This window comes from Solanum verrucosum, unplaced genomic scaffold (assembly GCF_900185275.1).
Source record: "Solanum verrucosum unplaced genomic scaffold, falcon-dt-bn FXZP01000235.1, whole genome shotgun sequence".
NCBI lineage: Eukaryota > Viridiplantae > Streptophyta > Magnoliopsida > Solanales > Solanaceae > Solanum > Solanum verrucosum.
The window spans coordinates 3632744-3776922 of NW_026019948.1; the positions used below are offsets into that span (position 1 = coordinate 3632744).

Consider the following 144179-nt stretch of genomic DNA (forward strand, 5'->3'; position numbering starts at 1 on the left):
AACGGATACTTTGAGTTACCTTTGCTAAATCAGTGTGGCCAACGCATTCAGCTAAAATTTATCATTAGATTCGATCACTTCATTGCGATCTTCAGTTTCCAATGTCTTTCAACCATGACTTCTGTTATAATTTGGTACTCCTATTAAGTACCAGCAGAACCATGAAATGGTGTGGTTGAAGGTTGGGATTCCTCTTAACTGAATATCTCAGATAAGGGTATAGTTGAATGACTGAGATTCCTCTTAACCGAATATTCTCATAGCCCAATGGAGTTAGCTATTGATCTAGACCTTACCTTACCAATCTCGTAATACACATCATTTTCTTTGTGGCAAACGAAACATCAAGAACTGGGCAAATCAGTGTACATCTTACACTATAAACAACAATGAGTGAACTCCAAGATTTTTATGAAGCTCGAAAAATGACTACATTGCACTAATATTTACAAAAAGTTGTTGGTGTTCCTTGACACCCAACATAAAATAAATTCCTAAGTTACAATGTTACTCCCTCCGTCCACAATTGTTTGGCAGGGTAAGGTCATGCACATCCCTCAAGGAAAATTTAATACAAGGTATAATTTGACTAATATAACCCTACAATACCAAGAATATCAAAAGTCCACATAACTTTTCAATTGAACTACACTATCATTAAGGTAGAATTGGAAAAAAAATGACTAATTATTTCTTGATTGTTTAAATTGACAATTAATCTTGGACATCTATTTTTAGTATACCTGCCAAACAATTGTGGACGGAGGGAGTAGTATACTACTCATTCCAAAAGTGCACAAGTTTTGAGAAATTCTATTAAAGCAATTTCACACTTATTAATAAATAATTCTAGAGAGAGAATAAAGATTTTCATTAATAAAAATAATATTAACAAAGAATTTTGGAGCATATTACAAAATTTTGGAACTAGGATAAACAAGAAGAGGCTCACTATGGCATCCAATGGAGGAAGAACAAGGAAAAAGGGAGAAAAGTCTTTCTCAATAATTTTTTTACTTTTGTGTCCTTCCCTCATACAAGAGACACAAGTTTCCCCCTCCTGTTGCATATATGTCTTGTTTGCTCATTAACCATTTCTTTAAGGTTCTTGACTGTTCACACGACTATGAAGTTCCAACATTTCTTGATGTTTTGGGTCAACAGAGAGAGCAGCTCGACAATCTCGCAACGCACCCATAACATCGCCTATATGCTCATGAAAAGCAGCTCGCAGGTGTAAAAGATGAAGATCGGCTTTAAATGCAATGGCCCTCGACAGTTCTTCAATGGCTTCCTTGTCCTTGTGGTTGTCCATCAGAACTATGACCAATTACCAATCGTTAATCAAAAGAATTTTAAGTTCTATGCAGATAAAATAGAAACGGAAACTAACCTACTATAATCAGTTTAAGACTCCACTCATAGTGCTAAAGATCCTAATAAAAAAAGCTACTATAACATGTTGTCAAAGAAGCTATCGCAATTGCCGGAAATACTGTGCCTACTAACTGCAGAAAGATAGAGGGGAAGGCTAAATTTTCTCATAAAGGGCCATCTTGATTTACTATTTGTGTATGTTATTAACAGAATCAAAAACCATATAAGGAATCTGAGTTCCAATGAGTAATTTGATACTGTATTTATTATTGATAGAAGTTGTATATAGATCTTAGTATATAATACGCAAATCTAACTTTATAATAAGTGAAAGAATGTAGAACGTTCATGCATTCTTCGTCTCCAGATCAAGGCGAATAAAACTAAAAACTGAAAAATGGATGGAAAAAGAAAGAACTATTACCTGCAGCTCGATATCTGTAAGGGTAAACTCTAAGAGGATCTAGACGAGTGACCATCTCTAGGTCAGCCTTTGTGCGGTCGCGGTCACAGTACTCTGATCTCTTCTCGTAGGCAGATGCATTATTCTTGGCCTTCTCAATCAGTTTGGTCATTTCATCATAAGCAGCCACCTTATCATTTCTCAAGAAATGTACCCGAGCAAGACCTTGGTGAGCCCGGGTATGCCGGATTTTAAGGGCATTAATGTAGCAATCAGCTGCAGCATCCAATTTACCGCAGTCGACATACACACTGCCAAGATTGTTCAGGGCCTACCAAAGTTCAACCAAGGAAAACATGTCACAGATTCGCACATTTTTCGTATTAGCAACTTAACAATAAACTAGAAAAACACAAGACCCACTGTTAGAAGGGAGACATTTTTGTCCTCTTTCTATGATACTATCTGAATGATCCCGCACTGCAGTAGCAATTATGCTAGCTAAGCTAAGCACATGAAAAATATTTGAGTGCATGGTAAAGCGAACTTTGAACCATGACTTCTTGCTGCTCTATTACCAATAAACATATATATTTGCCATAATTTCAACCATCTAGGTACCTTTGTAATAAACTTTACCTTATCAAAAAATAAAATCAAAAAAGCACACTATTCCTTGTTAGCACCATATGAACACAGTTTAGTTGCTACATTCAATCTACAAATTTAGCATGGCTACTTAGAAATTCATTTTTGAATGGTGTGGAGATTCTGGATAGAGAGTGACATACCTGACCTTTGCGAAGCCTATCTGAAGGGCATAGCAAGGCATCCTCAAGAAGTGATATGACAGTTGATGAACAAGATGCATCAAGGCTAGAGTCGGCTAAAGCATACGCTTTCAGGAAGAATGCTTCAAAAGATCTCTTGATGCTAATAGACTCTTCTGCTTTCTGTAGACCTTCTTCACAGTGGCCAGTATCATATAAGATCCATCCCTCATAAACCAGACGTTCATGTTCACTAGATGAATGCTGGCGAGCCAACTGTAAACTCCTCATGGCTGCATCTGGACAATTCAATCTGAAAAAGCATGAAAGTGTGTGAAATGTCATTCAATTCTCTATTTCTGCTAATAGAGCGTTGAATATTGGCATATAGATAATCATCTAAGAAGAGAATAAAGTAGAGCCAATCCTCACTTAGAGCAAGACGGAGAGGAAGTCCAAAATATCGCAGAGGTGAAGAAAAACTTTATCGCAAGGTAATAACTATTAGGCAATACCTTCAAATCATCTGAACTTAGTCATCTTAAGAAGATTAGGCAACTCCCTTAAGTTCTATAATTTGACTGCATGATGGCATGAGCACGATCTTAGGAACACAAGGTTAAATCAAATGAATGAATGTCACAGTATTCGAAATATACTAGAGTTTGCAATCAACCTTATATAGGGCAAACAAAATTTGTAAGGAGTTGAAGCTACTGAATTCAGTAATCTAGAAGTTCTGATATTATCAAGAGTATCAACAGTAGTTGCTAGACATAATTGTCAGGTATGAGCATAGTATATTTACCCCTGGAAACATTCAGGATAAAGTGGATATATTACTCTGTTACTTACTTTGAAAGTAGCCAGTGAACACGGCAATTATCCACAGGACTAAATCATCTATCCCAATATTGTTGGGGGAGAGGGACCACAGTTTTTCCCATGGAATTAGAGGGTATTTTCACCCTCATCTCTCGCCATACCCTTTTTACTTCAAAATTACATAAGATTTATAAAAACTATCGAACTTAAATATAACCTTCTACTCCAGTTTGTTGATCGTTCTTCTTTAAAATACTCCATAATTTTGCTTTATCAAAAAAGGTACTCTATAGTTTCACATATGTTCCAACCTGCACCTAGTCAAACAAGACTTTAACTTCATTTCAGACATAGCTGCACAGCAGGGTCTCATTCAAATAAAGTTTTGTGATGCTTAAAGAGTGATGATCCCTGCCCTCTCTCCTCCACCTTCAGGCCAAAAGAAAAACAAATTCCAAATACTAAATAAAAGAACCTAGAAAGGAAACCAAAAAAGAAGTAGACCTTCTCCATCCCAGAATGATGGGGTTTGGAGTACAAAGGTCAACGCATCTATTTTTGGTGTGAATTCGAAACCAAGCTAAAACCTTAGACGAAGAGAGTGTCCAACAATCACAACAAGCAACCATGCACTAAGCAAGTCATAGTCCCAGCTTTCGGATTCTCTCTGTTATTAAATGTTCTGTAACTAAATTTAATACTCTAATTTATAGTTTTTTTAGTTAAAAGTGTATGAAAAATATTTGAAAAAAATCATTAGTTGACACCATAAATAGAAGTAGTACAATTCCTTATGGGACGTAGGGAATCATTTATATATTTAAAATTACACCATCAGCTGGGTTTGAAACCAGTATCATGCGAACTAAGCCTAGTATTTAAGTGGAGAAGCAGAGAAGAGCGGGCCCATTATTCCCAAGTTTCAAGGGAAGCACTAGGGGTGACCCAAATGGATTTATCGGTCATCAAGAAAAAAATTACAACAGCAGGATACATCATTTCTTGTACCCACCACTGTCCACTGCCCGGACCTTCTAGGAAGAAACAGACAACACACAAACAAAGCAGAGACCAGCTGCACTTTTTGGAGATGAAATGAGATATAGCATCAACAAAGCCTGGAGGTCCAATACCATACAGGAAAATATTTTGTTGTCTTAGCAGAGTACATATGGATCCAAGAAATTGTAGATTTGAACTAGTATATCAGAAAGCCATCTCACAGGTCGAAGATATGAGTTTCACAACAAGAAGTAAAGAACGTGTTTCACAATCTGAAAAGATACAGGTGAACAGCCATTACGACCAATCATCTTTCTGGCAAATGTGCAGCACTTTACAAGTCAAATAAACAAAAAGTGGAATTACCGGAGGAGAAGCAGGGACTGTCTGAAGTAAAGAACACCTTTTGCTGCATCAGACTCGAGCATCTGGTATATTACTGAAAGAGATCCAATATCATCAACTGACGACCATCTATCATACAACTGCAGCCAACAATCAGCTTCTGTCCAATTCTCTACATGCTCACGCAGAAGAGTACGGAGTTGCAATGCTGCAACTCGTCCTTCAAACACACGATAATCTGGGCAAAGTGTGAGGATTGCCTGTATATCACATATTGCTAATTGGTAATCCTCTAGAGCAAGGTAAAAACAAAAGCGGAGTTCCAAGCACTCCAATGCCAGTTTGAATCCAAGGATTCTGTTTATTTCTGAAAGAGCAGCTTGAGCATTTTGCTTCCTCATCAAGGATGCAGCTCGATACATATAGGGGTATGTCAGTGTAGGATCAAGCTCAGTTGCTTTTTCAAGGTCATCCCACCTCTTTTCTCCTTCACAATATAGCGAGCTCTCTTGGTACATCCATCCAAGAGGAATTGAGGAAGAAATAACAGAACAGAGCTTCTCATATGCCCAGCGTTTATGACCCCTTATTTGACCTAATCTAGCCAAACCAATAACTGAATAAGTGTGACCCAAATTAAAAGCAGCCTCAAAGAGTTGCTCAGCTTCATCAAGCTCTTTCCTAAGAAATTTAACGCATCCTAACCGATGATATGCGACCATTTTCTGTTGGCTGGTTTCAGCTGAGTCTACCAGTGTTCTCAAAAAACGAACAGATTCATCTGATCTAGGATCAAGGTTCATCGAAACTTCACTTAACAAGCAATAGAGTGAAAATGAGGCAGGACCTATCATAATTGACCTTTGTTGCCTGGTAGTATTGCTTAACAGTTCAACTACTTGACTGTCTTTCAGAGAATCTGGGAGTTCACGTAAAAATACTTGCAAACATGATGCAGCAAGGACAGGGGAGTTCTCTTCAAGGGCACATTCAAGGAGTTCTAGAGCATCTTGTCGACATGAAATTAAAGACGCAAGCTTTCGGTCACAAGCATCCTTGAGGCTTTCACAACAAAACTTATTGGCAAATACCAACATTTCCAACAGCAGATCAGGGGACACTTCATTCAATAAACCAGTTGAGCTGAATTCATTGATGACCCTCATTGCCAAGGGTGAAATATTGTTTTCAGACAAATCTATTTCCTCACAAAACGATTCTGTGAAACAACCGTTGAGCATGGTATGAAATGGAGCTGAAAGACTGGCAATTTTCTGCCTGTCACATGCTATTTTCTCATCAGCAATTCTAAAAGAAACAGTTCTTGGACAAGAATCCTCATTTGTGGTGATGACTCCATGAGGGATTAATTTCTTATAGGCAGGCATTTCAGATGCTATGTCTATTGCTCCAAACTCCTTTGCACACTTGCCACAACTAGAAAGCAAGTCAGAAATGAGCTCTTCATCTTGCTTCTCGTATTTTAACCACGCCCCAAATACAAGTTTTTCATAAACTGTACTTGCTTTCGACCAAGCTGAGCGAAGGCTTCTCCTCATTAATTTAACTTCCCCGAGGCCCTTAAAGACCTGAAACTGCAGCAAATAGAGATTTGACCTCTCTTGTGGAGAACATGATTCAAGCTCTTCATGGATTTTTGCTAAAACTTGAACATAATCAACAGGTTTAAAGAATGGAAGAATTGGTGGTTCTGGGACCTTGATCAAAGAATCTCTACAAGCACCAAGAAAAAATGTTCCAGGTATCAACAAAATGAATAGAATAATCGTATGTGGGGTTAGCAGAAAAGAAATAAAATTGCAAAATGTCAGCTTACTTACATAGAAGAAGCAGATTCAGATGAAAATTTGGCAAGCTTCCCTCTTTCAACTTGGAGCCATGACTGAGGATTAATGGATTTCAGATGTGTTTCTTTACAAGACTCTGAAGGGAAAAAAGTTCTCATGGGACATAACAGATTAAGCAAGTCCCAGATCTCCACAGTAGCCACAAGGGTTCTCCCCAACAATCCAAAACTTAAACAGCAAACCAAAATAATACAAACAGCTCTCTCACACTCAGAATCACAACTCTGAACTTGTTGAGATCAAAAAATAAGCACTAAAGCTCCCACTATGTATGAGGTCCGCGTAAGGGCCTGATTTTGCTAAGATCAAAATCACAGTTCAATACTGACAAACGCAAAATCCCCTATCTGGAAAGAACTAATTTACAGATTAACCTAGAAGAGCCACATCAAAACCCACAAAATCTTGATCTTTTCCCAACCAGAATCATAAAAAAAATTTCTTTTTTAAGATCAAGAATGATAAACAGATAAAACCTTAAAACTCCATTGACCTTTTCCCCCTAAAAAAAGTCAGATTCAGCAATATACAAAACCCAAAAAGGAACCAAAAAAGACTAAAGACCCACAAAAGATTACGTAAGATCAACAAACACAACACACCCAAAACCACATTAAATCAACCAAATCTCCCCAGATATCAAATACCCAGAAACACTGACCTTGTTCTTGAAATATAAAACAGATCAGCAAAAATAATAACTCCCAAATCAAAAAAAAAAAAATCAAGAAAACCCCACTTACTGTTTTGAGTTTCAATTACACAAAACTGAGAAAAAGACTGCTAAGGCGTGAGATTTTCTGAGGAAAAATTCAGTCTTTCACTTTTCTTTTGTGCCGTTTGGTAAAAGGGAAAGTGTTGTTTTCCTTTTTGGCAATCTACTTTCCCTTTTTTTCAATTTTAATTTCTAATCCGTTGGGTAACTGCAGCCTACAGTGCTTATTGGGAATGCAAATATGAATTATACTGTAAAAAAAAAAGCTGACTTAAATTGCAATTTTGGTCTTTAATATAGTACTTGTACGTTTTGCAATTTATTAAAGGTCATTTTTCAACTTTCATTTGAATGTGTTGGAAAATATTCAGGCTTTTGACCATGTAATGTGAAGTTCAATTTTTTTTTTAAAATGATATATTTATAGTATTTAAATAAATTTACTAATTTCATATCTATATTTTGTGAAATGAACCTTTAATTTTAAAGAATATGCTTAATACATACACATTTTTTTATATTTATCATTAAATTTTATTTATATGCTTCAACTACGACTTGTTTCAATTGAACTTCTAAACATATGATAAAGTGTTTCTCTTAAATAGTTTTGCTTTGAATATTGAAAAGAAAAATTATGTGTGTTTTTCAATATAAATAAGTTAACTACTTTAAAATATAGAACCTTTTTTAATTATAAGCAATAGCTTTAATTGGAACAAACCTGAGGTTTTTACATCTTAGTAAAGTTAATGCGTGTAATTAAATGACATCATACATTTTAAATGATTAACTTATTTATGTAATGTGTTTAAAAATACATGTAAAATTTAAATCAAAAGGGTCTAATAGGAGCATTTAATCACGTGTTCAGGTGCTCAACTGGAACAAATCATAATTTGAGTATTTAAATTAATATTAGTGGCAAATTAACTAGTTACTAGTATTATTAATTCATTGAATCAATAGAATCTTTATAAAATTTTGTGTATTTAAAATTTTAAAATAACATAGAAGTTACGGGCATTTATTTGGAAAACAAAACATGCATTTTGTTTTCACAAATAATGATTTTTTTATATTTATAAAAAAAATACAAATTTGAACTTCGAAATACCTGTTAAAACAAAATTTCTAACTTTTAATTTCAAATCATGGTCAAAAGAGGTCACAAGAATGAAAATGATTGTATACTTAAAATATAATCTTCTTAGATATGCCAACATAGGAAAATATTTAAGATTAATTTGGAAATATAAGGTCGCATTCCTTCCACCAAAAGGAGCCCACAAAGAAATCTAAAAAAGATTCTAATATTTCAAGGATAATACTTCACTATCAACTTGAATTTCAAAAATAATTATGCCTGTTTTATTAAGTGGCTGTCTTTCAATTTCAAAATGTATAATTTACATAAATAAATTTTATAGTGTTAAGAGTTAATTACATTATTTCCCTACTATTTTTTAAATGATAAGAATTCCTTAAATTTTATGAATTTCGGATGCATCGAACTTCCGAATACAGCAGACATCAGATACATAAAGGAGGAACGTATCCGAAAGGAGAGGGATAAGACATCCGAATACATAGGAGAAGAATGTATCAAAGAGGGGATGTATCCGAGAGGAAAGAGATGTATCAAAGAGGGGATGTATCCGAGAGGAAAGAGATGTATCAAAGAGGGGATGTATCCGAGAGGAAAGAGATGTATCAAAGAGGGGAGGGATGTATCCGATGATTCAAAAAAAAGTGTTTTTGAGCAATTTTGCTATTTCGGAAAATTAAATATTCTTGAAGAATAAGAAGAAGTAGAAAATTAATTTTTAAAGACAAAATTATCATTACAAAAAAGATATATTTATCAAATTATCTCTTATTAATTTAACTCATATATTTTTAAATATAAATACAACCATCTTCTCTTTTTTTCCTTCTTTTTTTTTCTGTTTAACAATATATATATATATATATATATATATATATCGTTTTCATAATTGATAGTAAAAACAATTTTGAAAGATTGATAAAATACAACTCGTGGTATGTGTAGTTGCTTACTGAGCCCGTTTGGTATTACTATTGAAATCTGTTTATTTTTAGTAGTGTTTTTTAAAATAGTTTTTTAAAAAAGTACTTTTAAAAAATAATTTTATTTGGCTAATTTTTTAGAAAGTGTTTTTGATAAGCAGATCGTGTTGCCTAATTTTTCAAAAAAGTATTTTTAAGAGTCAATTACGAGAAAAGACGAGTATCAATACACTTTTAATATTAAAATTATTTAATCGAGGAAAATTATTTTAAAATGTACATATTCAAAAAAAAATTATTGAAATAATAACAACATTATGATTTAAATATAATTAAAATTTTCAAACAAAATTAATTTTAAAATCATTCCACAAATTGAATCACATACAAAAAATTTACCACGAAACTAAATAAATATAAGGAATATATTGGTAAATATGTATATATGACCATGATATTTTGGTCTTGAAAAAAAATAAATTTCTGCTTTTATCTTTGTGTTTTTTTTTAAGAAGAAATTCTTTTTAGTTTTTTTCCAACAACATAAAAAAATTGTTTATGTTTCTCTTTAAAAGCAAACTTACTGATCACCCGAACATCTTAATTTGTCTAAAAAATATTTTTTCCTCAAAGTAAGTATTTTTGACCGGACAACAGCAATGTCAATATAATCATATTTTTAAAATTTAAATTCCCTAGCTATTTGCTTTTTATTTTTTCACAGTATGTCGGATATCCATACACTTATTACTCGGTCATAATTTTTAGGAAAAATTACTTGGTTGGTACCTTTTAATAAATAATTACTGATTTTAGCGATACTTTTTATTTATTATCATTTATAGCAACATATAGCAATGCTATATTAAATCTGCAATATGTATTAAAAGTGAATTATGTATACAATATATATGAATTATAACTGTTTTTTTTAAAATATATTATGCTTGTTTGGTTAGAAATTGACGCATTGAACTATAAATGTATTAAAATGTGTGATAAATGTATTATCCATCACTAAAACTTATATTATATGTGAATAATAAATTGTTCTTTATAATATGTATTAAAACTGTATTATAAATATATTAAAAGTGATCAAGTGAAAAAAAAATGTTTTTACCATAAATAATAAATATTTTCTTAATATACTATATTTATGTAAGTTTCCTAATTTTTATTGGTATATTCCTAATAAATTGATATCACCTGTATAGACCATTTTTCTTTTTCATCATTGTGTTATATATTTCACTACTAGATAAAAAGAGTTCTAGCAAACACAAGCCCAATATATATTATTTCATTTATTTCAATTTATGTGGCATAAATGAAATTAAGTGTGTCAGTCAAATTTTTATACTATTTAAAAATATTTTAAGTTGTTAATTATTATAATTTATATTACTTTTTACGTAATTTTCAACTAATATATTTTACTTCCTCAATCTCAGTATTTTAAAATATTTTTAGTTGTTAATTATTGTGATTTATAATATTTTATAATTTTTAAATATAACATGCTAAAAGGAACGTAAGATTAATAAATTAAAATGAAGAAAATACTAAATATAAAGCAAATTATATAAGTCTTTTGAAATAATTTCCTTACATTTGATATAATTAAGGTCTCTCACATCCGTTTTTATAGCCATTTGTCATAAAAGTTTACGCTATACATTTTTCGTACAATCATTTTTGTGTGGGATAATAATTGTACATATGTGGCTTACCATTTGCATAATAACTTATAAGGTGAAAATTGCTCTATTAGAAAAAAAATATAATTTTTTTAAAAAAAATGCAACATCTTTATTTGGTTCAGATTTGGCTCTACAAATAGAGATACCATTTGACTATCAGAAAATAATTTTTTTAAATAGCCAATAGTATCTCTATTTGTAATTGTTCACACAATCATAATTACTAGTTGAAGATTCAGTTATTAAAGCAAGAATTATCTAATTTGATGCCACAGTTTTGGTGACAACAAGGTAGGGACTGGGTAGATTCGCATAAGTGCTTTTGAAAGCAAATATGAAGGATGCTAATTAAATTGTCATTCATTTATTCTTCTTTTTTAAGATGCGCAATTAAAATAGTTTGGGTATTTATAGAGGAGGAACACAAATACCTCACTGGGAAGGTGCGAGGTTGATAGTGATAAAGATAGAGATAGAAAAAAAATTGGAGAGTGGTGCTTAAACATGACATGGCGTATTTGAGGAGATAACCCTAGATAAGAAAACATGGAAGTCGAAGATTAGAGTAGATGGTTAGCAAGAAGTTGGATGATTTCTCTGTTTTCTATGAGAGAACGTGGTTCTAGCTTATGTTTCCTCTTTTATTTGTTATGATCATTATTGTTGTTTTGTGATTATCTTATTCTTCAATTGTAATTGTTATTTTTTTTACTTGGATTATCTTTATTATTTTTGTTGTCAATACTTTTCTTTTCTATAGTATTTTCATCATAATTTTTATTCTTATATGTGTCAAACCCTGTCTTTGAAAACATTTTTCTTAAGTCAAAGGTCCATAGAAAGCAACACATCTCTACCTCTCAAAAGATAAAGTAAAGTTTGTGTACACCACATCATCTCCAAATTTCACCTTATGGACCACACTAGGTATGTTATTGTCATTGCGTATGATCATTTTGGTGAAAACATAGTTATAATCAAGAAATAAAATGAAAAAAAGAAAAAAATCTCTTAATTGAGGAACATATATTTCGTTCTCTTTAATAAGAAGATTAAAGGTTATTAAAGCAAACTCTTTATTAATTTAGTAGTAATTTTTTTGACTTAGCTTATCTTTTCCATAATATAAACCGTCTGATACGATCATATTATAACTCAAATAATTTTTTAACAAGTAATTAACTCCAAAGCTCCATAAAAAAGAATATATACCTTCTTTCACAAATAAACTTTTTCTTCACCCACTTTACAATATTTTCTGACATCATAAAAATTAAAACTACTATTTTTTTTTAGATAAAAAATATCTACCTTGGAATAAATTGAAAGATAATGGGAACAATAAGTTGTGAGAATATGGAAGAATATTGGTTGATAATTACAAAGAATAATAACTAATGACCACTTTATAAATCATGAAATAGTGAAGTAGTACGAATTATGGTCATTTTTTCCACTTAATATCCATAGTATAATTTAGTAATTATTTCAATAATAATCCGAACATCATCTTCACAAAGGAACTATTCTAATTTTTCTATATCATTCCAATTTTACCACAATCTTGAACCCATTGGGTTCCTGTTCTAGTGACTTTTGCGCTCCTTCAATTGTAATAGTCCCATTTTTCCTAGTGGACCTCATTCTCCTTTATTTTTTGTTTAGTCATTTCACGAAGATCGAAATTGTAATGACTTGTTAGGTTATTTTTTTTGTTTCAGTGTATTTGCTGTTAAGAGCTTTCCTACAGTGACCCCACGTAATTTATGACTTGATGGGACGGACAGTTCGGTCACCTGGTCGTTCATTTGGTTTTTATGCAAATTTTTGTGTATTAAGGCTTCTGAAGTTCAAACGATTGACTTCAGTTTAAACTTCAGGTAAACAACCTCATAATGCAATCACTACATCAAAAATGATCTTTAGCGGCAATTACTTAATGACAATTAACACTCTTTGTATATGTTCCTAAAGCATTTAGTGACATTAGATCTAATGACAATTAACTAATGCCGATAAAGACTTTAACACTATTTGTTAATGTGTATATTTATTGCCACTAAAAGGTGTTTTTATTGTAGTGAATTTTGATGGTTCTGTAGCTCCAGAACGCCGAGTTTGTTCTAGGTAGACCTTTGGTTCGGGTCCCGAGTCTTCCAGACTCATTTCAAGCAACATTATGGCCAACGAAATCTTGAATGTGAAACCCATTTTTTATCGAAACGACATTTCTTTTTAGCGAAATTTCTTCATATTTTTTAATTAATTGATTAAGAGGAAAAAAATCACCTTCAATGGAACATACCACAGCAAAATTCATCTATGCGTTAGATAAATAACATGAAGATGAGAGATGGGATATCTTCTTTGTGTTGTGATGATGCATTTTGTTACATAGAAGTGAGGTAATAAAAGTATAGGCCAAAAAAAAATAATCAATATCATGAGGATTTTGAACCATAATGATGGCTGGATTTGCATAATTAATTGTGGGGCTCATATAAGATTTATAGTCCACAAAAAACGCAGCAATAGTGTGAATTTGACAATGGATTTTAACTCATGATAGATTAATATCTGAAGTAAAACGAACTGAAACAGAGTTAACACAAAATCTCCATTAACAAGGAGCTAAGATAGAAGAAGAGAAACTCTCATTGTTTGAGTTCAAAGACTAACTTTTACAATGCTGAAAAGTACTATTTATAGAATCTAACTTCTAATCAAACTAACTAACTAACTTGAAGAATTAGTTGTAACAAACAATATAAAAGGTCTATACTACCCTTGAGCATCTTGGTGAAATAACTAACTCCTTAACTACCTTACACTCATATCTCATCACTCCCCTTCAAGTTAGGTGGGGCAAAAAATATTTAAGACACCTAACTTGGATAAGAGATATTCGTGTTGATACTTTGATAGCCCTTTTGTCAATACATCTGCAGGCTGCTCTTGTGTAGGAAGGTAGTTAACTTTGATCAAACCTTGTTGTAATCTTTCCCTTATAAAATGACAATCGATTTCAATATGTTTTGTCCTCTCATGATATACCGGATTTGCAGCAATCTGTATGGCAGCTTTACTATCACTATACACTTGAACTGGTAGCTGCACGTCAACTTCTATTTCTCTAAGTAATCCAAGTAACCAAATTAACTCTGACACAGTGGAGGCAAGACTCCTATATTCAGCTTCAGCTGAGCTCTTGGAAACTATAGTCTGCTTCTTTGCCTTCCATGACACCAAAGAGTTCCCTACCTTAACCACATATCCTGTTACTGATCTTCTGGTAAGTGGACAAGATGCCCAATCTGCATCACAAAATGCAGTGACTACTTCATCAGAAGAGCTAGGAAACAATAACCCCTGCCCAGGCTGTTTTTTCAAATATCTCACTACTCTTAAGGCTGCATCCATGTGAGATTTCTTTGGCTGTTGTAGGAACTGACTTAGGTTCTGTGTGCTGAAAGACAAGTCTGGTCTTGTCATGTTCAGATACAACAGTTTTCCAATTAATCTTTGATACATTGTCTGATCTACTAGAGGATCTTCAGGAGCTCCATGACTTTTCTCATGTTCATCATATAGTTTTGAGGTTAGTTTAACATTAACATCAATAGGAGTACCTGCAGGCTTAGCTGCTGACATCCCAACCTCAGCTATAAGTTCCAAAGCATACTTTCTTTGATGCATCAATATCCCTTCTGCTGACCTAGTGAACTCAATGCCCAGAAAATATTTCAATTCACCTAAGTCCTTCATTTTAAAAGCCTGCTGCAATTCCAGTTTTGTCTTCTCTATTAACTTCAAGCTGCTGCCAGTAATCATCATATCATCCACATATACTAACACCACAACAATGCCTGCTTCTGATTTATTGACAAATAAGGAATGATCATATTGACTTTGTTTGAAGTTAAGAGTAGTAAGAGCTTCAGTCAGCTTATGGTTCCACTGCCTTGGAGCCTGTTTGAGCCCATATAATGACTTTGTTAGTTTGCATACTTTCTCCCCTTGACTAACAAAGCCTTGAGGGAGCTTCATATAAATCTCATCATCAAGATCACCCTGCAAGAAGGCATTGAACACATCCATTTGATGAATGTGCCAATGTCTTGAAGCAGCTAAAGACACCACTGTCCTCACAGTCACCATCTTCACAACAGGGGAAAAAGTTTCTTGATAGTCGATACCTTCCAGTTGACTATATCCCTTAGCAACTAGCCTTGCTTTAAACCTTTCTATCTCTCCTGTGGACTTGTATTTAATCTTGTAAACCCACCGACAACCAATAGGTTTCTTTCCTGGTGGTAGCTCAGTTATCTCCCAAGTCTTATTATCTTCAAGGGCTTGAATCTCAGTTTGCATAGCATCTACCCACCTAGTGTCTGTCACAGCCTCTGAATAGGTGGTAGGTTCTCTAACTGAGGATGTAGCAGCAATGTATGATTGATAAGTAGGAGAAAGATGACCATAACTGATATAATTGCACACAGGATACTGCACTTTGGAATGCAATTTGGAGGAAACAAAATCTTTGAGCCATGTAGGAGTATTTTTAGTTCTGGTAGATCTTCTGGGATCAGCTGGTATAACAGCATCTGTGACTGCTGGAACTGGTTCCCCAACTGAATCAGAAACATCTGAAGAAACAATCTCAACATCTGGTAGCACAGATGAGCCTTCAAGACAAGATAGTTCATCATTGATAGAACTAGGTGTTTGGAAAAATTGAGTAGTGGAGGTATCAAATAGAGCAGCTGAATCTGACAGTGGATTTGGAAACAAGGAATGTTTTTCAGACATCTTGATCTGTGAGAAAGGGAATATATCTTCTCTAAATATAACATCTCTGCTAACAAAGAATGATTTAGCAGTAAGATCAAATAAAACATAACCTTTTTGTGTCTCTGAATACCCCATATGAACTGCAGACTTAGATCTGGGCATCATTTTGTCATGTTCAACTAGATTTTTGGAAAGACACAGACATCCAATAGTTCTCAAGTGTGTCAATCTAGGTTTACTTCCATATAATCTTTCATAGGGACTTTGATAATTCAGAACACTACTAGGAACTCTATTAATGAGATATGCTGCAGCTAGAACACAATGCCCCCAATACTTCAATGGAATTTTACCCTGAAACCTCAATGCCCTTGTCACTTCTAGTAAGTGTCTATGTTTCCTCTCAGCTACCCCATTTTGCTGAGGGGTATAAGAACAAGACCTTTGATGAATAATACCCAACTCTTGAAACATTGTAGTACAAACTGAGTTTACAAACTCAGTACCATTGTCAGATCTGATCACCTTGACTTGTGTAGCAAATTGATTCTTAACATACTGCAAAAAAATCTTTAATGCTACACATACATCAAACTTGTGTTTAAGTAAGAAGAGCCAAGTCATTCTGGAAAAATCATCAACAATGGTAAGAAAGTACTTATTGCCATCAAATGTAGCTGTATTGTATGGACCCCAAAGATCAACATGAATCAAATCAAAGCTAGTACAACTTTTGATACTACTAGATGGAAAAGGAAGTCGAGTCTGTTTTGCATAGGGACATACTAAACATTTGGAAACTTTACACATACTATTGATATTCAAATCAAACATCTTAGCTAGTACTACAGATGACACATGTCCAAGCCTTTGATGCCACAATTCCATATCAGATGGGACTTGTGCTACTGTCAATGCAGTATTCTTTTCATCACCTCCAGAACTTTGTGTATACAGACACCCTGCTTCTTTACCAACCACTCTCACCTTCCCATTGTAAAGCTCCTGAAGAACACAGAAGTTAGGGAAGAATGTAACTGAACAATCAAGTTCCTTTGTTAACTTACTCACAGACATCAAGTTATACTTGAATTCAGGTAAGTAAAATACATTTGAGATAACACTCCTGTCTGTTAAGGCACAAGAACCAACATGAGTAACCTGAGTAGTACCCCCATTAGGCAGATGTACAATTTTAGGAATCTGTAATTTTGACACAGAACCTTTTATAAACATGTCCATCTGAGAAACCATATGGTTTGTTGCACCAGAGTCTACAATCCATACTGCATTAGTCTCAGAAACAAACAAGGATTTACCTGCAGTGTGAGCAGCAAAAGTAGTATTGCTCTCAGATGTTGCAGGGCCTTGGTTTTGTGTGAGACCTCTAAGAATATGGTCATATTGTTCCTTTGTGAATGTACAACCCTTCAGTAATCGTTTCACATCTATTTCTGCTTGACTTGCTGCTTTAGAAATGCTATTACCATCCACTCTTCCATGCTCACTTTGTGCAGTAGCAGACTTCAGATCCCATCCTGCTTCATGCACATTAGTATTCAAGCCATAAGAAAAATGAGCCTGACCTGAACCAGGATTGTTGTAGCCTGAAGGAACACCACCTTGAACCTTCCTTTTGGACTTGAAATCAGGAGGATACCCCACAATTTTGTAGCAAAATTCTTTACTATGACCCTTACATTTACAGAAATCACAAATGAGAAGAGAGTTCCTTTTAAATCTTTGATTCACTCCTGAAGTAGAACCAGCAGCAGATGATTTAGAGTACATGGCCATAGGATCCATACTCTCAGAACTCAGCCCCATATTGCTAATGTGTGAAATCACTGCCTTTTGACTCTCATCCCCTACTACCATAGCATAAGCATGATTGACAGTTGGTAAGGGATTCATCATTAAAATTTGACTTCTAGCCTGATGATATGACTCATTAAGCCCCATTAAAAACTGATACAATTTCTGTCTGCTCAAGTGGTTTACAAACTCCTTCGACTTAGCACAATTACATCCAGGAGAAGGAACTACAGCCTCAAACTCATCCCACAAGGTCTTGAGTCTGGTGTAATACACAGAAACAGAAGCAGTCCCCTGTTGTAGTGATACAATGTCTTTATGAAGACTATAGGTTCTCGAACCATCTACCCTGTCAAATCTTTCTTTTAAATCACTCCAAACATGAGAAGCATTTGTAGCAAAAGCAATTCCACTCAGTAAACTCTTCGACACTGAGTTCATTAACCAGGACAGTACTACAGCATTCACTCTCTCCCATTGTCCCCACAATTCTTCACTAAACATCTCTTTACTACAGGTTCCATCAATTAACCCCAGTTTATTGCGTCCTAACAATGCTAGTGTAATCGATCTATTCCATAGAGAGTAGTTCTCAATTCCAAGTAATTGAAACGAAATAAGATTTACTCCACTTAAATCTGTAGGACTAAGAAAAAGAGGATGATTGTAGTCAATACCTTGGCCAATTACAGAATTAGGTATCGACATTGATACACCTGTGTTTTCTCCATTGTTGCCTGGAATTGAGTCTGCAGATGTTCTTCCATTCGTCATCCTGATTCACTGCTGATCAACAATTGTTTGCAGAAGCTAAGCACTCACCAATTATCTACAAATTTTACCCAAAACTTTGTGTAAAACCTATAGATCGACTGATGAACCGATGGATCTGTGAATCTGTAACTTGATTCTATAATCCTCGATCGAAATTGCCTATCACAGTAATCACTGTGTGTGGCTTTGATACCATGAAGTAAAACGAACTGAAACAGAGTTAACACAAAATCTCCATTAACAAGGAGCTAAGATAGAAGAAGAGAAACTCTCATTGTTTGAGTTCAAAGACTAACTTTTACAATGCTGAAAAGTACTATTTATAGAATCTAACTTCTAATCAAACTAACTAACTAACTTGAAGAATTAGTTGTAACAAACAATATAAAAGGTCTATACTACCCTTGAGCATCTTGGTGAAATAACTAACTCCTTAACTACCTTACACTCATATCTCATCAATATCATAGTGGGGATTTCAAATACAGTTGATATAGGTAAAACTCTTATAAAGGGACTATGCTGATTATTTTTGTATCGTTTCAATTTTATCGAATATTCCTAATTTAAATAGGCTCTCTAGTGATTTTGCGTTCCATTCTAATAAGTATCAATTTTCCCCTTTCACTTTCATAAAGTTATTATTAGTGAACACCGATATTTATTTATTGAAATATAAGGTAATATGTGATTTTCATCGAAAAAAATTCTTATGCTTGCAAAAACATGACATATGGATATATCAACTTGGTAATTTTACTAACGTTTTCTTCATGTATACCGATTAATTTCCAAAGAAGATGCGATTATTTGATTTAAGGGTGTGTTTGGTATGACACTTTCCTTAAAAAAAGAAGAAGTGAATTTCTTACCTATTTTGTACTATTTGATAATAAGAAAAAATTATCTCAAAAATATTTAAATGTAATCTAACAAAATATTCGTTTTCAAAATAGTGAGAATATGATGAGTATTATTGTGTTTGGTAAAAATCGTTACTCTTATATATTTGTATTTGTACGTGTCATTAGAATAATTAACATATTTACCAGCCACATGAAATATTGTACCTCTTTGTTTTTATTTTTTGAAATTAAACGAGAGTTCAAATATTTTTTTAATTATATATAAACAACAAAGATAATTTCTAATTAATCTCTCTTTCTTGTGTGGAGCTTAATTTGGATTTGGTTAAAATAAAAAAAGCAGGTTTGGTATAGCGAATCCATGTGATGATCATGCCAATTGGCTAAACTTGTAAAACTGTACTTGAGGTCATCGGAGGGGATTCATAATTTGAAATTTATGTGTTAATCCCCAATCTAAAGTTAATTTATAATATACTTAAGTGTATAATCAAATATGTAGTGAAGTTTTGGATATTGATTTCACGTGAACTCATATATTACATATCGTTAGATTTGTCTCTGCTTGAAGGTAACATAATATAGCCATAAATCATTTAGTATAAGTATGTAAGTATTTAAAATTCTGGTCATCAATTCTTTTGGGGAATCTTAGTAGCTATGTTAATTGATTATCTAAACTTTTATTTTATTGGTGACAGTTCAATCCTTCAACTTGTAATAATCCCCTCCATTTTTTCTTTCCCCTACCCCCAATTTTTCTTTAAAAAAAAACAATTATTTTAAAACTTATTTGAAGAATGTCTCAACAACAACACGTCCTCGGTAATATTAAGTTGTATCATGTTCTGTCTTATCACCTCTCTTCAATACTTTTTCGACCTACCTTTATTCCTCGGTGTATCTCATACCCCCAATATCCAGTCTCTCGCACCTCCTTACCAGGACACCTGTACACCTCTTTTCAGGTGAAATTCACATTAAATACAAAACTAATACAACTTTTTTTTCCTCGGCTTAAATTTGACATTATCTATTTTTTGAGGTTTACCAATATTGTCCAAAACAGCAAAAGATTATATAAAGATTGTCAAGCAAAATTAGGTTTAATGGGTAGCTAGGGATAAGTATTAAGACAAGAAATGATCTGTCATTGACTTACAGCATGGAAATGCAATTATTGTATGAAAAAGACAAGCAACGACAGGCACTTGATGCCACCTGCAATACTTAAATGTATGTATATATATGTAATTGTTGCATCATTTATTTGGTTTGATTGTGATTTGTTACCAAATCTCCTTCATCAAATTAAAAATATCAACATTAATTGTATTAGTAACAATTCTACTTTTTCTTTGTCAACCAGAACCACTTGCTCAATCTTTGTTTTGTTTTTACTTTACTTTTTAAGTTTATAATGAAGAGTAAATCTTTCATTAGACATTAAGATTCTTTTTATCGCGAATTAGTAAAAAAATTGTGTTATAAAATATAAAAAAATTTCCCGAACCGATTCATTATTAGAAAAACGTATTACGAGAAACTGATTCTCACTAAAATACTACTAGTAAACTTCCTAATTTATCTATGTAAAAACATTACTATTTTTTCTTTTCTCATTAATTTAATCAAGATATCCATAAAATAACGAACGAATATTTTTCAGTGAAAATTTTCAATAAGAAAATGATTTTTTAGCAGTGTGAATTAACTACACTATATGTTGCAATAAGAGGATGATTATTTGGATGGATCAAGTGTTAATTGTTGTTTATAAAATGTATGGAATTACTTTTTTTATTAGATCATTTGATATGAGAAACAAACTAATCCAATCAATTCCAATCTTCCCATAAAGGGGATTTTCTATTTTCAAACTTAGAATATAAAATTTTTAATTAAAAAATAAAAAAAATTCATTCATCTCAGGAAAATATATGCAATACAAATTTTATAACACTAGTCTTCAAGGAGGCCATCGCCTAAAATACTTATTGAAAAATTTAAAAACCTTAATTAATGGTTGATTTGCACGAAATGAATTATCTCTCTTATCCATTTTAGATTAAATAAGTGAAGGAAAAAAATGAAATTTTACACCATACAGCAGTCCTATATAGCTCATAATAAACAAATAGCCTTAGTTTAAATTTTTTTCTTCTTGCAAAATTTAGCCAATATGTAGTGCATAATAAACGCACCACTGTATAATTATTAATATATGCATTTATTATGTACTTATTATTATACATTCATATTAAATATATACACACTAATGAAGACTACAAAGTACAAACCATTACGACTAGGCGTGTGAGAATTTCTTCAGATATTCTTCCCTGTTTCATGGATAGTATTTTTTTCTTCTTCTTTTCTTCCTTACGATTCTTTGAATTCTATCTAAATTCAAACTCAACGACGTTGCACTTTCTCTCCCTTAATCCAATAAAGTGTCTTCGTCATTGGCTCGTGATGATTTACAAAACTTTATTGGTAGCCATGAGAAAAGACTTTGAAGCTTAAATTCAAATTGTGGGGTTATGACACTGTTACTATATTTAAATAGGTGGTGCTTTAAAAGTTTTGATGTATCACAAAGTTCGTATCAAATATTGAGGAATTTTGGTACAAATTTAAGGCATATTTGGTGAATTATTCAAGGAATCAAATTTACATGCATATACATTGTATCCATGATCAATGCACATGTATATGCATTGTATTAATGTATTTGAGTGTATATATTCATTGTTATATATTTGTATCAATGTATTTGAGTGTTCTATAGCGTATTCATCACCACAATATATTTGGAAAAGCAACTGAAGGGTATATGTCCTTGTTTTTCATGATGTGTAAATGTATTTGAATTTGTATCAATTTATTCAAGTGTATATGTTCCTTGTTATACTTTTGTATCAAATGCATTTGTATCAAGTATTAAGTGTATATGTTCCTTATTATTCATTTTGTATCTGTCTTTGTATCTGCAACTTGTTGTAAATTTGTACCTGTATATTCAATTATGTTAGTTCTTTGTTATACATTGGTATCATGTATTTGAGTGTATCTGTTCACTATTATACACGTGATTTAATGTATTTGAGTGTTTCTAAAGTATATTCTCCACCAGAATGTATTAGTTGCCAAGGAAGTCTAATTTCAACCTAATGTTAGCTATTTTAGAAATTTCCTTTTTGAATGATCATAAAGATTCATCCAACTATTAATCCAATTCAATCCAACCCAACCCATATAACGACCTTGCATTCCATTCTTGTCCTCAAATCACTTCATCAACAATGCCCTCGTTAGTCGTTATTATTTGTAATACACTATCACGCTCCTTACCTTAAGCAGCTAAAAACACACGCAATATTTCTCAGTCTATAATATACTAATTAGTTGATTTTCCAAGTAACCCATATAACGACCTTGCATTACACTTGTCCTCAATCATTTCATCAAACAACGCCCTCGTTATAGTTTGTGCGAGGCGATGTATGTTTAATGCTACAATTCCAGAATTAATATGGAGAGATGTATATAGAATGGATTCAACTTATACGCATCGAACTATAGAGAAATTCCAATGGCTGCAGTATGTCCTTTTGTATAAACACAAAGTATATGTTTCCGTTTTTTAGTTCTTTTTGTGATGGGAAACGAGATCCAAATTATCAAAGAAAAAGGATTCAACAGTTGGTGAAATCTCAACCAACTGAATCAGAGTAAAAAAAACAAACTAAACGTTCTTCCACATGCCTACAGGAATTGTGGTTTCCAACTATCCCAACATTTTCCTACTGGAGTTAAACACGTCCATGATGGACCCACGTATTCCTCATCAGCATTAATACATTTGTCCTAATATATTCGCCTTACTGCAACATGAATAGTTCAAAAATCATGCATTGTTAGTCTACTATCTTTTCACACATCTACTACTCCACTTTTTCCTTTTTAGTTGTCCCTAATTACTTGTCAATTATGACAAATCAAAAAAAGACAAAATATTTTTACCTATTATACCCTCAATTAATTACTCTGAAAAAGGTAAAACTTTTTGAAAATATAAATTTTTTAATTCATTCACTTCATAATTAATAGTGATAAAATGATAAACTCACTATGTCAATAATTGTTTTCTTAATACCCTTCAGGGTGGCCCAGTGTTTGGGCTTGGGACTTCCATGTTGGAGGTCTCAAGTTCGAAACCCCTCACCAGCGAAAGTAAGGGGTTTGCCTTTTGGGTTGAGCTCGTCGCACCGGGCTTGCCTAGTGCAGGTTACCTCTCCTATGTGGTTTGCGAGCTATTGTATAGGAGCATTGGTTTACCCTATGCGCACCCAAAGGGTAACGGCTGCAGGTTTCCCTTGTCATAAAAAAAAATTATTATTTTCCTAATAGGTGTGTCAATTCAAAAGTAAACAAGTAATTAGAGACAGAAGGAGCAGATGTCTATTTTTACTTGTCCCGTTTGAAAAGCAAGAGAGTATTTATTAGTACTTAATTTCTAATTTATCTTTATTATTAACTATAATAATTTCCCAAAGCATTGAATTTATTATATTCATAGAGTGATATAGTAAAATTGTCATTCTATTTACGGAAAAGGGTCAAAATTGTCCCTGAACTATGGGAAATAGACCACTTATACCCTCCATTACATTTTGGGATCAAAAATACCCCCGCATTTATCCCAGGAGACCACAAATACCCTCAAGAGTTAACACCCCAATTTTTTAGTGACGTGGCAAGCCACATGGGACTAATCCCTCCACCTAAGCATTGCCAACTAAGATTCACTACAAAAGAACTTGACTTTTAGTGGCGACAAAGTCGCCACAAAATTCCAAAATATTGCCACTAAAGGTTATGAGTGATTTTTAGTGCCGACTAAGGCTCCAACAACCATTCGCTAGTAAAACCTATTTTTTCAACAAAAAAATATGATAATTAATTTTCGATTGCAACCTAATTTTCTAAAATAAATAACTTGCAATATCCATATTAAAAACATCCAATATTATTACGAAAAATAATCAAAATTACTTCTCGATTCAAATCTCCTACTATATATATATAATGCATCATTGTACATTTTATACATTTACATATGACATAAAAATAAAACATATAGTGTCTTCAAACTCCTACTTAATCGATATCATATTTGGTTTTTTAAAAACAATGAAAAAAAAACACAAAATTAGAATTTAATGTTAAAAACTTTTAGTGACGATTTTCTGGGCTTTTGTGGCGACTGTTGTTGCCGCTAAAGATCTAGTTCTTTTGTAGTGAATCCTAGTTGGCAACGCTTAGGTGGAAAGATTAGTCCCACGTGGCTTGCCACGTCAACAAAAATTTGGGGTGTTAACTCTTGAGGGTATTTGTGGTCTCTTAGGATAACAGCAGGGGCATTTTTTATCCCAAAATGTAATGAAGGGTATAAATGGTCTATTTCATATAGTTCGGGGGCAATTTTGACCCTTTTCCGTTCTATTTATTGCTCCTTAAGGGTGTGCTAAGTCAATACTGTACAAGTAAAGATGGACAGAGGGAGTACTAACCAACCAACCTTAAACCTTTTTAGTAAGTCAAGCATTTAAATTATTCCTAAGAATCAGTCCAAATAAAACTAGAATATGCCTTGGTAACCCAAGTACTTCCACTGTTCAGCCAAAATAATCTGTCTTGTTAGAGTGGAAAGTGCCGAGACTAATTACAACAGGGGTTCCACGTTAGCTCCTTGAGAACCAGTTCCAGCAAAAGGGAAAAACTCAACTGCCTAAAGTTCTACACTAAAGTGGGACTCTTGAGGCCTGGTGGCTTTCAAAAAGATTCTGAAATCAGAAAACATTGCATGACAAGTGGACTATTCCTGACTACTATTCTCTTCATTTACCTGCGGAATGATGACAGACTAAATACAAAGTGCTTCTGAACACAGATCCACAAGGAACAACCAACACCTCGTCATTCAACTAGGCAGAGGCTAGGACAGGATGTTACCTTCCAGACTTTCTGGCGCATGAAAATAAATTAGAAAGCAAGAGTGTTCCTCATCATCCCAGTTTTCACTCTTTACCATCTGCACAGCAAAAAGAAAAGTAATAAACTTTAACCATTTTAAGAATCTCATCTAGTGAAAGATACCACTTTCCAGAGCTAGCAACAGATTTATTTTTTCCTTATATATCGGATTATGAGGTTGGATGGAGCTCAAAGTTCGTACAATTATAAGAAAGTTCGAAACAAGAGGAATGTGCAAGAATAAAGAGGGAAAACAAGCAAAAACTACAAATATAGTAATTAAAATACGAATACTTGTGATGCATGACCTCAGGCAAAGAACGAAAATTGACAAGAATGACAGGGTTCCTTCATAAACAAGGATAAAATATACTCATGAGATAGGTCTATATATAACTATCTGTTCAGTTACGTTATTTGAGTGATAGGTCTATATCTTCATTTATAACCAATCACCAATTAACAATCACTTGGCATCTTGCAAGGTCCCCAAAGCTTCCATGCGAGGTTGGTTCGCTCAAAAGGAAATACATTCATTCAGAAAAAACTCATGTCAAGATGGACGTATAAACTTAGAAAGAGCAGATTAAGAGGTTGACACAGAGTTTGTGTAATCAATCAGATTACACAATAAAAACAACAACTAGCTCAGGGTTTAGAACAAACATTAACTTATTGCCCAACCTTGGAAAGTTTGCAGTTCTGATAGATCCCTAAAGCTCGAATGAAATAATTGGAGAGGCAAAATCTCAAATGAACTAATTTAGGGAGGCAAAAACAAGAATGTTCCTTGAAAGTTGAAATTAGAAAATCACTAAATATGGTTTGGTGAAAACAAAAACTCACTTTTGTCGTCGAGAAAACCAGAAGCATTGGCATCCATTTGGAGAATGTTATCCATTGAACCACTTGGAGCAGGTGCAACAGATAATCTAATAGCAGGCGGGGAACAAGTGTTGCTCCTACTTGAGAGCTCACTTGGGGTATGATTTCCGGTTCGATGGTTCAAATAGAAGTCCAAGCTAGCAGATGAAGGCATTCCCATCTTTCTCTTGAACCTTTTCATCTAACAGAGACGTGAGATACTGAAAAAGACACAAAAAGAAGTACAACTGTTCTCGTTTCTTATTTCCATTTTGAAATTGAGCAGTTCACTTATTGCAGTACCTGTCTTTCCGCTTCTCACGATATCTTTCCAGTAATGCTTTTCTGCTTACGTGGTTCACTGCTTCTGCATAATTGATTTTGGAGGAATGGGGGGAAAGAGAGATAAGAAAGAAATTTATGGAGAAGTAGAAATTAGAATAAGATGCTCGTGATTGCTTTGCCTTCAACTAGTTCTGTTAATCATCATATAAGCATTACCTACTTCAAGACTTGCATTAATTAAAGGCCATTGATCTATTATAATGCATGACAAAGAAATTAAAGAGTAGCAGATTGACCTTCCTAGCTTAAATTCTTTGCTTAAGTAAACTATCACAATATTGCCATAGAAAATGGTCCGGTTAAGTTGTGGGCTCCATGATTGTGTTAATAGTAACTAGAGTTTTTTTACTATAACAGGTGGTTAGCAGGAGAAATCTATGTTACTCAGACTTTTCAATAATGTCGAAGGGTGCATGTCGAGCTCCAAAAGTAGTGCATTTTTGGAGAATTAGACACGAGTGTGGCATCATTTTTGGAGTGTTTGAGCAACATAGGGAGAAAGGACTATTAAACCTACCCGTCTGCAGACCCTGGAATGCCACTCAATTTAAATGGCAAAACCTGGTTTATGGAAGAACCTTCAACAGATCAGTGGTATAATATTCTAAGCAACACCTATACTTGTTACCTTTTCCTCTCATCTTTTATTTTTTCATAATGATGGTGTTGGGGCCAGCTAAGTCACACCTTTGGTGCTCCTCTGGTTTTCAAGCATTATCATTTCAATAGTTGGGTACTTGGATTGGTTGTGGAATTTTAAAATCTTTCATATAACTATAAAGTGTGGTCAGGATGGGAAGTCTAGACTCTTGAATAACAATGGCTAGTAAATTTTTTAATAAGTTAAGGAATTATCTTACAATGGCAAGAATTGTCTTATCTTGTCCTCCGTTTTTCAGGTCCCATACTGTAATAGATAAGTTTTAATGATAGCTAGAGGACAGCAAGGCCAGATAATATGGAGAAAGAAAGTCATAGCCTCATACCACCCTGGGTAAATAATAACACCAAGTACATTGCTCAATTAAACTAAACAGAGGAGCCTAATATTACCTAAGTTTCAGCAAGGTACAATGAGAACTCCATTTTTCAGGGTTTCTTGGTGTGTGTGTGTGTGTGTGTGTGTGGGGGGGGGGGATTGAAAAGAACAAAAGAACTTGCCAGAATTGTCCTCATAGAAAGTGTTGCTTTCCTCCAAATGAAGGCGAGTCACTTCAGTTATTCTCCCTGTAAAATATCCAAATTATTATGTTCTGTAACACAAGGATACACCTCATCGAGATTCATAAGAAGTTATTTTTCATAGGAATTCATAACCTAGATGGAATTAAACTCACATGTGTCATTTGGCAAGAGGAGGGAGAGGGTGGGGATAGTCAAAACTATCAGCATTTTGATCAAGAACATTATAGGTTAGGTCTGTTTCTCAATTCAACTCACGCACATGCCATCAAAATCCCCAAATCATGGACTAATGTATTAACATTCTACAATTTCCATGGTAAGAACAAACCTGTTTGCATGGTTGGCATGAGCACCATAGGAGAATCTGGACCCATTTTAACATTTGCAGGTTGCAAATGGCATTCAGAATGTTGAGCTGCTCTGGTAGCATCCAATGGAGTTTCTGAAGGCACAAAGAGTGGGCTTGCAGCAAGATGCATGATTGCTTGTGCCTAACAAATATGACAGTGGCCACAACAGGAACAAACTAGTCAATTGTCAATATTTAAATTGTTGTAGTTCCGTCATACATCAAACTTAAGTTACCTTTTCAGCAGGTACATCATCATACACATTCACCTTGCCACAATAGAAGATTATCAATTGACCTGCTGATGCATTTCCCGAATCTGTGGTTCTGGACTCACCAAGAAAAAACTATTAGCATTTGAACTAACTATAATGGAATTTCTAAAATCTGTTTGTAAAGGTGCACGCACTTGCAGAATCACAACTTGCCTTGGGATGCCATCTTCAATAGAATAGTTTTTAGCATAATATAGAATCACAAGAGTAGAGAAAAAATAACTTCAGAAATCATAAGAAGGGAAAGTAAGCAAAACTAGTTTTATTATTTGAAGGAAACAGAGGAAGAACTTTTCCAACACGCTAAAGGATATATATATATATATATATGGGATAGATTTGTAAATGAAAGTATATACTACATAGGAACGAGATGAATAGAAGACTTAAATTGAAAACTATGAATGTACATAGTATGAGAAATATGATATTCTGACCTGCATGATTATCTTCTAATTTCTCACATGATAGCTAGTGAAACCATTAAAGTCATATTTTTAAGCTAATTCAAGAAGCCTAAGGGTTTTGGGTAAGGTAGTTGATAAAGCATAAATGATGATGATAAACCCTTTTTTTCTTAAAATCCTTGTAACACTCAGTCCATGCTCTTCAACATTTTCCAATTGTATATAGTGTGCTCAATAAAACAAGCCTTATAGGAGCAACAATGCAGTGCCCCTCCAGGATCTAGCAAGTGGTAGTAGAATTTGGGATACGACCAACAAAATACCAACAACTTTGTACACAAAATATTGTACCCAAAATAAAATGCACATCATTGGCAAGTAAAACCCCCTTAATGCCATTCAAAGTACAATCAAAGACCGAAGCTCTCAAATGAGACTAAATTTATAAGGTATTCGCATTTACTTGCTTGTCAAATCATCAAGCACAATTCTTGCACATCTTTTACAAAACCAAAAGGGACAGACAAATAAGCGAAAAATTTCATATTAACCACTTAATTAGTATTGTAATCTTTCAATGTAATATGGTAGGGACGAGCCAGCCGCTACTTAATGGAGTAGCAGAGTGGAACTATTATTCAATAGGAACAAAGCTTCTCAAAGACAAGCACCTTATTTAGTGGTAAGGAAAAGTAAAGAGCCATCCATTCAGCATATAAAAAGGTGTAATAAACAGCACAAACCATTTGAGGAAACGAAAATTCACCTAGAAGGAGTTAAGTTATTGACAACGGCAACAGAACCTGCAGCCTTATTGCCGGAAAGATCAGGTTTATTGGGAGGTTTTCTACCGTACGGCACCATTTCTTCAGCCGATTCAGCAAATTCTGCATCGATGCCCGTTTCTTTCTGGACCTACATTAGTTTAATTATTCAATAATTAGGCGAGTTAGTATGAAGTTAAGCAGCAGATATAGCATCATATTCATCACAGAACCATGAAGATAATCAAAAGAGGAAATGCAAGTAGATAAATCAAAACGCACTCGCTGTAAACTGGTGTCTGGGCGAGGAATGTGACGCCTTTTCCGCTGACCGGTGTCGGAGTCCGGCGTCGTATCTAACAACGCCTTCAGTGAAATCACCTGCTGAATCGCCTGTGATTTATTCCATGACGGCTTTCTCATTCCTACACGGAAACATATTCAGAAGACACAAAGCATAATCATCCTTCAAATTACTTTATTCGATTCTCGATTATCGCAACTCCAGATTATTTTAATGTACTGGCACACATATAGAGAGAAATAGAGAAAAGCGAAAAATGAACCTTTAGCTTTAAGATAACGTCGGCAATCTTCGCGAGTGAGCTGAGAAATGTCGTCATCGGTAAGTAGGTAGAGCGGTTTATCCAGAGGAGACTTGTAAACAGTTTCTTCCAGCGACATGATGTGAAATTCCGGTGGAAATCGGTACAATTTGGTTCGTCGGAGAACTAGAAACAGGAGAAACGTGTTTGACAGTGAGTTAGTGAGTGGTGCCGGGAGCAGAGGATTGGGGAAAAAAATGGCCGCGGCGTCGCCGCTTTAGTGTGTTGCTTTTTACTTTTTTGGCCGTAACCCATTTTGGGGAGGCAAGGCTGCAACCCCAGGTTGCCACGTAATCAGCGATGTCATTATTGAAAAAGTTAGCCCCCCATCTCGGCCGAGGGCCCCCCCTCTTTATCACCTCTATAGCTCTACTTCACGGCCTAATTTTTTTCCCCATCACATATTTGCTACTCAAAAACCTACTAATGTCAAACTCATTTTAATGTGTGTTGACTAGGTTCAAAAAAATAAAAGTATCTTGCTCATATATCTCTCATAAGTAATATTAGCTATATTTGGAAAAAAAATGTCCTAGAAATGTATTTATATGGTATTGAAAAGCTTGATTAAAATTTATGATTGAGCTTGATATCAAGTCAACGATAGTTTATGAAAAACTTTCACCAAGTTGAAAGTGCAACGTATCTCAAGTGTACATCTTTAAGCTATTCACTCAATCAATCCTTGTTTGAGAAGATGGAGTCCTTGAAAGACATCAAAGACTCATATGTGGGGTACTCAAGTTATGGAAGAGTAAAAAAGACCCATGTGTGGAGATGCTCAAGCAATGGATGATAGCTTGGAAGGAAGACGGGGAAGAGAAGGCAACCATATGCGATCACGTATGCACTCCAAGGAACACTTGTGAACCCTATATGCGACTGCATACCCCATTTGTGACCATAGTGTCGCATTGTGATTTAGGAAGATCGTTTATTGGGTCACTATAGTTATTTTTGCTAAGTTCATGTTGGGGTTATGCTTGTAAAGGCAAAACTATAAATACTAACCTAAGTTATTTTCATTTGATAGCTTTTGAATGATTAAAAAACTCTTTTTGAGTGTAGCTCCTCCTTTGTGGAATTAGATTAATGTTAGGTACTAGTTGGAGGATTCCTTATCTCATTACTTTGAACACCTCTTGGATAATTTAGGATTATATTTTTAGGTATGAATTAAAAAATTTCTTCCCCCTTGAATTGATTCATCTTTGATTGTAGATTGATAGATATACGTACACATCTTATATATTGATCAATCGCAATATTTTTTTTATCTCATCTAGATCACGATGTGACATTATATGCGAAGGACTTGTGGCTGCAAGTGGATTATGCGGCTGCATAAAGGGGTTGCAAACTTGCAATTGAGCTTTTCTCAATAGAGTTTCTTGTTGGAGTTATAATCCATATGAGAGTTGTGGTTGCATTATCTTCCACATCTTCCTTCCAAGTTATCTTTCATAGCTTGATCATCACCACATGTGGATCTTCACTCTCTTCTATATATCCTAAATATTCTTCCATAACTTAAGTACCCCCCACATGTAGGTCAATGGCTTTTTAGGACTTTATTTTCTCAATCAAGGATTGGATAACTTGAAGATGTGCACTTGAGATACCTTAAATCACCTCTAATTTGATGAAAGTGTTCCACGGACCATTATTAACTTAATTAATGTAAGCTCCATCATGGATCCTAATCACCAATGAGCTTTCGAGTGTAGTACTTGAAAATCATGAATAGTATTGATGGTGGGGGGAAATATATTAATGATTTATGTATCATATTTATTATTGGTTAGTGTTAAAAAAAATATCTAATATCATGTCACATATATTATATTAACACTCTCCTTGTTTGAAGGTTGCATGGGGCAAAATTGGGCCTGACAAAAACGAATATGAAAAAACGTTTGTGAAGACCCTAGGAGAATGAAAGAGACCATCATCAATGTATCAAGAAGAGATTCGAGTGCCTACCTGTATGGAACCGACACGTGGTTGGACATCAAAAAGAAGCTTCAATAAAGGAAAATTGTCTTATAGCTATAATTGATCATAATGACTCACCCTTAATAGCTCAATTATCAACTTTCAAGTAGCATGCTCACACTTTTTATTACCAAGTGCGTCGTCATTTTACGTTGAGGGGATAGTTTAATTTTCATGGCCTATATAAAAAGATCCTATAGAGAATATAAGGTATCAGAAAATTTCAAGAAACATTATTTTACTCTCTTTCTTCTTCCTTTAACATTTTTTATGGAAACAAGTCTTGTAACCTCCCCCTTAATTCCCACTTGTATTATTTCCTTTTTGCTTAAAAGATCATATTCTTGTATAGGATCATCATATTAACACTTTAGCTTAAAGTGAATAAATTTGATTTGACCTGACCTGATTCACTTGCCTTTAAATCTCTTTTCACCAACTTTATAGTTTTTCGGTAAATAAAGGCTATAGAAATATAGTATATGGATGCACATATATGCTAAACTTAAATTTGCATTAGCTATATATTCAGATAGTGTTAAATGTGCAAATCTAAATATAGTTATATCATATTTTGAGTATAAATTATATTAGTAGTAGTTTATATCATATTCATTATATTTAGATAGTGTTAAATATACAAATCTAATATATAGTATACTATGTTCTGTATATATTATATTAACAGAAAATATAAGGATGACGTGGAGGATTTTCAAAAAAATAAGAAAAACTTCTTGTTTGATAATGTGCTTCCTTAGTAGTAATAGATACCATAAAACTTCACTAAATTAATATTTGGTAAATTAATAATCTCTTTAATTAAGATAATATTTTTCTCCGATTTCAACTTGAGACAATGAAAAAAATTACTCATTTCGATAAGATAATAAAATAATATATTTTTTAGAAGACCCACTTTATAAATATATAGTCCCATTAGTATTATAAAATAATAATTCTTTAAAAGTACAAATATATCTAAGACAACGTAGCGAAATATGACTTTATTGTGTTTTGTTTTTTATGGAAATTTAAATCTAGTAGAAGCTCACCTCTAACTTTTCTTATTGCATCCAAGAGTTTCGGTGTTGTCTTTTCAAAATGAGTCATAAAATTATGAGTTCTAGATGCGATAAATGTTCCTTACACGTAAGTGGTTCCACAGGTAAAAAAAAAATTACAATGAATCATACACATATATTGTACTTTATGTATGATAACTTTTTTTTTTTGTGAATTCAACAAATATGATACATAATTTAGTAACATACAAATTTTGATGTATTCATTGTACTTTATGTATAATAAATTTATTTATTTTATATGAATTCAATAAATATTATGCATAAATTAGTAAGATATCATGAATTTGATGTAATCAAAATAGACCTTTATTGAATCTCAAGACTCTTTAAATCAATAAATATTAATTTATCGATTATATAATACCTCTACAAAATAATAATATTTTATGGTTCCACCTATATTAATTTAGTGAGGTTTTATTGTAGTAATATTATTACCGGAATGGAAAATTTGTAAAGACTAATTAAATTTACTAAAAATTCCTCGTATACCGTTGTATGACCTATTATATTTATAGTCTATTTAGCATTGTTGTTGGGTGTTCAAAAACACTAATTTTGATGAAAAACACTTTTTTTCAAAAATTAGGTGTTTGGCAAATTAGTAGAACTACTTTTAAATGGAAGCAGAAGCCGTTTTTCTATTGTTGGAAAGAAACTAGAAATTTTTGCTTCTTAAAAAAAGCAGAAACAAAAATTTATTTTTTCAAGACGAAAATATCCATTCCATATAGTGGCGGATCCAGGATTTCCATTAAGGGGGTTCCAAAAAAAAAAAGAGTAGTTCTTAAGATTTGGGGTTTGAACCACTAAGCCAACCTCTAATATTATATTCAGGAGGTTCAAAATCAATATATAAACATAAAAATTCTTAAAATATCTTAAATATACAACGTAATTTTTTATCGAGGGGGTTCGGGTGAACCCCTTGGCAGACTCTAGGTCTGCCCCTGCTTCCATATATACATATTTACCAATATATCTCTTATTATTTTATTAAGTTTGTTTAAGTTTCATTTAAGAATTTTATATTTTATTTTACGTTTATGTATTATTATTTTATTTATTATATTCCACATTGTTTTGCAAATTTAGGAAAAAGATAACAACAATATTTTTGCAAGATTAAAAAATGATTTTTTTTAAAAAAAGATTTTAGCCCTAAAAAAGTATAATATTTATTGAAAATCTGAATATGTACATTTTAATTTAATAAAGATCAAACCAATAATTATCAATATTTTAAAATGTAAAATCAAATTGATGTTAATTTAATTAATTTTTAATTTGAATCGATTTTTATCAAAACGTAAAAAATAAAAAGTTCAAATAAAGTGCAGACTGAAAAAGTCTTGGTCCGGGTCATGGAAATGATCTTTCACAATCGGGCTTCGGCCCACAATGAAAGGATGTGGGACCAAATCAATATATGGCTCCCTAATCTGCCACGTCTCCCTATTTTATTATTTAATTCATTTTACACAAAATAATTATTAATCTTTAAATTATTATTATTTTCTCATTAGATATGTAAATCTTTTTAAGTTATATTAAATTGGATAGGCTTATTCTAGTTTATTTGCAAGTTGGGTTGCTATACTTTAAGGCCCACATATTTATTTTGATAGAAAAGAAAAGGGAAAATTAGCAATTAAGTTATAATACTTAACATAATTAGTCAAAATAATAACACTTTAAAATATTTATTTAAAATGGTAGAACGATAATATTTTTATAAAATAATATGTATTCATATTTTAATATTTTAAATTAATTTTATTTATGGAAAGAGTCCTATATTGGACCAAATTATTTACCAATAATCGTTTAAAGTGAAAAAAAATAAAAAATAAAGTCAATACCATTAATCTTTTTTCATCACCATTCACGTTTCTTCCCCAACTTTCACGTTTCAAGTTTATATTTCTTCAAGGTGCTAAATTGTTGTTCATCAAGAAATTTTCTTTATTGTTAAACGAAATCTCTTTATTAATTCAAGCAGATTTCTCGGTTGGCAAGGAAATTTTCATTATCCATTTTGATTTTTTTGATTTGATGTTTAAACCACCGATTCTATACATTACGGATTTCCAGTCGAATTTTCCAATTTTTATGTGATTTGTTTAAATATTCATCATATATTTATGATTGTCAATTTTTTTTTGTGATTTTCTTTTAAATTTTCAGATTTTGTAGATTCTAGAAATTCATATATCTGTTTATTTCGTTTGATATTTAATTTTAATATTTGATAATATTGAAATTTATTTTTAGGGTTTTAAATTTTGGGGAAAACATCTGATTGTCTACAATGACTGATTCAATCAGAATTACTAGAGGTATCCCAAATAATATTCAAAATTTTGGGGAATTTTCCTCATTTGATTTGTGTATTACCCAAAGGTTGCTCGAAAATGTAGGATCTGCGGCTAGAATGACACAAGAGAGCTCTTTCAAAAAAAGGAGAGTTTTGTGTTCTGAAACCCCCGATGATTAAGTTAAAGATCGAAGTGATGAAGTATTACTTTATGGCGATGACGAGGTATTAAATTATTTTGAAATTATTTTTGTATGTTATGTCCATTCTTGATTTTGTGATTGCATGTTTATTGTTGATTTTATAGGATGAATGTACTTTAAACAATATTTGTATTTTTACTGTTTTTGTTTCAAACTCACTATTGTATTCATAATGTGTATAGCTAACAATATATTTTTCCCTATATATTGTTGTTCTATTATTCAGATATGATTTGTGTAAATTTTGCAAATACGAAATTTGTAAATTATATAAATTATTTGTGATGACAAATTTTGTATTTTATTAGCCAATGTATTTGTCCCTAACTAGTTGTATACTTATATTAGATAGTTGTATAATATATTGTATTTTTTCAGCACCTTTATGTATTCCAATTTATTAGATTTATAGTATGAGTTCAGTATGTATTCTATTTTTGGTTTCATATTAATTTTTTATCTCATTAATATTCATAAATCAGAATGAACATTCAAGTTTTCAGAATGTTTTTCACTTTGTCGTATAGGTAGTTTATCTTATTATATTTTGTTATCTAGAAATAGAATTATATATTAGTATTATACAAGTATGTATTCATTTATTTGAACATGTGTAGACAAGTGAATTTTATGTCAAAAATCATCCTACAAAAGCTTCAGATATCCAATGTGTCTTTAACAATGACATAAAAACTGACTTGATTAGAAATTTACATGAGAATGTATATAATGTATTTTGCAAGAGCACTTGTTTTGGTAATTACATGCAAATGCATAGATGTTGTGCTGCGGACAAATACATAGGTGTTGCAGGGCTTTATAACTCAATTGCAGTTCTCATCGAGCATTTGTCATGCTTGTTAATGGATCTGTGCTTCGTTTCACTTTAAGAGAATTCACTTTGATTAGTGGATTAAACTGTGTCAACGAGGAAAAAGATTTCAATTTTGATACAAAAGAACCAAATAGGTTGATGAAACAGTATTTTGAGGGTGTTAAGTTGATTTGAAAAGTAGATATAATGGAGAGTTTTGAGGAAAAAGTGTGGGGTGATAACGATCAGGATGACTTGAAGTTTGCCATCTTATTCTTCATCCAAACAGTTATTTTTTTCTGGTGAAAGATTAACCAAAAAAGTTCCTAGATTACATTTTGATCTGGTTGAAAGCGGTATGTACAATCAGTTTCCATGGGGTAAAAAAGTGTTCTACTTGTTGATGAAGAGTTTGAGCAAGAAGTTAGATAGTGAAAAACAGTTTTACAAAATTGGTGGCATGTCAGTTGTCATTCAAGAATGGTTATATGAGTGCATTTCAAGGATCGACTTCCAGGTTGCTCAAAAGGTTGATGACCACATTTCGAGGTTACTCAACTGGCAGACGGCCAAAGTGAGTACGAGATACAAGAAACTAATGAAGAACATATTCAGTGATGTGAATAACAAGGTACTTAATTGATATATGTATAATAAAAGTCAATTTGTATAGTGTTATTATTGTTTTTAGTATAAATAGTAACACAATCTGTTTGGTTCAGTTTAAATTCAGGAACATTACTCCTAATCAAAGAGAACTTGCAATATTGCAATTGCCATCGGAGGGTATCGAGAATCAAGGTGAAGTTCAGTATGACTAACTAGATGAGACAATAAGTCATAGTAAAGATTCTGAGAACCTCCTCCACAAACAATAAAGATCAAAAGAAAAGGAAATGTTGGTTCTTCACCGTCGCCGGTTAAAAAAAGGACAAAGAAGCAGTTGACTGATTGATCCAAACAGGCAGCACAAAAGCTGGAACCTCGTGTTATTGTTAAATTGACGGTGAAAAAGGATATTGTATTTAAAAAGGTACCGAAGAAACCTAAGGTTGTTTTAAAGCAGACTGAATCTGTATCTACAAATCAAACTAATACAACATCGAAGGATTCTGACATTCCAAGAGCAAGTGGATCTGAAGAGCAAGTCTGGATGAAAGAGCTGTCTGATTTCAGAAAAGAGGTATCTACCATTTATACATCTTTCTTAGTTTAACACTTCTTAGCATATTGAATTTTTATTAAGCTACAATATTATGTCCTATTTTCAGGTTAAAAAAGAGTTTGTTGACATTCGCAAATTGATCAATAATAACTTCAAGACTGTTCTGACAGCCATTAATTCTAAACATACTGAGCAGGAGGTTCGTTATAAACAAACAATATGATGTAATGTATTTCAACTAATCATTTTTTAATGTATTATGTTGTAATATTACACAGGTTAGACATTCTGGTGATCCCATTGTCCCCCCAAATTTAAACGATGAATCCATCTACTTCAATTCCTGAATCTCCATCAAATCAAGTGCAGGTAGTTCAACTTGACAAATTGGAATCTGGGAATTTGGAGGTAATTGTAGTTTTTTAGTTAATTGCATCTTTTATTAATTTGGTTCAATATGAATCTATATATTTATCATTTTTTATCAAATTGTATACATGACTATTAATACGGTGTATTTTACACAATTTGAATTTATTAACCTTAAAAAATTTGTATCCATTAACATTTGGTTACATGTTTCTTCGTCTTTCTATTTTCCTGTTAAGACTATCAACATTCCAGATGGCAGTGATACCAAACTATTAAGCCCGAGGTAAGTCAAATTTTATATTGTATTTTCTACTCAATACATATATATTCATTATCCTTTATACCTATTAAGTTTATATTTGTATATATGTACATACTTTCAATGTAGCCGTTTCGATCAAACTGTATCCAGCAATCTTAACACGATTTTATGCTTACAATTCCACTCTAATAAGATATAAAATTGTAGCATCATTAACTAAACAATATGCGGTCCATTCCTACATGAACGCCTATTGTGCTCCTTAAACCCACAAGTACCACGAGAATTCTTGCTCTTTTTTCCAGATAACTCGCTATACGCCTTGTCACGATACTTCTTAGATGGCCTTCTAGGTAGCTTTTTGTGCTTTGGAGGCCGCACTCTGTCATCCTTAATATACTCAGGTACATTCCACTCGTTTTGATTAGGTAAGGGAGTAATTGGAATGTTGTATGTATCCAACAAGTTACTTGGCTTGTACATGTCAGAACAATATGGTCCAACATCAAAATGTTTCTTATTTATAACAGTCCAAGCATGCAAACATGGTATTTCATCCATTTGAAACCTCTTGCAAATACAAATTTTATTTTTCAAACAGACAATATATGTTCTACCTTCGTGATGAGCACTGTACACATAGTGATTTGATGGTACAATCTGCAACAAAAAATATAAATCAGCTATGTTTATATAATGTTGATAAACATATAAAATATAAAAACATACCTTCATACGTAATGATGCTTTTCATTAGAAACAAGCATCTCTTGAGGTTTACCACAAAATGTGGTGAAAGTATGTGAAGAAGACGTATGGTTTTTGAAATTCCATCTTGCAAACATCTGTCTAACTTCCTCAAGAAAATCGTATACTGATAACTACCTTGCTTCCACCAGACAAGCATTTATGCACTCAACTATGTTTGATGTCATAACAAATTCTTGATCAACTGTTGCATATACCCTAGCCCATTTTTCATAACCTGCCGATTCCAAGTAATTCTTTACACGAACATCAACTTGTTCAACCTTTTCCATCAGTTCATTGAATTCAGATTGTTTGTATGCCTTTGTCATTGCATAAAACACTTCCGAAAGACTATTGTGACTTTTTAAATAGTATTTTCATATTTTTCCACAGATGCCAAGTGTAGGCATAATGAGGGACTCCATCAAATACCCTCGAAACTACCTTTATAATACTCTCATTTCAATCAGATACAACACACATGTTGTCTTTAACTCCATGAGCGACTTTAAACTGTTCAAAAAACCAAGTCCAGGATGCATCATTTTCCGAATCAATAATTCCATATGCTAGCGGCAATATATTTCATGTATATAGAACATTAATAAATTTATTACTTCATAAAGAAAAATAATTTTAAGAATCGAATCAAATTGTATCTATTATAAATTGAATACCTACTCCATCTACAGTACTCACAGAAACATATGTACCATTATACGTCCCCCTGAGATGGCTGCCATCAACTACGACAATTGGTATACAATTTTCAAAACTTTTTATGAACGGGAATAGAGAAATAAAAAGATACAGAAATTGATTTTCATCGATTTCTTCATCCTTATATGTGATCCAGGGTAGGTAGTGTCCAATATGTATAAGTAGCTCGGCAATTTACTATAAGATCCAGATGGTGTCCTCCTTAAGGAAATTACAGCCTTTTTCTTAGCCTTCCATGCCACTGCATAAGATACATCTACTCCAAGAGCAAGACTAACATTTTGTTGTATATCTTTTGGCGTTAACTTCCTTTTATGATCAACTAATTTGGGTTGGATCATACCTCCAACAAGATTGCTTGTTGCATGTCGTTGATCATACACCTTATCTTTCAATGGACATGTGTGCTCATCTACGAATTTTCTAATTCTAAACATTCCAGATTTATTGATACTTGATGACTTCAACATCCATCCACATTTCTCAGACACACAAACAAGTGTATAACTGTTTGAATATTATACTATCAAAATTAGTATAATACATATTAAATGTTGATATTATGTAAAAAACAAATTGAGAATACAATAATAAAAGAAACCCACAAAATACACATACCATGTTTGACTTGATCTACCTTATGTTTGTTGTTTGTAATAATGTCGCAATTCATATAATCGCTATTGTTCAGCACACTAAGCACTAATGTTTGTGTATCAACTATATCTCTCATTCCAACTCCATCTTCCAAAATATTTCTATCAGTCAATTCACAATCATTCACAAATACATATACACATTGAGGATACTTTGCTAATTCCTTGTTATCTTTCTTCAAAGACACATACACCCTCACACCCATGTCGTTGTGTATTTCCAAAGGTGCATTACTACCCTCTATTTTATACTTAAGCTTCACACTGTTGAATCTCAAATCAACACAAACTTGTTTAGCAACTTCATCTCATAATTCTCTATATGTCGCATATTCTTTAATCACAATTGCTTCTTTAGTGTAATCAACGTAGCAATTATCTTCGTTCCACCTCCCAGAATGCATGACTAGCAAACTAATGCTTCCCATGACTACATTAACAAAACACAAAATTGTATCCAATAATCAATTGCATCCTAAAGTAGTAACTAATTACATAAATGTAATGTGCGCTCAAACATCAATAGCTTCAAAAAGAAAAAATATAGAACACACACTCAATACATAATGATCTGTATTTACATACAACTATTTCAACTTTAATTATATCCAGAATTTACTACAAGGCAATAAATATTGGTATACAATTCTTAATTCATTGTTGCATTTTAATCACTAGTTTAACTTACTGGTATACAAAATAGTGTCTGTATTTAAAAAAAAAGAACAAATTCCAAACTAAAAAAACATACAATTTCATCGAGGAACTGATGGGATACGAAAATCTCTAATTGTTACTATTTACATTAAACATAATGGAATACTAAATATTGTATGCATTCAAATAAAAAGAAAACAAATACAAAACTAAAAAGAATCAAAAACTTTTCAATCGTTCTGCATCATAAATTGGATACAAAACATCCAAAAAAAAACTAAAAATATCAAACCATACAAAGATTTCACCGATCCAAAATAATCAACAAAATCACAACGACCTGATATACGAATATATTATCCAAACAAATAAAATAATCAACCAAAACAAAAATACCTAATGTCGAAAATTTTCGAATTCAATGAAACTGACGAAATTATAGTCGTGGATTTGAAAACATCTGTTTCAAGAATATGCCGAATTCAACTCGAAGAAGCTATGAAGATTATCAATTGAATGATTCGGAAGAAAAAACTATTTTTTGCCAATTTTTTTTTGGAATTCTAAAGAACAGAGGGCAAAAAAACTCTCCAAAAAAAGGAGAAAAAATGACTACATCTGCTCTTTCAAAACGTAACTGATTTATATTTTAAATCGTTTTTTCCTTTTTTGAATTTTTTTGTTTCATGTTTTTTCTATTCTGTTATTAAGTATTTGTATTCTTTCAAAGTAATCCAAAATAAAATAAATACATAACTCATCTTTTAACAAACTGAAATATTGTCATTTTTAATAAATAATGAAACTATTGCTAAAGAGTCCCTCTAGAAAAGAAAGGTCCACTCATTGTGCTTTCCATTCTTTTTCTTGTGTCACCTAATATGTAGACAATTTGCTCTTTGGTTGCATCTACATTTGGGCCCAAACTAACCCACTCTGCAACTCCCTCAATTGAAAATAGAAAAAAGAAAGAGAAATTTTTGTATATAGCAAGAGTTTCGACTAAAAACATAATACATAAACGTGCTCTGTAACTATATATTAGCTGACAACTATACTCTTTAACACTGAGTGTGCACAAGTAAATACTTAAACAATTAGAAAATAGAAAAAAGATATAATACAAACTGACCCACTCCGCAACTCCCTCAATTGAAAATAGAAAAAAAAGATTTTTTTTTTATATAGCTAGAGTTTCGACTAAAAACATAATTCTGTAACGTGATTTTAGCTGACAACTATACTCTTTAACACTGAGTGTGCACAAGTAAATACTTAAACAAATTGAACAAATAGACACATGCGTCCTATATGACAATTCACATCCTATGTGACATCATATGTATATTATGTCACATAGAACGTGTGTATCTACTTATTCAATTTTATACAAATTTAAGTATATACTTGTGCACATCCAAAGCTGAAAGACATAGATACAAGGTGAAGCCAAGTTAAAGTGTTTTATGTCATTATGAAATATTGTGATAGTTTATACATTTATATAATATAACAATAGTTTATTTTTAAATATAGCGAAATACATTAGATTTGTGCGTAAGTGAAATACACATTGACAATACATTGTATTTTTATTATATGGCACTTGTATTTTATGAAATGCACTCGTATGATCATTATAAACTATCCCAATCTCTATTAAAAATCACTCATATTATTCTATTTTATGAACTACATTTATAATTCAGATTTGAAATAAAGAGATAGGTTTAAATGTAGTTCAGATTTGAAATAAAGAGATAGGTATATTAAACGTATTTTCTACTAGCTCAATCTCTCTCTATGTATCATAATTATTTTCAAATATCACTATTTCAGATAAATATAGAGGCTATATTTGTAATGTCCCATAATTTTTCTAAAAAAGAGATAAGAAATGAGGGCATGTGCCTCCACTTTCACATGAGCCATAATTTGCCTTCAGCTATACCCGATTATAATTTTTTTTTTAAAATAGATAGAATATTTATTGGGTCAATTTTTTTTACCCAAAATAATTAAATTATTATTCATTATGTAAAATGGTCATTCGATCCTATTTATTGCCGGCAAAGTGCATTTTTCAATTTTTATTTTAAGCTTAAATCATTTCTGTGACGGAATATCAATGATAATCCTTCAAACAGTATGGAATATATATATATATATATTGTTTTTTAAAAATATTTTTAAAATAAAAATTTGATTTTTGGTGCACCGAAGTTATGAGACTCTTACACCGAACACTGAATCAAACTTTTGAAAAAATAACACCGACACCAAATCGAATAATCGAAGAACCAAAACCGAAAAACCAAATTAATTCGATTTAATTTGATTTTTTTATTTTTCGATATATATGTCCACCCCTAATTTCAAATTGATGGGGCTCCGTATAGTAAAAACGACATTGCATCGTGTTTGTAGGCATGACATTGACTATTAGGGAATATTTGCAAAACAGGAAAAAAATTATACACACAAAATAAAGTCATGTTTGAAGATTGAAACATGTCTAGTTGGTTATCTTTTTTTAAAAAAATAATAAAAATGGGGTAGGAGAAGGGGAAATGTGGAGGAGTTTATAATGTGTGGAATCGAATCCTCACCAACAAGATGAGGATTCAGATAGCCAATCAACTGATCTACTAAAACTCTCCAATTTCAAATTTAGACCAAAGAATAAATCTTTCATTGGTTATGATCTATGAATTATGATGGTGGTATCTGAGAACATTTACCATTATCCCATTGCAACATATTTGTATGTAGTAGTTCCTCACGAAACTTTTAACGTTGCTACATCTAAAGACGTTGCCCGTAACTCTTATCAATTATTACATAGATTATTATTTTTAAGTTATCATATCAAATTCGTTATAAAAAGTTACAAATTGATGCATGTCAACTCCTAATAATATAAACCTTTTTTACACATTAACATATAATTTGCATGAACTCTTCATTTTCGATGTTGCATTCATATTGAATTCTCTAAAAATACACTACTTTCAGTTTGGAGAATCTAACATACGCTTACCGATAATTTTAAAAAAGTTCAAACAAGATTGATAAATTAGCATCAAATATACTTGATACTCATGCCATAAAAAATAAAAATAAAAAAGAGCTATATATGACTCAAAATTAGAAGAAAGAAAGAGACATTTTTATTTGAGTTTTTCGAAACAAACAAATTTATTCCTGAAACATAGTGCACATACATTAATGATTAATGTGGTCTAATAAGAGGACCACATTTTAGAATAAGATTGTAAGAAATGCAAACATCCACATACTTAAAAAGATCTTTTGAATACAATTCTAATTAATTAATTAATTAATCCTTGATAGATATAACTGGATCAAGAGTAATAGGAGCAAGATTAGGTGATTTAACAATATCATTTAAATCATCAATTTGACCTTCCAAATAAGCCTTAAGAAATGCTACCACAATTCCTCCAACGGCTCTTATCATACTGTCCTTAGATCCTTTTCCACTTTTCATCAGAATTCTGATTAAAATTGCCATTATTCCTTCAGCTTCCAGCATATCTGCATGACCGTAATCCTTGGCCAAGAAATAATAACAAGGGGGCTTACTCTCGTTGAAAAACTCCGCATGATTAACTCCATTTGGCGCACCTATATTATGATCGAAATAATAAAGTGTCATGTAGATGCTAATAAAACAAATCTTGAATGTGATTTAGTCAATACAGTTATGAACAGTCTATTAGCTCCTCTCTAAACGAAACTCCCTAGTCAGGAGCAGAGTCGGGTAGACCAAGGGGTTCATCTAATTACTATTTTAAGTCAATTCTTCTTACTTTTTCATGTTTTGAATTATTTAGTAAAAAATGTAACTCTGACACTATCTCATAACCATAAAAAGACTTACAAACACGATTATGATAAGAAAATCAAGACAAACAACCTGACGGGAGCAAACAACATGTTGATTGATTTGACAAGCCAGCACCAACAACAGCAACAGGGATTGATTGATTGAAAATACGAGGGATGTATTCGAGAACATAGGGAGGACGTAGACAGGACGGGGAGGCTCCTGCTACTGGGTCAATTCCAAGGAGTGCTGAGAATTTTAGAGGCATTGAGCTGTCAAAAGCTACGGCGAATGCCATATTACCGCCTTTGCTGTGACCGGAGATCGCCACTTTCTCGAGGTCCGGTTGAACTTTCTCCGGCAGTACGGATTCGAGGTTGTTGATTAACCATTCTGCTATTTTCCTTACGCTTTTCACTTCCTGGTTTATAAGAGAAATCTGCTAACATGTAACAAATAAATTTGAGTGACAGAGTCACGATTTTTACTAACCAAAATTAAAATATATAATAAAAACTAGTAGTAAAAGCTAAGACAGGCATAAATAAATAGCGACAATGAAGATTCATATAGCAAACAACACAAATTTTACTAGTTTAACACCTAAATACGTGCCTTCCTGTAAAATTTTGAAATTATCATTTGTGCAAAATTTCATCTACTAGATACATGTATCTAGCGTTGTAGGTCAGAATTAGGTGAAATTTGTTTTAGATACATATACTCTAACTCTCTCTCTATGTATCTGAGATGCATGTATCTAGTGTGATTCACTTTTATTTAGGATACTCTAACTCTCCCGCTCTCTCGCTCGCCTCTCTTCCTATGTATTTGTGTTTCAAAGTGTATCTTATAGCAAACATACATGTATCTAGGTGTATTTGACTTGAAATTTGGTATGAAATTATTAATTAGTGAGACAATATGGTAGGAATAATGTTTATGTAATTATAAATAGTTTTTCGTATAACCAACACTAAATATGTTAAAAGCATATATGATGAAGTTGTGGTAAGTGGTACCTGAGGAGCAACAATGATACATCGATGGGAAGAAATGTGTTGAAGGAGGGATTTGTACCAGCTGGGTTGGAGCATGAAGCCATGGAAAAAGAGTAAAACTGGATGGGATCCTTTCGTTGTTGGTGAAAAAACTAACAATGAACATGGCAATGAAGAAGAGCTCTTAACATTGATAGTGTTAATTGTCTCATTACCTATTTCGAAAATTGATGATGCTCCCATCTTTATGTTTCTCTCTATGCTTGCTTTGCCATACACCATTGATTTATATATTAGTAATTGCACTCACACCTTGGACATGCGTAGACTCTATCCTCTTAAAACGTCACTTGTAAAATTATACTGAATATATTATTGTTATTACACTAACACCTTGCGCAATTAATCAATGAGCTTACATGGACCACCTAGCTAACTTATTCGAGGGGGGGATAGGTAAACGTCACCCTACCCCTTTTGTTTTATTGTTATTGCACTAACACCTTGGGCAATTAAGTAATGATGAGCTCACATGTATCATCTACTCTCTCTGTAACAAGGGTATTTTTGAACTATTTTATTAATTGGAGGACATATTTGAGTTAAAAACATAGCAATAAGGGTAAATTTGCTAAAAAACGCAATAAATAATAAAACTAACTTATTTTAAATAATTTAATTGTCGTTTTGGTTTGAATACAAGTTATGCTAAGAATAATTATGTCAGGATAAGTTATGTTGAAATTAATTTTTTATTAATTTCTAATAATAAGTTATTTCTTTTTAAAAATACCCTTCACCTTATTTTTTTATTTTTATTTTATTTTTATATTTTTATTTTCTTTGTAAGCTTTAGTTATTCATTATTAAATATATAGTTAAACTGGATGGATACCTAGATATTTTTTTCCATGGAAATTATGAGGTCGCAAAAATTGAACTTTCATCCTTATTTTTTCTTTTCCATAGAGAAAAAACAAAACGTTTTTTTTGCTTTATTAACGTTAGCAATGTGGAAGTTGTCCCAGTAGTAATTCTACTTTGTCGACATTAATTTATTTTGGTTTGTAATATAAAAAATATCTATTAAAAATTGTGTATTTTGATTTCTTTTTTATGCTTTATTTATATTGTATTAGTTATAGTGGTCATGTCCTTTCGCGATTGGTGGTCCATGTCCTTTTTTATTATATATATATATGCTTTGTTTATATCATTTTTAATTTAAGATTACAAGATTTAATTTATTTTTTTTACTTTGTTAAATTTTATGTCAAATTAAAATAAGACAAATAAATTAAAACAGTGAAAGTATATATATAATTTGAATAGAAAAATGAAAGATTTATGAGAGGTATGTGTTGAGACGGATTTAGAATTTTAAAAGTAGTGGATTCTCATTGTTATATTTGAAGTGGCTGAAAGTCTCAGATGTTATACTTTTAATGGAGCTCTCTATTTATCTTCAAAAAATGATAAGAAAAATGTCTCTAACGTAGGGGCGGATTTATGTTGATGGAAGGGGTGTCATGTGACACGGCTTCATCGGAAATTTTACTAAAATACATATATTTTAAAAAAGAAAATAGTAAATCGATAAAAGAAATTAAAAGGACACTGCTTGTATGAAATTTCTCTCAGCACCGGTGGTTAAAGCATCTTATTCATGTATAAAAATTGTTCATGTTCATCGTCATTCGATATCTCGAATCTCCACATTATGTTAGTATTTTTGTTTTGTTATTCTTTTTTTTTTAATTATTTGCTTGAAGTTTTATTTTTATTTGTTCATAATAATTAATTTATTTTATTCTATTTGATTGTCACAAATTTTATTCTTGAGCCATTCTTATTCTTTAAATGGTGACGTCGCTTAAAAAAAATAGTGTCTACGTACGCCACTGCTTTAACGAATCGTAAATGATTTGAAAAAGACCTTCCTCCCACTTATCATATAAAAAATGTCCAAAACGTTTTTTTAAAGTATAAGGATGATCCTTTTTAATAGCAAAATGACATGGCAATATTTTGATAATTCATTTTATTAAACAAATAGCTTCATCTTATTGGTTCATATAGATTTTTAAACCCAATCCAACAACCTTACCGTTCGAGCTTTGTCCTTTTTTTTATTGATCGTTGTCTTCATTTTAGAGATTTTAAACTGGTGATTGGTGGTCCATGTCCCTTTTTTGTTATATGCTTTGTTCATACTATATTAATTATAATCATCTAATTTTTGTTTCAAAGTTCTGAATAATAAACCTAAATATAAGGTTAAAGACCTGATAATTGACTTGAAATATGAATTAGTGAGTCAAAGCTGAAGAGAGTTTTGAACAAATAAAATGATAATTAAGTTGATGATTACAACAAGTTGAAAGTACAGAAAAAATTATTGTGGTTGAGGCACAATCAACAATAGTTGTGTAAGGGCATCCTTTCCTTTTGCAAGTGTTTTTGTGGGCCATTTTCTTGTTGTCACACACTCTCTCTTTCACTTCCATTTTCTCAAAATTTAGTCTTTTCTTTATCTGCATTTTTTTTCCTTTGCAAAACCCTTTTTCTATTTTATCTTTGCACCCTTTTTTAATCAATGTTTCTATAGTTTTTTTTAAGTCCTACCTCTTTGTGCAAAAAAATATATTCATACTACTATTATTTTATGCTTTCACAAAGTTATTTGGTTGACTCTTTTTTTTTATTAATTCTTGTAACACACAAGAGAAAAAATAAATCTATAAAAGTTTCGTTTCACATTTTAAAACGCTTAACATAAAAAAAAATAAAAAGAAAATCTTGAACAAGAAACACAAAAAATTAATATTAGCAATAATTATTGGATACATGCCACAGAAGTAGAGAATTTAACAAATATGAAAAAGAAAAGATAATTGAGTACTTGATATCATTAATACATTATTATTAATATAAAGCATTCAAATACATTAAGTGGTTATAGAATAAACAAAAATAAAACATATTTGATAATTAAGAATTGGGTGGTTAAAATTGAAAATTTCAAAAAATAAATTAATGACTAAAATTTAAATAATTAAAATTAAATTGTGGATTTAAATGTAATAAATAATACCGATTGAATTTTAGTATCTCAATTGGTTGATTATATGAATTTTTACTTTTTTGTGAGAGTTCAATTTATTTATTTTAGTTTCACTATCTTCAATCTCTTCGAATTTATTTTTAAAAAAAATTAATTTAATTTCATCTGACATATTACTTTAATTTTCCATCAAATATATATATATATATATATATATATCCGTGGGTGAGTTCTAAAGTTTCTTTTTATTAAAATAAAATTACAATAAGAGTTGACAAGCAAAAAAAGAAAATGCAAGTAAGAAAGAAAAGTAAAAGAAAAGATTAAAATTGAAAGAGAAAAAGTAAGGAAATGAAACAAGTACAATATGGGCCCCACAATATACAAATGGCAGCCCAAAAAGGCCTCACACAACTGACACTATGTGCGCCTCACACATAATAAAAATTTTCGAAAGTATACACACAAAAATTGAGGAGGAGTAATCCACATTGATTTAAGGAAAAAAAGATAAATATACCCCTGAACTTTCGTAAATGATATCTAAATACCCTTCATTATACTTTTAGAACGCTGATCCCCCTACCGTCTAATTTTTGAAGTGTAGGAACACGTGTCACGATCTTAACAACCTGTCAAAAATTTATTTAATTTTTATTTCCAATTAAATAATCCACCCAAATAAATCCCATTTTCCCATTATTCTTTAGTTCCAGCGACCATACTCCCCAAGAACTAGTTACCCAACACCACTGCCACAACTCCATCTTCTCCGACGAAGCTCCATGTACAAAACCACCTCTAATTGCTATCGAACTCAACCTCTCTTGCTCTATTGACGCTCCAGTGAAATCAGTGAGGCAGCGACCCTTCATCCACCATGAAACCTGACCACCACTCACCCATCTCTCCCTCAGTACTGCTGCTCCAATAATTCCGGCGAATCGAACCAGCGACCTTCGAATGGATTTATAATCACAAAACTCAATAACTTTTTTAGATGACTGAAATTTTGAAAAATGAAAATTGTAGGGCTGAAAGCCAAGAAAAATAGATCTGTAAAAATCGAAAATCAACAAAGAACCCGAGGAGAAGTTGTTTGGTCCAGGAACCGTGTCATCCCCACAACTCTGTGCCTATTCCCTCTGCAACCACTATCAATATTCTTTTCCTATTTGAATGAAGACCCCTCACCTCTAGCTTGGGTCTCCAAATTTCTACCTCTCTATATAATAGTTCACAGAAACCCTAACTGCTCATGTTATCTCCTGGTCATGAGAACATGAACACTTGCATTGTTTCATCAAAATCAATTACTACACACTGGACTGTGCGCTTTCTATATATCTACCACTTCATGTTCCACCATTAGTTGGGTCTTAATTATTTGGGTGGGTCTTAAATATTTGGGTGGGTTTTTAATTATCCGGGTCGGATTATTTAATTGGAAATAAAAATTAAATAATTTTTTGATAGGTTGTTAAGATCGTGACGCGTGTCCCTCCATTAGTCCAAAGGGTATAGACGCTCCAAAAATTAGACGGTAGGGGCATCAACATTCTAAAAATATAATGAGGGGTATTAGATACCATTTACAAAAATTAGTGGATATATTTATCCTTTTTTCCTTGATTTGATCGCGATTTCAAGCTTCGAAACAAGGCTGGAAAGGAGGTTTAAGACTTTTTATAGAATTAGACAGTACCTTTTTAAAGGTAAAAGTAAATAAATTATTAATGTGGGTGGCGAGGAGACATACTCAAGTAATCATTTCTATCCGCTGACCACTTGCTTGTGTAATACTCCCTCTATTTCGTATTAGTTGAATTTTTAGACGCCAAATGCAAGAATTTTATAGTGGACAACTACTTCATAAAGTTCTTCACTCATGGCTTGAAGATATTAGGGTGAAGGTTAGAAAAATTTACTACTACTATTTTAAGTTATGTAATACTTATAGTTGATGTGACCATGTGTTAGTTTTTGGGAAAATTGTATGAAATAGCAAATTATTAATTCAAATTAAATGTTATAGTCATAGTTTATTTTATTTGTAATTTGCAGCAAATATCTCATTTTTTTGCCATCTGGTTCGGTATACAATTAGCCATTTTCGGTATACAATTACCCATTCGGTATACAAATGTATAAAATGTGTTTGTGTTTGTATAAAGCGAGAGAAAAGTGTATCTACAAATAAAAATACATATGTTTTCGTTCTATACGCTTATAATTATACAAATACAGATCTTATTATACAAATTACAATGTATAAATGAATTTATACAAAACTGAACAATTTGTATAAAATTGGATGTATCTAGCGAATTATACAAATCAAAAGCTCCATAGCAAACATAAAATTTTCTATGGTGTGCAATTATGCAAACTATAGCTATAACATACAAATATGATTTTTATGTTTGCTATATGTAAAAGTTGCTCTAGTTTTTTTAGATTTATGTTTTATGTTCTTTTAAATTTCTGAACAACAAGTGTTTAAACCTACTGAAAAAAGTCGTTAACTTGAGTCATAATAAGTGTTTTAAACTACTGAAAAAAGTGTTTTGTTATTTGACCACACTTTAGTTTATAAAATTCTGCTAAATATAGTTAATGTATCTTATGATTTTGATTTTACTATAGTTCTCTTGGAATGCTTATAAATTATAATGATTTATTTTTTCATTTGACCATGCTTTAGCTTTTACTATAAACCAAAAATCTGTGCTAGTTAATAATAATAGTCAGACATTCTTTTGAGCTTTTATACCACTAAGCAACGATAATAACGAAGTTCATTACAAAAAGAGAGTACCTACGCTTTTAAAATAAAATAAAATTATATGATTAACTTAAAGTAAAGTTGATTTTACAAAAATAAGCTACTATCATCATATGAAACCAACAAAATAATCAAAACTATTAACCCAAAGAAGGGAAAGTTACCCAACTAATTAGCAAACATATACTAATTAATTATTTAACATAGCTATAATTTGAGTAATTTACTCCTCACCACAAATCTTTATCCGTATTTACGTAAGCCACGTTCATTTTTGTATAATTCTGTTTCCACACTTATTTAAAGTTATACTATCTCTTTCTCCATAATATTTTTATTTCTCCATAATTCACTTGAGCACAATCAGATTTTAAAATTTGAAAAATTTCTTCTTTCCCTCTCAAATATGCAGCCAAGATTTCAATGCAACTTTTGGCTGTTTAAAATATATATATTTTTATTTCTTATTGCGGTTTCAATCTTCTAATATTTTTATTTGTATTAGTGTATCACAATGATTTCTTTTGATTTTTCAATTATCTCCTTTAATACAATTAGAATCATGGATGAACAAAGTCCTTCCAAGAGAATCACTCGAGGTATACAAACGAAGCATCCAAAAAATCTGGGATGATTTTCCATTTTTATCTTTGGGTCTAACTCTAAATTTTTCAAGAAATTACAGGATCTCTAGCTAAATCTTGAGTTAATCAAAGTATTGGAATGACCCACTGAAGATGCAACAACTTATGCATATTTTTAATTCCAAAAACAAAAACAAAAAAGGAGATCAAGAACAGAAAAACATATACTATATATAAAGTCATTTTATGACATGTTTATTTAGAAAGTTAAATTTATCTTTCTTTGTTTAGCAGAACCGCAGAAGTCATATTTGACAAGAAATACTAATCAAATACAATAACCAACGATTTGTGGGATTGTTTTCCTTTCTAATAACCTAAATTACTGTCTCATTAATTAAGTTAAGAGTCTAATTTGTATAAAAGTAAATTTCTTGCATTGAGATATACAATAGGTACTGAAACAATAAATACGCTACGTAATTATGCTAATTGTATCTAAGAAGACTCGTTATATTTCAACTCCTAGCTATTTTTAAAATTTTCCCAAAAAAATATGTTCTTGATGCTTTGACATTAAACTAGCTTCATATGCTACCAAAGCTTTCACCATGCGTCTTGATTTTTGTGTCCCAATTATTTTGTGTTACACGTGATCTCTCGCATTCAAACAAGCTTTTTGTTGTACCAAATATGCCCCAAGTCTAAAACTCAATTCTAGCAGCTCCTCTTCTTTGGATAGTATCTTATTAATTGCAATCTCTCGACGCATCAAAAGACATCAACTTCATAAATCAAATTATTAATTTATATTGTACCAAATCATCACCTATTGAAATAGATTCAATGAGATGATAAACTATATCGAAATCGAAAGACGATGTGGCCATATCATTTCCTTAAAATGTAGGATAAATGGAGAAGTAAAATCCACTAAAGTTGGACCAATCTTTTACCAAATCATTTTCTACAAGAGTAGGATCAATAAATAAACACTATCTTTGTATATCCAAACCATACTAATTCCATCCATCCATCCATCCATCATTATTCTCTCAAAAAAATGAGCACCAGGCACTACTACCACACATGTAATGCTTAATTTCACACTCCATCTAGCACCATTGCTAGGGACAGTTCTATGTAGACCGGAAGGGGTGCCACGTCACCCAGACAACTTGACTCATGAAATTATGATATACATGTATATTTATACAAATGAGTCTTGTGGAACCAATGGTTAAAGCTCAAGTTTAACGCCTTTAAGGATACAAGTTCAAGCCTTGGGTGTATTTTCTCTATCGAAGCTTTCGTATCCTGAATCCGACTTTATTTAGCCAAATATGCAGTAATTGGTTCCCTTCCTAGTCTTAAAAAAATGTAGTAAATAGGTCCTAAACATTTGGTGCTCTTCTCTTCATAACTCAAAATCATACCAACAGGTGCTTTTAGTAGACCCAACTAAAATAACTCAAATTCTATATCAAAGAATTGACACCAATTTTGGCTAAAAATGGCCTGATTCTTCATGTTGGTGACAAATCATAAACTTCTCCTCACAGCTTTGATACGCAAATTCGAACATTGAATCTTGTCAAGATATGAAAAGATAGCAAGAAATTGATTTAGAGAAAATTATATTTTCTGTATGTTTGACATCACTGTACAGATGCATATATAGACAACTCACGAAATACGTGAACAACAAACTGCGTAAAAATAATGGAGAACGTGACTGACCAACTATGAAACGTGTTCTACTTTATCTAACAAACTAAGTGTCCTACTTTGTTTAAAAAACTAAAAGATAATTACAAGGAATAAAATAAATATATATGACTAATCTTCCAGAAGCTTTTTTTTCCAGACAAGAAACACACATAGCAAACCTCTGTCTTCTTCGTTGTTACTGTTTCACCATTATCTACACCAACACCCCCCCTCAAGTTAGATGGGAAGGAAAACACACCCAATTTCCCCAGAAGGTTACTGTGAAGAGGCCCTGTTAAGGGCTTGGTGAATAAATCGGCTAATTGAGACAAAGATAGAGTGAATGAGAGTGAAATTAAACTAGCAAGAAATTGTTGTCGGACGAAATGGCAATCAAGCTCCACATACTTGGTTCGCTCATAAAAACCGGGATTCTTGGCAATATGTATAGCAGCTTTGCTATCCGAGTGAAGGGGAACCAACAAAGCTATATGAATCGAAAGATCAGTGAATAATTGTACTAACCAAGTCAACTCGGCAACAACTCTCCTCATGGACCGATACTCAGCTTCAGCGGAGCTGAAAGAGATATAAGTCTTCTTCTTTGACTTCCAGGAGATAGGAGAAGCACCAAGAGCTATGCAAAATCAACTTACAAACTTTCGTTAAGTGGGGCAATCCCCCCAATACGAATCACAGAAAGCTATCAATTCAAAGGATGGTGATGAAGACATGAGTAATCCCAGACATGGTACTTCAACAAGTAGCGAAGGACACCAAGAGCAACATTCAAATGAGGTTCCTTTGGATCTTGCATATATTGGCTCAAATGTTGTACTATAAAGGCAAGATCTGGGCGTGTAAGTGTGAGATAATTTAACTTTCTGAGTAGACGGCGATACAAAGTTGGGTTTTTGATTAGATCACCCGAATTAACAAGCAATTTTGATGTGGGTTCAAGAGGGGAAGATACTGCAGTAAGGCCGAGAATATCAAATTCTGCCAGCAAATCCAAAGTGAACTTGCGTTGACTGAGAATTAGACCCCGCTGCTCGCGAAGAACCTCCATACCAAGGAAATAGTGCAAGTTTCCCAAGTCTTTAATTTTGAACTCTTGATTCAGGAAGACTTTAAGACCATTCATCTCTTCGATGTCATTTTCCGTTAACAAGATATTGTCTACATAGATAGCCACAATACATATAGAAGAATCTGTTTTCTTAAAAAACAGGGAATAGTCATTTAACGAATGAGCAAAACCTTTGAAATTTAAGGCAGAAGTCAATTTGGCATACCATTGCCGAGATGCCTGTCGAAGCCCGTAAAGGGATTTCTTCAGCCTACAAACATGATTTGAGGAATGAGAAGTAAGTCAGACTAGAAATTTCATATACACCTCCTCATCTAAATCTCTATGTAAAAATGCATTATCCACATCTAGTTAAAATAATTCCCAATTCTTTTTTATTGCTACAAACAAGATATACCTAATTTTTGTCATTTTAACCACCGGTTAAAATGTTTCATTGAAACTTATTCCCTCTCTTTGTATATCACCTCTAATTACCAATCGAGCTTTGAGTCTTTCCACGCTTCCATCTGAATGTTGTTTGATTTTATACACCCATTTATAGGATAATGCCTTTCTCCTATGAGGTAACTCCACAACCTCCCAAGTTTTGTTTAATTCAAGCGCTGCAATTTCATTAGCCATGGCATTTTGCCAACCTGGGTGTATCATAGCTTGAGTGTAGCTAGTAGGTTTTTGGAGGTTTGAGAGGGAATTTATGAATGCTTGACTTGTGGAAGACAAGCTGGAAAAAGAAAATCGAGGAGGAGTAACAGAGGAAAGAAAACAAGAACTGGTGACATTGGTGAGTTGCAAAGCATTGCATATATAATCCTTTAGATAACTAAGTGTTTTATGAGGCCTAGAAGATTTTCTTAGAATATTATCTATGACCATGGGAGAAACTGAAGGTGAGGGAATGTTTGCAGGAATAATATGGAGAAGACGGAAATTCAAAGACACCAGGATGATGATCATCAGGAAAACCAGACTTACTGATAGGTGAAATGGGAATAGAATTGTCCTCAGTGGACAGATTATGAGGAACTAAAGTAGGCACAGGATCCCTAGGACCAATAATATGATCCTTAGATAGAAAAAATTCAATACATTCACCAAGTTTAGTAAAGGCAAAAGAAAGTATGTTTTCATGAAATATCACATCTCTTGAAACAAAAATTTTCTTGGTTTGAAGACTAAGTAACTTAAAACCTTTCTTTCCACGAGGATATCCTAAAAAACACATATGACACAACTCTAGGTTCAAACTTTGCCCTATGAATCGAAAGAGTGGAAGCAAAACACAAACAACCAAAACACTTAAGACTTTGATAATTTGGTTTAGACTTAAAAAGAATCTCATAAGGTGTTTTGTATTTGAGAACTTTGGAAGAAAACCTATTAATCAAATATGTTGCTATTAAAAGACAATCACCCCAATACTTAATAGGTAAATGCGATTGAAAAAGAAATGCTCTAAACGTTTCTAATTGATGCCTATGTTTCCTTTCCACTACTCCATTTTGTTGTGGAGTGGAAATACAAGTTGTTTGGTGAATGATTCCTTGAGACGACAAAAATTCAGATTGCAGTTTTTCAATCCCTAATTCAAAAGTATTATTTGATCTTATTTTCTGGACTTTAGTGCGAAACTACATCTCTATCCTGATTACGAAAGATTTTTAAGTACTATAAAAGCATTTGATTTAGAAGATAGTAAGAAAGTCCATGTTCCTCTACTAAAATCATCTACTATAGTGAGAAAATATCTGAAATTGTCATGAGTAGGATTCTTGTAAGGTCCCCAAGTATCTACATGAATTAATTCAAAAATAGATTTTGTAGAAATAGAATTAAAGGGAAAAGGGAGTTTGGATTGTCTAGCCATTGGACAAATAATACATGGAGATTGAAAATTTGCATAATCAGATACTGGAAAAGTTAAAATTTTTCTCATATTGATTAAAGGCATATGACCGAGTCTATAATGCCATAGCTTATTTTCTACATTTGAAACATGAACATTGAAGCAAAAATTTAAAATAGGAACAGGATTGGCAACACAGTGCCTTCTTGGAATTAAAACTTGACTAGAAATAAAACTATCCCTAAAAGCTGCAGCTTTAGACTTCGATTTTAGAATGTAGAGTCCACCTTTTTTTCCACCAATTTCCAGTGGCTGCTTCATTGAAGGATCCTGTAGAAAGCAAGAATAATGAGTGAAGAGAACATGTCGATTAAGTTGTTTACACAACTTGTGGACATACATAAGAATGAATTTAAAAGATGGAATATAGAGAACATTATGCAAGATCAAAATTTGCAGAAGAGTAACAGAACCATAATGTGTGACCTTAACTTTGTGAGAATTGGGAAGTGTCACCATGATTGGATTTCCTAATGACTTAAAATTGGAAAGAAAATGCTTGTTAAAATTCATATGTTCAGATGCACCACTGTCCAATATCCAAGAATTGGTGTCTATTTTAACCAAAAATGCATAAGAATTGAAAAACCTTTTCATTCCAGCACAATTGGCACTCGTGGTAGCTTCGACATTGTTATCATTTTGCTATCCCATTTTGAATTGTTGAAGTAATTGCAAAAGTTCTCCTATGTTCTCCTGAGTTAGAGTTTTTCCATTTGAGAACCCATTACCCCCTTGATCAACCTCATCCACAACGTGGCAAGCATTGTTGGCCAGAGTTTGGAATTTCCTTTGCTTTGTGATCTTGAATTTGGAGGAAATCTATGAATCATGTAGCATTTGTCAATGCTATGATCTGGCTTTCTGCAATAGGCACATGTACTTGAATTCTTCTTTGATTCAACAGATCCCTTTGGTGGTTTGAAACTAGGATAGTTTCTATTTCCTCCTGATTGATTTGTTATGATAAAAGATGCAAAATCCTCTGGATAGACAGGAGGAGAAATATTGATTTCTCATTACTTTTCATCTTGGATAACCAAGGAATAAGCATGTCCAATAGAGGGTAAATGGGATGACAACAAAATATTTCTCCTAACACCAATAAAAGATTCATTCAGCCCCATCAGGAATTGTAACAACCTTTCATCTTGATGGGCTTTCAGAAGTTTTACCTTAGCACCACAGTCGCACATACAAATACAAACAGAAAACATGTTTAACGCATCTAGTTCATCCCATAGACTCTTCATTTTAGTGAAATAGTCTGATATACTAGAGTTACCTTGCACCACAACATTTAGTTCCTTTTGTAACTGGAACAATTTTGCACCATTCGTCTGACCAAATCTATCTTCTAGGTCGCCCTAGAGTTCTTTGGCACTTTGGGAGTAAAACACTGATTCAACTATCTCTTTAGATAAAAAGTTAAGAAGCCACGAAAGAACCATGTCATTGCAGCGTGACCATGACTTTTGAAGAACCAAATCTGCAATTGGAATCGCCAGTGAACCATCAGTGAACCCAAGTTTGTTTTTGGCAGAGAGCGCAATTATAACAGGCCTTCTCCATTCACCATAGTTTTTCCCATCAAATACTGTGGAAATGAGATTCATCCTTGGATAATTAGAGGGATGAATATAGTAGGTATGAGTTGAATCGATGACATTATTTCCAGCAGAAAGAGTGGCTGGAGTGCTTTCAATAATTGGATCAGAAGTAGAAGGCGTGGGTGCCATTGCCGAGAAGATGAAGAAAATAGAAAATGAAACAAGGATTTTAGACAAATTCTAAACTTGCTCTGATACCATGAAAAGATAGCAAGAAATTGATTTAGAGAAAATTATCTTTTCTGTATGTTTGACATCACTGTACAGATGTGTATAAATACAACTCACTAAATATGTGAACAACAAATTGCGTAAAGATAATGGAGAACGTGACTGACCAACTATAAAACGTGTCCTACTTTATCTAACAAGCTAAGTGTCCTACTTTGTTTAAAAAACTAAAAGATAATTACAAGGAATAAAATAAATATATATGACTAATCTTTCAGAAGCTTTTTTTTTCAGACAAGAAACACACCTAGCAAACCTCTGTCTTCTTCGTCATTACTGTTTCACCATTATTTACACCAACAAGATATCAGATACGTTTGTCCATGCTTGGCCTCTCTGTATATGACTAATATAGAATCTCACATATATGCTCAAATGCAAGATTCGTAAGATGATCAACTAGCATGTTACATAGCATTATCTTGCATGTGCAAAATGGACGAGATCAATGTCAATATGTTCCATGGAATTTACAAGATACCATCTAAAATCTTTTTTCAATTCGATTATGTTGTAGACAATGTGCAATTTCCTCATTCATAGCAGTCGCTTCAACCACCATCTGTCCAAGATTTGAAGACTTCGAGCAATAAAATAAGGTTGATTTCTAGCTGGATTTGAACTCTGATCTCGCATATGGTACATTTTCCTTGTACCAGTGGCATAAGGACATTCATGTACTTCTTATGAGGGCATTGTTAATCATATCTTAGTTTTTCCCAGTTTTTTAAGATATATATATATATATATATATATATATATATATATGATTTTTTTCGAAGTTAACAGGTGCATGTGGAGCCCACACATAGGTGCGCCTCTGATTTTAATGTCCTTGTGCATATTTTATGTATTTTTAATATTAAAATGTTATTTCGTAGGTTTTAGAAGATGGATTGACCTTTCTTAATTTGAAACTCTAGTCATTTCTTCAACGATATTTCTGTAGCAATTGTGGTTATGAATTTTCAGTTTATAATAGAGGTAGTATGGGATCTATATTCCAAGTAATCACTCATTTAATAATGCTGTCGATTAAAATTTACCTTTTGGAGCAAAAATTATTCTTAGATTTTAAATCTATAAAGATTTAAACTCTATGAATCACTTTTTGAAATTCTAGCAATTTTTCAATCCTTCTAATTCCAACATCGTTTATTGAAGTTATTCAATATTTTGTCCAAAACTTTTTCAATATCTATAGAGTAAAATAGTGAGTAATATTTTTTAATTAGCAAGCTTTAAAAATGAGAAGAAATGATTTTCTAACCCTTTTCGAATAATAATTGACTCCTCTTTGTTCACATATGTAAAGACTCAAGTCCTATGTACAATAATAACCACTTTTTAACTATATTAATAAGACTAAAGTTCAATGATAATTTTCAAAAGTAAATGTAACAATTAAAATGGTAAATGCCCCAAACAAATATATAGAAATATCGAAAGTAAGATTTTGGATTAATAGAAAAAAGAAGGGAGATGAGAAAATACAAGACGCTTCGGAAGGGAGATGAGGAGATCCAGACTTTCACACAACAATACGCATAACCTCTCTTTCTAACTTCTCTTCCTTTTAAAGTAATTGCTAATTGCGCTTGAATCCCAAATCAACCTTTCTGGCTCAATAATTGATTCTGTGATGTCAAAGTTCATGTCAGACTAGAATTGGTTCATAACAATACTTCCGTCCCCAATAAGACCTCAAGTAAGGGTGGGCATGGTATGATATATACCGATTTGTCATACCATATTGAAATTTTTAATACCGTGATTTTGATATTATGGTATTTGGTATACATTTTAATTTTTTTTTGGTATTCGATACGGTATATGATATTTAGGAATAATATATCAAAATAGTGAATACCATACCGAAGTATATGGTTACATAAATAACATATATATATATGTAATACTAACAAATTTGCAACCTAATATTAGTATAAACTAATGTATTTGACTTGTAATTGATTAACAAAATAATTTGTTTGTACTTTATTTTGCATATATATTTCTACATGTGTAATGTGTTAGTATGATACAATTGAGACTTTTTTTTAATTATTGAAGTCATAATACTCTGTTATACAAGTATATATTAGTCAAAGTTAAACAAATTATGGTTATAGATTTACCATACCGTAGAATACCGAAACCGAACTTTAATATACTGAACTATACCAAATTAAATTGGTATGATAATGATATAATATTTTAAAAACCAAATACCAAAATTACGATATCAAAACTTTCATACCGTACCGTACCGTATCATATCATACCCACCCCTGAAGGTTCAAGGCAACAACAATGACAAACAATATCACACTTCTCAACAATTATCTCAGATATTAATAGGATGTCATTGTACTCTAACAATTTCCTTGACGGCATTTCCGTAGCAATCGGAGTTAAAGAATTTTCAGTTTATAATGGGGTAAGTTATATGAGATCTATAGTCAGAGAGAAAAACACCCATTTGATTGAACACACTATCAATTAAAATTTACCTTTTATTAGTATATACTTTTGGGGGCAAAAATCATTCCTAGATTTTAAATTTATAAAGATTTAAACTCTATGAATCAATCTTTGAAATAGTAGCAATTTTTTAAACCAGTTGAATCATTCATTGGATTCCACACCCGTCAATCATTCTAATTTTAATACTCCCTCCGTCCCTATTTAGTTGTTCACTTTAGAAATGACACACATATTAAAGCAACAATAATTAGCATAGTGAAGTTACAATTTTGCCCTTATTAATTATGATTCCAAAATAAATTTATTCAAGATAACTAATCAATGTTGGGGTAAGTTTAAATTTTCAAGAAGTTTAAATGAGGGTAGAATAGGAAATTTTTTTTTGTCCTTTCTTGATTTGTCAAAATGGACAAGTAAATAGAGACATCTAAAAGAGGAAATATGGACAAGTAAATAGGGACGGAGGGAGTATCGTTTATTGAAGTTATTCTATATTTTGGTCCCAAAGCTTTTTCTCTATCTATTATTTATTGAGTAAAATAGTGAGTATTTTCTCCGTTCCATGCATAAATTTTTTATCAAACTTAAATTGTTTGACTCTCGAAAAATGAAAAGTATCACATAAATTGAGACATAAGGAGTAATATTTTTTAATTAGCGAGCGTAAAAAACGATTTTCTAGCCCTTTTTGGATGACTATTAACTCTCTTTGTCCACATATATACTGTTTTGGAGATGTCCTAGCTTTTGCCTTCGTAAGAAAGCAAAGATGAGTCGAGAGAAGTCTAGAATATGTTTAAATCAAAGAAACATGTAGATGATTTATTTTCTTACACGCGTGGCTCGACGAATCACGAACTTTCCACTGAACCCGTCCTTTCTCTTCCTTCAACGAATACGGGTCGGGTCGTAATTTCAATTGCAAATTATATAAAGGGGCAGTTCTTTTTACCCAAATTTCCTCACGCACAAGTAAACCTTACGAACGTACAATCGGTGTGAGAAATAGTTTGTTCAAGTTCAATAATTTTGAGAGATGTGGAACCAGGCTTACCGGAAAGATGACGTGGAGTCCGGCACTGCGCCGTTGTATCCGGCGATGTTGGAAAGTCCTGAACTCCGGTGGTCTTTTATTCGAAAAGTGTACTCGATTATTTCTATTCAGTTGCTTCTGACTATTGCGGTCGCCTCTGTCGTCGTCACCGTTCATCCGATTTCACACTTCTTTGCAGCAACAAATGCAGGCTTAGCACTTTATATTGTACTCATCATCACACCATTTATCAGTAAGTTAATGATTCTAATCGTGGATCTAATTAGGGTATTTTTCTTCTTGAGTGTTTTTTTAATTGATTGTGTTGTTGTTGCAGCGTTATGCCCGTTGTATTACTATCACCAGAAACATCCGGTTAACTACTTGCTTCTTGGACTGTTCACGGTTTCTCTTGCCTTTACTATCGGATTGACTTGCGCATTCACCAGCGGTAAGCATCTTCAGTTTGATTGTTTTCTATTGTTTTTCTGTTTTAGGATCGATGACATTGCGTGCGTTTTATGTCTTAGTGCATTTATCTTTACAATATTCTTCTCTTGTGGTGATGTGTTAATACAAATCTCCGTGATCAAGTATTATGGCGGTTAGTCTCATATAACTATTTGAAGTTGCCATTGTCAATTAGGGGTGTCGAAATTAATTTGTAAAACTAACCATAGATGAACAGACTGTTATATAGAAACGTTGAATCAAGTTCAATAAAATTGCTATATAGGTACTATACGAATACAAATATATTTCTACACACACATAGAGCTTAAAAATTTGAAGGTTTTTGGTGCCATACCTCTTTGAGTGCAGAGGTCACTATCAGAAAATGGTAAATATCCAACAGACATCAAAATTTGGCTCATCATAAGGAATTTTCGATGGGAAATCCATCAGAAACGTTATCGACGTGCCAAATTTTTGACAGATTCTATTAGAGAAGTTAGTGATTTTTGGTTAGAATCGTCTACGTTAGCCTAAACCTCCAATAGAGCAAACAGTTGGTTGGTTTTGATCAACTTTTAAAAAATGATATAATACTAACTGTGATAGCTTGACGCAAAACAAAGGTTTGACCCGACTTATAAATCACAGAATGAAAGAACACAGATGTTCCAGTTTCATTATTAAGAGATAATGGCATCACCCCAAGCATAACGGGGAGAGATGAACTTTTATGTTTCAAGGAAGAAGGAATGGTTAATTTTATTTATGAAGTCTTAAACATATATGAGACAAAAAGTCTAGAATCCATTAAAATAACAAAGAGACAAACAACAACTAATGAAGAATAGCTCGTCAAGAGGAAAAGAATAATGAACCACAGAGAATTGAAGCAGCAAAACATAAAGTTGCCAGTCTTTTGAACTCCCACCATTTGGGAGGAATTTTAAACCTCTGCCATGGGCGCCTTCGGAGTATTTGTCATTGCTGGTGGTACTTAACATATTTATGATATTTCTCAGATATATACAAGAAGTTTCAACCAAAGCTTGCAGGTGCCATGGCATCCCCTGGGGCCTTAGTAAATTCTCTCCTATGTAGAACTAGATATAGTCGTGACTTGTGATTTATAACACAAACTGCCTAGTATTAGTTCTTAGTTTTTAGAAGCTGGGTTTCATGAAGAACATGATATCACGACATGAACCAATAGTCTGAAATAATGTATATGATGATTGTCAGGTTGTTGCGTGTGTAGAAAATAATCAAGATACTACTAATACCATCTTGTCTTCTTTCTCAAAGATGGATATTCCCAAGTATAAGTAAATTTTGGTGACCTTCTTTAGTGAAGTTATTTTACATATGAAATGGAATGTTCAATGAACCAAGTTGATACCGTGGATAAATTGATACAATTGAGATTGCTTATTTAGAACATTCATCTTGATTGTACCCATGAAAGATTCTTTTGTATTTTGTTAAGGCAATTGAAAGATTGTTACAAGTTCATTTTCCAGATAATCAACCTGTCTATCAACTTATAATAGTACTTGATTACGTAAACTTCTGATTGTAATCAATGGTGAATGAGCTGTATCCGCTCTTCACTTGAAAGGATAACTCATCATTGAAATGAGTTCACTTATAATAGTACTGATTACATGAAATCTCTGCTCAATCTTAATGGATTTACAAACTGAATAAACATAGGTCCCCTTACAGATCTGAGAGGCCAATTGTTGTCACTTGCCAGTGCCGATGCGTATCATCTACTATTGCCCTGGAAAAATAACACATTCTTGCAAATAGTAATTGAAAACATATTAGTATGTAAGTGTTCTACTGGTGTTTTTCAGGCAAAGTAATTCTGGAGGCAGTCATACTGACTACAGCGGTGGTGATTAGTCTGACATTATACACCTTCTGGGCGGCTAAAAGAGGCCAAGATTTCAACTTCCTGGGACCTTTCTTGTTTGGTGCTCTTATTGTTCTTCTGTTGTTTTCCTTCATCCAGGTTTGTAAATTTATTATTTCTTATTCTGCACGTCAGGTTCATCTTTATCACTCTTTAATTTAACAAATAATCTGATTTCTTTCCTTGTTTATGGCAGATTCTTTTCCCTCTGGGTAAGATCTCAGTGATGATCTATGGCTGTCTTGCGTCAATCATATTCTGTGGATACATTGTCTATGATACAGACAATCTAATCAAGCGCTACACTTACGATGAGTACATCTGGGCTGCTATATCCTTGTATCTTGACGTTATCAATTTGTTCCTCGCTCTATTGTCCATCTTCAGGGCTGCGGACAGTTGAAGAGTTAAAAGAGAGGAATAGCTATACTAATTTCTCTCTTCACGTGTATGTGTATGCTGATCATTCGTTCTCTTTCCCTAGTTTCCCCCCTCTTTTGTTATGGATGGTTTGCTTATTGATAATTGTATAGACCGTTTTCTTAGTTAGAAAAACTAGAACTGTATCGATTTTGGCAAATGATTGGGTTTCCCTCTTCTATGAGTCCCATTCTCCTGTTCTGTTGTTTGAATGGTTGGTTGGAAAAGGTCCATAACTCAATAATCATACACGTCCACTGGTCAGGATCAATCACTCTGGTGGGGTTCGTTTTCGATCTATGCTCAATTTCTTACTAACCAAGTAATTATTTACTCAAACAAATGAGTGGTTCGTCTTTGACGTATGCCTAGTTTCTTACTAATCAAGTAATTATTTATTTGGTCAAACGAATGAGTGGCTCGTTATCCCCAATTTCTTATCAGCTAAGTAATTATTTGCCCAAACAATTGAGCGATTCGTCTTATTTATGTCAAATTTCTTACCAATCAAGTAATTACTTAGTCGAGTGAATTTTTTCGATTCTTGTTTTATGTCTAATTTTTTTACCAATCAAGTAATTAATCATCTAGTCAAATAAATGACTGGATTTTCTTCGATTTTTGCATTTAGCCAATTACTTACCAATTAAGTAATTATCTTAGTCAAATAAATGAGTGATCTTTCTTTATATGTACAATTTCTTACGTCTGTATAGTTAAAAAACACTTATTTTATATTACATGTTATGTATAATTTTCATTTAAGAGCATACGATTTTTTATAGCATTGGGCGAATTTTCATTCAAGAGCATAAGATTGTTTTAGTAATTGAGCTACTAAAAGAAAGGGGGTAATCTAAAAAACATCAATAAGTTGTAAATTGTAATGTTGATTAATTATAACGTGCCTAATTAAAAAAAAATACTAATCAGATTTTAAATTATTTTTTGTCCCTCACATTTCTCCTAGAAATTGAACACATTTTATGTGTCACCTCAACACCTAAAAAAGTATTTATTCTATTTTAAGATAATCACAAATTTTTATTTCTTTCTTCATATTATAAAATGAACCCACCTTTCGCTCCCTCTAAGGATTCAAATAGTTTAATTTAAATTTCAAAAACGAATTTGCTATTGAAAAGTAGATATTCTTCCTCTCTTTCTGACAATTTTTTTGTACTTCTTATTTTTTCCTCCAAAACTTAAATATTTATTTAAATTAAAATAAATAAAAACTTACTATAAAAAATATTTGGGATCTCAAAATTTCAAGGGCCTAAATCAATACTTGACCAACCTCCCCTGACAACCTCTGTTTTCCTTCTCATTTTCTAATTTCAATCAAGATAAGATAATAATGACAAAAACATTGAAGACGGTAAATGTGTTATTCATTACTCTCTCGGTTCACCAATAGTGATTCACTATTGACTTGACATAAAAATTAAGAAACAGTAAATAATATGAATAATTTTACCAAATTATATTTATTAAATATAAATCATTTAAACATTGAAAACTGAATATGAGTTAATAACAAGAATAAAATAAATATAAAAATAATAAACTACTTATTAATTTAATAAACTAGACAAGTATTTTTGAACGGTGGACAAATAGAGTTGGAAGGAGGAGAGTGCCAAATATGACCAAAAAAATCTTTATTTAAAGTAGGGAAAATGTATGAAAAAGATCAAAATATACCTTGAACTTTGCTAAAAGGATCATATATATTCTTACATGATTTTTTTAAAATTAAAAATTAAAAATATAGATTTAAAACTAACCTTTTCACTTCCGTTAAATGAATGACATATGTGAGCTCATTTTGTAACGGTAAAAGTATATGTGAGCCATTTGTATAACGGTAAGGGCATATAAGTGTCAATTTACGAAGGCATATCAGCTTCAAATGACAAAATTAAGGAGTATATCATGCCATTTTTCCTTTTTAAGTATTTGAGTAGAAATTAGAAAGTAAAAACACAGGAAACATAAAATAAAAATTAAAATTATATGCATAAAAGGAAAATCAGAAATTATGTACAATCTCTGACAAAAATATTAAAGACATATTTTGAAATTTTTATTACAATGAAAATTATTTTTGAAATTTTCATTACAACAATAAAATATTTTTGGGCCTTAAATATTAACCCTAGAGCCAAACAGAGCTATTTTGTGAAATAGAATAGAATAGAGAATGTCTGCAATCAGATCGAAGCAATATTATGCCACTAGCAGTCTCGTTGTTGGCTATGCCTTGTGTTCAAGCTTGCTTGCTGTGATCAACAAGTTCGCCATTACTAATTTCAACTATCCAGGTCTTCTCACTGCATTACAGTACCTAACTTCAACTTTAGGTGTTTGGATTTTGGGCAAATTTGGTTTCTTACATCATGATCCTTTTACAATTGAAAATGCTAAGAAATTCTTGCCTGCTGCATTTGTTTTTTACTTGGCAATCTTTACTAATACTAATCTGTTGCGTCATGCCAATGTGGATACGTTTATTGTGTTTAGATCGTGTACGCCTTTACTTGTTGCAGTTGCTGATACTGCTTTTAGGAAGCAGCCATGTCCGTCTAAGTTGACGTATTTAGCATTGGTTGTTATTTTGGGTGGTGCATTTGGGTATGTTGCTACGGATTCAGGGTTTAATTTGACGGCGTATTCATGGGCGTTGGCGTATTTGGTGACTATTACGACTGAGATGGTTTATATTAAGCATATGGTGACGAATCTAGGGTTGAATACTTGGGGTTTTGTGTTTTATAATAATTTGTTGTCGTTGATGATGGCGCCTTTGTTTTGGATTATTACTGGGGAGTATGTTGATGTGTTTATTGCGATGGGATCGAATGGAAAAGGGAATTTGTTTCATCCTGTTGCGTTTGTGGCGGTGGCGCTGTCGTGTGTGTTTGGATTGCTTATTAGTTTCTTTGGATTTGCTGCGAGGAAGGCGATATCTGCTACTGCTTTTACAGTAACTGGGGTTGTGAATAAGTTTTTGACTGTTGCGATTAATGTTCTTATTTGGGATAAGCATGCTAGTCCGTTTGGTTTAGGGTGTTTGTTGATGACTATTGCGGGAGGGGTTCTTTATCAGCAATCTGTAACTGGTGTTACTAGTGCTCCACCACAACGGGATTCAGCTGTCTCTAAACAGGACAATGGGAATGACCACGACAACTATGGAGATAGTGATGAAGAGAAGGGAATGTCTGGTAAGATTTCCGGTGTATAAGCATTTTGGCATCTTTGCCTATTGCTGAAGAGGCTATTGTTAATCCTTCCACTGTATTTTGAATCCTCTTCTCAACTATTGTTCTTTACAAACTTTTGCTAGATATTTGTAAGGTTGGGGTTGCTCCTTCCCTTAATAATAGATAGTAATGATTTGATTATGATTTGGTATATTTTTGCTCCTTTTCTTTCAGCATACTATTATGTTGTTTTCATACATGTATGTCTTGTTAACAGAGCTCTCACTGAAATGTATGCCTTTTGTTTTTCTGTAAGTAGATAACCTTTGCATCTTTGTTCTAACATGCTGTTACGACATGTCACACTGAGATGGGCTGAATTCTTAACTCAAAGAAAAGTGGATAGTGAATCAAACTACTTGATTTTTATGTCAAGGAAGTAAACAACAATCTTATCAGTCACCTGGAGAGGCAACTCTATTAGATGGTTTATTATTTAGTCCAAAACCATCTTCCATAGTGCATCTGTGTTATTTAACAATTATCACTGTTTCTCTGTATCTCTATTCCACGTCTCTAGTACACTAATACATTCAGCGCAAGCATTGTTGATTCTTCCATTTGTTGCTTTCTTTAGGCTGACTGAGCTATCTAATCATGTCTGAGAACTAGTAATACTTGTGTGAGAGACTTATTATGTGATAATGGACTGTTGGTCCATAAAGCCCAAATAATTTCACCCACCGAAATCCCAGCACATCTGCTGAAGGAAAATCCTGACTATCCTCCCGTAATCTCTCTCCGTCTGTCTGTCCCAACTCTTTTCCCCAATTTCGTCAACTTGCTTTTCTCTGCCCCTTCTAATTTTAATCAGGCATTCAGGATTATTCCCATTTTTCTACCAAGATGGAAAAAAATAGTAGTTAATGAACTAAATCTGCAAAGGTTGTCTGTCTTATTCAAGATTGGACCCTTTTCTGTATTGTGTGGCGAAATTCAGTGAATGTATTCGTAATACTGAATGCATGAACCTTAGATTATCTTGAGTGTAGCTCTTAACAACTTTGCAAATAAGTGTTGTTGGTCTTTGGGATTAGTTCCTCAATGAGCATAGCTTGAGCTTAAAAGGAAAACCTCATCAATGACAATGGTAGTGTAAATTAAAGAGTAGGTGTTGGGCTTATGGAAGAGGGAGCCAGGCCTTTTGTTTTTTCAGTCTTGAGGATTGTCTCTTCTGGTCACTGGACTCCTCAAGGGTGGAATTTTATCTTTAGAAGACAATTAAGTGACTTGGGAGATTCAGAGGGTAGCAAATTTCACCATTGGGCAATTTTTTCAACATCATTTGGTTTTTGTAGTGGAAAGGCAATCAGAAGGGAAGTTTTAAGGTGAGTTGTGCATACAACTGGTTGAACCATCTCAATCACCCCAAAGTCATTGGCCATGGAGAGGAATTGGAAGTCAAAAATGCCACTCAAAATGCCCTGTTTTGCTGGTTGTTAGCCAAAAAACTGTACTGACTCAAAACAACTTAATGAGGAGGGGGATACCATTATGTTCTAGATGTTTCTTTTGTGGGAAAACTGCTGACTACACTGGAAGATCACTGGCCAGCTATGATGTTATTCTTGAGTCTTAAGGGTATGTCATGGACCATGCCTGCCAAGATTACATAAGCAATTCAGAGTTGGGAGGAAGCAGGAAAGCAGTCCAAGAACAGAAACAAATGGAGAATAGTCCCTGCTAGTATGTGGTGGGCAATATGGAAGGAGAGAAACTCTGGAGCTTTTCAGTACAGAGAATAGTATGCAAAAAGTCAAAACTAAATTGTCTTATGCTACTATGTTATTGGTGTAATCAGTTATGCTCCAATGATACTATTGCCATAATTGATGTACTAGACTCAATTTAGGAAAAGATAGTAGGATTTTGGAGTACATGTTGTAAATATTGACAAGTACAGTTTTAGTACCGTCTTTTGAGGAATATACGAAGTTACCAGTTTTAAAAAAAAGGATTGTATCTTCTGGTCTGCAGTGGGTAATGTTGTCCGTGTAAGTGAGGGGATGGTTCCGTGTTGGTGAGACAAATGTCTCGTGTTATTTCTACAGAAGAAGTCGTTGGTGTTTTTTTTTTTCCTTTGAAGTGAGTGCTTGATAAAGTTTCTTGTTTTCAGAAGGAGGTAGTTTGTTTTGGGGGTGGGAATAATAGAGGATGGTTCCTCTCCAATTTTGTGGGTGTCTCCATGTGTGTTAGGGTCTTAGGGAAAAAATTATTAAGATGGAAGGAAAGGAAACAGTTGCAGAAGAAAGTTTGGAGGGAGAGATTTAGAAGGGTAGAAAAGGAGGAGGAGGAGGAAAGAGTTGAAGCAAATTAGAGAAGAGGGAGAAAGTGATTGAGCAGAGAGGGAAAGTTGGAGGAGTTTTGGTAAGTGGGACCCAAAAAGGTCCTCATTGTCAAGCATGTAAATAGCCTCTCATACAAGTAGTGTTTTACTGTTTGCTGTGTGAGGGTCATTGTAGAATTTCTCAGGCTGATTGGCTTAAACTCGTGTTTAAAACGTTTAGCTCAGCCAGTTCAGGCTGACTGGCCCAAACCGAGGACTATGTTCTTGATTGGTTGTTACTTTTCATGATGCACTGCACAGTTTCTTACTTTAGTAAGTAATACAATTAGTTACCAAAAAAATGCTCATTTTTATCATATTATATATACTTTATATTTGAGAGCATAATATTTGTAAGTAATGGTGCTTCTAAAAGAGGAAAGAAAAAGAAAGCAAGGAAAATAATTTAAAAGATTTATGCTTAAGTTTTAATGTTAATTAATTATGTGTATGAATTAATTAATTATTAAGTGTCCAATTAAAAATGATGTGTCCATATTAGTCACATTTTAAGTTATTTATTTGTCCTCACATTCCTATCAGAGAGTGAGCACACTCTCTATGCCACCTCAACACCTAAGGGTGTATTTGTTCCATTTTAAATTGGTTCACGACCCTTACTTCTTTCTTCATAATGTAAAGGGAGCAAAAACCAATTTTTGCTCCTTCTATTGATAGAAAAAAAAAAGGGGGGGGGGGGGGGAGGGTAATAGGATCCCTGAAAAGAAAAGGTGTGTAGTTTGGAAATATGTTCATAGTCATGCAGATAGTTATGCCTTTTCCTGTTAAATAATATATATACATTTAAGTTGTGCAGAAATTTATTATTGGAGTACTTTTGTTAGTCAATCTTTAGAGAATTCACTATTCCCGAGTCTATTAAATCTATTTATCTTCGTCTTATTCCTAAATGTGTAGGGGCCTCTATGATTACTCAATCTCGCTGTATTACTCTTTGTAACACTATTTATAATATAATTTCCAAAGTTATTGTGAATCATCTCAAATGTTTTTTGCCTGACATTATTGGCCCTACACAATCTACTTTCCAAAAGAATAGACGTGCCTCCGATAATGCCGTTATTGTTCAAGAGATTCTCTACTATGTTCATAAATCTAAGAGTCGTGTCTCATACAAAGCAAGACAGATATTGAAGTAAAAGTAATACAAGAGATTCTAGAATGAGGTTTCATTAGAGAAAGTTTAATTTATTTCAATGTTTCTCCTAAGTAGTCAAACTTATAATATCTTGTATTGCTTTTACTTCAATATCTGTCTTGCTCAATGGGTCAACCACAGATTCTTTTAAACCAAGTAAGGGTATTTGCCAAGGAGACCCTCTCTCCCTGTATAACTTTCTTCATTTTATGCATGGAAATGCTCTCAAGACGTATTATGGCTGTTGATCACCATCTTTGGAGGCCTGTCAAGATTTCAAGGAATGGACCCCCAATCTAGCACTTAATTCTTTATGATATTATCTTTACTTCAAAATTTAACTGAAACTTCTTGTAATACTACCAAAAAGTTAAATTTGACAAATCTAAATTTCTCGAAGAATACCTCAGTTTTGGATTAAACTGTCTCCTCTTCTTTTCAAATGAATAAAGGCAGTCTTTTGGTAAATGTCTGGGATTTCCCATTTTTGACAAAAACCTTCTAGGGCAGATATTCAATTTATTTTGGACAGTTTTACAATACGACTGGATGGATGGAAAACCCATTTTCTTATTCCTGTAGGACGTACTACTTTAATCTGCTCTACAGTCTTCCCAACCATATTATGCAATTCATATCCATTCCCTCTTATATTTTAACTACTATTGAAAGATATATGCACAACTTCCTTGGGTGGATGATTCTTCAACTCACAACAACAGCTCTGGGCTTCTCTGTTATGTTCTAAATATTTATCCTCTACTGCCATTAGCTCTAATAAATCTAGGACTTGGAAAGCCATTCAACATGGATGGCAATATTGCCAAATTGGACTTCTTTGGAAACCTGCGAACAGCAGACACATTAATTTCAGGAATGCCTCTTGGATTCGACCAAATACCCCTCTTAAACACTTGTTCATCGACCTTTACTGGAAAACGATCTCTTGACTACACTTGGAAAGCCATTCAACATGGATGGCAATATTGCCAAATTGGACTTCTTTGGAAACCTGCGAACAGCAGACACATTAATTTCTGGAATGCCTCTTGGATTCGACCAAATATCCCTCTTAAACACTTGTTCATGGACCTTTACTGGAAAAGGATCTCTTGACTACAATAGCTGCGTTTCGTGCCAATAATCTGTGGGATTTCTCGATTCTTTCCTTTATCTACCAGATACTCTACTTTGAAAAATACAAGCAGTGCATCTCCCCAAATACTCATTACGCATGATAGTTTGATCTGGGGACTGACCTCAAATGGCTCCTTCTCAGTAAAGACTTGCTTTCCTTCGATTGTCTTTGGCGTCTCAAACTGTCTCCTAAAATAAAACATTTCTCATGGATACTTAATCATGGTAGATTGCCTACTGCTAGCTATCCCCTTCACCTTAACATAGCCTACTCTAATGAGTGCAAAGTTTGTCATTTCCCTCAAGAGGAAACTATATCTCATCTTTTTTTCTACTGTACCTTTAGATGCTACCTCTCCTTCTGCATGGCTTAAACAGTTCATTCAATTCACCCCTACAATTATTATGACTCAATCCCCTGTACTGTTTTCCTTCCTTACTGTCCCTAGATGATATGGAAGGCTCGCAATAAATTAGTTTTCGAGGGTAAACAGGTATTAAGGTATAGATGACAATTTGTGCCTAAAATTGAGAGAATTCCATAGACCCTTCGGGGTGGCCCAGTGGTTTGAGCTTTGGACTTCCATGTTGGAGGTCTCAAGTTCGAAACCCCTTGCCAGCGAAAGCAAGGGGTTTGCCTTCTGGGTCGAGCTCGTCGCACCAGGCTTGCCTAGTGCGGGTTACCTCTCCTATGTAGTTTGCGAGCTATTGCATAGGAGCGGGGGTTTTACCCTGTGCGCACCCAAAGGGTAGCGGCTGCGGGTTTCCCTTGTCATCAAAAAAAATAAATTGAGAGAATTCCATAGTGGTATAATGTTTGGATTGTTGAAAAGAAGATGAGATATAGTTTCCTCTTGAGAGGAATGATAAACTTTGCCCTCATCAATAGGCTGTGTTGACTCAAGAAAATCTCATGAAGAGGGGGATTCATCTGAGCCCTATGTGCTTCCTATGTGAAGAAGAGGCTGAGACAGTAACTCACCCATTTCTACACTGCAGGATTACCTATCTACTGTGGAAAATCTTCATAAATATGAAGGGTCTGACATGGGTGATGCCAAGGAGAATAGCTCAGACCCTGAAGATCTGGATCAGCGATGCTGACATTTCTGGACTAGGATAGATGGAAAATTATACCAGCTCGCATCTGGTGGTCTGTTTGGAGAGAGAGAAATCTCAGGTGCTTCCAAAACAAGAGCAACAACATCCCGAAAATGAAGATGAATTGTTTAGTGTCGTTTCATTTTTGGTGTAAACAGGAGTATATGGAGGATGTAGAATCAGTTACAGATGTCTTAAGCTCTTTGTAGTTTTTGTTAAAGGGTTGAATATCTTCCTGATACTCTGCCTCAATTGGAATTAGGAAACCTGTGACTTCTTGTCGCAGGTTTCTGATTTTTTGGAAATAGAATACAAGTTGTTACTTTCTCCAAGAAAAAAAAAACCTATCATCCAACAAGCTATTGAATTTTGGTTCTTCACAGGCCTAAGCCTCTAAAGGCACAAAAGATACCTCTTTATGTCAAATGGAATCCTCCTAAACAGCCTTGCTATATGCTAAAAACTGTTGGAATGGTTTGTCAATTGCACAACCTTAGTGGTATTGGAGGAGTTTTTAGGAACCATGAAGGCACTTGGATTTTAGGTTTCAAAGGCTCAATTGCACATCGAGATGCTTTTAGTACTGAATTATATGCACTTTTCACAGGTCTTGCACTTGAATTGGAGCATAATATTCGACCTCTGGAAATTAACATAGACGCCAGTGAGTTTATTCTAATCCTAAGTAACTCTAATATTCATTGTTCGTCTATTGTTGATGACTGCAGGTACCTTCTCCAGCCGCTGAATAGCGAGCTCTACTATAGGGCGTGTCTACAAAGAGCAAAACCAAATTGCAGACGGGCTTGCCAACTTGGCTACTTCTGGGACTGTTGACACTTGTTTACAAGATTTTTGGGACACTCCACATCATCCATCTGAAATTTTGTGCAAGGATTGAATAGGAGCAATGTCCATCCGTATGATTTCCACTCCACGGGCAGTTTTATCTACTAACTATGGTTCTACTTATACTAGTATTAGGAGTTCAAACTCTTTAGGTACTGTAACGACCATCTATTATATTGTGGCACAAACTCTCGTGTAGGGTTTTGTTATATATATTATTACTACCCTTTCCACCAAAAAAAAGTGTAGAAAATGTCATGATTTGTTAGTTTGAAGTAAACATTAGTTGACTTGTGAGTTGTTTTATCCCCCACATTTTGCCTAGAATCATGGCCCCTACCCTCCTCCATTGCAGGATTTTTAATTGATCACTCAACTGAAATTTCCCATGTGTGGGAATGTTGCTGAAACTCCCTCTTGAGTTAGAATTTAAAGTTTATGAATTCAAGATTTTAGTTCTTCAATTTATTGAGTTTTAAACTAATAATTTGCACACATTTAATGATTTTTATTAAAACTAATACATAATTCAATCGAACTCGTATATCCACCCCTGGATATGCTAGTGCACTATATACCTTTTAATAAACAATTTGTGCTAGCTAGGAATCACAACTAATTGATTTCTTCAAGGTCTAAACATAGAGAATATAATACATGCATAAGTTTTAGAATGTTGCCCTTCAAAACTTTTATACAATTTTCTACCATCATAGAATTAACTACTAATCCAGTACGTAGTACCTACTATTACTACTACTACTACTAGTAACACATATTAGTGTACTACTAATATAATTAATTGATGATTAGCGTTGAAATCTCTTCTTCCTTTCAGCCACCATAGATAGAAGTCTTGAAACACCTTGAGTCCACATCTCATATTCTCTTTGATTTTTGCATTCGAACTCAACAACACCTCGTATTTCTGTCTTCAATCCGAAATATCGACGTTTTTCTCCATCCTCAAATAAATGCCTTCCTGGCCATGCTGGTACATCCTTGTAAACTTCTGTGACTACATCTGTTTGCACACACAACATACGTTATTTTTTCGTGTCTTAATTAAATTGAGTTGTTTTGCTATAACATATAGTATCAAAATTATTCGATTTGGACGTACTTTTCTTTTTCTTGGTAATAGTTTTTCCAACATGTTTGCTTTTCATCTTCAGCATCACCTGTGAAATAAGGAAACATAAAATGGTAAGGACTAGGAACATCATCAATAACATTTTAAAGTTCTGTGCACGGACGACATAAGTAATATTTATGGGATGATATCACTTATAATAAAGTAATTACAAATAAATCAGTCTCTATAATGAACCTTCTATTTCATACTTACTAATCTACAATAATGGAATTTGCAAAAGAAAAAAAAAGTTACACTCAATTAGTTCAATGGGTTCTAAGTTGGACGACTGGTATTCTCTAGATGGACGGTAAATCCCCAGATATATTATATTGTAGTGTATTCGGCCTCAGAAACATTCCGATATGATCAATTTTTCATAGGGGTATTGAATAGTATATATTAACGGTTGAATTCCCTTGACATTCAGAAATATTCCATTATAGTGGTAAAAGGGATTCATAATTTCTTTTAAGTCACAAATTTATATCGTGAAAATGCAACATTAGTATTTTCATGAATTTCTGATTGCGCCACTGATATATTATTGAGTCTTAGGAAGTGCTTACCTCTCCACTACGATGAAGGTATACAGAGACAATCTTCCAGTGAAGATCACCTAAAAAACCGAAAAATAAAACAAGTCAGCATGAAATCTAAAAACAGGACAGAAAAAAAAATTAAATTTTATGGCATTGTTAGCAGGGAAGAATTGTGCAATTTACCATTACGAGTTCTTTTGAGAAGCTCGCGTCCTCGAGCCAGTAATTCTTGATTACAAACACCCAAAAAGTTCTCTTCAATGTCAAGTCCCTCACAGTAATTATTGTTGTTGTTGTTGTTGCTGTGATTTTGGTCGCTGTTTCGCCCTGTTCCTCCGCCAATTCCCTTTTCTATTGGAATTACTGCTGCAATGTTCCATACTTCCTTCAATGCTCTTGCCTTTAATGTTGCTGCCCCTCGCAATGCTGCGAAAAACAGAAAGAACATATTAGTACTATATCAAGACCCAAAAATTAGCTCGTCTTGTCAAATTGAATTTGTTTCGAAATATTTCACATTTAAGGAAAAAAAAGTTATTTACTAGAACTAGTACCTATTGAAAGAGGAGAATGGAACAGAGGAAGTACATTATTAGTCCAATTTGTAAATGCATAATACATAAACGCGTCTTTTATGTTCTGCATCTTTGGGTGTGCACAAGTAGACACTTATACTTATATAGAATTGAACAAGTATACATGTGTGTGTCTACTGTTCAACTTTATATACATTTAAATGAGATTATGGAGACTCTGTTTCATATGAAGTATTTTATTAGTCACCTGTAGCAGCAGCAGCAGTGAGAGTTGAAATATCTCCATGAGATCGAACATTAACTGCAGAGCTAATCGCGGACATGAGATGGTCCCGATCTGCTCCCATAACTTCGGCAGCCTCCACGCACTGCGCGGCAATCAACATGGCTGCCGAAGCTACAGCAGCATCAGTCTTCGCCATTTGCTCATCTTTGCCAGTGGACGAAGCTGATGCGGTGGCCGCAGCAATTGCAGCCACCGAAGCAGCAACTCCAGCTACTGAAACAACAGCATGGAGTTGCGCGTTTTGGGCCCTACTTTCTTCTTTCTTTTTCTCTCTCCTTTCTTTTAACCACCTGCCAACTGTCTTACCACCAGGCGTGTTGGGTGCTAACCCAACAGCTGATCCAGTGTATCCTGTTCTTACATTTGTGAATAATGGTTGCAGAGTGCTGTTTGCTTTCAAGTACTGTACCACAATATGAGAAAATGAAATATCAGTACCAGAATATGTAAAACTGAATTAACTGAACTCAATATTTTCGATACGTAAGCATGTATTGAAGTGTGAAAATATTGAAATTTGATCACATGATTCAGATGTATAATGGTCAATTTGTAAGATGGTAAAAACTTATTTGTACAGTGTTTACACTAGACGAATAAATACATTACATTTGTTTTTTTATCAGTTAACCATAGTTAATTAATGCACACTTCACTTAACATATTAAAAAAAAAATTGATGAAAAGAGAAACTCGCAATCACTATTTTTTTGGGTGTGCACACGGTAAAAAAACTCCGCTCCTATATAATAGCTCGCAAACCACACAAGAGAGGTAACCTGCACTAGACAAATCTGGTGCGATGAACTCAACTCGGAAGGCAAACTCCTTGCTTTCGCTAGTAAGGGGTTTCAAACTTGAGACCTCACTCAACATATTAAATTGAGTTGGTTGACCTCGAACACTAGTAAAATCTAAGCTTTTGTTTGACTATAGATTTTGAAATTCAAACTTAAAATTTTGAATTTTTGAAGTTGTGTTTAGACATCCATTTTACTTGAATTTTTGTGAGTAAAAACTCTCAAAAACTAATCACTTGAAAATACTTGAAGATCGATGATATCAAATTTAATGACCCAGGAAGATAGTTTCTCAAAATCTATGGGAAAAACACAACTAAATCTTGAATATGACTTGAATGAAGTTGACTACAACATGTAAATAACAAACATGAAAAGGTACAACATTGAAGCAGATAGGTAAAGTTTAACTTTAACATAAGAGAGGAAATATGTTGATGGAACACTAAAAAACAAGCAAGGCAGAATTCTGAAATTGGTAAGTGGCAGAATACTGAAAAGAGAAGCAATGACAAAATGATAAAAAATGACAAGAGAGCATCAATTTTCCACTTACACACTCCACTTAAAAATTTCTGTTTTGATGATCGATAGGTAACTAAATACAAAGATAAATCTAAGTCAATTTTGAATCGTACTTGTAGTATATTTTTGTGAAAGTTAATTAAGACCAAAATAAAAATAAAAATTTGGCCTCGTTTACATATGGCATCTTCACGTGATACATATATTAATAAGGTACTCCATAGTCCATACGATAAGTTTTTTATATATATAGATATAGATCAGTTTCTGTTATTACAAGGTTCAGTCTAAAATTAAAAGGCTTTTACCAAATCATGGCTATTAACATTGTTGTTGTTTTTTATCCAATGTCTTAGTACTTATTTCCATTTGATTTCAAGTGGGAAACGTAAATGTTATCGACTTTATAGGAGTAACATTTACCTAAAAAGATACTTTATTCATTTATTTTTACTTGTTATATTTAGACTTGACATACTCATTAAAAAATAATAATTGACATAACTATTTTACCATACTATCCCTATTAATTGATATTTAATATTATGTCTTATAAGTAATGACTTGGAAAATAAATAATGAATATTAAGGGTAAAACATGAATTCTTTTTTATCTTTTTTGCAATGTTAAAAGTGAACAGGATAAAAGTAAAAACCCTATTATTAAAATAGTAGTACTTTTTTTTTTTTTTTCCTAACTTTGTTGATCTCGTATAAAACCAAAGTTAACATCTTTTCCTTTTTCTTTTTCTTTTTATGGCCATTTGTTGGTAGAGTTATTCCCTAAACAAAGTCAAAAGGTCGTTTTGATTAGACGGCTAAAGCATCCTTGTAATTTGTAAAGCAAGAAAAAGTTGTACATTGATATTAACAAAAGTGTATTGATATATTTTCTTTTACTTTGGAAATGGGTCCAATCCATACCCTTTATTTCTACTACTATCATCATTAACTAATAACAACATTTATCATAATTAAACATTTAAAGACAGATAAGATATGCACTTGGGGTTACTTTAATTAACAAAATATAATTAATTAATACTAATGAGAAAAATTAATTACCTTAACAACATCTTCAAATTCTTCAGAAGGAGAGACTGGAGGACTATCAGTTTCTTCAGTCAGAGAACCATTCAAAGGTCCACTACTATGAGACAATCTTCCTGATGTTAATGGTGATATTTCCTGCCCATTATGCATCTAATAAAAAATTTCCAAAAAAAATAATGTTAAAAATATCACTAGTACTAAATTACTCCATGAAATTCTCCTGTATAATATAAACAAACAAAAATAAAACACCCCTTCTCTTTTTCATTTTTCTAATAAATTACGTCTCGATTCCAAGTAAGTTGCAATAATTACATGAATCTCTATTATTCATGTCACTCTACTTATACGGTCTATCAGTCCTACCTTCTTATAACAATCGTGTTGAATAATAATATTTGTGTTGCAATAAAACGGTCCAAAAATAATTTTAATATGATGTGATATTGTTCGGTTTAGACCAATAACATAAATTCCTACTATTCATGTCGATTATCTCCATCAAAATGTTTAACATCATGCGTCTCTATAACAATATTTCATTATAACAACTTGTTTTCTGAACCAATTTTTCATGTTATGTTATACATCATACACTCTCTATAACAATATTTCGTTATAGCAACCAAAACATACCCAGACAAACGATGTTGTTACAGAGAGGTTTGACAGTACTTACAGATTGAGACATAATGCGATCAAGAACAAGTTGTGAAGTAGCAGAGGAAGCAAAAGAGAATGTGTTTCCAGCAAGTTTATTAGCAGAATCTTCTTCCTCAACAGAGATAATGTTCTCTGGTATAGTAACAACAACACTACTACTACTATTTATATTTGTATTATTATTCGTCTTAGAAATAAGAGACGGAGATGATGATAATGAAGAAGTTGTTGTTAACGCCTTGCAAACTTGCAAAGCAGAGGCACTCCATGATCTTGACAAAAATTCCATAGGTGCTTTTGGACTCTCTGGAAGATTCATATTCAAGTTTTTTTCTGACCATCTATTATCCATCAAGAAAAAAATAACACCAATTGGGGCTAGTTTTTTGTAGTAGTAAGAGTGTGAATTGCTTTTGAACAAGAGTGTAGGGGTCTTGTTAATTTTTAGGTTTGGGGGTGTTTTTATAGTAGGAACTTGACTTGTTAATGTTGTCCTGTTTTGTACACATATGATTGAGAAATGACTATAATAATTGTAATGTAGTAATAGCTTTGTTAAAACATATTGATTGTTAAGTCATTTTCATAATTATCTTAACTTATATGTATTGATGTGATGTTACATTATTAGGTTAGGTAAGATAAAGATAAATAAAGTATTCTGTTTGTTTTAATTTATTTGTCTTATTTTAATTTGATACAGAGTTTAAGAAAATAAAGAAGGATTTTGAATTTTGTGATTTTTAATTTCCACTTTTCACGTAAATGCTTAAAACTATAAGATTAAAAGACATTTAAGTGCATTCTAGTCAAAAATATAAATTTGAAACTTGTCTTTTCACTTCTGTTAAATGAAGGGTATATATGAGCTTATTTTGTAACGGTAGGGGTATATATGAGCCGTTTGTATAAGGTAAAGGTATATATGAGCCACTTTCATAACAAGAGACATATCAACTTCAAATGACAAAGTTGAGAAGTATATCAAACCTTTTACCTTTTTTTTTTAAATTTCATGCCAAATTAACAATGCCGCTCTTCTTATCCGTCCCATCTACTCTTAAAGCATGTTTGGCATTGTTGTTGGGAGGCCAAAAATATTTATTTTGAGAAAAAAATATCTTTTCTGAAAAATAAGGTGTTTGACTAATAAGTAAAACTGCTTTTAAATTAACGCAAAAGCAATTTTTCTACTGTTGGAAAGAAATTAAAATTTTCTGCTTCTTAAAAAAAACAGAAGTAGAAATAAAATTTAGGGAAAATGCATAAGTACCCTCCCAACCTATGCTCGAAATCTCAGATACACACTTATACTATACTAGGGTTCCATTACCCCCTGAACTTATTTTATAAATAATTTCTACCTATTTTCGGCCTACGTGGCACTATCAACCAGATAGCTTTAAAAAATTATCAACACGCCCTGGGCCCAGAAAATAGTGCCACGTAGGCCAAAAAGGGGTAGAAAATTATTTATAAATTAAGTTTGGGGGGAGGGGGGTAATAGAACCTTAGTATATTATAAGTGTGTCTCTGAGATTTCGGGCATAGGTTGGGGGGTACTTATGCATTTTCCCTAAAATTTATTTCAAGAACAAAATATCTTTCGTCATATATACATATTTACCAATATATCTCTTATACTTGTTTATTTTTGTTGTGAATTTTTTGTATGTAGTGATTTTATTTGTGGAATGATTTTTAAATTTAGTTTGCTTGTTATTTTTAATTATATTTATATTATCATGTTAATATCATATCGAAAGTTAATTTATTTTTTATTCATTTATGTATAATATTGATTGAAAATTTGAACAGGTACATTTTAATTTAATAACAAAAAATAACGAGACATTTTATAACATATATTTAAAATATTTTATCTCTATAAAATAATCTAATATTAAAAGTGTATTGATACTTTCTCTTTTTCGTAAATTGACTTTAAAAGTACTTCTAAAAAAGATTAGTCAAACATAATTTGCTTATTTAAAAAAAATATTCAAATGAGTTAGCCAAACACAAATTACTTTTTTTCAAAAGTACTTTTTTGAAAAACTATTTTGAAAAAGTTCTTCTAAAATTAAGCAGTTTTTAGCAGTAATGCAAAATAGGCTCTTAGCCAGCTAATCAAGAATCATAGAAAATTTTCTTTTCATCTAGATTTTCCTTTTGAGATTGATTTTTTCTCTGCTTTATATTTTTTTTTCCCACCAGTTCAAGGCACCTTTGTAAGAAACTTATGTGTTATTATTGAATCATTCCTTTTCAATCCTGATAATTATCACAAAATATTGAATCTTCATTCTAATCTATATAGTCTTCCACTTCGAGTCAAACAATAAGCTGGTCTATACCCTAATCTATATGAACTATCTTTTTAAGGCATAATGCATAAATATGCTCTTTAACTTGACCTCATTTTATATTATGTCCTCCAGTTTTGAGTGTGCACAAGTAGACATTTATACTTGTATAAAATTAAACAAAATAGACACACACGTCCTACGTGACATCCTACAGTGCAATTTGCATCCAATATGGTGGCCTACGTGTATTATGTCTCATAGGACCCATGTGTCTGCTTGTTCAACTTTATACAAGTTTAAGTGTCTACGTCTGCATATCCAAAGTTGAAAGACATAAATGTGAAATGCAATCAAGTTAAAAGACACATTTATATATTATGTCTTTTTCTTAATAATAAAAAATATTTGACTTCTCAAAAAAATTGGCCACACATATAAACATAATAAGTGAATATTAGAAAATAAGATAATCATTGATTGAACCAAATAATTTTAATAAGAGCATTTTGAAAAAAATGCAAAAATGCTACACCTAAAAGTCAAGGGAATTTAACCGTTCATATAAGCACAAAAGAAAATTTTGCCCACTTGTATAAGATGATTTTCAAACAAAGTGGATTTAGGGTGTGTTTGGTATTTTTGATGGAAAATGTTTTTTTTGAAAAATGTTCTTTAGAAAATAAGTTGTATTTAGTAGGTAAGTAAAATTTATTATCCAAAAACTATTTCTATGTAATTTATATAAATATTATAGATGATGGAGTGTTGGAAGGTGGGGACGAGGACTATAACGAGTGGAGATGAAGATGAGGTGTGTTAGAGGGCGGAGATGACACAATTGGGAATATCACTAGTAGACCAAGCTTGTTTCCCTTACTTTTATTAAGGAGCTCGTTTTCCTCATTTTTAAGGAGTTTGTTTTCCTAGAGAAAATATTTGACCAATCAAATATGAAAAAATTGAAATGTTTTTCTTCACATCGAACACGCCATCAATTTAGATTGTTTTCTACAAATAACATGTTAAATTACATGAAAAAAACACTCATTTATAAGTTACAACTTCTTCTTTTTCTTTTCAAAATTGGAAGTAGGGGATTACAATGTAAGGAATCGATCGAGTCCACATTATAAAGTAAAAGTTTAGGTGGTCAACCAATCGATCGAATCCACATCTATAAAGTGAAAGTTCAGGTAGTCAACCAACTAAAACTCGGAAGATCGCTATGTTGAGGGATAATATTGTTGAAAATGAGGGCAAGTGGGCCTAGGTCAAGCAATTGTGTTTGACTTATTGTCAGGGATCCTTCTTTTCTTTTGAAAGATAATTACACCAAATATTTTGGTTGATCCCAGGCATACAGTGGTGGGTAAAAGCTAAAGTGCAATTGTCCCACAAAAAGAAAGAGATATGTAGTACACAAATGAAAACTACTAAAGCTTTTCATTAGGGCCTACACTGCACTAATATGGTTTATATGGTGCAAATATCATTTTATTCACTATTTGGTCCTTTTTTAAAATAGGGAAAATGGTCTGATATACTCCTCAATTTTGCTACTTGGAGTTGATATGCCCCTCATTATGAAAGTGGATCATATATATCCTTATCATTATACAAACGGCTCACATATACCCGAACCATTATAAAATGAGCTCACATATACCCTTCATTTAACGGAAGTGAAAAACTTAGTTTTAAATTTATATTTTTGACTTTTGATTTTTTTTAAAAATTATTTAGGGGTATATATGATTTTTCTAGTAAATTTCAAGGTATATTTTAATTTTTTGGGACATAAATTATTTTTTGACTTCTTGATTATCATTATTTGAGTTTCTTATTCTTATTTTATTTTTCTTTCATTCCTTAGTATAATAAAGAAAAAAAATTTAAAACTATTTTTTGTGGCTATATTATAATTTAAAATTATTTTTTTTGGATATATTGTAATTTAGTTTTTGTATTTGAAGAAAAAAATTGGGTCATCTATAATAAATTTTACAGGAATATTAGCAAAACTTAAATAAATTTGACCATCAAAATAATAAATCTAAATTAGTCATTGAAACAAAAAAAAAAGTTAAAAAAATAATATATGTTTGAGGAGGATTAAATATACCCATTTGGGATTATATTTTTAAAAAAATATAAAAAAAATTAAACTAAAATTAATTTTTTCACTTCCGTTAGAGGAAAATGGTATATCATATATGTGAACCATTTGTATAACAATAGAGGTATATATGAGCCACTTTTATAACGAGGGGTATATCAGCTCTAAATGACAAAATTGAGGGGTATATCAGACCCTTTTCCCTTTAAAATATATAAATTGTCCTAAAATAAACTTGCAAATAATATTGTCTTCTTCTTATTTTTTTATTTTTTTTCGTAATTGTAAGAGTTAAGAAATAAGTGAAAATTTATAGGGCAATTTTCATTAAGTACATTAGTATATGCGTTAGTTATTTAATATAACGATAGTTTCAATAATTACATCTTGTCAGAGTTTGCTTCTAGATACACTATATTGAATGAATGTATCTTGCTTCTCGCCTCTCTCCCTCTCTTATTCATGTGCTTCTTTGTATATGTATTTTATAATGTATTGTGTATCACAATTATATATATTCAGTATCAATTATGCACTAATGTATCCAGTGTATTTGTGCATGTTAATTTCATCATGCGTGTGCGGTATCAAATATCTAGTGTATCCACTATCAATTTCATGTATTCAGTAATACAATTATTTATCTAGTGTATTTGCGCATGTCATTTCATCCAGTGTGTTCGGTATCAAATATCTAGTGTGTGCACTATCAACTATTGATTTCATGTATGCAATGTATTTGTACATAATTACATATTGATTCTAAAAGTGCAATGGTGTATCCAATGTATTTGTGATATTAGTGCATCTATGCTTAAGTACATCAAACTAGTATAAAAAATACATATATTTGATATCAAATTTGTGATTTATACAATATATTTGTGTATAGATACATTTTTAGAAAGAAAAAAAAGAGATAAAAGAAGAATAAAGACATAGTTATCCAAATACTTATAATTGTGCATAGATGCATATATCTGGTGTAATTATGACTTAATAGTGGTCCTTCAATGACTATGGTATCAATTACGTACCCATTATAAATTCAAATCCAAATTAAATATTGTGTGATTATGTAATCATTTTAAAGTAATTTGATAATTATACTAAAGATATCTGCTTATTTATGTAATTTTTTCAAATATCTTTATCAAGAAAATTGGAGTCAATTTTGAATTTTTCAGTTAGTGAATGAGGAATATTAAGAAGGTGCTTGGATTGGTTTAAAAGTTGGTCAAATCTATTTTTAAGTCAATTTTTGACTTCTGGAAATGTTTGATAAATATAAAAATAACTTAAAATAAGTCAAAAATGACTTAAAATAAGTTAAGGAGTGTTTGCCAAAGTTAAAAATAACTTAAAATAAGTTTAAAATGAATTTAAAAAAAGTCAAAAACTAAAAGTACCTCTACCTACTTTTTATTTTTTGACATAGAAGCTACTTTTATGAAAGTGAATATATGCCACTAGTATAAACATATATTTTAAATTATAAATTCCACTATATATAGTTAGCTATGGAGATAAATATGATTGGTTGGCCAAAATATTTTGAAAAATATTTTCTCTAAAAATATAAGTAAAATGACTTTTCCTGAAAGTGAAAAAAACAAGTTTCATAAATAACATTTCAAGTTCATTATTTCGTTTCCATGCACCGGTTAAACATCCCACTCCATGTCACCCCAATCCCCTCCATATTCTCATAATTTTTTATTCGATTATATATAATTTTTTAGAATTAACATTTTTTAATTGCTTATTTATCAACAATAAGAAAAAAGTCCACTTGTTTTTCGAAAATACATTTTTTTTGATAAAGAACTGGTTGGCCAAAGTTTTGGATGCAGCACATTAGCTCAGTTGGTTTGGAGGATGGTTATCTACACGAATGATTTGGAATTAATTTTTCTCAATGTCTTCTAAGTCGAGTATGTCGTATAGGACTTACCTAGTGCGGTTTACATACGATACTCACCCAAAGGGCAGAGGCCGTAGCAAAAGGAAAGGCGCGCAGCAAAGTATCCTTTTTACTTCCACAGAGGGATAGTCGACTGGCCCAATATTTTAAAAAAAATACTTTTAATTTTTTCATTTTTGTTGATCAAAATATATGTTGGAAACAAGTTATTTAAAAATCAGAAAAATTATTGTCTAACGAAAGTAGACAAGTTTTATAAGTAACCTTTCAAGTTTATTGTCTATTCTACCGTCAAACCCCCAACTTCCACATCCTCCATCGTAGAATTTTTCTAAATTACATATAAATATATGTTATTGCTTATTATCAAACATCAGAACATAAGTAAGAAACTTATTTATTTTCGGGGATAATGTTTTCCATCCAAAGCACACCCTATCATGTTGATTAAGCGCTTGCAATTTTCTAAAAAAACACTTTTTTAAAGTGAAAAATACTCGACTAATACTTTTCCTTCTCTTTTTCTTTAAAAATGTACTCTGCAATGAATAATCTATCATTAAGATGCTTGTACTTCTTCAAAAAAGCTTCTAACCTTCAGTGGTTAGAGTAAAGACGTATCCAAAGCTTATATATGTCAACAAGTGCAAATTTCAGTATAAACATATACACTAAAAATTTAAAAAATAATAATTTTATATATATATACTATGTAATTTTTTGTCGAGGGGTTCTAGTGAGCATCCTCGCCCCATCCTAGATCCACCCTTGCATATATGTAGTTCAAGTCCAATTCATTGATGCAGTTGAGAAGCTAGAGTTTTCGACTGAATCTATTATTTTCGATTCAAACATGTAACATAAATTTCAAAAAGGTATATATATGTATTTTGTGTAATTTTCGCATTGTGCTATTGAAAAGATTGGGAAGCTACATGTAAGTTGTAGAGATACTCCTAATGGTATCATGAGGCTTTTGGGGGCAATCACATACGAATTGGACTCAAAACAAACAATATAACTCATATTTTTAAAAAATCTTTAAACTGACTTACAACAATTATTATTAGAGCTAATGGTTTTGGAGACAAGAATGAAGATGTTTGCATGAGGTATGGTTTACTACTTTTACCATGTCAAAGATAGCTTAAAGAGGTACGTACATGCACAAGAAGAATTAGCTCTAGGGTTTGGTGACTATAAATGCTCGACTATGTGGGTGACACATAGTGAATTTCAAATAATGATATTGTAGATCATGATGATAGGCCTCACCACATGAAACTTAGTTTGAAGGCAAGATCTTTTGGATCATGGTGATTGCCGATGGGAATGTTGTGTACAAATAAAATTTCATATTGAGTAATTGAAAAAATCAAGAAGCTACATAAGGTGTAAAACTCTTTGAGAAAAATCATGCGTACTTAACCTAAAACGAATAATATCACACCATATTAAGAGTATATTTAGACTGACTTAATTAATTCAACAGCCAACATATAGTCATCTTTACACCGACTACTTTCTCATATCTGATATACACAACACCATGTATCTTTCTATCCCCAAAACAACATTAACAACTCATGTACCAAATATTAAAGGGAAACATAACAAATATACCCCCGAACTATCATAAATGATATGCAGATACCCTCCGTCATACTTTTGGGGCATTAGTATCCCTGCCGTCCAAAAACTAGAACATATATACCCTTTATACTAACCGACATACACGTGTCATAATCCTATCCACCGATCCGATATTTATTAAATATCGGATCGACCGATAAGATTGCGCCATGTGTCCCTTTTTAGTCTTCCGTTAGAGTGAAGGGTATATATGCTCTAGTTTTTGGACGGTAGGGGCACCAATGTCCCAAAAGTATGACGAAGAGTATCGACATACCATTTACGATAGTTTGAGGTTATATTTGTCCTTTTTCCCAATATTAAATAAAGTTTGAAAAATTGGACGATATGTCACTGTTCCTCTCATTCTTTATTCCAATTTAGACACTGTACATACTACATAGGTTAATGCAAAACAAGATAAATTGTCGGGGCATAATTGTTACATACAAAATGACAAACCCCATAAGGTTATTTAATTCAGAATTATACTTATATTGTGTCTCTTATTTATTTTTTTGTCTCAAGTATTCTCAACATCAAGAACTCTTACATGTTTTTTTTAGGATCAATACAAAAAAATATTTCTGAACAAAGCTGTGTGATTTTTGTACTAGTAAAATTTAGGCGTGCTATAAGAAACGTCATTATCTTTCTTTTCTTTTTTTTTTCTTTTTCAGATCTTTTTAATTCTTTTGCTTTTATCATCTTCTAATATCTGAAAACTATTATAGCAAACTGTGTTAAAAAAAAAAAAAACTTTTGAAATTTTAAAAAAGAGTTGGGGACCATTATACAATCTCTAGCTATATTGTGAGGATTTAAAAGAAGATCCCTTTATTCGCTTTGTCTGAAAACTCCAATGATCAACCACTACTCTCCTTTCACTTTCATTTTCTCATTGGGATTGATGTTTGCATTTTGTAACTCCAATAGGGTATGAGTTTAAAATTTCAATAGACTTGACATGATCAAACAACAAATATGTGTTCGATCAAAAGCGATCTCAGAGTTTGAAGTTTATTTATCAAAGAATGGTAACTTAGCTTTTGAAATGTAACTTTGAGATGATAATATAATATTAATTGAATAACCCTTCAAAACTTTGTTCAATGGATTGTCCAACAAATATATAAAGTTTGGATCAAGACTTAAACTTTCACACCCAAGGTTGTGGTCTAGTAGTCAATGAAATAGGTTGAGAATCACGATATCTCATGTTCAATACTAGGTATTTTCTTTCATCTATCCTAACACAGCCTTAGTAGATAGAGTTACATAATACAGTTGCTAATGAAAGATAATAGATATAGAGTTTATGTTAGTTGCTAAGTGCTAATTCGATACCTTCTTTACGACTTTCGACCAAATTAAAGCACCCGTATATTTTTTTTATATTTAATACAATGCAAATACAAATGGGTTGACTAACGGAAAACCTGGCTAGCTAATATGATTTTAAATGAAAAAAAATATAGTCACTTCCATAATGAATATAAATAATTTGGAGCCAAAGTTGCATCTTTTGAAATCCCTCAGTGGCGCCGTCTCTGTATTTTTTGGATCATATTTTATCCAAAAAAAAATTATAGTACGTAGCTTCTAATCATAGAATCCAAATTTAAATAAATTAGTTATCCACCTTGTTTTTCATTGGACAAGTGGACAGATACTAACTTGTGCTGGTTTTCTATTGAAGATGTGTCTTTTTTTGAAGGGAGCTAATTTAAGATCAAATTGTAAAACAAATCACTGTCACACGCAGTGCTGCAGAGCAAGGATTTTTATTAAGGGATGTCAATGAATATAGTAAAAAAATAATTATAAAGCTAGTAGGGCTTAAACACGCAAGCTCAAAGAATTCTCGCAACCCTTTAACTACTAGATTAAACCATCAACTTATGTCAAGAGATATCAATAATTGTATATATATATTAACACCCCTTGGGCAAAGGATGGCTCCTTCCCTGGTCACGTACACTACCTAACCGTATATGAGATTTTCACCTCATATAGCTTCTCGTTCAATTCATTTGCTTACTCATTTTTCTCATTTGCCTATATGCACAATGTACCAACCCAAAATTGTCAAGTTTCACCTCAAATGTCATCATTTTCCTGCAGACAACAAAATTAGTAGTACATTGTTCTATTTGTTTCAACCATTCCATCAGAACATCTAATTTTGTTTCTGAATCCATCTGTCGTATAGGGTAGAATTAATCAGTAAGTATTTGGAATAAAAGTACAAGACGGGTTGGATTATGACTCAGTTCGTCATAACTTAAACGGATATATGAATAATAAATCAGATTGAATAATTCAAAGAAAAAAAATAAGAAATACACTCTCAACCACCTTCAAGATTCTATATTGAATATGTGATTTATGATAAATACTTATTCGTACCAGGTACTTAAAGCTATTGAAGTTAACCTTAACATTTAGTAAAAATACATATTTTACTGATTCGATATAAACGGTAAGTTTTTAACTTGATTCAATTATGAGAGTGATAAGAGTTGTTATTCCACTCTGAAATAAAGACAATCTAGAAGTCAAAAAAGACAAGGCCTATAGAATAAGTTGATCGAAATAGTACAACTATGCTCTCCAATAGGTACAAACTACAAGGCAAAATATATCCCATCATTCAACTAGTGGAATAATTACCTCATCTTAGTCCTTATGTTATTGAAATGGGTAGCATGTGCCCACAAAAAGCATTCAACAAGTAATCATTATAAACTACTCTTTTCTATCCAAAAAACAAGAAAAAGATTGTAATTCCATATTGTTGATTGATTGACAACACTCAACGGCAAAACATTTGTAAAACTCATACAACTTGCTAACATAAAACAGCAAAATTTCACGGCACACCTTATTTAACCTATGACCAGTTTTTCCAAAATATTTAACTGGTAGTCATGTGCGAAGCTAGGGGTCGAAAGCGGACCTCCTTTTATATTTATATCAAATACTTTGATTTCTTCGTGTGTTTTTTTTCTTAAAGTTTTGAATGCTCTAAGCAAATACTAGTAGCCAGTTTAGGCCTTCAGAGAAAATGCTCCTTAGCTGTTGTACAGTAGTGTGTTTGAAATTTATTGTATATCAGTTCAAGTATAATGTTTAAAGAAGTGAATCTTGAAATTCGAATATAAAAAGTGAGTTTAGATCAAGTAGGTGTTGTTGGAGAAAGTTTGAAAAGATTGTCAAATTGTTAGTGTTGCAACTTTAAAGAAGTGGAATGAAAAGTGAGTTTAGTAGGCGTTTGGTAATAAATTTCAAATATTTTCACTTTATTTGGACTTTAAGAAGTTGGAGTTCAAGATGGAGTCGTGTTAGGTTATAGACTTTTCTCAAAGGAGAAAAGAGAACACTTTATTTGGAATTGAGATGGAATTGGAAAACAAGTTACTATTCTCAGTTTCCAACATATATGTGAAACTTCAAACATTGATAGTTCATACTTAGATATACATACTTTAAGTTTGTCCTTAGCAAGCCAGCTCCAGACACATAATTTTTACAACTATGGTTGCATGTTTCGAAAGTTATTTCTGAAATGACTAAACTTACAACAGTATATTATTAACTTCAGTTATGCTTTAAATAGAGGTTCCCAAAATCGACTATCTATGCACTTGCGTGGAAAACTGTATGCATGTATATTAGCACATGTATATACATGCGTATGAGGATGTAGGTGTAACCAAATACCGAGATAATGTAACTTAAAAGGAAGGCGAAAAGTTCATCAAAAGGGATCAACTGAAACAATGTATAACCAACGCTGCAAAGATGGAACAATTTATTTAGGTGAGAAGTCAGGGAATTTAAAGATGCAAACGCGCCTTGCAACAGAAGAGGATTGTGGTCTGATCATCCACATTCTTCTTCTGAGAAGGTTTCGGTTGACTGGTTTGCCATTTAAAGTATCTAAATTTCATATTAGCACATCTTTAAGAAGTTTACTCATTGTACTTCTGGATATTCCAATATTTATTTTAGTACATGGTAGCATTTAAATGTTTTACTTGTTTGATCTTCTTTAATCAAACATGTCACCATTACTTTAGATATGATGAAGAATAACAGAGCAGTGAGCCAGTCCTAATGCAAGTTCAAAACCAGGAGAACATTTCTGTTAAGTCAGATGTACCTGTAGTTATGCGGATGAGGCCCAAGCTTGTAAACCCCATTCACACCTACCTTCTGGCCATCTGCAAGTAACAGAAAAGGAAAGCCTATGACTAGGACACAAATTTAAGGTAGATCTCGGAGATCCAAAGTTTAGAGTGGCAAAGGTATCCCAAGTACAGGTCACAAGAATTTGTTCTTAGCTTTCAACAGTCATTCTTAAGCATGGCGAAAGTTGCAGTGACTTGTTCTCTCTTCCTGAGGCACATTGAACCAGTGACACAAAACCGGGCTATTGCAGAAGTTCCAAAGGCAAAGTTCTTTGTTGCCATAGAAAGTGAAATAACTTCCTAACAGTACAAGTGCACGCAGCCCCCTCTTTACCTGAGATGGGGAAGTTGACAGTGACACTTTGCAACCACCAGTTTAACGTTATCAAGCTGGATGGCACCTCTGGCCATATAAAGATATCCACAGAAAACCTGAATCCAAGATAAAAAATAAGAAATACGCTATTACATACTGAAGTTATATGTTCGTACGCGAAGCAAAAAAATGATTACTACTCACCAGTCACCTATTTGTTGGACTGTAAACCTTTACCACCATAGTATTGTTTTGTAGTTTCGCGAGAAAATTCTGCAAATGTCATCCCATCTTTCAGCCTCGACAAAAGTGGTGGAACAATCTTTTGAATCTCGTGACTTAATTCCTCAGGGACCTGCCTATACTGTTCAGTTCCCTTGCTACATACCCCGCACTGCTGACCACTTAAAGCTAAAAGTTCAAGCGGGTAATCCAAAAGAGAGAACTGTTTGCTCCATGCTGGCTGCAAGAAGACAACAAATGTTTCCCTGCTCAAGTTTTCAACATTTGGTGGTCTACAAACGCAATGAAGTGTTGCTCGTAGCTTCCCCTTAGATAATATATCAGCTGCTTCTCCAACCTGCAGAATGAGACTCTCTGAAGGTGCATTTACGATGAAGACCTGATTCTTTTTGGGATCAAATATATGAAGATATGTGTGCCCACCGGGCGAAGGGAATTCATGCTTAGAAGAAACAGGTGAATCATTATTTATAGCTGCCGGTGCTTCTTGGTGAGAGGACAACAGAAACATAGGAACAGTTAAAAGAGTGAAAATACCATAATCATAATGCCACTGCTGCCACAGACCATAGTCATTTGATTGGTCTTTCGATGACTCAATTCCTCGCTGCTTCAGACTTGATTGCTCATTCTTATTGACTTTAACATTTCTTGCTTTAGACTGTCCATTTCTCTTAGCAGCTTCTCTAATAACATCATTGTCAGCAGCGGAATGATAATGGATCAGACGCCCTTTAGCTGTGCCAGACTCTAGTAAGCTCTGTTGCAGCTCTTGGCCCCCAATGGCCTTATCACATATTTGTGCAAGACGATGCCCTAAGTCCATCATGCAATATCCTAGCTCCTTAAAGGTGCAACCTAATTTTTTAAACTCATCCTGATCAACCTCTCCTTCATCCCGATTATCAACATCTAGATCATCAACCTGACAACCACTTCTTTCATAGCATTGCTCATATTTCAATTGCATGGAAAAAGAGGAGACATCTCTATTCGGGTTCTTCAATGATACATCACTTCCCAGATTTTGTTCCTGTTCATCAATGATTATATTGAGAGTAGTGAGCAATGGAGAAAATTATACAACCTAGCTACCATCTTGTTCTTTCAAAATCAAATTTTACAATGCAACAGTCACATTTCAAAAGCATCATAAAAATAGCATTTAAAACATTTACCATTCCTTCACCCTCAAACAGTAATATAGCAAAACAATTTGGGATATACAGATAAATATGCTCACCAATCAAAGTGGAGTAAAGCATTTAACATTAGATACCCATTGGATCTCAAATTTTATTATCAGTAAATATATATAGCCAACCCCAACTAATTTGAAATAGTGAACCATCCTGCTTTATGTAGCCAAATTTCATTCAAACATAGGTAAATAATAATAACAATTCATACTATAAGGCAAATATATAAGGGTTCTCTAAATAGAACAACAACATACCCAATGTAGTTCCACAAAGTGGAGTCTGGTGAGGATAGAGTGTACGCAAACCTTACTTCTACCTCAGAGGCGAGGTAGAGAGGTTGTTTCCTATAGACCCTCGGTTCAAGATAAAATCAATCTAGAAAAAGACGTAATGGAAGTACAACAGACAATAGATAGTAACAAAAACGACATATAGTAGCAGAATAGTACTACATCAAAATAATACTATAATAGAACTACACGAAACAACATATAGTAACAGAAATCGAAGAACAAGAAACTACAAAAGTTATTCTATGACTACTAACAAGGGCAACAAGACAATGCACTTCTACCTATTACTATTACTACTATGAACCTCCTACCTACTAACCAATGGTTTTATTAAGAACATTTCGTTTACATAAATAATGGTAAGAGTTCTCTAATTAGAGCTTCTTTTTTAACCAAACTAAAAAGCTCACACAAGTGCCTCAATTAGTCATTACAACTTTTTAAAAAATATTTTTTATCATTGTATTCTTAGCTAAGTGTGCATTACGATTTTTGAATACTAAAGGGGAGAAAAAGGAGAGAGGTTGACCTTAAGAAGGCGCTTGCGATCATCATTATTGAGAAGAGCGAGTTTTCGAGCTAAAGGAAGAAGAGTTCGCCGGAGATTGGAAGCTTCTGGAACGCCGGTGATGGCGAGAAGTCCTGGTCCCTCTGGCCCTAGGTTTTCCATTACACTTCTGGTGACTGATTCCAGACGCTGAATTTCTTCTATAAATTCATCTGATAAAGATTTGTCTGAAGAGAGCTGCAGCAAATCGGAATAATGAAGCTCGTACAATTCTACTACTTCCATTTCTTTTCTTTCTTTGTTGCTATGGTCTATGGCAATGCTGCAATTTCGACGTCGTAAACTATGTATATATATAGTCGACTAAAGTGACGTCGTTTGGTTGCAAACTTTATACTCTAATAAACAGTTGTTCCCCAAGCAAATATTTCGATATAAAAGTAATTATGTCAATAGTTTTTTGAGAAATTTATAGCATGTGTCTGTAAGAATAATTTCTTTTCAATCTCAAGCATGGGACTTCTCTTGCATAACAATGGCTTCAATGAAACTATCTCAAGCATTAATGCCTAGTGGATTTTAACGTGTCCAACAATCAACTCAGTGGGTCAAGTCAATTCGTACTACTCTTTTTCATTTGTTTGCATTGAAGATTGAAAAAATTAGTGTGTTATGATGGAAGACCCGAAGGAGGGTTGTGGATAGGGAGGTAAGTTCAAAGACTCCTTACATCAAACTTTTGAAAATGAGGTGCACATGAACAAGTTATTCATTCATCATCACATTTCAACAAAAACCCAGACAGTTAATTGAAAATCAATTACTCTTTCTGCTTCTCATTAACAGGTTATTTTCATGTTGTGCAGTTCTCCCTTATGCATTGTGATTCTTTTTTCTCTTTTGAAAACCCATGCATTCATTAGTTCATGTAAGCAGGAAAGATCAAAATGTAGAAGAAGGTTACACTCCATTCTCCTTGAAACTCTTTGTCAGCCATATAGCAGTTTCCCTTGGAGAAACCTTTTCTGGACCAAATGGTTTCAGTAACACCATAAGCTCGTCTAGACGCTCTTGCTGCAATAGTTGCGCACTGAACTCAAGTAATCCTTCTAAGGCTTCCGCACGTTGCTGGTAAGAAGATGTGTCAAACTTCCGTGAACGAGATTCTGATGATGACCGGCTTGAGGCACCAGTTGGATAATGTTCTGAACATTCACTTCCAATCTGTGCAACTCCATGAACAGGGTCAATTAAAGGTGGCTTGGGAAAGGTTCTGTCAACAACCTGTACTGTACACTTGTCTTTTGTGAATGACCAGTCACTATAGCGTGGTGATGGGGAAGACAACTGTGTCGATTTTGGTGAAGCTCTCTGGATGGGTAAAAAGGGGTCTTCTGAAGAAGCCAAGGGATCAACCATCTTGTCAATTCTTGGAGCATTCATGGAAACATCCGGAGACACCACATGGTGAATAAGACCAACATTGTGTTTGTAAGGTGATTCCAACTTCGCAGCTCCTCTTGATAAAGGAAGAGATGCTCTACGTGTTGACTTGGAAGGTTGGCTAACTAGTGTATTTGTCACTGGAAGCTGCATACGTGTGTAGTTATTTAAGTCTAAATGAAAAATCCAGCCTTGAAAAACTACAGGTACTAGCTCAATAATATAGAATCGGGACAAGAATATCCAATTCCTACCTGGAGTTATATTCATTTGTTTCGACTTATAAGCTGAAGATCTTTATGATACTATTTGATCAGAAACTTACCAGTTCACGGGTAGAGCCAGCATTGGACATCTTTAATGGAGTGCTCTGTCTCCTGTGAGGTGTGGAATTTCTATTTGAATTGAATCGCACAGTTTTGACAGCAGCCGACAACTTTGAGATAGCAGAACTTTTTACACCAAGGTCATAAGGAGCACTTTCAACAGATGGCTCTGAAAAAATTTTCTTCACAGAACTCATTAGATCTTTTGTTCTCCGGGATAAATATGGAGAGTCCATTCCAGAAATACTAGGATTCAAAGCTCTATCACTGGACAATCGCCTCAGCTCTCTTTCATTCAAGACAGGAGCATTTCTGGGCTCAGACAATCTTTTTTTCTTTGCATATGTTGAATTAGAAGATTGGACTGGGAACTTGTGCTGCCTCGGGCTGTCAGAATTCAGAAGGATTTTTAAAACATAGGGCTGAAGATGGGGATGTTGGAGTAAGTCTGCAGCCTGGAACAATAGTTGAAAGAGAATTGAAGTGAAAAAAGAGTTGATGTGTCAAACAGTAAACTTCCTTTCATGAAGCTCAAATATACACTTAGAAAGTAAATAGTGAACTTTGAGGAAATGAGGGATACATACACTTGGCCTGAGTTCTGGATTTTTCCTTAGCATACTCTTAATAAGGCCACGGCTGACGAGGAAAAAAAATAACTTTAGCAACAGAATAACAAAAATATAATAATCCTGTTGTAGCACAATTTGACGAAATAAGCACAAAAATAGGTAGCCTCAAATGTGCAAAAGATAATTTACTCACAGTGCACCAGAATACACGGTGGGAAGTGGAGCAACTATACATTTGTTAATTTTATTAATGAGACCTTGCATATCCTGCAATAAAAGCATTGAAGGTTATTTAAAGTATTACAACTGATAATAAACATATCTCAGGTAAACCGTCTATTGATTTGATGATGAGAAGCCGAAAATCTAATAAAATAAAAAGAAATGAAACCCAATAGTTGATGAATGTCACAATCATAAGAAAGAACTACATCCACTAGTTAAAGGTAGAACAAAGTTATACACCATAAGTGTCAGTACAGTTGGTCTCGCTTATAGATCAAGTAATGAAGGGCTACTCTACCCATCAGCCCATGGAAACAGTCACAGGAGAATATCCTAAAAATGGATTTAGAAATGCAGAAAGCAACAATAATTGCTGTGGAATTTATTAGCACTACCAAGATGATAAGCACAAAATGCCACGTAAGGGATCCTTGACGATGGTCTCAAGACAACTATTTTCAAGGCTACAAGCTCTTACAAGTCCACAGTTCGGCAACGTATCTTTGTTAGCTGCCAACACCCACACACTGTTCAGGGGAACTCAGCAATACCAAACATGTGTGTGTGGTCCATTCCTCTCAGGGCCCAGCATAAGGCTTGGACTAAAATCAACACAAATAGCCTCATTTTGGAACCAGCAGGAAGCCAGAGTTACATCTAACAGTAGCACCACTTTTAATTGGAAAGCCAATGTTAACTTATGCAACTCTAACCCCACTCAGAGTGTTTTCCTCCTTTATTTCACTGCTTGCACTCCCGAGGACAGGTACTCCCATTTTCAACCAATCTACAATTGCTCTAACTGCATCCTTGAATTACCACTCCAGCTCTCACTTCTTGCATGGAAGTGTATACCAAGTATACACCAGCAGGCCATAGGCTAAAAATTAACATTGACAGTAAACTACTTTTTTACAAAAATATATATGTCATCTGAGCTGCCAGTATATTCCCTAAAACTGCCAGTTGCACCTATGATTTAGTAATTGATTATATAGCTCATGATAGTACTAGAAATTCATTGTCTGGAAAGTACTATTTAATGACTTACAAATGCTTTGAATGCCGGCTTGTGAGAAGTCATTTCATATAAGCAGCAACCTGGATATGCAAACAGTCAGCAAAACAGCGTGCATCTAAAATAAAAAGTGGTTCCGTGTGAAGCAACTCAAGCAAGGAAAGGTAAAGACTTACCCAAAGACCATATATCTGATTTGCAACCATAGGGTATATCAGCGAGAAGCTCGGGACACATATAAGTTGGAGTGCCCACCACCTGACAGTCAATATGCCTCATCACCAGACTAATCAAAACAACAAACACAAATACAGAATATTCGCAGACAAGTTACTTACAGAGGAAGCAAGATCATTGGAAGACAGTATTTTAGCAAGACCAAAATCACCTGAAAACAAATCTTTAAATAAATACTCAAAGTCAATCATACCCAACTTCAAATTACGAGGTAAGGGGATTACCTAGACGTATATCGTGCTCTTTAGTCAGAAAAATATTTGAACACTGACGCCAAAAAAGTAAAATCAGCAAACAAATCTATGAAACAGAGAATAACTTTATGGAATAACATAGAAGAGATATGAAACTCACCTTGACATCACGGTGAATTATATGGTTCGAATGCAAGTGATCAAGTGCCATCAACAGTTGAACTAGCCACTTACAAAGCTTCTGCTTATCAGTCAGTATTTAGAATTAGGAAATGAAATGGTCTCAATATTAGGAAGTAAATTTGGAGGAGGCAGGAAGGTATGAATCACAAGGAAATGTAAATTTAATAACAACCTCCTCGGGGAAAAGAACACCATTCGTTCTCTTAATAGCATCTGCCCTGTATAAGTAATGAATAGATTATTAGACGATATGTAGGCAAAAAGACATAAATAACTAGATTCAGGCGCTCAGGCCTAAGGTCCAATATTCTGAAAAAAGTTCATTTGGAAAAGGAAAGATGACTTACATATCACCAGCTTCACAATACCCAATAATAATGCACACATAGCATCCCTGAAATTGGGTATTTTCACATGGTCAATGGCATGGTAGACTGAATAAATAATTCTTCAACAGCTATACAGTACTATGAACAACTCAAAGGTTTAGTCTTATCTAAGATAATTTATGTACCACTCCTTGTATTGGTGTATTAAACTTAAGAATATTTGCTAAAATTGGAATTGTAGCACCAGCTTCTGCCTAGTAAAATCCTAATTAACCATCGAGTTCAATAGTTAAATCACTATACCTCTATCACCTTTAGATATGTAAATGCATATTCACATCGAAATCACTTGAACAATAAAAATGCACAAGGGCTGAGTATTCACTTGAACAGCAGTTTTAGTTCTTGTATAGTTCAACGTTTAACTTAGATAGGCACCTTTTTGCCATTCTTTACAATTTGTAAACTTCCACTTAAACAATCTTTCATGATGTTCACATTGTGAGAATCTAGAAGTAAATGACATGAGTAGACAAGTTATCACATGTACGTTGATTCCTTATATGTGTTAAAAGTGAAATTGTGAAAGGACAAGAGTAAGCACAGACCTTCTCCACCCAGGAATCTTTGTATTCCACCACAAATGGACTTCGTACTCTTGCGATCAGTTCCATCTGAAAAATAAAGAACCCAGTTCAGAAATTGCACATAGAAACCTGCACCTACAGATTCCCTAGTCTTCCTCAAGAAATAGAAGGAAGAAAAAAAGAGATTAGGCAGAATGGATCTACTCAAGTTAAAGCCTTACAAGTACATTTAAGATAAGCAAGTATCATTGTCTTTAACAAAAATGATGATTACTTCACTTTATTAACAAAAACCTTTTCATTGCTTTGTGGCCTTTATCAAATCAAAGAGTTCGATAAATGTTTAATTAACCCAAATGCACACATAACCTTCATTCTATCAGGTAACAATGTGCAATTCATTGCATAACTTCTTAACAATTTAAGACCATAATAGTGAATCCTATAGTGCTTCTGACATTTCATATCTAGATGCCAAGATATGCAGATGTCTTCAGACTCTTCATGAGATACCTAGAAAAAAAAAATGTAACTACCCTGTTCATTCTCTCAGATCGCAAAGAAAGTTGATAAAAGGCTAACCTCCTGATGGGCAGATCTGCGTGTTCTCTCTGTCTGGCGAGCCAAGCGAATTTTTTTCATAACATATCTTTAGGAACAGAAGAAAATAAAAAAGAACAGTCAGAAATAAAAAATAAACTGAATAACACAATAATGAAATAATTCATGACATAAACTGAATACAGTAACAAAGAACAAAGTATAACAGATGGACTTAGAAAAGGTTGCACATCTCCTTACTTCTTCTTTTCTTGTTTATGCCTTACAAGTAGTGCAGAGCCAAAGGAACCTTTCCCAATCTGCTCCAAAATCTCATAATTTTCCATCTTTTGATCTATAAGAACACTTTTGCTTTATCAAACCGATTTCAATCCAGATACAATTTTTTTTCACAGTTGAACTATCATAGCAAACCTGCAAACATCCTGTACATCAAAAGGAAATATGCATCTATTAGAATTTTTTTGAAAACATAGGAATTAGCAACACCTCTTTAGTCCAGAATTTTTTTTGGTCATTACAGGTTGAAACATCTTGTATATCTAGATACAATTCAACTTTCATACACCATTTGAATGTGTAGGAAATTTCTAAGCCCTACACAGCCTCCCATTCCCCCGGCTTTCTTTCAACCAGGCAGGAAGAGTCTACTACTGTAAATAACTAGTAAAACATATCCTGAGGACACGCATTGATATTAAATTAGTCAATTCACACACACAACTAATCAACGGAGAATTCTAATCAGCAGTATGAGTTATTCAATGTAAATCAATAAATTCCTTCAAAAACCACAATGTTTTTGATCCTTGAGTAAACTATCTACACACAAACCGTAATCCAATTAATTATATGCCTTGCATACTACTATTTCAGAAGCTATACAAACTCTTAAACCCTCAATTATAGACACCTGCAATTAAATCACGGAAAGCTCTCCATTTTAAAAACTTCAAAACAAATACTAAACCTAATCGAATAGCAATTGCCTGGAACAACAACAATTTGCAAAAAAGGAAAAAATACAATACCTACCGTTACAGAAACCGATAAACACAGAAAATTCAAAATGTACCAAATGTTTTGCTCCATTACGTACCTGAAACTGATGAAGAATTGGAGAAGAGAGTTAATGTAGAGATGAAGACCAGTTGTTGAATTAATTAATTTTATTTATGGAGTGAACAGAGAAGGAAGAAAATGGAGAGAGCGGTAAAAGAATTGTAAACAAAGCAAAAGCGATGATGCGTCCGCTTTCAAATGACATTTTCAAAACTTTGATTTATTTAAAAAAAAAAATGAAAAAAGTAGCTTCGTTTTTTAAAATCAAAAATTGGGTCCCACAAGTAAAGTCATGGGGATGAACAAACTCGAAAGTTGTCCCCACTCTAGTCTTAATTTAGTAGGGATCATTTCTTTCTTTATTCTGATTTAGGAAAACATTCTTGATATCGCCACTATAATATTTTTGTCTACGAAAATGAATTAAAAATATTCTTTATTAAGTAATAATTTAGCTTTAAAATTTTGTATAGCTTTTTATTAGGTTAAAAATGATATTCTTTATTAAACGTATTTTTTTTATAATTTTTAATGCAATACTATTTCTGAAGAACAGTTTTTGTTTCTTTTATTTTAAAATCTCTTTAACTAATAAAAAAAAGTGAGATATAATTTTTTTCTTCAAAATCTCATCTAACCGCATTGTACTATTTATAACTAATAAAAGAAGTGGGGAAAAAAATTCTTCAAAATCTTTATCCAACCGCATGTACTTCTTTAACTAATAATATACTGTAGTTCCTAATTCACTAATTTTAATTTAGATAACGATTAAAAAAACTCCTAATAAATTAAAAAATATTTTTATTTCTTAATATTTTCTTAACTGAAGCAAGATAAGTGTTTACTAATATATTCTATGGTTTTTAAAGCTAAAATAGAAAAAAATTAATAATAACTCTATCAATGATATTTCAAAGATATTTTCTGATTTAAAGTTAGCAATGTAAAAAAATCATGTCTTATAGCATTATGATTCTTCTATCTCAATGTTAAATCAAGAATTATATTGACAGATACTTACTCTTCTTCAATTCAGAATATATTAAGAAATAAAAATATGTATTTTTTATTAGAAAAAAGAATGTTATTATTGTTTAAGTAAAAATTAATAATGGATTATTATGATCTTATATATATTATGAAATAAAAAATAAATGAGATTATTATATTTGAAAGATTACTTCTCATTTTTTTAATTAGATAAAGAGATTTTAAAAGAAAATAAACAATATATTTATCAAAAAATATTATTCTAAAAATATCTATATATAATCTAGACAAATATTATGTGAGGTGAAAATGAAGGGTAAAGGTGCAGGGTGGTGGAGTTGGGGGCTACGGTGAGGGTGTGAGTGAAGATGAGGTGTGTTAAAAGGTGAGGAGGACACCATTAATGTATTATATCACTTGTATAACCTGTTATTCAAACTTCCATTAGGGAAACTATTTTTCTTTTTTAAGGAACTTTTTATCTGAAAGAATATTTTTTCAAAAATTTTGATCAACCAAACATAAGAAAATAAAAAATATTTTCCTTCATATTGAACACACTTTATATGTGTTCATATCTACAAAGAATTACATACTTTCTCCGACTAATTTTATTTATCCACTATACTAGAATAGATGTCCACTTTTTCTTGTTACAATTTGAAAGATCAATAAATAGTTTAACTTAGTCCTAATTTACTCTCACTATTAATTATAATTATTTTTCAAAATATTAAATTTATTGTATTCCAAAGGTGATATAGTAAATTGTTATTTCATTTATTGCTCCTTAGGTGAATGTGTAAAGTTAGTAGTTGACAAAGTAAAAATGAACGAAGAGAGTAAATTTTTTCATTATTTTATACATAAATTTACAAACCACACAAAAAGTGCTTTGTAATGTACTAGATATCGAAGGGCTACATCACCCTCGGGCTAACTACCTTTCATCGGTACAAATATCAAATAACTTTCTCTAAAAACTCATCTAAGAATTTTCATCTTCACTGAAAATTAAATTTGAAACCTCATAATTATCAATTCACTTCGACATCTCCACTATTAATATTCCATCTTACATTTACTTCACATATTTATCTTCTATACTATCCTTAACAAATTATTAACTAAAAATATGATTTAACTGAATTACCCTTATTGGATTGTTTGGTTGTCGTATTAAAAACAGATTATAGTATTTATCACAATTCTACTATTATACTATAATCTAGTATGAAACAATTTATACAATGATTAGTTTTATTGGGGTTAAACTGAGTAAATTTTACAAAAAATCACTCAAGTAAGTCGAATTATTTAGTTAAGTTATCAATAAAGTCATTTATGAATTTTCTCTAACAAAGTTATTCAAGATAGACTTGTTTCCCACCAATAACAAAAAGAAAAGGTTATTTGCAAAAACCTCTCCTCAAATTTGATTTCATAATACTTCTCTTAACCTAATTATTATTAATATAAATAAAAAATTGTGATTTTACAAGTTGTCCTTTTATTCATGTCATCAAAAAACATATGATTTGGCAAAACAACTTTGGTTTCATTTTTCTATTTTTCATTTACTTTAAAAATAAGAATAAAATTATAATTGTATGATTATTATTCATACATTTTAAACCAAGCAACATATATACACATTTATTTTTCTTTCTGTAGTTGCTGAAAACATCGCTACCCTGAAATAATCATTTAATCCAGAAGATCATAATTCGAACCCATTATTGCCATAGTTAAATCATGATTATTGCCATTTTAAAATCATGATTAATGGCATCTTTATCAATAACTTATATATTTGGAAGAATATGTAAGAAAACAATACTCCCTTCATCCCATTTTATGTAGCAGTATTTGACTTGTTACATTATTTGAGATAAAAAAAACTTTTAAAATTTGTGATCTAAAACAATTTATAGATAATTGTATGATTATAAATTATTTTATTAATAACAAACATAAAATTTAAAGTTAAATTACTTCTAATAATAATAATATGATATTTTTTTTATGACAGACTAAAATGAAAATGATATTATGAAACAGAGCGAAGTAAACCGTTACAATAGTTGTGGGGAAAAGGAGTTCAAATAAATAAATTATTTTTGTAGTGAAACAAGTTGTCTTAAATGAAGTGCTAGGAAACAGTGTTTATGTATTGATTTGTTTGTTCTTTTTAGAGATTCTGTAAGAAAAAATCCAAAAGGATTTTTGTCTCTCTCTTATTGATTTTAATTTTTTTTTCTTTTTCATATTGACATAGAAATTTGTGATCAACATTTATTTTTATATTATACTCTGTGTTATTTTTATTCTTAAGACATTAAAATATTCGTGCATCGTTTATCTCTGTGTTTTAATTTATCTGTTTTATTAGTTTATTTTTTAAAATAATTTTTTTCTGTAATTGTTTAATTTTAACTTTCTACCCGTCATGTATATGTTTAAAACCTTAAAATTAAATGATATTTTGATTCATCATTCTTGCCTTTAATTTAAGTATTTACTTTCTTAAATTTCGTGTCACATCAAAACTAAACAAACAAATTAAAATAAAGAAAATAGTATTTTTTTTTACAACTTTCGTAAAGTTCAAAATTTTAATTTATTTAAAAGATTAAAGTTAGATTTTGATGTAATATTTCTCTAAGAAATTAAGCTATTAGTTTAATGCTATTGTCTTTTATTACAGTAAGGAACGATATAGGTAAATATCAATATACCATTCAAGCTTATATAGTTCTCTATTTGTAGTTAGACAGATTTTTTTCTTTTTTTTAACCTATTACGTCTGCATCATCTTTGCTTGATTCAATATTTTAAAAAAAATTAAGTTTCACTACTTGTAAGACTTTTAATAATAAAACCTTGTTTATAATAAAAATAATTTTTTTATAAAAAATCTATAAAGTTATTTCGCTATGATTTTTTTCAGATAAATATATTAATATATGTATTGAACTGAAACCAAATCAAACCAGTTAAAGAAAATTGTGATTTTGGGAGGTTCTTAGGTGAGGCTATTATAAATGTCACACGTGAAAACATTGCTACAGAATGAAGAAAAATTTGTAGACTTCACGACAAATCAAAAGATCTAGTGGATTGACAATAATAGTCTTCTTTGAATTTTGAACTTGCCATTCATTTGTATTTTTGTACCACTAGTTATTTCCAACTCAAACTTTTAATTTAAAATGATGAAATTTCAAACAATTTCACTATAATTTATGTATTTTGGGTTGCGCTAAGAGAGAAGAAATAAAGAGGTCTTCTATTAGCAAATTTGGGAATGTAGTTTAGCAAAGACTTTTCAATTTTTAAAGTAAACTCAAAATTCACAAAAAGTAATCGATTAATATGATGGAACGGAAGATATTGCTTTGGAAAATATGTATTTATAAATAATTTTCGATGTTTGATCAACGAGTGAATAATATTTTTCTCCATGTATAAAGAGTAATATTATTAGCAAATCAAATAGTGTAGTATTAGTTGGAATAAGTAATACATAAAAATAAGGAATTAGGTACGAAATTTATGGGTAATTCCTCGCTAACCTAACTCTAGATAGCTTCTAACTAATTGAATTTTCTTATAATCCGTCTTAATCAGTAGCTAAATTGACTTAGCATAAAAACTTATTATTTGACTATAAAATTTTATCCGTCGCTAATTTCTCTTACATTAAAAAAAGGTTTAGTGTCTACTCAAGTACATGATTATTACTATTTGGATCTTACTTTTATGATAAAAAAGGAGTTAGATTTAAGATGAAGATGCTTTATTGGAAATAGCTTTTCCTCTTGGAGTGAATTTTTGGATTGAAAAGCAAGTCGGTAAAGATGTGAAGGCAGGTTAGTAAGATGTGATCTATTATATTTTATTGGTAAAATATAGCTGTCAACCATTCCAATTATTTTCTTTCATTTTCATATATATATATTTCTCCATTTTTTTACAATTTATTTTTTTTGCCATATTCACCTAGAAGTTACATTCCTTTCACGTGTAGGTGAAAAAATATTTCAAACTGAAGTTTAAAGTTGTGTTTGGATATAGCTTCAATTGAAAATAGAAAGTTGCAAGTGAAAGTTATTATTTTAACTTTTTGAAATACTTTTAAATTAGAATAAACTAAAAGAGGATAAAATTAATTAGCTTACTTGTCGGTCAAATTGTAGACTAGTTAGTGACTCGGGTCATTTGATTGGAAACAAGTTACTCAGAAATAATTATCTTGAGATTAGCTATTTTGAAATAAGTTATCCTAATATGTATATGTGATAACTTATGTCATCACTATAGTCTATGATATAAATGTCGGGATAAGTTATCCAAATTTGGCAATCAAACAAGATACCAAAATCTTATTCATGAACTATTTATTTTTATCTCTCTTACGCCAAACGACCCCTTAGTGTTACATAAGAAAGATATAAAATAACATCTTTGAATTAAATTCAGAACTCGTCTTTGTATGATTGAAAGCTCTTAGTTTCTCAAGATTAGTATGATCTTACTTCTTCAAAAAGGGTTCAAAATTAGTAAATTGTTATTAACATATTGAAGTTTGACTTCAATCATAATCTCGTATTTGTACCAGAGAATTTAGTAATCTTAAAATTATGGCATGAGATATATGTATTTAAGAATGTAATTTAGTGGCCGATTAATGAAATAGTTAATAATCATGAGATTTACTCGATACCTATGTTGGTGCAAGAGATATCAGATGCCTATAAAATTAATTGAGATGCGCATAAACTGATTCAAACGTCACGATTATAAGTCAAGTGTATTAAACTTCATCGTGTCACCCGTGCATGATAGACATGAAGGGGTCATCTAGTGATATCAAAGTCCATGGGTATACTAATTTTGTATTGTGTAATGTTGATCACAATTCACAAAGAAGGTTTGAAATTGGAATCATGTCAATCACTTGCAGATCTTGTAAACGTAACGTGACAACCACCAAATTTTAGATGCCATTTTAGTAGACCCCATAAGACTTATTAATGTGTCCCAGACTATGATCTCTTCACATTGTTACCCACCAATTTAGGGTAAATACTATATTTTCTAAATCAATTCGTGGTTGAATTTGGAGCTTGTGGGCTAGTAACGGTGGTTGTTCTAACATTTTTGATTGGGATTTGAACACCAAATGAGACAAGGAAATGACATTGCATGTCTCTTTTTTTTTAAGCCACTCTTTATTTTATTTTTCCTATTTCTTAGATTTTGTGGATACAACGTAATCTCTATTGGGAAAAATACTAAAATATTGATATTGGATTGAAACTACAAAGAAGTGAATAACTTAGTACAAACACTGTTTCGTGGCAAGTCATTGCCTTGAAAGCGATTTTGGTCCGACTGCGGTGAAATCGTTGTAACCGATCGCTCGCCAAGGTTCCACAGTTACTCTCAAACACTTGCACTCGTGGCTGAAAATTTGGAGGTTGCCCAAAACCAATTGCCCAAAAAATATTCTAAGAATAAGCTAATAAGAAAAAGTTTCTCTTTTTTTTTGGTTGGTAGTATGGTGTATCTTATGTTTACCAAAGTCACTTCTTATATAGGATTGCAAGAGAAGGAGCTGCAAATAGGAGAGTTAAATTTTAGAAATGGATGTCAATGTTAATGGCATTAAAAGTAATTACGTAACTTTTACAGAAACTCCCTTTTTTTTTTTTGGAACGGATGTATTTTTTCCCTTTGAAACGTACAATCTCTTGCAGAAATGCAGGATATCTTAGACTGGTATAATAATTTTTTATGATCCGATCCTTTCCTAAATCTCACGCATAGTAAGAACTTAGTACATGAGACTGTTATTTTTCTTAAATTTTGTAAATATAGATTTAGTGGTAGGTTATGACTATGTCCACACTTTTCTTCTCCTTCTTGTATAGGGGAAAAATTGAGCCTAGTGAGAGGAACGAATCAGACCGTGACATGAAGTAAAATCAAGACCCAAGAAATGTTCCAATGGGAGAAGCCACCTGCCCCAATGAGCCTCTGACGAAGCATCAGAATATAGACACTTGCTATTAGGTAGTCTTTTAAGTGTTAAGTGTATTTGACCTTTGTGTCCCATAGAAGAAGCTTCATAGAAAAATATGAGGCTTAAAAAAACTAAGAAAACAAGATATTCCTCCGTCCCATTGTACGTGACACCATTAGGCTTGACACGATATTTAAATAAAAAAGGAAAACTTTTAAAATATGCGGTCTAAAATAATCCTTAGATATTTGCGTGATTATAAAACATTTCATTAAAGATAAAAAAGAAAATTTTAAAGTTAAATTATTTCTAATCGAACAAACATTTGGTAAGTTAAGATAATAGGTAACTATCACGGCTCGACTAGAAATCAGTATAGCAAGCACCTTTTTATCTTTTTCTTCATTTTTTCCCTCTCAAAACTCAAATATATTCGCTAGCCATATATATATATACACACCTTATATTTGTATCAAAAACATACTATATGTTATGTATATTTTATAATAATATACAAAAAATTGTTGGGCTTTTGGAGGCCCATGTCAATGTCCCGAGTGTTTTTGGAACTAGCTGATCCACTAAATGGCGAGAAATAACCCACTTCTTCTTATCTGTCCTGTTTAACAATTTTATAAAAAAAATTGACAAACTAAAGGGAGTGATTGGTAGGATGAAAAATATTTTATGGAAAATGTTTTTGCGGAAAATAAGTGGATCAATTACTTATTTTTTAATGTTTGATAAGTAAGTAAGAAAATATTATCTCAGCATTTTTAGGTCATCTAGCAAAACGTTATGGAGGCGGGTAGGGATGGGAGTGGGGGTTCGGGGGTATTTGGTCAAGAGGTTAGGGTTGAATTAGACAATAAACTTGAAATGTCACTCATGTAACTTGTTTTCCCTACTTTCATTAGAAAAATCATTTTCGTCATTTTTAAAGAGCTTGTTTTCTTCAAGAAAATAATTTTCAAACATAAAAAAATTAATAAACATTTTCTCAAAAATATTTTCCTTCATACCAAACACACTCTATATATGTGCCTGATACACAATGATATACTCAAGTGATATATATTGACTATTGGCAAGGTGATGTTTCCCCGATCGATTTCAGATGTGAAATTGATTTTCAAACCAATCCAAATCACCACTAATCTTTTTCAAATTTTGTATTTAATTTTGTCTAGGTGCTTTCAGTGAATCTCAACCACATGCACAAAACATATTGTTCTTTTGATCTCAATTTATATGACATTTTTTTAGTCAGTCTCAAAAAAAAATTATAATTAATAATTTAACTTTAAATTTTATTCTTAATGAGGACTTTTTTTTGTAGTAGTGAAAAAAAATCAATTAGATATTCTGGTTGGTGGTGGTTGTATAAGTATAACGCCCAAATTTTTAAAAAAACCTACTATATATTCCACAAATTATTAGGTGTTGGTTAGCTAAGTAGATATAATTTCCAACTAAAATTCAATCGATATCGCAAAATAATATTTGGTCATTACTTATTTTTCATATAAATAATATTTACATAAATTATGCAAGAATTTGTATGTTATTTAATACATAGATGTATTCTTTGATTTTCAAACAGGAATTTGTAGATACATGAATGGTAAAAAAAACATAATTTTGTTCCAACTTTACGAGTGACTCTCAATCATTACAAAAGTTTTCAGCCTCTGGACTAATAACGAATTAGTTCATAATGAATTAATTAATCTTGTCAAAACCAACTTTTATCTTTCAAAAATCTCTCTGTTATTGGAGATAATTTTACTAATGATCACTAAGCCTTTATGTATTTTGTCTCACTAAAGATATTATTGTTTTTTCATTATAATCATGCAACTTTGCTCGAGTATACAAGAAAATGGCTGTGCATTTTTTTTTTGTCGTAACAAAATGGTTATTCAATTTTATCTAATCATGATATAAAATGTTTTTCTTTAACGCCTAATAGTTTTATGTGATATCCTAGAAAAAAGATGAACGATGCTTTAGTTACAAAACATACTTTTATAATACTTATATAAAATTGAATGACGTTTTTGTTACAAAACACAATTTAATAACTTTTGTGATACTTATATACAATTGAATAGTGTTTTTGTTACGAAAAACAGTTTTCTATTTTTTCTTGTGTACAATAAAGTAAAAATTGTATGATCATCCATAAAATTAACCCGTAATCCTTTTACGTGAATAAGCATACACTATAACCTCAGAAATATGAATTATAATTGCCTTATTATTAATTTATTCTTTGTGTTTTTTTTTATATCTTTCTCTTCATATATACTGTAACAATTACATCAACAATAACTATGTAACTTTAATTTATAAGTTATTTTCGATAGATTTCTCGACTCAAATAAAATATATTAAAATTTATAAGAGAAAATACATAAAGTCACCACTGAAGTTGTCCCGAATTTTCAAAAAGACACCTTAACTTTGCAATCGTCCTATTACCCCACTAAACAATTTTGAACAAATATTATTATATCATTTTTCGATTTGCCCCAGATTTTAAGAAGCAAGTGTGTTCACACACCAATCACTACATGACACGTGTTAAATTGATTAAAAATATAATTTTTTTCATTTTAAGTTTTTTCTTTTTTCTTTTTTTTTTCTTTCTCTTTCTCTCTTTTACTTTTTGACTTATTTTAATTTTGATTTCATCTTAAATTTCACCTCATCTTCCACCTCCCACTTTCAAGTGATCCATCCCTCCATTTTCTTTCTTTTTCTTCACCTCACACCCTCATCCCACCCACCACGTCAAGTTGAACCCCACTCCCATTTTTTTTCTTTTCTTTTTCTTCTTCTTCTCCGGTCAAATTCTTTATAGCATTCATACTATTTTCTAGACTTTATTGAATTATTGATAACAAAATTAATTATTTTTCTAAGAAAATTTAAAATTTTAAAGATATCATCAACTACTCCTTTTCATATAACTTCCAAAATTAGAAATGATAATTTTAGAAGAATCCATGAATTCCCCGAAAATTGAAAGAACTTAATTGAAATCGGATAAAAAAAACTATATGATACTTCCTAATCATCTTGAAATCTAATGGGTTTATCAAATTGTTCGAAATCTAAGAAAATATTTTGTTAAAGTTTTAAAATTAAAGAGAGTAAAACTAATAGTAGTAAAAAAAGGAAGGTGAAGTTGTGGTAAAAATGATGACATTGAAGGTGAAAAGTTTTAATGGAGATGACAATGAATTTTTGGAGAAGAAAGAAGAAAGAAGAAAGAAAGAGAAAAAAATAAAAAAATTAAAATAATAAGAAAAATATATTTTTATAATAAAGTACTTGTAAAAATAAAATTATATTAGTTTATTTAGGTTGCTCACTCTCTTTGAGAGAGTGCACACCACTCTCTATGTCAGGTGGATGAAAAATGATATAATAATACATGTTCAAAATTGTAGTGAAGTAACAGGACAATTGCAAAGTTAAAGTATTTTTTGAAAATCTGGGACAATTTCAATAGCGCATTTATGTCTTTTTCCAAACCTATAATAATTACATTATTATAGGTAGTTTTCATTTGGAAAATCTCTGGATCCATTGTCACTAAATTTAAATGTATAAATTATTTTATTTTGAGAAAGATTGATCTCGACATGATCTTTATCATTTCCCTCTTCAGGAAGGCAACATTAGCAATTTGATAGTGAAACATTACTTACGAACATACGTGGCATACTAGCTATTAGGGGCAAAGCTAGAAGTCTGAGTACATGTTTGAATTCAGTAACTCAATATTTTTTATTTAAACTGTGTATTTATATTAAGAAGTTTATCAAAAATATGTACAAATATTAAGTTTAGAATTTTGTTATCAACACTTGAATTCGTCGTTATGAAATTCAGAACCAATAAAATTAAAATTTTGTCTTCACTTGTGTTGATACTATACGTGATTGTTAAATGCAAAACAAAAAAGCTATGGTTATTCTCTAATTAAATTATCACTACACTCATTTCTCCTATATTTATTTATGTAATTGAATTCAATAGCTTCAATTCTCATTTTATAGATATGTGCTAAACGATATTACATAAGTACAAATTATGTTCTGAATTTATTATGAATGTCAAAAAATTCCAAATTCATAAAATTTATATTCTGGATTGATAAATGATGACATGTGTCATTGGATTCACAAATGAAGATTTAAGTGGAATAAAAAGTAGCAAAGAGAAGGCAACATGAATGATTTGGATGGAACAAAAGGGACTTATGAAATAATGTATCAAGGATGACACCATGATTAGTTACTTTTGTGGCTTAGAAGAAAGGATGAATTGCAAACCTACAAAAAATTGTGATGGTTCTGCCCTATCTGTCTAGTCTAACATTTTTTTATTTATCTGATTTTAATTTGATACGGAATTGAAAAAAATAAAGAAAATATTTGCATTTTGAAGTCTTAAATTAAGGACATGTAAAATGTATTAAAATATCTTTTAATCTTGTAATTTTAAATATGTCAGGTGAAAAATTAAAATTAAAATATATATTTTTTTAAACGAATGAAAACACAAAGTAGATGAAACAAATTAAAACGATATGAATATATGATTTGAGGACCACAAGGTATGTGATTAGTTCCACTATGGATTTTAAGGGATAAATGTGGAACATGTCTATTCTCAACCCACCGAAAAAAGAGGCAGTTGCCTCTCTAGACCTTCTAAAATAGTCTCATCACTTCATGAAATTTATTAAACACGTGTGGATACATTACCAAGGTTACATTTTGACCATAATTTTGGATGAATTTTGTAAAAATAAAAAACATGTATTGGAAATGGAAGTTGAAAAATTATACTCCTTCTCCTGTCCTTAATTATTTGTTCATTTTTTCTTTTTTAGTTATCTCTAATTACTTGTTTATTTTGACAAATCAAAAAAGGACAAAAAAACATTTCTCTATTATACCTTCAATTTATTACTTTGAAAGATATAGAACTTTTTGAAAATCTTAAGTTTATAATTCATCCACTTCATAATTAATAAGGGTAAAAGAGTAAAATCACTATATCAATTATTGTTTTCTTAATAGATGTGTCAATCCAAGAGTGAACAAGTAATTAAGGACAGGGAAGTATCAAGTCATGAATTTCAGTTGAAATAAAAGACACGTTTAGTCAAAGATATTGCAATCATTTTTTTTTTAAGCTAAATTTGTTTGGCCATTAATTTGTTTAGTTTTTGGATTTTTTTTTGGGGGGGGGGTGGGGGTGGGGTTGATTCCTAAATTTACAAAAAGAAATTGGACCAAAATTTGTTGAGTTCTTACAAAATTTATCTTAGATTTTTATATTGTTTTTATATATAAAAAAATTCCAATCTATTTATGACTCCAATTAATTTTATCCAACTGTTTCCTTTACCATACGGCTCCTGAAATTGATATCTACTCCAAGATAGCTATGACTATCCAATTATAATTTGTCTTGAGAAAATTATGATTTAGCCAATAAAAAAATATTCACAAGCATTGCCTTACTTGTTTTAACCCCAACTTTTCATAAGTTAATTTGTTCATATATATGATAAATAATAATCAAGTTTAATGGCTTAACGATTTACAAAAAGATTGAGTTGATCGTTATTTTTATTTAGTTATGTTGTGTTCTAATATATGAAACGCTGAAGCTAATTATTTTTGTTGTACTTTGTTGTGGTGTAGACATAAATGTAATTTGTGTAATAACTTTTGGATAATTTATATATCAAGTTCATTGTAAAAATATAATTTTGTGTCAAACTTAAGAATATAAATCATATCTTTATATAAGTGAAATATGTTTTCAAAAACTATGATAAAACACATGTTGAAACTTTAATTCAAACTTTATCCTCATCAAATTTCTCAATCTATAGCTAAACGCTAACAAAAAGTTGAAGGTTTATTGTGCTCAAAAACTTCACTATCGTATTGACGTGAGTTGATCGAGATTTGAAAAGAATAATATTTGAAGTTGAAGTTAAAAAAGAGTTTTTAATAGTTAAAATTGCGTTTAACATGAAAATACCTATAAATTTTTATTAAAATAAAACTTGTAAAAACTTGCAACCTGTTTCCCAAATCTTAAATTATCTATTTAAGCTGAAGTTAAAAAGAGATAAACATTGATTTGGATTTTATTTTTTTTTCTAATTTTGACTCCTCTTTTTCTTTTCCTTTAGTTACTTTTTCTATGTATTTTTTTGTTTTGGAAAAATAATAGACGTGATTAAGTTTGAGACGTTCAGTAAAATACCAAGACTTCGAATATTTGTCGACACAAAGACCAAATTCAAATAAACTACTTCATCATTATTAATTTTTTGTCATATCCATAAATAGTCATATATTAGTATCACAAAAAATTGTTCACGCCAAACGTTTTTTTTTTTCCATTTAGTATTCGATAGGTATGTTTATCAAAAAAATATATAGTTAAATTTATACGTAAGATTTAGAAGATATGTAAATTGAACCTATCGAAATAATGAAATGTATAGGTTGATTATATCTGCAGATGAGCTTGAGGAATGCCAAAAGTTGATGAACAACTAAGTTGGTAAGTATTACTCGAAGGAGTTGCTTCGATGATAAGTATTCGTCACTTTCAATCTTAAGGTTATGAAATCGAATTACGGAGGGAGCAAATGTGAGACTATATCCCAACGCGATGAATTTTACCATTTGTTTTCAATGTAATATCGTTGCCCTTGTTACCTTCCATGTGTCATCATCTAATATAGCTACACTTCAAGCATATTTTCACCTTATACAACGTTACACATTGGCCCCTATTATTTCGGCTTTACGCATTACATGATTTATTTTTGAAGATGGTGCTTTTAACTTTATTTTCAGAGCTCGCATTCGAAAATTATTCAATTCCACCATAATTTATTTTAAAATTATTTACACCTAACGTTTAAAATTAATTTGACATGAAGAATAACCAAGGGCGAATTATGATTTCATATGAATTAAGTAATTTTTAAAAAATTATCAAATAAAAAATGCTAAAAATTCAATTATTATTATATATGAATAATTGAACTGAGGTGTTTATAAAAATTTATAAATTTTAAATTTGAACTCATCCGAATAACAATGTATTGGAGGCGTATACGTTATTAATATTTGTCCTATTTCTTTAACTGTAAGGTTTTCGTCGGCCCTTTAATTTAGAACCGCGTAATATAATGCCAAATAAAAACATGTTTAAGAATGATTAATTGGAACTAATATATTATTGTCGAGTTTTGTCGTTATTAATAGATTAATCAAAATTTTAATCACATACTATTTCATTGACTAATACATAGTTTTGACCTTTTTCTCTATGAGTGCATGAATGTGAAAACTTTTTGTCTGCATCTTGTGTGAACACCTTGGTTAGATTTATAGTACATTTCTTTTATGTTATCCTAAACTTAGTCATTAATTGAGGATCAATTCATAATATTAACACTATAATATAAACAACTTTTGCAACAATTTAAGATACATTAATAAAGAGTGTTAAAATCTTTATCGGTATTACTAAATTCCTATTGAATCTAATATTGTTGTATGTTTTAGGAAAATCTATAAAGAGTGTTAATTGTCTCTAAAAATATATATATTTAGCGACAATTAAATTATTGACGTTAATTAATTGTCACTAAAACTAATTTTTAGTGTAGTGTAGTATTATCACTTCAATAATTGGTTTTATTTTATTGTAGTAATTGTTTTAAACCAGTAATTACTATTTGGTTGATAAGTCGATGACAACAAGCAATAGTAATAGTTGTACTCGGTCCGTTTTTATATTAATTGATTATCTTACTAAAATAATTGCTCCATATTAATTGTCCACCTTACTAAATCAAGAAAACAACATAGAGATTTTCTGTATTATCCTTGCAATTAATTCTTTTTGAAAGTGTTCATATTTGTTTGCAATTTTTTTTTAAAAAAATCAAACAATAAATTAATAAATTATCTTCTTATTTACTATAACGGAAGGAGCATAAAAAAAAGTTCCACTTTGACGCAAACAATTATACTAGTGTTATTTTGGTGCAAGAGTAATGATATTTCTTTCTTCCCAATTATGGCATTTGACCTCTTCTAGATAAGTATTACTATTAATTCCTGAAAAGATCCTTGGTAATTTTTATTTTTAAAAAAGTAAGGATTAGGTTAAAAAAATTACGAGTGATGATTTAGTTTTTGTCCAAATAGAGAAATTATCCAAAGAGTAATTCGATTTCCCAAATTATATAACGTTGACCATCAAAATCAACTAAATAGGATAGTTAACAGGGCCGACTCAACAACATTAGGGGCCTAAAGCGAAACTTAAGAGAGGGGCCCTAATATTTTTTTTCATCATATGTATTTTTATTTAAAATCTACTTTTCTAGCTATTTTAGATGCGAAGTCATTAAGTACTGTTATAATCAATTTGATTTAATAATTTCTTTTCAAATGATAATATAGCTAACTCATTCAATCTGTCTTGAGACATTGTTGATCTTAAAGAAGATTTAATAAATTTTAATTTTAAAAAAATTCTTTCAGCTGAGGCAACGGTTACCAGATTTGTTAACGTTATTCTATAAGCAATATGTGTATTTGGAAAGGAATCAAGTCTTTTTATTTGATTGAGTATTTTCATTAGATCACTATCTTCTACTTGTATTATTTCTCTTAACATTTTAATTCAAAAATAAATCTAAATCATCAATACCAGAATAAATATTACGTGTTAAAGAAAGTTCAAGGTTAAGACAATATTTTTTAAAATTCTCATCATCTAGTGATCTCAATATTTTACCACTAAATAAAAAATCAAAAATATTTTCATATGCTTCAATTGGTTCAAATCTATTTTGAAGTGAAAAAATAGTTTGATCTACTCTACATATATAAAGTAATCAACTCTAAAAGATTCTTCAACGGACTTTTGTGATTTTGTTATTCATATTTTCATTAAATTGTTTCTTACGAAATTTAGGTTTATATTCATCTCATATGCAATTTCCTTAGTAGAAATCATAACATTCATAGTACATATAATTATTATTTTTAGAAAAATAACATATATAAGCAATTATATTTTTTAAAATGGGGCCCCAAGCAATGACTTTAGTGGCCTAGGGGTTAAGACGGCCCTGATAGTTAACTAAGAAAGAAATGTTTTATAATAAAGTTCAATTTCATGCTACACAATATATTTGATTGCATATTAAGAAGTTAGAGGTCTCAAGAAGTTTATAAGGAATAATATTGAGTTGCTACAAGTTGAATAAGCCGAACCTAATTTTATTTCTGATTTATTATCCCGATTAAATTTAGATTTGTGTCTGAAAGTTTTACAATAAAGGATTATAAAACACTCATTAAGACATTTTCATATCAAATATAATTCAAACTCAAAATCTCTTATTAAGAATAAAAAATATTTATTACTGTGGAAGAGAATCAATGGCATGGTACTAAACAGTTCACATTTACGATGAAGCAGAAGTGCTGACTATAATTCTTGTTTTTATTTCTGATTTTGGATTTATTTATTTTTGGGTAACTTTTTGTTATAGAGTCGTTATTTAAAAGCTATCTATAAGTAATGATTAATATGATAAGTATGATTTTATAAGAAATTACTTTCTCTGTTTATTTTTACTTGTTTAGTTAAACTTTGCACGTTCCTAAAAATGCTTCTTATACGTATTTTATATCAATATTCATATTAATTGATCTTTAATTTTATAAAATTTTGAAAATTTGAGAACAAGTAATTAGTATTAAAAATCAAACTTAAAAAAATATTTTTTATATGCTAAAAATGATAAATAAAAATAAAAATAAAAATATCGAATAACGAAGGGAATATTTTCTTTAAAAAAAACATATAATAAGCACCATATCGTGATAAAGCTAATTCCAACCCATACAAAAATTATGAAGTTTAAGGAATCCATTGATTATTAAAATAGACAAAATAAAGGTCAAACACAATTAATTGTGAAATTTGCTACATAATGATTAGACCTTAAACCAAACTGATAACACATGAGGCATATATATAGCTAAATCACGTAAACTTATTGAGTCAAAATTATCTCCTGCTAGTCGCCACTTTATGCTCATTTTGATATCTTCTAGATACGAATATTTATTTATCTATGCTCAAAAATTGCTCAAGAGAAAATACATTTGAAATTTGAATATTTCAAAAAAATTTAATAGATAAATAAAAAATTAATAGAATTTATAAGAAGAAAAAAAATTTAATGAAAAGGAAAAAAATATGGTGATGAAATAGCATGCCATGTGGCACTTATCCAAATGTCAGGCTACGTAGACTTTTATCTTGTTATGGTGGAAAAATATAAAAGGGAGTATTTTGTTAACTTTGCTAATGGCAGGAGTATATTTGGTCCTATAATATAATCACATACGAATTTAAATAATATACGAAAATAAAGGAATAACTTTTTATCCTTTTTCCTAAAGTTAAAATTGTTATTCCTGCCATCAAAGTATAAATAGAAACAAAAATAACAATAGAAAAATAAACTTTGATCAAGTCCACGAACAATTATGTTTCCTTAACGATATTTAATTTCATCATAAATGTCTGAGGCTTGGACTAAGTAAATAAATATAATAATAGTGAGTGTTAACGTCAATAAAAATTATAAAATACTTTCATCGTGATATAATATTGATTTCATGTCACAAATATTTATTTGAATTAAATCTAAGGAATTTAGATTCCTTTCAATTAATTAACTTATAAGAATACTTAGCATACTTAGACAATACATACTTGACATGTCAAACTACTATTTTCAAATTTAGGCAATATTTTCAAGTTAATCATTTTTCACAAGGTTTTACAACAATTCATTCAAAATGAAATCAATTGTCTTCGTGCCATTATGGATCTTATAATTCTTATATCAAAACTTGTTGTTGATGTTGTATTTCTAAACTACTTAGAACAATAACTTTGAAGAACTTGATAAGAAGCAACAAAGTTTAAAGAGTATTCTCAAAATTAGAAAATTAAAACCAGTAGAGAAAATTGAATCAGAAATAGATTAGTAATAATATATAAAATATTTTTTTCAAAGAAGAAAATCGAGCCTTGAATGCATAGTGCGTCCTTAAGAAAATCATTCCCCTCAAGTACTCGAGGTTAATAGAATATATCCTCTCAGGATAGAACGATATTACTCACCGGTGTATTGATACTTAAATCAGTGTCGGCTAACCACTTAATGACAATAAAGTATTATTAGAATACTAGATTTTTTAGAAGAAGAAGAAGAAGTCCAAAAATTCATTGTTGAAAAATAAGAAGAAACCTGTCTATTTATAGACAACAAGAGGTAGTGTGAACAGATTTTTATTGTGCCTTATCGGAAATGTTACAATTCTTTGAAAAAGTCACAATCTTTAAAAAAGGTCACAATCTTTCATAAAAGTCACAACTTTTCATAAAAATCACAACTTTTCATAAAAATCACAACTCTTCATAAAAATCACAATTTTTCATTAAAAGCACAACTCTTCATTTTTCATACACGACTTTCAAAACCCAACAAAACTCTAGCTATATTTAACTCCATAGTGTCATTTCAAAACACTATTTATCTTGAGCAATGCACCATTGTCTTCCTATTTGCCAACTTATTTTATCAACAATTAGTAATATGTATATATAATTATAAAATTAAAGTAGACTCTTTTGCTATTCTTTTTGGCTTTTTTCATTTTATTTCGTAAATAAATTTTAATGGAAACATATAAATGATACTTAAAATTGTTCATAAAAAAGAATATATTATGCATATATAGTTATTAAAAATATATATTTAATTTATCGATTCAATTATTTCTTCATTTTTTTAACGAAATCAAAATCAAACCAAATATTATCGATTTTAAAAAATAGAAACCAAGACAAATCAAATAAAAATTAGTTTATTTAATCGATTTATTTTAACATTTAAATCAATTTTTACCCAAATCATGAATGCTCTTAATTAGTTCAACTTATAAGTTATCGCAGTTTTTTCAATACACTAATTCGCTAGCCTAACTAATAAGATTTCAGTTGATTTAGTATGGATTTAATATTTCTTGGTCACACCAATTCCCATAATTGATATTGCTTTATCTCCAAGCCCTTCAGACTTAATTGCTGGAGAATCATTAACAACGTAAGAAGTTGTATTTACACCATAACAATATACGTACATGAACCAATACATTATTATATTTTTGTTACAGCATGGATTTTCAATAGATTCAAAGTTATTTCGGGATAAACGGATTATTTATGATAAAAAGGATGAGTTTTAAAAGAATAATTCGATGTTTAGTGAGTAGAATAACACAAAATATATTTTTTATGTGATTTGCAGGTTTTAACATAGTAGGAATTTTATTCGATTCGCTAAAGTGCTTTCTATAGCGACGGCCGAGTTAGCGGTAAATCCGATAAGAAAAAATAAGTAAATCGTATACTTCACACAGTTCAGTTATTATATAACTATGAAAATTTAAACCGTTTTCCAATCGTTAATCCACTGATAATAATTTAATTTTACAATTAAGTTATCAATTTATAATTGGATTTTAAACCATCCTAACTCGATGATGACGAGTATGTTACAGTTTTTTTCAAACTTACATTCAAAAGTGGAATCGTGCGCTACCAGCACTTTGCTTCCTCGCGCTAAAATAAAAAACAGCTACTATTAAAAATCCGTCTTTGCGACAGTTAACGCTGAAATAGAAAGTAACTATCAATCACCAATCAGAAAATAGATTATTTGGTCTCTTTGACACACCAAAAAAAATATTTCCTCCCTTTTTTCAAAAATAACCTACTTTGCCTTGGCGAGTTTAAAAATATATATATAAAAAATTTAATTTTGAAGTCTAAAATTAAAATTATGTCAAAAATATTAAAATGTCTTTTAATCTTGTGGTCTTAAACATATCACGTGAAAAACTGAAATTAAAGTATTGCAAAAAAAAGAAAGGGATAAGACACAAGTATCTCCTACACTATGACCGAAATCTACACACATTAACTTAAGGTCCTATTACCCCGAAATCCATTTATTTTTGTAATTTTATACACTTTTTCGGCTTACGTGAAATCCAAATATCTCTCACACGCCTCAATTTTGTGGAGTCACGGAGTGTGACACGTAAGCCAAAGGGGTACAAAATTACCAAAAAAAAAAAAGAATTTGAAGGATAATAGGACATTAGTTGATTTCAATCATAGACTAGGGGTAATTATACCTTATCCTAAAAAAAAAGAAGAAAATAAGAATATTATTTTTGAAACAGACTAAAAATGAAAACGAATCATTCTTTTTGGAATGAAGAATACATATTCATTTTCTCTATATAAAGCATCCACCCTTGTAGTCCAATTATAAACCAATAAAGTTACTATCTTTCTTTAGAAATAACAGAGCTTTTTATTAATGGGTAACGCAGAGTATGATGACGATGAGTATCCATCATCAATGAGAGGGGAAAACAGAAAAAAACACCAAGTTGAAATTCCACCACCACAACCATTTTTGAAGTCACTTAAAAACACTGTGAAAGAAACATTATTTCCAGATGATCCACTTAGGCAATTCAAGAATCAACCACCATTGAAGAAATTGAAACTTGGGGTTCAATATGTTTTCCCAATTTTCGAATGGGCGCCTCGATATACGTTTGATTTCTTTAAATCTGATCTTATTTCTGGGATTACTATAGCCAGTCTTGCTATTCCTCAGGGAATTAGCTATGCTAAACTTGCCAATTTGCCACCTATTCTTGGCCTCTGTAAGTCATATTCCTCCGTCTCAAATTATCCGTCCTGATTTTTAACATAATTGTAATTATATTTTTCCATTTTACTCATAGTAGTAATTGTTCTTGGAAATTATATACACCTCAATTATGCGAAGATAGCACATAAACAAACAAAAGAGATACTTCATCTATCTCAATTTGTTTGTCCTATTTAATACAACAAAATACTAAAGTTTTTTTTTTTTTTTTTTTAAGATAATCTAAGTACGTAAATTCATTAGTTTTTTTGGGATGCGTGCAGATTCTAGTTTTGTTCCGGCATTAGTGTACGCAGTAATGGGTAGTTCAAGAGATTTAGCAGTTGGAACAGTTGCAGTTGCATCACTTCTCATTGGTTCAATGTTAGGAGAGGAAGTTAATCCAACTGATAATCCTACACTTTATCTTCATCTTGCATTAACCGCCACATTCTTTGCCGGACTATTTGAAGCCGCACTTGGCATTTTCAGGTAATTATGTGAAAAATTTAGTTGACTTTCGAAATTCAAATGGTATCACGTAAATTCAGACAAAAATAGTATTAGTATTTTCTCCATTTCAATTGTACGAGTTAGTTTGACTTGACACATAATTTAAGAAAGAAAGACAGATTTTTGAAATTTGTGCTCTAAGATAAGTCATAGATATTTGTGTGACAATAAATTATTTCACTACGGGTAAAATAAATATTTTAAAGTTAACAAGGAAAGTAAGTCACATATAATGTGATAAAAAAGGAAATAATATATGAGTGACCTATCTTCGTTGCTACTTGTATTTACTTTTATACCATCGAAATTAAGTTATATGTATTGATTTTTTCAAATTATAAGTAAATTTTAACTTGTAATAGCAAGTTAATTATCATTTTGGTCCGATTAATCATTAATGCTTATTAAGGGATTTGTCAATAATTACGCTAATAAGTACTTAATTGTGTAAGTATATTTTTTACGCTAGCTATCGATATACAGAAATTAAACTCTAATTGATGTTTAATTACAACTAAACTTTTTTTTCCTAGAATAAGCAATATTGATTAAGGTAACATAGATGAGTAATTAAATAAATAATTTGCAGGCTGGGATTCATTGTGGATTTTCTATCTCATTCAACAATAGTGGGATTCATGGGAGGAGCCGCCACAGTTGTAATACTCCAACAATTAAAGGGAATACTTGGTCTTGACCATTTCACTCAGGCCACTGATATTATTTCCGTCTTGCGTTCCGTTTTTACCCAAACGCATGAGGTATATACGTGATTTAAGTTATATACATCGATACTATAAAAAGAAATAATTTAACTTCGGTGTCACACTTGAAGTGTCATCAAATTAGGAGGGTGAAAATGTTTGTTATCAAATTGGGCACGTCAGTGTCACACTTGAAATGTCATCAAGTGGTAGGGGACTTTTGGTTATCAATAATGTATGATTTAGTTATTTCATCTTTTACGTAGCATATTCAAAATAATACATAAATGAACTCATAATTATTTATTCGTATTTTAGTTATGAGAGATTATAAACTAGTAATCAAACACCGTATTTGATATGTATTGCAGTGGCGATGGCAAAGTGCGGTGTTGGGTTTCTGTTTCCTTTTCTACCTGCTCGCAGCTAGATTCTTCGTAAGTTACCTCTAATTTTGACCTTTTAAAATATCAATAATATAATAATCTTTTCGATTCAAAATAATTAATGTTTTCGCTTCTAAAAATTGATTCAAAATAATTGATGTTTCACAAAATTAATGTGTAAATGCTTGTATACAGAGCCAAAAAAGGCCCAAGTTTTTCTGGGTATCAGCAATGGCTCCATTGTTATCTGTCATACTGGCAACTATTCTTGTTTATTTCACCCATGCTGAAAATCACGGCGTTCAAGTGGTAAGCATCTTTAATATTCTACGTTAAATTCAAAAATTATTACTATTGATCATGCAAATTACAAATTTCGGATATGCAATAACTTATAACTTGTTTTTCAATTCATTATACAAGCATTAACGTTATTTTTTTTTACAAATAAGTAAAATATTAAGAATTTATGGCGAAACGCCTTATTTAATTTCTAGAAGGTGTAAAATATAAAGTTAGAAACAAATTTGGCTTTTAATGAATGATCAATTTGACTGGTGAACTACTATGATTAGCTATTATAGTACTACTATTTTTACACTATGATTGAACTTGGGGTTTGATGTGATATTATTTTTGGTAGTATCTGGATTATTGAGTTTGAGTGTTGAAGTTGCATTGTTATTCTTGTGGTTTTAGTATTGCGCTCGTTGGTTCGAAATAGACGACCTACCAATGTTATGATTGACTCATATTAAATGTTTAAAAGGACACTAGCCGAACTGATCAGTGACGGATCCAAAAATTTTATTAAGTTGTATCAAAATATAAAGTATAAAATAATATGATCCTAAATAATTTTTGCAACTCCTTAACCATTACGTTAAATCTTCAGCTTATATCAAGATGTGTCAACACTTATATATATTCATTAAATTAAATTTTAACCTATATATAATTTTTCGACGAAGGTTACCCTTTGTCCGAGGGTAGCTCCCCCCGGGCCCAACATATACATATTTGTTGTTCATTGAATCGTTGCTGCCATTATCTTTACGCATTTTGAAATAGACATTTCTAATTAATGACGACTTACTTATTAATTCCTAGAAGTTACCAAATTTTTTAGCATCAAATGAATGAGACTGAACGAAATTTGAATTATTGTAGCCGATGATTCATATTTGTTGAAATATATTATGGTAATTTTAGAGTGGGACGGGGGTTAAGTGATTTAAAGAAAACTTTTCATAACCAATTAGGAATTACCATGTAACAATATCTTTAATCAAAGTTGTTAAAAAAAAAAGTCATACCAAGTGGATCCAAAAATTTATAAGTTGCGATTTTCTAATATTGGGTTCTTAATTACCTCCTCGATGTACATTCTATCTTTTTTAAATTTTACTGAGTGAAATTTCACTGAATATATTATTATTGTTACTATAAAAAAATAAATATATATATATATATAGTGCGGATAAAATCAAAGCATAATACATAAACTATTCTTTAACTTGATTTTAATTGACATTTACATTTATGTATTGAACAGATAGGGGAACTGAAAAAAGGGTTAAATCCATTATCGATAACAGATTTGTCATTTGGAGCTCCTTATCTCTCTATTGCTATAAAAACTGGCATAGTCACGGGTGTCATTTCTCTTGCTGTAAGCTTTTTACATTTTATTTATTTTTGTCCTCATTTTCCACCTACTTATTTTCCATTATTTGTTGGAATTTTTCAAAAAATGTTGTTATATTGGTGATGATCTTTAACGATAATTAATTAATATCAATAATTTAATTATCCGTTAAATATATTTCGTTAGTGGTAATTAACACTATTTGTAAATGTCACTAAAGTCTTTAGCGTCATTAAATTTAATGATAATAAACTAATGTCGATAAATACTTCGATAGTATTCTTAATCAATGTATGTGTATTGTGCCTAAAAATTGTTTTTGTAATAGTGTGTTATGAACTTATTCGATGACTTTTCAACGATATTTACCAAAAAGATTTTGTATACGTATTGGTATCGACTATGTTTGAAAATGAATATTATCTAAGACTCATGACCAAAAAATAATATATATAATATTTATAAAATTGAAGTTTGATTGGGAATGATGAAACAGGAAGGAATAGCAGTGGGAAGAAGTTTTGCAATGTACAAGAACTATAATATAGATGGAAATAAAGAAATGATTGCTTTTGGTATGATGAACATTGTTGGCTCTTGCACTTCTTGCTACCTCACTACTGGTAACTTCCTAACTCTTTTTTATTGCATGAAATTACCTGCTTTTGTCTGAAAAAATATGGGGTCGTTTTGTAGCTGGTTAGAATTATGCATATATTAGTAATATCTCTGAATTAGTTATTCATGGAGTGTTTGTTATTCCACATTATATCCTGTATAAATAATACATAAACCTTTTCATATATATATATATACTATTAATTATGAGAATTTTTAAATTACAAACTGAACACCATATTAATCTTATCTATGAATAATTTATCCCCTAGCAAGCTACCAAACACAACATTATTGAGACAATTTAATATCTACGCTCCAAACCAGCTACCAAACGACCCAATAATGTGCTCATATATCAGCATGTGAATGTGTGGACCATGATGTCCGAAACACCAATCAGACACATAAGAATAGCAAATAAATGCAGAAAGAGACAGAAAATATCTAATTTATAACATAATAACAAAATGATAAAAAAGTTAGGTGCGGATGAAGGGATAATACCTCCGATGGTAACCAAATCTAAACTTAATACCTCTTATACTAAAGTTACAAAATTATTTTTTTGTAACAATAATGTCGCTATAAATTAGTTATTTGTTACGTTTAAAATCATAAAAATAGTTTTTGTAATTGAAAAATGTGCTAGTTATCTAGAAAGTATAAATCACTATAGAAAGTCAATTTTTCAACGCTTGAACAATAACATGTCATCGCCAAATCATCATTTTATCGCTATGTATATGACAAGAAAATCTTAGTAAAGTGTGCTTTGACAGCTCTTTCAGATTTGAAGATATGAATATCTGATCAAGTTTCTAATTAAAAAAATGAAATTGGTTGTAGGTCCATTTTCGCGATCCGCAGTGAATTTCAACGCAGGATGTAAAACAGCAGTATCAAACATAGTCATGGCTCTAGCAGTAATGGTTACACTATTGGTGCTAACTCCATTGTTCCACTACACTCCATTAGTGGTTTTATCTTCCATAATTGTTTCAGCCATGCTTGGACTCATCGACTATAATGCTGCAATTCATCTATGGCATGTCGATAAATTCGATTTCTTGGTCTGCATGAGTGCGTATTTTGGTGTCGTATTTGCCAGCGTGGAAATTGGATTAGTCATTGCTGTACGTATCCCTTTTTACGTTATTTTAATAAATCAAAACGATAACTGCAAGTAACTATATATTTATTCGTAATAATAAATGAAACTAGTTATTTGGACAACAAAACAGAGAGCATGTTGTTACATGGTACAACAGGTAAAATTACATGGAAGTATAATGTCAATGTATATAAGTAATTACCTAATAGTGTAAATATTGTTTACATTGTTAATGTATATATAAAGGTATAATATATAAACATGTCATTTGACTTGACTTTAAATGATATATGTGTTCTTTGATTTTGGGTGTGCACAAGTAGACACTTAAAATTGTATGGAATTGAACAAATAGACGTATTCATCCTACGTGGCGTCCTACATAACAATTTTGTGTACTATGTGGCGTCTTACGTGTATTATGCCTTGTAGAACGTGTGTGTCTACTTGTTCAATTTTATACAAGTTTAAATATCTATTTATACACATGTGCACTCAAAGTTGGAGGACATAAATGTTAGATAACAAATTAATCATCATTTTTTTTACCATTCTAATTAATGGTTGTCATAGAGATTAACATAATATTACTTTATAAATAACTTGATTTTGTAAATATTATTTTACACTGTCAATGCATGGAAGTTAAACTTATTATATATGTTTTAATTCCAATGCAGGTTGCTTTATCTTTGTTAAGGGTGTTATTATATGTAGCAAGGCCAAGAACACTAGTACTTGGTAACATTCCAGATTCTAACATTTATAGAAATGTTGAACAATATCCTAATACAGACACTGTTGGTGGGGTTCTCATACTAGACATTGGTGCACCTATTTACTTTACCAATGCTAGCTACTTAAGAGAGAGGTAATTGATTTTTTAACTCTACAATTATCTATTACTTTCTTCGTTTAAAAAAGAACGACTTACTTTCTTTATTTAGTCTGTTTGAAAAAAAATGACATTTTTTCTTTTTGACAATTCTCCATTTCACTTTTTTTTTTTATAGGATCTCAAGGTGGATTGATGACGAGGAAGACAAGTTAAAATCTTCAGGGGAGACATTACAATATGTTATACTTGACATGGGAGGTAAATTAACTTCTCATAGTTTTATGATATTGAAGTTTGACCGTCAAACGTTGTGGTAGGATGTATAGAATCCCTTCACGCCCTTAACCAAATGTTTTAGGTTGAGAATGTAAAAACTTTAGTAAAAAGTGTTTTGCGATGAATCAAATTGATCTACCAAACACTGGATAGAAAACAAAAACAATTCAGAGATCTTGAAGTTTGAAAATTTCTAATCCGAGTAAAGTAGAAGTGAAACAAGGACATGCTAAAAGGATTACGTTATGCATGCAGTGAAAAATAAAGAATGTTTAAATCTTAGTGAAATTTACTAGCTATAGTAGGTTTTCATTCTATTGTCCGAGTTATCATATCAGGCTTGATACGAAGAGCTATTATAAGTTTTTTTTTGGTTTCCCACCCGGTGTCCGGAGCCCACATTGGAGCTCCGACTAAATCCGGATCGCGCTCTGCAGGGCCCATTCGGGGATGACGCTCCCAACAGGACTTTCTCCATACCCAGGGCTCGAACTCGAGACCTCTAGTCAAGCGTGAAACACTCCCATTAATGCACACATTAGCATTGCACGGAACTTAAACTCGTATTAATATTCGTTATATGATCATTTGCAGCTGTAGGCAACATTGATACTAGTGGAATTAGTATGCTAGAAGAAGTCAAGAGAAATCTTGATAGAAGAGATCTCAAGGTTACCCACTTTTCATAAATCTTTTTCAATTTATGAAATGCTAACTATATATGAGTCCTGCCCCAAAACGGCCTCTTTTTGGACACACCATATCAAAAGGGACCACTTCCTAAAAACACAGATCAAAATGGACATTTCACCTAGAAATGAGTGAACTGTTCCAAACAAGTACCGTTAACTCTGTCTATTCCACTGCAATTGCACGGTTGTTTGGGTAACGTGTCCATTTTGATCTGTGTTTTTAGGGAGGGTTCCTTTTGATATGTAGTGCCCAAGAAATGTCCATTTTGAGGCTGGACTCAACTATATATGCAACAAAAGTATAATATATTGTGTGATTTTTTGTTGGATTATTGCAGCTTGTATTGGCAAATCCAGGTGCAGAAGTAATGAAGAAATTGAACAAATCCAAATTCCTAGAGACATTAGGACAAGAATGGATTTTTCTAACTGTTGGGGAAGCTGTGGAATCATGCAACTACATGCTTCACTCTTGCAAACCAAAATCCGGCATGGATGCTTCATTCAGCAATAACGTTTGACAACTCTTTAATTTAAACATTAATGTTATTTCATCTGTATATATACTTACTAGATAATTTAAGGCCCGTGATACGGGCTCAATATAATGAAAGGCTCATTTACGGGCTCGATATTACAATATTATATATAGGATTAATTACTTGGGTGGATTCCTTTTAAAAAATAATTACTTATTTTAAATATACTCTCTAATTATTATCATTTATAACAATATATAACAATATTATCTACTTTATTAAAGTTGTGTCAGCTTTCTCTCTTTCGCTTCTTTCTCTTTTTTCCGTGTCTCTCCTTATTAAGCAAGGGCGACAAATACTTTTTGATGAATTGAATGTTGAAACAAACATATCTCAAATGGAAGTTTGCTCATCTTGATTATTATTTTTCTATTTTATTTGAATTTTTATCATGTTTATATTATTTTATTTTTTAAATCTTGGTGAAAAAATATTGTTCTTTTTGTTTTTTTTTAACTTAAAGATGGGCAAGCCCATTTTATTGATTATTGTTCTTTTTGTTGAATAAAAAGTTTCGCACTTTTATAAATTGGAGATGTTTCCTTAATATAGTAACACAATAATCATTAGGATTAAACAATTTTATTTAGAAAAAATATTCTCTCGATATATATAGTATAATTTTCTTTGTTGATTTATTGTCAAGATTTACAATTATTAGTTTCTGCGTAACACCTTGAAGTAATGCTTAATTGTCAATATATAAAAAATTTAATACATTTTGCATTAAATGTTTAATTCTCTTCTAATTCAACTTTAATATGTGTGTAATACATTTTTAATTCATTTTGCAACTTAATGTCTCTTCATTTGTTACAATTAGATTACTTGTCTAATTCATTATTGATACAAGTTTTATTCAGTCTACGAATCATTGATTGCTCTTTCGTTTGCTACATTTTGCGTTTATGTTTAATTCTGTTCTAATTCAACTTTAATATGTGTGTAATACATTTTTAATTCATTTTCTAGTTTATTGGTGATGTACAAGAAAAAAACATGACAAATCAGATTATTTCACTACTACTAAAAATGTATTACACACATATTAAAATTGAATTAGAAGAGAAATAAACATGAATGCAAAATGTAGCAAACGAATGAACAGTCGATGATTAGAAGACTAAATAAAACTTGTATCAATAATTAATTAGACAAGTAATCTAATAGTAACAAATGAAGAAACATAATAAATTGTCAAATGAATTAAAGTTGAATTAAAAATGTATTACAAACATATTAAAGTTGAATTAGAAGCGAATTAAACATGAATGCGAAATATAGCAAACTAAAGAACATTATGTAATCAGTAAACTGAATAAAACTTGTATTAATAATAAAATAAACAAGTAATTCAATCGTAACAAATCAACCAATAAACTACAAAATGAATAAATTTATATTAAAAGTGTATTACACAAATATTAAAGTTGAATTAGAAGAGAGATTTAAACATAAATAAAAAATGTAACTAATGAAAGACCAACCAATGATCTATAGAGTGAATTAAACTTATATCAATAATAAATTAAACAAGTAATCTAATAGTAACAAATAATAAACTACAAAATGAATTAAATTTGCATTAAAAGTGTATTACACAATACTAAAGTTGAATTAGAAGAGAAAAATTAAGAATAAATGAAAAACGTAACTAATGAACGACAAGACAATAACCTATAGACTGAATTAAACTTGTATTATTCATGAATAAAACATGTATTATATGTGTCTTATAAATTATTTTGATTTATCACTAAAAAAATGAGGGACGGTTGCAATATGTATTAAAAATGTATTGCGCATATCTTATAAATGTATTATTAGTGTGTTACCTAAATTATTCTTGTTGGTATCACTAAGAAAGGAGTGAAGTGTGCAATATGTATTATTCATGGATAAAACATGTATTATATCTATATTTTGATTTGTATCACTAAGAAAAAGAGCGATGTTAGCAATATGTATTACAAATGTATTGTGCCTATATTTAAATGTATTACAAGTGTGTTACTTAAATTATTTTGGTTGATATCACTAAAAAATGAGTGAAATTTGAAATATGTATTGGACATGTATTGTTCATGATTTTAATACAATTATGAAATATATCTAATATAACTATTCATTTAAGAATAGTTATTTAAATGAAAATTTCTAAAAGAAGAAAAAGAATTAAATAAAAAAGAGAGGAAGAAGAGAAAGAATGGCACAGAAAGAGACGAAGAAGAAGAAAAGTAAAAAGAAGAAGCATAAGAGAAAAAAAGGCAGAGAAAGAAGCGAAGAAAGATAGACAGTACAATTTTTTAATTAAAAAAAATGTTATATTTAGTTAGAAAATTTATATTGCCATAGATGGTAAATATTTTTTTAATATAGAATATTTATGTGATTTACCCTTATATATATTTATAATAAAGATTTAATTAGTTTTCAAAAAGAAAAATTATTATGACATTTTCAAATAAACATGATAAGAAATAATAATAAAATATCACATGCTCCAGTGATTATTTTAACATCATGTCAAACACATATATTCGAATTAAATAATTAATTTAATGATATTCTTTTTCTATTTTATTTGAAAATTATTCAAGAGAATAGATTAAAATTATGAATCTCAATATATTAACAATTTTCATAAACTATATGAAGCAATAAAGCATATTGATCCATCTATAGATTAATTTTGAATACACTTAAAATTTGTTTTATAGGTGTTTAAAAAACAAAAATAATGACCTACTTAATGAAAATTAGAATGAATCATCTCATTCTTTACAAAGTGATAAAAGGATGAAAAAAGTTATGATTTTTTATCTTGTCTTTATATTCATTAAAATTAGGAGAACAATTTGTATAGTAAGGAATTTTTTTAAAATTAATTTATATACCTGATGAATGAATGTCTTACCTCAACTAATAAGTATTTAAAAATATTAACAAAAGTTAATATAATATATATTGCAATAATTCAACATGAGGTGGTTAAAATAATAATTTATATAACTTGCTTAAAATGATTTTAACTGATGATAAAATAATAGTAATAAATAAATATATGTTTCTCAATAAATTATATAATGACATATATATATATATATATATATATATACGTGAAGTTTTGGGATTATACATAGAAAGAGAAATCAAGTAAATTAGATACTTCAAAAATTATCTTTACAATCCAAAAAGAAAAGCAACACCATGAAATTGAAAAGTCTAAAGAGAACCAAAGGAAAGGACATAACATGCTTCGAAATTATTGAAAATTTAGTTCTTGAAGAGCTTGCTCACTGGTTGCATTCCTTATGAATTAGGCCTTTTGAGAATTGATATTGGATTTAACATGTTAACTGGTCCATTATCATGTTCATTAGAGTGTTTGAAAAATATGGATCAGTTGAATTTTGCTGAAAATTTGTTATATGGACAAGTCCCAAAAGTGATGTGTTCACCAAGAAATAGCTAATTTTTCTTTTGTCTTATAATTATTTTACAAAAGTAGGGTCATTAGGTAGGGAATTGATCAAAAATAAAGTTCTTAATGTTGAAAAAAAATGCATTATTGGTCTTCCTAATAAGAGATCTATACTAAAGTGTGTAATATTTAGGATGCAAATTAGAAATAAAGGGAGAGAAATTTATTGGTATAAGACATGAGAGGGGAGAAACTTGAGGAGTGAAATGAGTTAGTGTCTAATTATTTGTGTCATAGTTAATTCTAGAAAAATCTTATAATTTATAGTTTCTAGAATAATCATGTAACTTATGGAGGAAATTTAGCCACTTGAAAAAATATTTTTACAAATTTAAAAATAGAATTTATGGAATTTTAAAATGAAATATATATGAAATGACCATATTATCCTTCATCGTCCTCAACTTCATATTTCTGTATTTCTATAAAAGAATAATACAAAATTTTGGCCGGACAACTTTAAATTTAAATCAAACTTACATTAGTTCACTATTCAGATTAATATGTTTGAAATCAAATAAAAGCAAAATTTAATTATATAATTTAATGAAGAACTACTCTTTTATAATCTAGTAAACATTTTTAGTTTACTTTAAATGCAAATATACCATCCTATTCATTTTATTTGTGAAGTTACTTTTTAACATCTTTGAAAATATATATTTTTAAATATTGAAATTAATTTTATTTATTCTTTAATATCAATCTAATATATATTAGTAATTTATCACACTTGTTTCTTTTCAGGTATATTAATTAGCGCTAAAATAAAAGTGAAAATAATTAATTATATTTTTAAATAATGAATTTTTATATTAAAGTAAGCATTTTTAGTAAGTATAATGAATAGAAAAAATATTAAGAATTAAATTAAAATAATAGTAAAATAGAGTAATGAATAGATATCACAATAACTCATAAAAAAGTGAAATAATAACAAAATGAATTACTATTAATAACAATAACTAAAGATGTTTCCAGAACTATTTAGTTTTCTTGTTATCATTCTTGGTAGATTTTTGTTTGCATGAAGTTACATTTTTACCTTTGATCATCATTCACTTCATATATATAAAGATGTTTTTAGAATTATTTATTTTTCTTGCTATCTCTTAATAGATTTTTGTTAGAATGAAATTACATGTTTATTCTTGATCGTCTTAAATGCAAAAATATCATCCTATTCATTTTTATTTGTAAAGTTACTTTTTAACATCCTTTTCTTTAATTTCAATTTAATATATATTATTAATTTTATCACACTTATTTATTTTCAAGTATATTAATTAGAGCCTAAATAAAGGTGAAAATAATTAATTCATAATAAATTTTATATTAAAAGTAGGCATTTTTTATAAGCATAATGAATAGAAAAAATATAAAAAAATTAAATTAAAGTAATAGTAAAATAGAGTAATAAATAGATATCACAATAACTCACAAAAGAAAAGAAAGTGAAGTAATAACAAAATAAACTAATGGTAATAACAGTAACTAAAAATGTTTCTAGAACTATTTAATTTTCTTGTTATCATTTTTGGTAGATTTTTGTTAGCGTGAACTTACATTTTTACCCTTGATCATTATTCACTTCATATATAGAAAGATGTTTCTAGAATTATTTACTTTCTTAATGGATTTTTGTTAAAATGAAATTACATTTTTACCCTTGGTCGTCCTACCACTTCACTCTTTTATATAGTAGAAATATGTTATTATTGGCGATGCATCGACTTTAAGTATGACAAGGCTGTGTAACATATTGGCTTAATTTGAGCTTTGAGTTAGTTGTTGGCCAAATTATATGTTCTAAACAGAAATTTTAAATAAAAAGAGCAACTTTTATACACTTACTATCACTACAACAAATATGATATATAGCTACGAAATTATTAGCTACGACATCAAATTTGTCACTAATTGTTCGCTTTTAGTGACAAAATTTACTTTTCGTGCTTAAATATATGAGACACATACTTTTAGTGACGAAACAAAAAAACCGTAGCAAAGTTTCGTCTACTAAAGTTTCCCACCAAAAAATTAATTGGCGCCATTTGTTAAGTAGTGTTAGTCACGAATTTAAAGTTATCGGTGACACATTATTTCGTCACTAATAATGTATCTAATTCATGACAAATTATTTTGTCTTAAAATTTATTGATTTTTTTACCGAAAAAAATTTCATCTAAAAAAAATATGTTGTTACAATATCGACAAATTAGAATTCGTAGTTAAATATTATAAGTTTTAGCTATAAGAATTTAACTTTAATTATGATATTTATTTTCATCACTAATAGTATAAATATTTGGTGACAAAGATTTTATTGTCTCTAAACAATCTGTGATTCAGTGATAACAAAAAAATTGTCATGAAATATGTAAGGTGTTTAATAGCGACGACTTAAAATTTGTAGTGAATAATTCAACTATTTGCTACGAAAAAAATTCATAGCTAAATACAATTGTTTTTGCTACAATTGTTCATAATTACAAGTGACAACTTACAAAAAGAATAATATAAGTGCTTCATAAGAAATAGACAGAGTCCTTTCGTTAATTGGTGAGGGAAAATATTAAAACCAACGAATTCGGTCCATTTTGTAAAAATGAAAAAGTTCAATTCATGAATTTTCTTAAATTACACAATTATGCATCATTTCAAAAATACAATCCAGGTTATAAGTATCGTGAGTGGGGTACGATTCTACCACTAGATCACTAATATTTGTTGGTTTAACACTTTTGTTTTTTATTTGATACACTCTCATCGATAAAGACGATAGAAAAAATAATTTCTCAAGTCTTGGTGCTAATTTTTGTGAGTGTCTATTGATTTGTGATTGATAAACTGCATAGACTAAGTCGATCTATTTGCTTCTGTCTAAAAATATGTAGTTATTTAATAGTAATTTCACAAATGCATGTAGATCAACTATACAGAGATAACATCGACTTACAAACTTAGACTTTGCAAAGGAACGAAATATTTCATGAATTTCTATTAACTTTTCCATCAGTGTGAAAATCGAAATAAACTAAAAAAATGAAAGCACAAATGAAAGAAACGAACAACCTAGGATTTCAAATATACTATGATGAAGTACTATAGTTATGGGTATCGATGTTTTTTTTTTTACAAAACAATTGATTTACTAACCGAATTGAACCGATTATTCAATTTTTTAAATAAAATTGAAAATTTAATTTTATTTAAATTTATAATTGTACTATATAATTTTTAAAATTTATAAAATAACTGAATAAAATAACAGAATCGTACTGAATATATTTAAAGATATGTTAAAAAATATACAGTTTAATTAAAATATAATCTACATTTGAATGAATTGTGGTGGTAAATTTCATGCACTTATGTATGTGTATAAATAATCATATAATATATTATATCTACAAAAGTTAAATTTGAAAGAAGTGAATGAAGTAGAAAATAAATTAAAAATGAGAGACAAAAGAGAGTTGATCTGATGGTAAGCACTCCTCACTTCCAACCTTAAGGTTGTGAATTCAAATCCCCAAGAAAGCATGATGTGGGAGCTCCTAGGGAGGAGTTTAAAATAAATTTGAGATGGGTGGGGGTGGAGGTGGGGGGAGGATAATAAGAAAATTAATCTTTTTTATAATAATAAAATTGTCCCTAATTAATACATTTAATAACAAAATAATTTTGGGTATATAAAATATAGTCATTAGCGACAATATAATTTTGTCGGTAGTAATAACCTTTTTAGTGACAAAACATACTATTATCTACAAAAAATATACTTTTTACGACAAATGAATTTGTCACAAATGTTTAAGCATTTGGGGACGATTTTTCTTTTTGTAGTTAATATAATACTTTTAGCGACGAAGCACTAAATCGTCTTTGTATGCTTTTAGAGACACACATTTAGTGACGACTGAGTGACAAATTATTTTTCGTCTCACAAGAATTTTAGTGACGAAATATAATTTATAAATGACGAAATCATTTGTCCCTGATAATCGAATTTGTTGTAGTGAGAAAATATTAACAGTATCAGGTTTCTCAAGAACTAACTGTTTTTTGACAAGTCAGGTTACCTAAGAAATATAACAATAGGTAAAAGATAATAATTATCGAGACCAATCAGGTTTGATCCAAATCCATGTTCAAAAGTAACTGAGGTTGAAGAAATATGTACAGGGACAACCCAATTATTTGAGACAAGCTTAGAGCAATCACGAAAACATTTGTAAATAAAAAGGCTGCATCTTTTAGCTGGACACGAATATACAACAAATTCTCTCCAAGAGGCTAAGGTTCTGAATATATTCATACCGAAACTATTAAAAGTAATATGGACACAAGTGAAAAATGAACTATAAACTAGTTAACTAACATATGTAAACTGCACACCTTAGTTAAAACTTCAATCTCCCTGAGTTGGAGGCTGGATGCATGCACAAAATGATGCTTTCTTTCGCTTGTTGTTGCTTTTCCTAACCCCGCCATAGAGATAATCTCGTAGTAGAACCCTTCTTTTTGTCTCCGGGACCCTACTATTTCCTTTGCTTTCATCGTTGAGTTTCAGTAAAACAAACTGCAACTTCTGAACTTCTAATTGCAGCCGCCCAATTTTCTCAGATATTCTCCGTGCCTGTTCTGAATATCTCCTCCTACTAACATTTCCAATCTCTTCAGACTCCAGTGCAGATTTCATATCAGCAGAACCAAAGCTGTCTTCCATGTTCTTCATCAACTTACCAGTAAGATCAAATAACTTGTGAATAGCAGCCTCAGCTTCATTTAGCTGTCCTTTGAGAGTGTCTGATTCAGCTACAGCTTTACCCCTTTTTCCCTTCTCAGTAATCTCAAGTTCCCTCTTCAAGTCTAGTACTGTGATCTGAAGGTTAGTTAATTTCTGCACATCAGAATCAAGCCTCTGTAAGACCCTCCTCTTGTTTCCCTCTTGAATGGACTCTGTTGATCTCTTTGAGATGTTCAGTTTGCCCTCATCTGAATACTTCTCACTTAGCACATCTGAGGCAGGACGTTGGCACTTTTTCTTCACTGATATAACACGTTTATGGAAATCAATATCATTTTCAGCATTTGGAGTATCATCCAACTTTGCTTTACCAGCAGTAGGACTGGTAGTATCCCATAGGTCAAAAACTAGATTATCCTGCTCTCTCCTGCCATTTCTATAGGATGAACACTCAGATACATGGTCAAGCATGATGTCCTTGGTGAGGATTCCGTTTTCTGCCTCAAAGATTTCAGATTTAGGAGCTGAATTTCTTCTATGTCGGCTACTCTCTGACTTTAACTCCTCAATTTGTTGCATTGCAGCCTGTAGTTTGCTATGCATGTTCACATTTTCCTTCACCACAAGCTGCTCCATTTCAACCAATGTCTTCTCAACAGCTCGAACCCTTATTTCCAATCCATGCAGATCAAAAAATGCATCGGTTGTCACTGCATTTTCATTGTCTTTCAAACGAGTGCTGTCATCTGTAGGAGCTACTACAATGTCCTGAAAATAAGCCAAGATGATAATCTTTATCTCACATATACAAGGAAAAAAGAAAACCTTAATTTCTTCATATTGATAGGTCTAAATCTTCAAAATAACCTTTAGAATGCAGTGCTAAGTCTGCGTTGATCTAATTTCTCGAAATTTCATATTGCAGAAGCATCATGCATGGGTCCACTTTTGTACACAAATGTTTACAATGTGTCTCGTATTTTTACCCTACACTATGAGATTTAGCGTCACTTGGGGAAATCAAGCTTCTTGTCACTAAATCCTAGGAAAAAATAACTAATTCTGATCATCATATTGTCCATGCCAAATATCGAGGTCCATCACATATTAATTACTGTGTCTATGAAAATTAGCAGGCTCTTAAGATGTGTTCACGTCATTGTTAAAAGTACGATGTATGAAACCAACAAACCTAAGACTGCTTAAAGAAAGTATTCTAAGGCAACCTAGACAGGATGCAACATGATTTAGGAGGAAAATGCAAGATGGGAAAAAACAGGGCCCTGGTGACGAGAGTACCATTGCAACTTACCACACGGATGGAGAGGAAAACGGATGATACAACAGTTAATAAATTCACGCGATACAATTGAGAATGTATCTTTCTACAAGTGAGGAACAACTTGTGGCATATAATACAGAGACACACATACATTATACATATCACATATCAGTAGCCAATTAGCATTTTAACGGACAAGATTAATTTCAAAAGCTTTCTAATATGATATTACTTATTTTACTGTCCAGCTAAAAGAAGTCAAGCAGGGGACATTAATGTAGAAGCAGTTACCTTTGTGTCCTCATTATCAGGCTTTTTGGGTTTCCCATGCAAATAGGAGTGCTTCTCTAGGGATGATATGCATTGGCTCAAAGAGAAGATTGCAGGTCCATATGCAGCTAACTGAGTGTTAAGGTCTTCATTTTCAGTACCCAAAGTGCTCACTTTTTCTTTCAGAAGTTTAATATCCTTATCCTTTGAAGTGATTTGGACATCAAAGCTTTGACATGCTTCTGCAAGCTCATGAATCTTCTGCTCATAAAGGATATGGTAGAACATCGAGACCTGCAACTCGCCTAAAAGCACATCCATCTCTAACTTCCATGTCTTAATCTCATTCAATTGCTTCTGGAGCTCAGAGTGCAACGCTTCCTCTTGCATCTTTAGCTTTTCAAGCTCACCACCTGATTGCTGAAGCCCTTCCTGCAATAGCTGACTGGCCTCAAAAAGGTGCATGTTTTCTGTGCGCAGTTGGTTACTGTCAGCACACAACTTTAGGATCTTCTTTTCTTGGTCCTCCATAATTATTTTACTCCCAATAAGTTCTCTGCTCAAGTTCTTCAAAATTTGATGCAATACAGCTTTCTCAGTTTCAGTAAGATAAAGCTTTTGTTCCATTCCCTGAAGCTCAGTGTCCTTCTCAGACAACAGATCTTTGCCAACATTTACTTGAAGATTGAGCTGATCCGTCATACTTTTAACAGTCTTCAACTCATCTTCTGCCAACTGCAATGCTTTTGCCAGGTTACAATTTTCAATTTCTAGCAGTCCCCCTCTGTGATCTTTCTCCCTTATTTTCAATTTCAGTTCTTCACTACCCTCTTTGAGTGTAGCAACTTCACTCTTCAAAATATGATGTAACACAGCTTTCTCAGTTTCAGTAAGATAAAGCTTCTGTTCCATTCCCTGAAGCTCAGTGTCCTTCTCAGACAACAGATTTTTGCCAACATTTACTTGAAGATTGAGCTGATCCGTCATACTTTTAAGAGTTTTCAACTCATCCTCTGCCAACTGCAATGCTTTTGCTAGGTCACAACTTTCAATTTCTAGCAGTTCCCCTCTGCGATCTTTCTCCCTTATTATCAATTTCAGTTCTTCACTACCCTCTTTGAGTGCAGCGACTTCATTCATCAAAATTTGATGCAACACAGCTTTCTCAGTTTCAGTAAGATAAAGCTTCTGTTCCATTCCCTGAAGCTCAGTGTCCTTCTCAGACAACAGATTTTTGCCAACATTTACTTGAAGATTGAGCTGATCCGTCATACTTTTAAGAGTCTTCAACTCATCCTCTGTCAACTGCAATGCTTTTGCTAGGCCACAATTTTCAATTTCTAGCAGTTCCCCTCTGCGATCTTTCTCCCTTATTATCAATTTCAGTTCTTCACTACCCTCTTTGAGTGCAGCAACTTCATTCATCAAAATTTGATGCAACACAGCTTTTTCAGTTTCAGTTAGATAAAGCTTCTGTTCCATTCCCTGAAGCTCAGTGTCCTTCTCAGACAACAGATTTTTGCCAACATTTACTTGAAGATTGAGCTGATCCGTCATACTTTTAAGAGTCTTCAACTCATCCTCTGCCAACTGCAATGCTTTTGCTAGGTCACAATTTTCAATTTCTAGCAGTTCCCCTCTGCGATCCTTCTCCCTTATTTTCAATTTCAGTTCTTCACTACCCTCTTTGAGTGCAGCGACTTCATTCATCAAAATTTGATGCAACACAACTTTCTCAGTTTCAGTAAGATAAAGCTTCTGTTCCATTCCTTGAAGCTCAGTGTCCTTTTCAGACATCAGATTTTTGCTAGCAACTACTTGAAAATTGAGCTGATCCATCATACTTTTAACAGTCTTCAACTCATCTTCTGCCAACTGCAATGCTTTTGCCAGGTTACAATTTTCAATTTCTAGAAGTTCCCCTCTATGACTTGTCTCCATTATTTTCAATTTCAGTTCTTCACCAACCTCCTTGAGTGCAGCGGCTTCACTCTGCAACGCCAATAATTGCTCCGATTTGAAATTCGACTCCTGGATAATAATTGTTTTTTCAGCATCAAGAGCTTCCACCTCTAATTTTATTTGCTCCAGCAATGTGACAAGAACATTCATCTGAATAGCCCTCCGATGATTTTCTTCCTCAGTTCTGTTGAAGGATTCTTTAGAAACTTCAACTCTATGAAAAATATGGTCAAGATGTACTTGGTCTTTCCTGTCCTGACATGCATGGTTTGGAACAATATCAAGAGCCTTCAGCAACTTGAATATCCCATTTCTCAGAATACTAACTTGATCAAACAAGGATGTCATTTCCATTTTTTGTTCAACATTCTTCTGCTTTAAATCAGAAATCAAAGTTTTAGAAAATGTAGATGCTTCAAAAAGCTTCTGATACTCACCCAGCAAAGAAGAGCCCATTCCTTCAAGATCTTGGGAAGATGTCTGTAAGGTGAAGTTGAGAATGTCAGACTCAATAGCTTTTTCTAGAAGCTTATCAAAATCTTGCTTTCTTAATTGACATTCTTCCTGCAAAACATGCATTTCTGATTCCATGCCAGCCAACTGTACCCCAGTCGTGTGGACAAAACTGTCATGTTCACAGTTTTTTGCATCCAAAGAAACCCACAGCTCTTCAAATGCACGAAGTGTCAATTCCTTCTCTTTCTCCAAGGTTGAATGTCTTTGTTCCAGTCCTGAATACTTTCCCTCTAGATCATGCAGTGCAATTTGTGCAGCTTGCAATTGAGAAAATAGATTTTCCTTTTCACGACCAAGATCTGCTTTCTCTTTGACTAGTACATCACATGATTCCTCTAAGCTCTTTGATTTTACCTTTAAGCTTTGAAGTTCCGCATGAGCATCAGAAAGGGAATTTTCCAGAACAGTATTCTTAGCTGAGACTTCTTCCAGATTCTCAATTGTTACCTGTAACTCACTAGTTAAAGTAACTTTGTCATTGAGAAGTGCAGATTTGTCCTGTAGAAGAGATTGACAAGAGTCTTCTAATGCCTTTAAACTGCCTCTCACAGCTTCTAGTTCAGCACTCAAATCTGACAGAGAGTTTTCCAGAATGGAGTTTTTCACAAGAAGCTCTTCGAACACTTGTAGCTTCTCCAGAAGAGCTATTTTTTCACTTCTTTCCCTCTCACAGGTTTCTCCAAGATTTGACTTTTCACGTTGCAGCTCCTTCACAGATGATTCAAAGCATTCTGGATCAAGGCCCACTGCCTGCACCTGTGTCACAATAGATAATAGTTTCTTGTTATGATCATTAAGTTCTTCCTTAAGGCAGTAGATTTCTTGCTGAAGAGCATTTCTTTGGTCCATTCGAAGCTCAACCTCTAGCTCGAGTTTCCCCTTCGCTTCACTTAAGCTGGATATCTCATTTTGCATATCCCTTATGGATATAGCTGAAGATACATTTATTTCACCAAGGCTCTTATTCTCCTCTTTAACCTTCTGGACTTCACCCAGCAAAATTTGATTATGCGTTTCTAAGTCCTTCAACACCTGTAACCGATTCTGAAGCTCTGAAGCAAGAGCCCTCATTTCTTCCTGAGCTTTGGCATGAAGATGCTGCAGAGTTTGGAAAGCAGTTTCAGCCTCAACAAAACGCAAACGTTCTTCTTGTACACAAGTCCACAACGTTCCCAGTTCCTTCTGCTTTTCTGTAAGCTCTTGATTTTGCACACCCATCTTCAGTGTCAGAGATTTCAGCTCAGAATGAAGAGATTTATTGGATTTTTCTAACAAAAGGCAGCGCTCTTCTGCATCTTCTAACTTGGCAACTCCGTTATTGATCTCTGCATTCAACCTTTGGGACTCCTCTTTGGCACAAGAAAGCTTATGCTCTAGAGTGGAGATGGTTTCCAAGCATTGCTGGAGCTGCAGAGCTGCAGCTTCTTTCTCCCCAGTGAATTTTAGGATTTCCTGTTTGAGAAATTCAATCTCATTTTCTGCTTTTTCAGCTCTCTCAGTTAATTTTTTGGCATCTTCTTCAGCACACTGCAATTTGTTCTCCAGATTTGCTATCATCTCAA

General features: G+C 31.7%; 11 protein-coding genes and 1 pseudogene across 17 annotated transcripts in view; 4 read left to right on the top strand and 8 right to left on the bottom strand.

Moving 5' to 3' along the window:
• Nucleotides 1–836: 836 nt before the first annotated feature.
• LOC125813574 (ETO1-like protein 1) lies at nucleotides 837–7504 on the bottom strand. Its single transcript, XM_049493050.1, has 5 exons — nucleotides 6564–7504; nucleotides 4744–6456; nucleotides 2572–2863; nucleotides 1802–2111; nucleotides 837–1320 (listed from the first exon to the last, which is right to left on the bottom strand). The coding sequence occupies exons 1-5, from the start codon at nucleotides 6686–6688 to the stop codon at nucleotides 1100–1102; spliced, it is 2661 nt and encodes an 886-aa protein (XP_049349007.1). The 5' UTR covers nucleotides 6689–7504; the 3' UTR covers nucleotides 837–1099.
• Nucleotides 7505–24853: 17349 nt separating this feature from the next.
• LOC125813576 (protein TIFY 4B-like) lies at nucleotides 24854–30303 on the bottom strand. The gene is made up of 9 exons (XM_049493053.1): nucleotides 30080–30303; nucleotides 29796–29938; nucleotides 29516–29664; nucleotides 28304–28394; nucleotides 28047–28209; nucleotides 27695–27760; nucleotides 26492–26555; nucleotides 26171–26382; nucleotides 24854–25382 (listed from the first exon to the last, which is right to left on the bottom strand). Exons 1-9 carry the CDS (start codon nucleotides 30195–30197, stop codon nucleotides 25369–25371), a joined length of 1020 nt encoding a protein of 339 aa, XP_049349010.1. The 5' UTR covers nucleotides 30198–30303; the 3' UTR covers nucleotides 24854–25368.
• A 5209-nt stretch (nucleotides 30304–35512) lies between these two features.
• Nucleotides 35513–38533, top strand: LOC125813634 (uncharacterized; annotated as a pseudogene).
• Nucleotides 38534–38550: 17 nt separating this feature from the next.
• On the bottom strand, nucleotides 38551–39413 carry LOC125813635 (uncharacterized). The gene is made up of 2 exons (XM_049493105.1): nucleotides 39300–39413; nucleotides 38551–38994 (listed from the first exon to the last, which is right to left on the bottom strand). Exons 1-2 carry the CDS (start codon nucleotides 39411–39413, stop codon nucleotides 38551–38553), a joined length of 558 nt encoding a protein of 185 aa, XP_049349062.1.
• A 4935-nt stretch (nucleotides 39414–44348) lies between these two features.
• Nucleotides 44349–46236, bottom strand: LOC125813575 (chlorophyllase-2-like). Of its 2 annotated transcripts, none has more exons than XM_049493052.1 (3): nucleotides 45990–46236; nucleotides 45058–45388; nucleotides 44349–44765 (listed from the first exon to the last, which is right to left on the bottom strand). In XM_049493052.1, exons 1-3 carry the CDS (start codon nucleotides 46209–46211, stop codon nucleotides 44458–44460), a joined length of 861 nt encoding a protein of 286 aa, XP_049349009.1. In that variant the 5' UTR covers nucleotides 46212–46236; the 3' UTR covers nucleotides 44349–44457. The 2 variants fall into 2 exon arrangements, with proteins under 2 accessions (XP_049349009.1, XP_049349008.1); XM_049493051.1 differs by having other exon boundaries at nucleotides 45058–45406.
• A 16164-nt stretch (nucleotides 46237–62400) lies between these two features.
• Nucleotides 62401–65437, top strand: LOC125813569 (protein LIFEGUARD 2). Its single transcript, XM_049493044.1, has 4 exons — nucleotides 62401–62721; nucleotides 62806–62919; nucleotides 64781–64938; nucleotides 65036–65437. Exons 1-4 carry the CDS (start codon nucleotides 62472–62474, stop codon nucleotides 65240–65242), a joined length of 729 nt encoding a protein of 242 aa, XP_049349001.1. The 5' UTR covers nucleotides 62401–62471; the 3' UTR covers nucleotides 65243–65437.
• Nucleotides 65438–67449: 2012 nt separating this feature from the next.
• LOC125813153 (GDP-fucose transporter 1) lies at nucleotides 67450–75140 on the top strand. 2 transcript variants are annotated; one of them, XM_049492652.1, is made up of 2 exons: nucleotides 67450–68489; nucleotides 74980–75140. In XM_049492652.1, the coding sequence occupies exons 1-2, from the start codon at nucleotides 67466–67468 to the stop codon at nucleotides 74997–74999; spliced, it is 1044 nt and encodes a 347-aa protein (XP_049348609.1). In that variant the 5' UTR covers nucleotides 67450–67465; the 3' UTR covers nucleotides 75000–75140. The 2 variants fall into 2 exon arrangements, with proteins under 2 accessions (XP_049348609.1, XP_049348603.1); XM_049492646.1 differs by lacking the exon at nucleotides 74980–75140 and adding an exon at nucleotides 74150–74196.
• A 563-nt stretch (nucleotides 75141–75703) lies between these two features.
• On the bottom strand, nucleotides 75704–81120 carry LOC125811981 (VAN3-binding protein-like). The gene is made up of 7 exons (XM_049491531.1): nucleotides 80657–81120; nucleotides 79990–80127; nucleotides 77561–78002; nucleotides 76961–77203; nucleotides 76805–76854; nucleotides 76224–76281; nucleotides 75704–76124 (listed from the first exon to the last, which is right to left on the bottom strand). The coding sequence occupies exons 1-7, from the start codon at nucleotides 80990–80992 to the stop codon at nucleotides 75910–75912; spliced, it is 1482 nt and encodes a 493-aa protein (XP_049347488.1). The 5' UTR covers nucleotides 80993–81120; the 3' UTR covers nucleotides 75704–75909.
• Nucleotides 81121–93088: 11968 nt separating this feature from the next.
• On the bottom strand, nucleotides 93089–95677 carry LOC125813571 (uncharacterized). Its single transcript, XM_049493047.1, has 3 exons — nucleotides 95398–95677; nucleotides 93342–94406; nucleotides 93089–93246 (listed from the first exon to the last, which is right to left on the bottom strand). Exons 1-2 carry the CDS (start codon nucleotides 95659–95661, stop codon nucleotides 93342–93344), a joined length of 1329 nt encoding a protein of 442 aa, XP_049349004.1. The 5' UTR covers nucleotides 95662–95677; the 3' UTR covers nucleotides 93089–93246.
• A 510-nt stretch (nucleotides 95678–96187) lies between these two features.
• Nucleotides 96188–101433, bottom strand: LOC125813565 (serine/threonine-protein kinase Nek2-like). Its single transcript, XM_049493039.1, has 14 exons — nucleotides 101292–101433; nucleotides 101073–101139; nucleotides 100512–100577; nucleotides 99922–99968; nucleotides 99747–99792; nucleotides 99552–99632; nucleotides 99422–99464; nucleotides 99299–99348; nucleotides 99137–99218; nucleotides 98994–99043; nucleotides 97911–97984; nucleotides 97733–97784; nucleotides 97145–97600; nucleotides 96188–96966 (listed from the first exon to the last, which is right to left on the bottom strand). The coding sequence occupies exons 1-14, from the start codon at nucleotides 101375–101377 to the stop codon at nucleotides 96337–96339; spliced, it is 1830 nt and encodes a 609-aa protein (XP_049348996.1). The 5' UTR covers nucleotides 101378–101433; the 3' UTR covers nucleotides 96188–96336.
• A 21214-nt stretch (nucleotides 101434–122647) lies between these two features.
• On the top strand, nucleotides 122648–130381 carry LOC125812803 (sulfate transporter 3.1-like). The gene is made up of 12 exons (XM_049492273.1): nucleotides 122648–123035; nucleotides 123307–123514; nucleotides 124125–124296; nucleotides 124611–124676; nucleotides 124821–124934; nucleotides 126181–126297; nucleotides 126770–126896; nucleotides 127741–128027; nucleotides 128686–128876; nucleotides 129019–129101; nucleotides 129714–129790; nucleotides 130150–130381. The coding sequence occupies exons 1-12, from the start codon at nucleotides 122681–122683 to the stop codon at nucleotides 130330–130332; spliced, it is 1980 nt and encodes a 659-aa protein (XP_049348230.1). The 5' UTR covers nucleotides 122648–122680; the 3' UTR covers nucleotides 130333–130381.
• Nucleotides 130382–137985: 7604 nt separating this feature from the next.
• Nucleotides 137986–144179, bottom strand: part of LOC125813584 (protein NETWORKED 1D-like) — a 7983-nt gene continuing 1789 nt past the window's right edge. The window contains exons 2-4 of one of the 5 annotated variants that reach the window (XM_049493068.1): nucleotides 142108–144179; nucleotides 140161–140967; nucleotides 137986–139355 (exon numbers count right to left, since the gene is read on the bottom strand). The exon at nucleotides 142108–144179 is cut by the window's right edge and continues 975 nt beyond it. In XM_049493068.1, the coding sequence (XP_049349025.1) occupies nucleotides 138249–139355; nucleotides 140161–140967; nucleotides 142108–144179 (3986 nt within the window). In that variant the 3' untranslated portion in view covers nucleotides 137986–138248. Of the gene's footprint in view, nucleotides 139356–140160 lie in introns of all 5 variants that reach the window. The other 4 variants (XM_049493069.1, XM_049493067.1, XM_049493066.1 and 1 more) reach the window with 4 other exon arrangements.

Bases quoted from the DNA above. Each gene is read 5' to 3' on its own strand.
- LOC125813153 (XM_049492646.1), top strand. From the start codon at position 67,466: ATGTCTGCAATCAGATCGAAGCAATATTATGCCACTAGCAGTCTCGTT. The intron at 68,490-74,149 runs GTAAGATTTCCG...TCTACACTGCAG, and splicing joins TGAAGAGAAGGGAATGTCTG to GATTACCTATCTACTGTGGA.
- LOC125813571 (XM_049493047.1), bottom strand. From the start codon at position 95,661: ATGGAAGTAGTAGAATTGTACGAGCTTCATTATTCCGATTTGCTGCAG. The intron at 94,407-95,397 runs GTCAACCTCTCT...ATTGATGAACAG, and splicing joins ATCGCAAGCGCCTTCTTAAG to GAACAAAATCTGGGAAGTGA.
- LOC125813569 (XM_049493044.1), top strand. From the start codon at position 62,472: ATGTGGAACCAGGCTTACCGGAAAGATGACGTGGAGTCCGGCACTGCG. The intron at 62,920-64,780 runs GTAAGCATCTTC...GGTGTTTTTCAG, and splicing joins GACTTGCGCATTCACCAGCG to GCAAAGTAATTCTGGAGGCA. The intron at 64,939-65,035 runs GTTTGTAAATTT...TGTTTATGGCAG, and splicing joins TGTTGTTTTCCTTCATCCAG to ATTCTTTTCCCTCTGGGTAA.
- LOC125811981 (XM_049491531.1), bottom strand. From the start codon at position 80,992: ATGGATAATAGATGGTCAGAAAAAAACTTGAATATGAATCTTCCAGAG. The intron at 76,855-76,960 runs GTAAATTGCACA...TCGGTTTTTTAG, and splicing joins TCTCAAAAGAACTCGTAATG to GTGATCTTCACTGGAAGATT. The intron at 76,282-76,804 runs GTAAGCACTTCC...CTTATTTCACAG, and splicing joins ACCTTCATCGTAGTGGAGAG to GTGATGCTGAAGATGAAAAG.
- LOC125813576 (XM_049493053.1), bottom strand. From the start codon at position 30,197: ATGTCGCTGGAAGAAACTGTTTACAAGTCTCCTCTGGATAAACCGCTC. The intron at 29,939-30,079 runs GTTCATTTTTCG...GTTTCCGTGTAG, and splicing joins ACGTTATCTTAAAGCTAAAG to GAATGAGAAAGCCGTCATGG. The intron at 26,556-27,694 runs GCAAGTTCTTTT...TCAATTATGCAG, and splicing joins TTTCTATGAGGACAATTCTG to AAGCAGTGAACCACGTAAGC.
- LOC125812803 (XM_049492273.1), top strand. From the start codon at position 122,681: ATGGGTAACGCAGAGTATGATGACGATGAGTATCCATCATCAATGAGA. The intron at 123,036-123,306 runs GTAAGTCATATT...GGATGCGTGCAG, and splicing joins GCCACCTATTCTTGGCCTCT to ATTCTAGTTTTGTTCCGGCA. The intron at 128,028-128,685 runs GTACGTATCCCT...ATTCCAATGCAG, and splicing joins AAATTGGATTAGTCATTGCT to GTTGCTTTATCTTTGTTAAG.
- LOC125813635 (XM_049493105.1), bottom strand. From the start codon at position 39,413: ATGACAAAGGCATACAAACAATCTGAATTCAATGAACTGATGGAAAAG. The intron at 38,995-39,299 runs GTATATGCAACA...TTTTTGTTGCAG, and splicing joins GTTATGAAAAATGGGCTAGG to ATTGTACCATCAAATCACTA.
- LOC125813575 (XM_049493051.1), bottom strand. From the start codon at position 46,211: ATGGGAGCATCATCAATTTTCGAAATAGGTAATGAGACAATTAACACT. The intron at 45,407-45,989 runs GTACCACTTACC...ACATGTTAGCAG, and splicing joins GTATCATTGTTGCTCCTCAG to ATTTCTCTTATAAACCAGGA. The intron at 44,766-45,057 runs GTTGTTTGTCTT...ATCATAATATAG, and splicing joins ATGTTGTTTGCTCCCGTCAG to GTGCGCCAAATGGAGTTAAT.
- LOC125813565 (XM_049493039.1), bottom strand. From the start codon at position 101,377: ATGGAAAATTATGAGATTTTGGAGCAGATTGGGAAAGGTTCCTTTGGC. The intron at 99,465-99,551 runs GTGAGTTTCATA...TTTTGGCGTCAG, and splicing joins TAATTCACCGTGATGTCAAG to TGTTCAAATATTTTTCTGAC. The intron at 99,349-99,421 runs GTAATCCCCTTA...ATTTGTTTTCAG, and splicing joins AGAGCACGATATACGTCTAG to GTGATTTTGGTCTTGCTAAA.
- LOC125813574 (XM_049493050.1), bottom strand. From the start codon at position 6,688: ATGAGAACTTTTTTCCCTTCAGAGTCTTGTAAAGAAACACATCTGAAA. The intron at 6,457-6,563 runs GTAAGTAAGCTG...TGGTGCTTGTAG, and splicing joins TCTGAATCTGCTTCTTCTAT to AGATTCTTTGATCAAGGTCC. The intron at 2,864-4,743 runs GTAATTCCACTT...ATGCTTTTTCAG, and splicing joins CAGTCCCTGCTTCTCCTCCG to ATTGAATTGTCCAGATGCAG.